The sequence below is a fragment of the Ochotona princeps genome, chromosome 1 (genome assembly GCF_030435755.1).
Source record: "Ochotona princeps isolate mOchPri1 chromosome 1, mOchPri1.hap1, whole genome shotgun sequence".
NCBI classification, from domain to species: Eukaryota; Metazoa; Chordata; class Mammalia; order Lagomorpha; family Ochotonidae; genus Ochotona; species Ochotona princeps.
Window position 1 is genome coordinate 170,539,843 of NC_080832.1, and position 141,048 is coordinate 170,680,890.

At 41.4% G+C, this 141,048-nt stretch overlaps 3 protein-coding genes, 2 long non-coding RNA genes, 2 other non-coding genes and 1 pseudogene across 7 annotated transcripts; 1 reads left to right on the forward strand and 7 right to left on the reverse strand.

The window, feature by feature from the left end:
* Positions 1-7,330: 7,330 nt before the first annotated feature.
* LOC101526629 (putative vomeronasal receptor-like protein 4) lies at positions 7,331-8,301 on the reverse strand. The gene has a single exon (XM_004599590.3). It carries the CDS (start codon positions 8,234-8,236, stop codon positions 7,331-7,333), a length of 906 nt encoding a protein of 301 aa, XP_004599647.2. The 5' UTR covers positions 8,237-8,301.
* A 21,674-nt stretch (positions 8,302-29,975) lies between these two features.
* On the reverse strand, positions 29,976-30,048 carry TRNAA-AGC (transfer RNA alanine (anticodon AGC)). Its single transcript has one exon. It is a non-coding gene; the product is annotated as a tRNA-Ala (tRNA).
* A 365-nt stretch (positions 30,049-30,413) lies between these two features.
* Positions 30,414-30,486, reverse strand: TRNAV-AAC (transfer RNA valine (anticodon AAC)). Its single transcript has one exon. It is a non-coding gene; the product is annotated as a tRNA-Val (tRNA).
* Positions 30,487-44,419: 13,933 nt separating this feature from the next.
* LOC131481513 (putative vomeronasal receptor-like protein 4) lies at positions 44,420-45,349 on the forward strand. The gene has a single exon (XM_058670549.1). It carries the CDS (start codon positions 44,420-44,422, stop codon positions 45,347-45,349), a length of 930 nt encoding a protein of 309 aa, XP_058526532.1.
* Positions 45,350-51,375: 6,026 nt separating this feature from the next.
* On the reverse strand, positions 51,376-61,474 carry LOC131481163 (uncharacterized). Its single transcript, XR_009246107.1, has 2 exons — positions 61,418-61,474; positions 51,376-51,656 (listed from the first exon to the last, which is right to left on the reverse strand). It is a non-coding gene; the product is annotated as an uncharacterized LOC131481163 (long non-coding RNA).
* A 30,431-nt stretch (positions 61,475-91,905) lies between these two features.
* On the reverse strand, positions 91,906-92,723 carry LOC101528371 (vomeronasal type-1 receptor 100-like). The gene has a single exon (XM_004599593.2). The coding sequence runs from the start codon at positions 92,721-92,723 to the stop codon at positions 92,022-92,024; it is 702 nt and encodes a 233-aa protein (XP_004599650.2). The 3' UTR covers positions 91,906-92,021.
* Positions 92,724-93,085: 362 nt separating this feature from the next.
* LOC131481160 (uncharacterized) lies at positions 93,086-95,169 on the reverse strand. Its single transcript, XR_009246105.1, has 2 exons — positions 95,035-95,169; positions 93,086-93,370 (listed from the first exon to the last, which is right to left on the reverse strand). It is a non-coding gene; the product is annotated as an uncharacterized LOC131481160 (long non-coding RNA).
* An 18,585-nt stretch (positions 95,170-113,754) lies between these two features.
* On the reverse strand, positions 113,755-113,843 carry LOC118758310 (U2 spliceosomal RNA; annotated as a pseudogene).
* Between the last annotated feature and the right edge of the window lie 27,205 nt (positions 113,844-141,048).

Below are 141,048 nucleotides of genomic sequence, written 5' to 3' on the forward strand. Positions count from 1 at the left end.
GATTATGTGATATTTCCCAAAATATTGTCTCATTTTATTACTCAAACACTCTTGGTTTAACAATTGTGCATGAATTCCAAATATTCAGCAGAAGTTATAATTTAAAATATGACTTTTTATTCAGCTTTTCATACATAGCAACAATTCATACATGGCCAACATTACAAGGGTGAAACATTTCTCAATTACACGTGTATCTAAACATTCATTTTTGTTATTTATTTATTTATTTATTTATTTATTTATTTATTTTAGGGGCTGGGACATGGACTCAACTTGCTAATCCAAAAACAACATAAGAGGTCCCACATTGGTCTTGGTTCATGTCCTGGCTACTCCACTTTATATCCAGCTCCCAGGATGTAGTCTGGGAAAACAGAGGAGAATGTCCCAAAGCCTTGGGACCCTATTCCCTTGTGGGAGACCTGTAAAAGACTGTTGTCTCCAGGCTCCTGTATTGGATCCACTCAGCTTTAACCATCACAGCCATTTAAGGAGACAAACAGCAGATGGAAGATCTCTGTCTCTCTATCTCTCTGGGAATCTGCCTTTCCAACAACAATAAATGTATGATTTAAAAAATTACTTTGTTGATGTTTTTGGTTATTTGTTTGGTCTTTTGAAAGTTTTACCTTAATATTTATTACATGGGTGAGGGGGTTGCACACCGTACTGTGAGCCTCTGATTTATGTGGAGAGGCTCAAGACTGGGAATAGGTAAAGAGGCATGAGACAAATGTTTAGCATTTTCTCCTGTGTCTAATGGTGAAGGGCAGAAAGAGTGCCATTCCTTGCTGACACTCTACATCAATCCTAAGGAACAGAGTTAGTCATTTGGTGTTACCTATGTTTCCTCTAAAGGCACCAGTGTAAACAATGTTGAATGGTTTTGATTGTGCTGAAAAGTTGTTGGTTTCCTTATACTGGAGTTGAAAAGTTCTTTCTAAGGTCTATTGGCTGTCCTTGTCTACCTCAGTGTGTCCACAGACCTAGGTGCTTGCTGCAAAGCCTGTCCAGGAGTGTTTTTCACCCTGTCCATCTCTCCATCTTTTGGTGAAATATTCAAAATCTTCTGTTGGCTTAGATGACCTGGCTGTCTTGTTTTTCATGTGTAACTGGGTATGCTTTCTTTTCTTACGTGGAAGTCAGCAAGCAAAATTGTGCAGTCCTGTAGGATGTCATCCTGATTTGAGGCACATGTCCATAGCATTTTCCCTACAGATGAGGTTCTACATCAGCCGTCCAATTGGGCAGTCCCCTAAGAAACCTTTGTGTCCTCAGACCTGGCTTTGATGTGCACCAGCTGCTGTACAGTCAGGTTCAGGCCATAAAGGTTCAGCCCATACAGTGCTCATGTCAATGCATGTATGGGTGGGGGATGCTGCCTGACCAGTGCAAAAGTGGAGCAGCTGAGACACAAACTGTTGGCCCGTATTGGATGCTGGCACTGGGAGGCAGAGGGTTAGCCTGCTCTACACATGGTAAATTCTGCAATGGTAGGAACTCTCTTGGATTGCTCACTTCCTTAGCTGTGTCTGACATGCCAAAGTGTTTTCATATGCAATAATGTGTAAGTCCATTAAGTGAAGACACTAAGTACACAAATCCCATTTTGGTACAATTTATGCTTTTGAATATTACTGGCAACTTTACAAATATATTTGGGGCTGACCTGATGGTTCAGCAGACCTGCATGCAACCTGTAGCACTGGCATCTATCCCATCTGCTTGACAGTTCCTGTGTTGGATGCTCCGCTGCCAATCTGGTTCTCTGCTTGTGGCCTGAGAAAGCAGCAGGGGATGACCCATGTCCTTGGGACCCTGCATCCATGTGGGAGACCCAGGAGAGGCTCCTACAACTCATCTGGGGAATGCACCAGGAAATAGAATGTCTTCTATCTCTTCTCTTCTGCAAAGTCTGCCTTTAACATAAAAATAAATCCCTGCATATGTATTTATTGCACATATATAATATGTAGTTGGATAGTTAGATTACCTTTAAAATCATGTATTCTAAACATAATTTTCTCACTAAAATTTTTCAAATATTATCTTACTTGTTTGATTCAATAGAGGCAAGATGATTTCTCAATGATTATTTCATTCCCTAAATATCTGATATATCCAGGGCATTGCCAGACCTAAAATGAAATCCAATATTGTAATATGAGTTCAACAGGAGATAACAGTGACCCTCTTCTTTGAGCCACCTCAATTTCCAACCAGGTTAATGGGGAGCTTTAATCGGTAGTGGAGCTAGAGCTCCATCCCAGGCTCTCTGAGACAGGGTACATGCATATCAAGTGGCTTCTTAGCTGATACAACAAATGCTCATCCTAATATTCACTTCACAAATGACATGAAAAACATGGGTAGAAAGTATTCTCAGCCATACACTTTTTTGAAAAAACACATCAGACAATTGGGATAATGTGATATATCATGCACAAAATCTGTGAAGAAGAAATCGATGAAAGACATCTCTACGATTCATAGACATAGAATCAAAAAGATGCATGGGATGATTCTGATATTTGAAAAAATTTGCTGAGAGTTCTCTTGTGATCAGTGCTGGAGAAGGTTTCATGTGTAGATGAATAAAAAAGGCATATTGAATGTCTGTGGAATAAAAGACTCCGTTGATTTGTACACATTACATTGTTATGAGGGTACTACAACTGGTTTATGACAGCACAATGGTGATTTTTAATATAAAATTTATTATTATACAGTGGTTGCTCTGACATCAAAATTCATTATAGTCATGATAATTTTATGACTTACAACTGATTATATCAGTACTAGGTGAGCTTTATTGGATCAGAATGGTAATTGATCATATACAAATTAAGATGTTGCAATGCCTTTACTATTAATGGATGGTTTATGGTCTCAATGATAATGATAATTCTGCAATTATCATTTTATGACTTCCTAATTGATCATATGACACTGTTAGGCTGATGTCAGAATATGGCTTCCACTGGCCAATTGGTTATGATTTCAGATGTTTTCATATCAATAGATTGGTGTTTTATGACATTCAAATTCATTATAATTGCAAAATTCTTGCTTTTGACATAGCAATTGGTTATGACATCAGAGTGGAATGTTGATACTGGATTATGACTTCACAATTGCAGGTTGATGAGATCCTGTTGTCTTGCATGACTCTGAAATCACACTATTAGGTTCATTATATCAGAATGATGAGTTATTACATACCAGTTGATTATGATATCAGGTTTTCTTTTTTTTTTTTTTTAAAGATTTTATTATTATTGGAAAGCCGGATATACAGAGAGGAGGAGAGACAGAGAGGAAGATCTTCCATCCGATGGTTCACTCCCCAAGTGAGCCGCAACGGGCCGGTGCGCGCCAATCTGACGCCAGGACGAGGAACCTCTTCCGGGTCTCCCACGCAGGTGCAGAGTCCCAAAGCCTTGGGCCGTCCTCAATTGCTTTCCCAGGCCACAAGCTGGGAGCTGGATGGGAAGTGGAGCTGCCGGGATTAGAACCGGCGCCCATATGGGATCCCAGGGCGTTCAAGGCGAGGACTTTAGCCGCTAGGCCACGCTGCCGGGCCCGATATCAGGTTTCCTTATGACAATTTCAAATTTTGACCTCAAAATTTGTTTTGATGACAATGAAAATTTTATGATTTGTGGCTGTGTATTGTATTTTTGTGTTGCAGTATAGCTTTATACTGTAGAACCTTTCACTTTTTAAAGATTGATACACAGATGAGGGATAGATAGATGATAGCTAGCTAGCTAGCTAGATGATAGATAGATAGATAGATAGATAGATATCTCAGATACTAGACTCCTGGAGACAGGCTTTTGTGTTTCAGGATCACAGGGAGAACATGCTTAAATTCTTTTTGTCTGTCCTTCTCACTTCTTCCACAACGACAAATCTCATGGAGGCCTGTGTCATGAATCAAGTACTTTTTCATTCAGACATACAGCTGCCTAACCAGGGTATTCTTTGGAAAGAAATATGTGCCAGTAGAAAACAACATTCCTCAATCAAACTTACCCTTTATTAGTGGCCAAGGAATAAAATGTTTACCAATATGTTCAAATAGTTATTGCAGAACGCTGAAAAAGTTTTTTCTTTACCTAAAAAAAAAACTGTACACAAACAGATGCAGTGTTTTTTCCTAGATTACAGTTCTTTTCCTCTTTCTGACCTGAGTACTGACTAAATACATGAGCTGTCCAAGCCAGAAGATGAAAGCCAGACAGTCCTTCCAGGGGACAAATGCCATTAGGGGGTAGAAGTCATCTTTGTCTATTCAGCCTCCTCAGAGAAACTGCGTTTGCACAGGATGTACAAAATGAGTGTAATTGGAACTATAAAATGAGTTTAATTTCCAAAGTTAGCAAAATTTTTTGGCCACTATATATACCCACTATAATTCACAGGCTTCCCCACTCAAGGGTTCTAGAATCATGCCCACAACTCTATCTGGATTGCTGGTCAGGAAGGGAGAGGACGCTGATGTCTTGGTGCCACGTCACAATCAGCCAATGAGGAACAAGGAGGCCAACGCAGATGGCAAGCATCATGAAGAGGAAGCCAGTGTGCTGTGGGCCTCGATGGAAAGGGGGAGCCTCCTGGAGGAAGAGGTTGATCTGAGGAGGGTCTGGGGAGCGTGACGCAGGCCAACACTGAGGAAAACACCATGATAGAGGAGCTTGTGAAACAGAGCTGTGGGACTCACGTGTTTCTAAGGAAGGGTCCTCTCAGAGGAGTTGAGGAAGAGGAGTCTGTGCCTCAGACCCAGACTGCCCTTCAGAAAGATCTACTGAAATGACACTCCATTAAAGCTCCTTGAATCTCCTCCAGGAGTGCTTAGAAGACCACAGAAAAGGCACTTGTGTTTGTAACTGGAGAGCAGACTGTGGTGTAAATGTCTTCCTTCAGTGTCAGAGAGGATCCAGACCAGCAGCCTCATGGGCATGTGTCCTTAAAAGAGGTGTAACAGAGTCCCTGTAGGAGGATGGACATGAGCAGGATGTTCATGACAGAAAGGTCATCTTCCCGGCTCATGTTCCATGTCCTTCCCTTTAGTTACTCATCCAGGTGGGCTGGCACAGAGCCAAAGCAGTCCAGGCAAAACAGCAAGGACAAGAGGAGCAGGCCTGGAGATGGAGCCAGGGACCAACTGAGGACAGATGAGGAGCAGGATCCAAATCTGGAAATGTACCCCTACAAGGAGGAGCAGGAACCAGAGATGATGAGGCCAGAGGGAACTGAAGTGCCCTCTACAGATTCATTGTGCAGCGTCCCATGCCAGGAGATGCATAGTCTGATCTATTTGAGTGTGTCTTTGAGGAAACTAAAGCCAATGTAGGATTCAGATGCAGTACAGTCTTGCTGGAGTGTCCAACAATGTGTTGAGTTTGACATGACAAGGAAAGGGAGGCAGGGTTGGCAACAGAGAGCCTGTGTCTAAAGCTCGGTGCCAAGGCTACACTGGGAAGACCAACACTGGGAGAGGAACGATGAAGCTGATGTGTGGTAGGTGTGATGCAATGGGGGCTGTAGGGGTTTCAGCTTGGACTCCAGTAGGTGTTGCTGCTGTTGCAATGGACATGGTCATCTGCAGTGCTGCAGTGCTGCTAATCCAGCATCTAATAAAAAAATTCTAAATATTGAGGTTTTCCATACGTTAGAATGAGCCCCTGCTCCAGCAATTCTACCCTAGGTATCCACTCAAACCAGAGAAAGCAGGTACTTGAGCACGCACTTCTAGACTAGCCTTTATTGAAGCAGTGACCACTAGAGCCAGAGAGGGAAACAAATGCCTACTGGTAAATCATCACACAAATAAGTGTCTGCAGTGAAATACTGTCTTGAAAGGAGATACTATTTTTCTCTTAAACAAATGAGCAGGCACAGTGGGTTCAGCTGCCACCTGTGATGTCCACATTCCATATCAGTAGTTTCAACTCATGGATATGCATTTTACTCGTCGATCCTATGACTCTGGACATGAATAGGAGATGGGCAAAGTATCTTGGCCCGAGCCATACATGTGAGAGACCATGGCGGAGACCCAACTCCTGAATTCTGCCTGGCCCAAACCTGACTATTATTCTCACTTGATGCAGAGAGCACCAGAGAATGGTAGCTCTCTGCATCAAACTCTCAATAATAATACTAACAACAACAATGAAGCTCAAGTGTTCAGGCATGGGCGTCTCAGCCCAGGGACTTAAGCTCCACTCCATCAGATGACATGGGCTCATATTTCAATAACCATTCCTTAATGTTTGTGAGGCAAAAATACTCCAGTACAGAGAAATGGGAGGAACAGAAATTAACAGGTGACAGGGGAAGGAAAACATGGGAAATTGTTGTCTTATAGGTACAGAATGTCATTTGGAATGAAGACAAACTCTAGAATTGATAGTGATCGTGTCTGCACAGCATTGAGGCAAGTGTACAAGGGGTGAGTGAAATTTACATTTTAATGATGAAAAGGATGAATTGTTAAAGGGTGCTGAAGTAATAAAAAATATGCCATTTTTTTGCTTGTGGACTGTGCAAGTTAAAGCCACTTGTACATATTTTAGTACAAACAGAACTTTTGGAATTTCATAGTACTGCATTCCTATCAGATGCATTTTTATTTTGATGATCTGTGGTAATTGTACTTATTTTTTGGAGAAAAAGGCAAATGAGCTAACCTTATCCTATCTGTCACTCTGGTTTTGAATGAGGCAAATCAAGCAAAATCAAGTAAACAGAACATAAAACCAAGTGTTAGGGATGGCAAACTGAAGGCAAAGGAAGAATCTTTTTCTAGGTTCCTACAACATCTGAATCAGCTTAGATTGCCTAGTATCAGGCTTCTTCTAGAAACCAAGTCTAGTTGTACAAACCTCAATGATTTAGTGCTACATGCATTTAGGTAAAGACAATTTCTAGAGCTATATATTTTTAAAGATTTATTTATTTTTATTGCTAAGTCAGATCTATAGAGAGGTGCAGAGACAGAGAGGAAGATCTTCCATCCGATGATTCACTTCCCAGGTGACTGCAACGGCCAAAGCTGAGCTGATCTGAAGCCAGGAGCTCTTTCGGGTCTCCCACATGGGTGCAAGGTCCCAAGGCTTTGGGCCATCCTCGACTGCTTTCCCAGACCACAAGCAGGGAGCTGGATGGGAAGTGGGGGCGCTGGGAATAGAACCGGTGCCCATATGGGATCTCAGCAAGTTCAAGGTGAGGACTTTAGCCACTAGGTCTCAGCACTGGGACCTGGAGCTATATCTTCACTAACTGGAGTAGGCAGTAGGGAAGCTCTATCCTGCACCCCTCACTGAGCCCTCAAGCATTTAGCAAGGTGAAATTGTCGGCCCATCAGGACACAGGGACTTAGACTGGCAAAACCAAATTCTGGAAATAGTTTAACATTGGATATTGTGAAAATCTGTGTCAGAGTGAACCCTATGTAGAAGGACAAAATGAAATCTGCCCAATAAAAGAACAGGAAACAGGTCATGAGAATGAGAGTACTCTGAGTAGCTCTGATCTCTGGGCTGGGATATTTGGCACACCAGGAGCTCTGAAGGTAGAGGACACGCTTGTGATGTTTGTACAGATGGAGAGCCATGTACAGACTGCTCCAGCCCATGAGACTCTGGAAGGTGAGGTCACGAAGAGCCATGAGGCACAGGAAGAGCCATCTGACCACTTGTGGAGCTGGCAGCATGTAGCAATGTTCAATGTAGATTCTAACACTAGACTCATTCATGCTGTTAACTGCTGTGATATAAAAAAGAAAGTTAGAGCTGATGAGAAAGCTAAAGACCCAGAAGCAGAGGAGGTAGGGAAGAACCTGCCATGCAGTGTGTGGTTTCAGCTTTCTCCACAAGGTGTTCCTGGGACTGATGGTGATGGCCTGGACTACACTGAGGAGGCAGGTGGTGCAGATGGAGAGACTTCGGGCCACCCTATTCAGGTAAATCATAGTTTTACAAACAATCTCACCTAGTAGGAAGTTGCTGATATAAATGACTGTGATTATGTCTTTCATTCCTGTGGTACAGATGATGATAATATTTGAAAAAGCCAAATGGATGAGAATAAGGTCTGTGGATTTTTTCACAGGACCCATGACCAAAGTCTGTGCGTGTCTCACAACTATGAGGAAGTTCCCCACCATTCCAGGTCCAGTGAGAGAAAGGACCACTATTCTCTGGATGAGGTCACTCCAGGTCATCTTCTGACTTCAGGAACTGGACTGAAGAAACCATTTGAGGAACACAAAGAAGGTAACATGGCAAATTCCAGGTATGTGGATCTTCTCTGCTTATTCCAGAGCAGTGACGATGCACATACATGTTGGGATGCACATACATGTTCATACCTCACTGGTCATTCTTGGAGGCTCTCTCATCTCCTTCTTGACCTCCTCTTTTGTGTGCTGGTTCTGTTGAAGCAGGGATGATAACAGTGGCAACTGTGTTGGTGCATCTTCCTGCCTTTCCACAAGATCTTATATGTATTGATGAGGTGCAAAAGTACTTGAAGAACTTTTCCCAGAAAACTTTAAGCGATAACACTCAGGCAGCAATTCTAAGCCATGACGTTGAGGCCCTTCCTTTTCACTGCTGACACTCAACACCTTAGCCATCTGGTCTGTGCTGTTGGCCCATGTACATCCTCCATACCAGCCCTCCAGTGAGCATTGCAAAATTAGCCAGGCACAGGAAGACAAATACTATGTGTACTCACTTATCTGTGGGAGTGAAAATTCCATCACAAACAAGTTAACAACACACAGACAGTTATCACAGCACGTAACAAATTCCACAGGAATGGAAGAGGAAATTAATGGATTTCAGAGCTAAAATGTCAAGGAGGAGTAACATTCTATAGCCCAGCAAGATCTGCAGAATGTACAGTAAATAATGCCTATTTCAGAATAGCCAGTTTAGAGCCTATTGAATATTTCCAATACAAGCAAATGATAAACCATGAGGTATATCATGCTGCATTCCTTACACATTATATTCAGGTACCAAAATGACATTTTGAAATCTGTCAATTTGCCCAGTTACTACATTTCAATTATAAAGAGAAACTACACTTAGGAACCATACATGCTTTTAATATGATTGGTTCCTTCTCAGAGAATTGCACTAGGCCGAGGATGAAACTCACCCCTTCCAAGATCATTGTCCTAGAGCAGGGCAAGGGAGGGAAAGCGCCTTACCTATGAGAGGGGCAGCTGAGGCTCACGCTCCTCTACCTCTGCAGCAAACAAGGAAGGCTTTCTGTTTGATTTGCTTTGTTTTCCTGTGTGCCTTGTACTTAGCCTGCGTCTCCCCAGACAACATTGGCATGTATGACGCTGGAAACATACCTGCTCTTCCTCAGACCATAGTTTGTCATTTGTAAATAGGATGGCAATGTATACCATCCAGGTTCACTGTGAGAATTGAGCAGATGTACACAGTGCTCATGTCAGTCCCCAGCAAGGAGAAAATGCTGATTGTCAAGCACTTCTGTCTGTGATGGTGGTTCTAAAAAAAGGGAGAATTCAGAAAACCTAAAATCATAATTTTCAGAAAATCCCATAATAATCCAGCATAAAAAAGCACTGAACGACATCAGACAGAAGAGAAACTGGAGAGAATGTAAAAACTCCCAGTGGAGGCAGGGGAGGTGCACAAAGCCAGGAGGCTGTAGGAAGAGGCCTCCCCACCCATGCCCTCAGCCTCCCTCCCACCTGGGAAATGCAGCAACCTCGGGCTCAGGGCATCAGTGGCTCTGCTGCACTCAGTCTCCCTCCAGGGCCACACAAGCAGGTGTTGCTGGATGCACTGGGAAGTGATAGCCACCCTCTCCCTGGGCACTCACACCTTCCTCTTCCACAGGGAACAGGGGACCTGAGACCCTACCCACTCCCTACCTGACCCTAAGCATCCCTACCTGGAACAGCTTCCCTTCCAGAGCCTAGGCAGCTCCCCCTGCACTCACACACTCAGCCTCACTCACCTGAGCAGTCTGCAGGGCTGTGGCAGGAGCTGTGGCAGGGCAGCACAGCCAGGACTATTTATCCTTGCCTGAGTCCCAGCACTCAGGGCTGCTGTCACTGCTGTCAGCATGTCAGTGTGATGAGTTTGGCTCCTTCTGTGTGCTCTGGGTCCCTGGGGCCAGCCCTGCCCTCTCCCTGCTGTGCTCTTAACTGTCAAGTCCAGAAACTTCTTGATCCTGATTACACTGAATGTGCACTAATGAGCAGAAGGCAGCTTGGTGATGAGCAGGTCTCAGAGGGTCCAGGTTCCTTGGACTTGATTATGATCTCATTTCACATCTGCCACTCACCACCAAGACTAAGAAAACAACTTGGAGGAAATATCTGGGAATCAGAAGTGGTCTCTTTCTCAATTTTTTTAATCTTCCATTTTTTTTAATTTTGAAAAAAAAAAGTATCAGAAACATCACTCAGGTTGACTTGATTGCACAGCTGACACCCAATGTCCTACTTTGTTAACTTCTCTGCTACTGCATCTTAATGGTGTTGATCATGAGTATAAAATCCTAAAGACGCAAAGAGTGACGGGAAAGGCATGTCCACTGGTTTTACAGTTGAGTTACACAAGGTTTCCATTTCTTCTATTATTTTTTATGATACAATTACATAGGTACTGAAATTTATCTAGCCCCCCCAACTCCTGCCCCCACACTGATTTTCCCTATATTGTTACAATAGTACAGTCCTTTCTAAGCAGTCATAAGTTCATCATTCTACTATTTAAGTGTATCCTGACATTGCGGGCATGGGCGATGCCAGACAGTGCAACATCCTATTGACTAAATACGTCCAACAGTTTCATTGGGAGTCCATCTTTGATTTGAAAGTAGAGATGCATTCTGCATTATATCCGCACATCTACAAATTACAGTCTCTATTACACAGTACTGTACATTCCCTTAAATGAACATGGCCACCCCTTTAAATTGCTTCATCTTATATCCCAAAAGTAGCTTAAAATACATACTTTCTGAACATTTAAAATTGCTCATCCTAAGGTATTTCTGCACTAGCTCATTCTACCTAAACCCCTCCTGGTTTGTGGATATTGCCTTTATAAACCCAAGTGTTCTGTAGTTCAGGGTTGAGATGCCTTAAGGGCAGGAGCCCTTCCTCACTGCTGGCAACAAAGGACTTGCAGAGGTTATTCAGTGTGTGGTACCCTGTGTTCCCTTACCTGAGTGCAGCAAGCAGGCACAGGGAAAGTTTCAGTGGCAGATCTCATTAAAAAGACCATGGGGGGCCCGGCGACGTGGCCTAGAGGCTAAAGTCCACAGCTTGAAAGCCCCGGGATCCCATATGGGCACCGGTTCTAATCCCGGCAGCTCCACTTCCCATCCAGCTCCCTGCTTGTGGCCTGGGAAAGCAGTTGAGGACGGCCCAAGGCTTTGGGACCCTGCACCCATGTGGGAGACCCAGAAGAGGTTCTAGGTTCCCGGCTTCGGATCTGCGTGCACCGGCCCGTTGCGGCTCACTTGGGGAGTGAAACATCAGACGGAAGATCTTCCTCTCTGTCTCTCCTCCTCTGTGTATATCTGGCTGTAATAAAATGAATAAATCTTTAAAAAAAAAAAGACCATGGGCTTCTCAAGGATCTGCTTTATGCATGTGAGAAGATGAACACACACATTTAGTAATGAATTAAAATCCAAGAGGTGATTTTATGAGGTACAATCAACTCTTTCTAATACAGATGTGAGATTTGTCTGTTTGCCTTTTCTATTGTCTTTTAAATAAATAAATACTCTTTTGTGTATCTGTGTGATGATTGCCTGAGCACTAATGAGTCTCCCATGATTACAGAATCAAGAAGACACAGATAAGAACAACTTCCACACTCAAGACAGCATGTTTATTTTTCTGAAGATTGATATATGAGTATTTGAAAAGTTGAGTTACATACAGGTAGCAAAGAAAACTTAGCCAGGAAATGAGAAGGTGGGAGCTGCTTTTTGTCATTCTTCCTCCACACAAAGCATGTGAAGTAATGAGTGTTGACCTAGGTTTTAATGATTCCACAACATGTGTATATAGAGGGAACCACCACACACACTTTACAGATTTTTGGTCAATTCAGAATAACACCCCTAAAAGTACTAAACACACAGCTACAAATGAAGACAGGTCTGTTGTAAGATTGATATATGAGTATTTTAAAAGTTGAGTTACATACAGGTAGCAAAGAAAACTTAGCCAGGAAATGAGAAGATCTCTGCCTGCGTGGCCTATGTGGGAGGTCATAAGGACATGGTGTGGGCCCTTGGCAATGGTTTTGGCACACCAAGACCTCAACCTGACCTGATCACTGGCTATACAGGTGAGAACAGTGGGCTGTGTCCCAGCTTTCCTTCTCACTCCTTGGATGAACTGTACAGGTACTTTCTTGATACATAATTCTGAGAAGGTGGTGTGGTCTTATGTTACCTGCCAGCCATACATGATGTATGCGTCCTGCAACATACCTGCCACCTGTACATGGCGTACTGTCCTGTAGGAGGATTGGAGGGTCCACAGAGACAGAGCTGCCTTCTAGCCAATTACACTGCCATTGTTGGGCGGGAGGATTGTTGGGAGACGCCCTTCTGCCTTCCCCTTCCGTGGGACTATAAAAGATTGTGCTTGCTTTGCAATAAATGGACATGCTCGAGACATGCAATAAACTGCCTCCAGTAGTTCTTGCTGAGGAACACCATTGCATCATCCCCTCGGTGGCTACAGGCTTCTGCTGGTGTGAATCCCAAGAGTTTGTGCCGGTTAATAATTCTGAGAAGCAGTGGTCATCCTGTTCGCTTTCCACCAGAAAGATCCTGTGTTTGATCACAGGAAGGAACACTGGAACAGCTTTTTGTTGTTTTTGATTTTGTGCCCATTCTCCCACAATCCCAAAACAGGGCCCGCGCCCCAGTCAACACCAACTCTTTCTCCAGATCCTCCTCCACAACAAAGACTGAACCAAGAAAATTTGGCCTCCCCACCTTTTTCAGAGTCCACACTCCCCACATGCCTTTTCCCCTCCAAGATGGAGTCCAGGTCTTCTTCCTTCTTGGCTTGGCCTTATGGGAGTAGGTGCACTCCCAGCAGAGTCCTGGTTGTTGGTGAATGGCTTTGACCTTGTCTGTGTTCCAGCCTGTCCCTGAGAGCAGGCGATGAGCTGCTGATGCAGATCACCAGTGCCCAGGGAAATAAGCAAGCAGTGACCAGTTTTGAGTTTGACTGTAATGTGTCGGGGTATGACTTCTGGGCTTATCTTGCTTGAGCTTGTTGAATTTCACTAATCTGGTTTATGTTTCTGCAAAATAATTGGTTCTCAGTCATGCATCCTTCAAAGAGCATCCATCCCAGGGACATTTCCTCTCCTTTCCTCTGAATCTGCAAGGAAGAAAACAATAGATTTTTCTTATTTTCAAAACATTCTCTGATATTTTGTTCTCCTTCTTGATAAAAGAGAAGAGAGGGGAGAGAAGAAGGAAAAGTGAAAAGAAAGAAAGGGAAGTAAAGGAAAAAGACGGGAAAGGGAGGAGAAAGGAAAGGTGAGGGGAGGAAGGAAGGAAACAATGACATTGTTCAATCAGCTAGATATTTGTGTTCTAACTCAAAGTTTACTATTTTTCCTCATTCATTTGAAGTCTGATAGTGAAACCATCCATCTAACATAGTTCCTTCCAAAATTTTGGCTAATACATTTTTCATTTCCTTTTTTAAAAAAATTTATTTATTTGTTGTTGGAAAAGGCAGATTTACAGAGAGAAGGAGAGCAGACAAAGATCTTCCCTTCACTGGTTCACTCCCTAAGTAACCCCAATGACTGATGCTGAGCTGATCTGAAGCTAGGAGTCTGGAGCTTCTTCTAGGTCTCCCATGTTGATGCAGGGCCCCAAGGCTGGGTCTTCTTCTACCACTTTCCCAGGCCACAAGCAGGGAGCTGTAGGGGAAGTTGAGGATCCAAGAAGTGAGTTGGCACCCGTATGGGATGCCAGAACATGCAAGGCAAGGATTTAGCTGATAGGCCCCATTCATTTTTCAAGTCTTCTTTATAAGCCTTAGGCTATTTGCTAAAATTTCTGACTCTCCTTTCATTTCAAGGGTGTTAACCCCGTGCCCTGCATGGTAACCTAACAGCTTAAGTCCTCGCATTGAACGTGCCAGGATGCCATATGGACACCGGTTCTTTTCTTTTCTTTTCTTTTCTTTTCTTTTCTTTTCTTTTCTTTTCTTTTCTTTTCTTTTCTTTTCTTTTTTTTTTTTTTGTTGTTCCAGTTTAGAAATTTTTAATTTTTTTAGTTTTTTATATTCTTTTTTTTAAACTATTTTTTAATAATCTTACTTAGTTGATTATGGAACAAAGTGTCAAGGGCTACAGGGTGAAAGTGGGTAATACCACTGTTTCCACATCAATATCATTTTACCCTGTATCTGGGGTCAGGGAAAAAAAAAACAAAGGGAAAAGCCCCACCCAACCTCCCACCCATCCCAGATCCCCAACGGGAGGCGCACTCTGAGGGTCCTGCTCATACAGTTTTGATAGTTCATCAGTTCTGGATTGTTGCCAATCTCTCAGTTCCAATCGCAATGAATCCTATTCAGAATCCACTGGCTGACAGTCTCTTCATGGTTGGGGTTCTAAGATCGCAGTTCAGTTGGAGGGATCTCCAAAGAAACTTCATCTGAGATGATCCCAGGCCTGATTCTTGTGTGAGTTTGCTAGTACAGAGTCCGACACCGTCCGTCACACCAATCAGCTTATGCTCATGCTGGTCGTTGGGATTGCTGGGTTCGTTCTGTTTCCAGGCCTGTCTTCCTCATGAACCAACGGGTGTTGTAGTCCAGCTCGATCCTGCCCACTTCATATTTGGTCCTCAGGCAAATCAGTTGGAGCTGCAGCCTAGTTGGGGCGACTCCCCATAACCCCTACCAGTTCTGTCCCCTACCCTGGTTCCCATGCTTGCCAGTACGCACTGCAGGCTTGTCAAGTCTGTCCCACATCCTGTTTAGCTCTCGCACGTGTCGATAGGCATTGAAGCCCAGCTCAACCCAACCAACCTACTATCCAGCCCACACACCTACTGGCAGGTGCCCTTCTGTACAGCCACCCCTGCCCCTGTCCTGGTGTTCGTGCTTGGACGCCGGTTCTAATCCTGGCAACCCTGCTTCCCTTCCAGCTCCCTCTTGTGGCCTGGGAAAGCAGTCAAGGATGGCAAAATCTTTGGGACCCTGCACCTGCGTGGGAGACCTGGAGGAAGTTCCTGGCTCCTGGCTTTGGATAGGCACAGCACCAGCCATTGTGGTCACTTGGGGAGTGAACCATCAGACGGAAGATCTACCTCTCTGTCTCTCCTCCTCTCTGTATAACTGACTTTGCAATAAAAACAAAATAAATCTTTAAAAAAAGAGTGTTAGTTCCAAATTACTGAAGCTGCAATTGTAACAACAACTCTGTCATCTGTGTCATTTAGTTCCCCCAGTATTGGTGTCTGTGGATGCTCTCAGGCAAATTAGTATCAAATTGTTTCTTCATACACTTTATAATTTTGGATTGTACATTGAATATTTTACTACTGTATGAAGCTACTGCTTCTACCGTAAAACTCAACTGATCTGAACTGATCGCCACCTTAGCATTGGTGTCTCCCAAATCCACATATTGCCTCAACTCTGGATATTAAATATTTTACAATTAGACCCTATGCTTTTCTCAAGGCCGTGGACAAGATGGCAGGGGCATTATAACCTTTGTGAAATGAAGAAGAATAGCTAAAGATAGAATGTCACAATGGGGAAGCTGAGCCAACACTAACATTTCAAATTCTGGATGTTGTAGGACAGAAGAAGGCAGGGCTCTGCTAAGGAATCCCCAGATGGAAGTGTGGACTGACTTAGCACAGCTGCCCAGGACAGAACTGATGAGTCTCTTCACGCACTTGAAGATAAACACCTGCTTCACTCTCATGTAAGGAACCTGCCACAAGTGAGGCAAGCATGCTGACTACTACACCACGGAAATCATAGCAGAGGCCTTCTCCCATGTTCCCCTCATGTAGGGTGCCTCATGCAACAGCACAAAAAGAAGACATGAAATACAATGAAACAAGATGAAATGAAATAAAATAAAATGAAATAAACCCATGAAGAATAAGAGACCAAATCTGAGATGAATAAATAATACCCACATCCACTGAAGAGTGATTGGAAGGAATGAAGGAACCTGCCTGCTTGTAGGAGGACCTTAGGAAAGAAACTCCTGTTTGCTTTTAGTTAATGATGCACTTACTAGGTTTATGTGCCTCTGTGTGCCTCAGGATGCATATGCATATGTCTGTGTGTATGCACTATGTGTGTCTGGCTGTGTGTGTACATGTGTGACTACAAGTGTATGCTTCAACAGGCATGCAGGAGTATGTTTATGTGCAAGTATAATGTAGGCACTGAGCACCTGAACAGGTAAAGTACACTTGGAGGGAAATAATGTAAAAACCTGAACGCTTGCCGTCATATTGGTGGGAACACTACAACAACTGAAGACCACAGACAAAATTTGATAAATATAGCTTAAATAATCAGGGTAACATTTTAGGGAAAGGTTTTTAATTTTTAGTGTTAAAGAGCTTGGAAATTGGAAACTGGCATTGTAGGAAAAAGAAGAAATTCAGAAATATATGGAAGGATTCCTATTTGTCCACACTCATTTCTGTAAGCCCCTGAAGTGACCTGTGGAATCTTCCAACATCTGCAGCCCTCACCAGGTCCCTGGTGCAGGAGGCATCCTCCATACACTTCCTAGACCTGCCAAGAGGTGGACCTGCAACAAGAAGGTTCTAGAGAGCTGTGCTGGATAGACTTATGTTTCTTTTTGAGAATGTGGGTGCAGGGCCCAGCATGGCCTAGCAGCTAATGTCCTCACCTTGCAAGTGCCATAATCCCGTATCGACACCAGTTCTAATACTGGCAGCCCCACTTCCCATCCAGCTCCCTGCTTATGGCCTGGGAAAGCAGTCGAGGACAGCCCAAAGCCTTAGGACCCTGCACCCATGTGAGACACCTAGAAGAGGCTCCTGACTCCTGACTTCGGATCAGCTCAGCTTTGAAGGTTTGGGCCATTTGGGGAGTGAATCATTGGATGGAAGATGTTCCTCTCTGTCCCTTCTCCTCTCTGTATACCTCATTTTCTAATAAAAATAAATAACTATTCTTTTAAAAGGGAAAGAAAATATGGGTGCAGAGATTTTAAGAAGTCTGGACCTGGATGGTATGCATATGATTGTGAATTAACGTGTGATTAATGGAACAATAAGTGCAAGTATTTGTTAGAAGAATAACAGAATGAATGCACGAACTAGAATGGGGCAAACCATGCTGAAGCCTTGTATGATACTAAAGAAGAGCAGATGTTTATATAGATTTATATACAGAAGACATCTTAACCACTTAAAATTCTTGAGTATCCAATTTGGTGTCATCATGTACACTTACAGTGCTGTACAACTGTCTCTGCATTCCATCCCCAGGACTTTCTCATTATTCCAAATAGAAGCTCCGTATGCATCCCAAACTGACTGCGCATTCCCCTCTCCCTTCTGTGCCCCAGAACCTCTATGTGTCCCTCCATGGATTTTCCTGTTCTAGATGCTTAGTGAGATCATTAACAAGGTTTTAAGATAGGGAAAAAATAGATTTTTTGCATTTTGTTTTACTCCTTATAAAAAAATCTTAATTTCTCTAAGCTTCATTCATCTGTGAAATGGAGGTAAATGTCACCATAATAGCTGATCAACTAAATCAAATACTTTACATAACAATTATTGCAATTTTTCTAAATTTTTTGAGATGTATTTACTTTCACTGGAATGGCAGAGGAAACACGGACATCTTCCATGCAGAGAAACAGAGAGAGAAGCTCCTCCATCCACTCGTTCATTCGCCTGTGGTTGCAAAGTTGAAAGCTGACTTGTCTGGGGCCAGGAGCCAGGAGCTTCTTTCAGGTCTCTCACATGGGTGCAGGATCCTAAGGCTTTGAGCTTTCCTCTGCTGATTTCCCCGGTCCCCTTTTTTAAGATTTATTTTATTTTTATTGCAAGTCAAATATACAGAGAGGAGATTAACTCCGCAAGTGACTGCAAGGGCCAGTGTTGTGCCGATCCAAAGGCAGGAGCCAAGAACTTCCTCCGTGTCCCCCAATGTGGTACAGGATCCCACGGCTTTGTGTTGTCCTCAACTGATTTCCCAGGCCACAAGCAGGGAACCGGATGTGAAGTGGGGCTGCCGGGATTAGATCCAGTGCCCATATGGGATTCTGGAATATTCAATGGACTTTAGCTGCTAGGCCACCGTGCTGGGCCACTGTGCTGGGCCCATATGTGGTCACCTTTAAGGAGATAGCTGCTGCCAACTGAAGAGACATTTGCAGACCGTTCTGCTGCTTCCACTTATAGGAATTGAGTACACCAATGGAAGATCTAAACAAAAATATAAACAACAGGAAATTCCAGGAACAATGAGCTCTTGCAAGCATTCAAATACAGGGTTCATACCTGGATTTTCTTTTTCTTTTTTAAGATTTGCTTATTTTTATTTACAAGGCTGGTTTACAGAGAAAAAGAGAAACAGGGCCTTCCATCCACGGGTTTGCTCCGCAAATAGTCACAGCTTAGCTGAGCTGTGCATGAGTTTTCTCTGGGTCATCCACATGAGTACAGGGGCCCAAAGACATAGGCAGTTCTCGCTTCAGCAACACATATACTAAAATTGAAACAATGGAGAGATTAGCATGGCCCCCATGCAAGAATGACACCCAAGGAATTGGGGCATCCCGGGAGCTACATTGGAAGTGGAGCATCTGGAACATTATCAGGTGCATATATGGGATGCTTGTGCTTGAAGGCTGGAGAATTATCCCACTGAACACCAGCCACCAATACCTGGATCTTCATTTCATTCATTTTAAATTATTCTCAACTGTTACTCCAATTCCACAACCGTAAAAGCCCTTCAGACTTAACAAACCTTTTCAAGTTTTGATCATGGTGCTTTTTTTGGCCTATAAAAGACTCCTTTCACTCAGCCACAACCTGATTTGCCAACAACCTAGCTGTCACTGAGACATCTCCAACTTCATTGTGGTTAGGTACACATCACAACCTCTGCTATCTCAAAGAAAATTAAGGAGACAGGTAGGAATCCTATCACTCACAATCAAATAAGCCAGCATGCACTCGCTATTGTCACAAACAAGGCACTGGAAAGATCCATGACTAACTTGACAGGCTACCACAAGGTCTATAGTGTCAGTGTATCAGTGACTTGGAACCAAGGGCCATAATGTAGGTGCCTTATTAAACCTGGGCAAAGAAAAGAAAAATCTGAGTAAGAGGTCAACAGCAGTAGGCAGGTATCTGGTAATGTGGAAAATCACCACAATTTGGCCATGGCAGAGCAAAATATGATCAATGTCTCATTAAATTCAACTGTAGGTCCTCCAGCATAATCAAGGTGTGGGTTTGCAGAGGAAACACTCCATTTTCATGTCCTCATGAGAATTCTGGGTGTCTGGGAGGCCATACCTCAAGTTGAAGGGCAGGAAAGTCACTCAGTGGAGGTATGATTCCAGGATGTTGCATTGTTTCACAGAGTGAAATTCTTGATCCTCCTGCTCTTCCCTCACTGCTTTAGGTAGGAACAGGCCATTGAGGAACATGGAATATGTAAATTTCTAGTATTAAAAATTGGGTTCTTTCTCCAGCTTATGAACTACTTTAAGTGTTCATAATTGTTGCATGCCTTTGGCTAGTATGCACAGAATAACTGTTTAGTTCTACAACGGATACATTTTCCCACTCTATCTTTATTTTGTTTGCAGACTGCCCAAAAGTCTTATTTGCTCTGTTGAACGTTGTTCTCTTTGACATATTACCTATTATGTCGCCACACAGGACAATGTTGGAAAACAGGAGTATCTCAATCATTTTTAATCTGTAATATTCTTTCTTCTGTGTTCAAGTGGTTTTGAACAGTTTCTAAAGTTATGGTCACAGCTGCTTGGATCTTGTCTTCCCCACTCACAGCATCATCCAGATCACACCCAAGTAGGGTGCTCCAGAACCTGCAGACGACCTTTCACACAGACAGGAAACCTAACCAACAGGATCTAAGCAGAAATAAACAGCCACAACCAGAAACCCTGAGTGGTCCGCAGAAACAGAAGAACAATAAACGTACCCCGGGACCAGGGAGGAGAGCTTTCTCTGGTCCTAGCCTGGCTCCGGCTCTGGACCCCCACCCTCCCTCGCAATGACCATCGGGATCGCTCCAGAAACCCCCCATAGCAAACAAACAAACATACAACTAAAAAAAAACCCTAAAATAAATAGACAAACAACAAAAAGTAAAGCTCAGAATCTGACAGGAAAGAGCTAACGTGGATATACTCATACCTCACTAGGTGGGACACAGATTAGTCACTCCTCACCCTGGTGTTGAGGACTTCTCTGCACACCCCTCCAAAAACATAATGTTCTGCACCTTAATTGTCGACAAATGTCTTGTTAGAGTTATAAGCCAGTCTAGATTATCCTAAAATCTGCCAGGTTCAACAAAATTATACTCCAACACAACAAACGGCTAAATACTAAAATGAAAATAGACATGAGACAGCAGAATAGTACCCTATAGCCATTTTAAGGTGTATAGCAGCCGGTTTTGTATATAATCTAAAATTGAAATGTCAATGAGCTAATCATAGGATGTGGTTAAGAACTTGCATTTTTTTTTTAACATACTGGTTACTCAAAACCATGTCAATCCCATAATGTTATAAATTGTTGTTGATGTTATGTTGGGGCTCTTAATTGATTGGGGATGATATTCTGCCAGCTCTACCTTCAGACCAGAAATGGTCTCCCCAAGAAACTGTTCAATTCATCTTGACAATAAGTTGCTGGACTCTAAGCTGTTTGCGAAGAAAGAATCTTGATTGAATTTGAATGGTAATACTGCAACAAGGTGGAGGAATCCACCAGGGGGGAGGGGCGTGGGGAGGGGTGGGGAGATTCCCAGAGCCTATCTAACTGTCACATAATGCATAATAATTAATAAAAAAAAAAGAAAGAAAGAAGCAGCCACTTGGAGACATGCAATTTACGAACATTGAGGCATTTAGGATGCCTAAATAAATCAATAACCACAATACTGTTGCAACAGCAATAAAGAACCTCCCAAGAAAAGTCCAGGATCAGATAGCTTCACTGTTAAGATCTACCAAGCTTTTAAGAAAGCATGAATTTTTCTCCAACTCTTCAAAACAATTGAAAGGGAGGATCCCTTCCAGACACATCCTTAGGTGAGCCAGAGAAGATACAACAAAAAGAGAATTACAGACTGTTGCAGAGAACGAGAGAGATCATGCCGGACATCAGCGTAGAGTTGAAGAAAGCCTTTATTGTCCAAACTTGGCAACAGCAGCTCCCACAACACTCCAGGAGCCACTGTGCCAAGCGGCAAACTTCATGGATTTTTAAGCTCTCATCTCCCAATCAGATTTAGAGCCAAAGCAGTACAAGCAAAGTTTTGGACAGGAAGGGAGTTATCAGAGCCCAGACTCTAATTAACAATAGGAGCACAATAGGAGCCTGGAGGGACCCTGCCCGTTCAAACCACTGGAGCAATCCCTGCACTGTCAGCTATTCTGAATGGAGCAAAAGGCCGGAGGGGTGGGGCGAATATCAATTAACTTGAAAGGTGCGAAAGGAGGTAGGAGGGCGGGGTGCGGAAACTCTCCACTGTCAGTTAGCTTGGCAAGCGGGTGCGAGCCATCAATAACCGCACCCCTTTACAAGACCAATACCCCTGACCTCAATAAAATTGCAATACTCCTCAATAAAATTCGAATCCAATAACACATGCAAAAGATCACCCACCCTGACCAAGTGGGATTTTTCTCAGGGATCCAAGAATGGGTTAAAAAAAAAAAGTAATGAACATAATATTTTACATGAAGAAAAGAGTAGAGAAGGCAGGAAGGAAACCAGTGCCCCTTCGGCATCTAAAGCCTGCAAGGTGAGGAGACAATCTGTGGTATCTAATTTACAATCACACTGTATGCTTTAAGTGTTCCACTGAATTAAATGGACGCTTTTTTTCCACAAGTGTGGAAAATGTAGGTGTCGATCTCACCACCGCTCACATGCTAAGGGAGCGATCTACCACCTGAGCTAATTCCCCAAATACAAACGTGACTCTCATCCCACTTCACTAGGGGGCAACCCAGCCACCTCCTCACCTCGCCCTCTGCTGCTACAAGCGCCCGAGAGTTCAAATAAGCCCTGTTTCTTCACCTCCTCTGGGACTCCCCTGGCCCAGTAACAATCTCTGAACAGCAAGACAACAACCAAGACTGCTCACCTCCGCCAGGAGAAGGGGGAGAAAGAGTGTGGGGAAACTGTGGGGCCTCCAGAATGAGACCAGTTCTGCTTTCGTGCCTGGGAAGATGGCGGGGAACCTCCCGGCTGCGGTTTCTCCGGCTGGGGGATCGGGTGGGGGTTGTGGAAAAGAAAAGAGAGAGGGGGAGGAAGCCCACTGTTTTTACGTGGTTTGGAACCATGGACCTCTCGCCCTCTCGCATTAGGCACGGTGACGACTACAACAGCTGCTCAGAACATCATCCCGACATTCCCAAGTGCGCCACAAGGTGCAGAAGAGTTTTCACACACAGGAAACCTATCCGGGGGATCTGCCTCTCGCAATTGCTTCATTTCAACTTCTAAAGTTAAATTGATTTATTTTATTGTTTTATGATATAGTTTCATAGGCTCTGGAAATTCCCCTTTCTCCTCCCCAAATGCCCATGCCTCCACTCATTTCCCCTGTACCATTAAAACATGATAGCCTTTCATTAACAGTCACACGTCTGTCATTCTGCTGTTGAAGTGTATCGTGATGTTGTAGGTGTGGACAACGGCAGGGAATCCAGCTTCCTGTTCTCAAGATACATAACAGTGTCATTGGGAATCTGTCTTTGATTCAGAAGCAGAGATGCACACTGCATTGGAACGTCGCATTTGAACACGATAGTCTTGACTACACAGTTACTATACATCTCGTTACATGAAAAGCCATAAAAGAAAAACAACAGGAAGAAAAAATAGAAATTTAACAACATGAATTTAAATAACATGCTACTAAATTACCAATGTGTGACTGAAGAAATGAAAATCAAAAAAGTCAAAATCAAAAAAAATGATGCTACTTATGAGTCAGTGAGGAAATTAATAAGAAAAAAAACTTTTGAATCAAAACTCCTGAGACGTAGTACAAACAGTATTGAAAGGGCTATTGATTTTGTATTTTGCTTGAAGGTTGCTTTATATCAGAGACAATATATGATATCTATCCTTTTGGGATTGACTTAATTCACTGAGCATTTGGTTGCAAATAGTCGAATTTCATCCTTTTTTACTGCCTAAGTAGGATTCCAAAGAGGAGTGGATAAAGAAACTAACAGTGCATCTACTCCATGAATGCAATTGCGTTTTAAATGAGGCTAATCTTCCATAGGACTTCTGAAGTGAGATCTGTACTTGATGTCCGTAGACTACCTGGAGACATATTTCTGGAACTGCCTTGCGCACTGAACTGAGTAGTGCTGTGGGTATCTTGCTCTTCATCTCCCATGACACTTCCCCTGAGACTTAGTGCCAGAGCCTTCTTCAAATCCTCCCACCATCATCTCACCTTTCTTTGCCAGCATTTGCTTGTAAGACCAAGTTCCGATCTGCATTATGGACTTGCTGGTTTTCAGTTGCACTAATTCTTCCCCAATGCCTTTAGGTGAATATAATTGTAGTCCCCTGATCATCGGAAAGGGTTGACCACTTTCACCATTGGGCAGCTCACCACTAACAACAAACATGGAATAACCTTCCTGGTATAATTAAACCAAAAATATGCAATGTGTGCATCTGATATAAATACTGGACTGACACAGAAAGAATTCATGTTAAACTTTTTTTTTAAATTTTCGAACAGTAAACTGGTGTTCCATATAATCACTTATAAATGATATTTATGGGACTTATGAGCTCCTGATACTCTGAACTATTGCCCAAGTTGAGTTCTGATGCTCTGAACTGTTTCTTTCATCATTCTCATCCTCTACTTCATCAAGCTATTGTTCAGTTGAGCAGAATTCTATGGGACTAACATATTCTCCTTCAATGTATTAATCAGGCAATGCTGAGAACAAAGGGCACCTTCTTTTTAAAAATTTTATTTTTGATGATGTTTACATAGTTGACCAGCATGGGAAGGGTTAAGGATCAGTGGAGAGTGGGTGAGACCATTGTTTCCAAATTATCCCTTTCTTCCTCCTATATCTAGAAGAGGAAAAATTAGGGAGAAGCAGCATCCAGCCTGCCAGCTGCTCCAGTGTCTAGGCATGGAGAATGGCTGCCTGATGTTATCCCAGGGTCCCCGATGTGGAGCTTGCTCCAAGGGTTCCACTCAAGTGGTTTTGATACCTCTGAAGTACGTTGATCTCACTGATCCAAGGATGAGGAAATCCTCCCAAGGTCCATTTGCTGACATTGTGCACCCCAGAGCCTGCATTTGCCCAGATATTTGCTGTCAGCTCATGGCTGGGATAATTGATCAATTTGTTTCCATCCTCCACTGTAGTATCAGATGTCCTCTGCAGGACCCAACGGACTTTGTCCCTCATCTACACCAGTAGGAACTGAAGCCTAGACGTAGCAACCCCTACTATACCCACAAGGTCCACCTCTAGCCCTGGGTCCTATGCTTACCAGTATGTGCAACAGATTGCACAGGTCTGTCCCACATCCCATTCTGCTCTCATACGCATCAATGGACATTGGAACCTAGCTCAATCCAGCTGACCTCATTATCCAGCACCCGTGCAAATGGCTGGTTAGCCCAGCATAGATCTCCTCCTAACCCAGTTCACGTGCCAGCAAATCGATTTTGTCTCCCTGCCTTGATCTGCCCCTGGTTCAAGTACTCACACTCACCAGTGGGAGCAGTGGCCCAGCAGGGGAGCCCTCTGTGCACCGCTTACAGGACCTGCATTGACCTCTCCCATCCCAAACTCAGTTCTCACATGCAGTGTGGACCAGTTCGGCCTGGCTCACCTCATCTTAGCATTTGCTTTTGCTGACAGGTGCTGTATCCACGCCCTCACTGGCCTGCCCTTACATCCAGCTCATGCTGCAAAAGAGTAACTTTTGTTTCATAGCATTGCAGATGTTTCTGAGTTTTCGTTCAGCACTGTCATGGTAGGTGTTGTCATTTTGGTCAGTGTTACACCCTCTAATGGTGTGCAGATGGCTAAGAACTCTCCCCATGGTCAAGTCCTTTCCAAAGTTTCCTACTTAGATTTCTGTCATCTATCTAACCTCCCATATTCTTGTTCTCTTTTTGAGAAGAGGGCAGTCTAGACACCATTGACCTTAAACAATTATAAGCTCCTGTCCCAGGACTACCAGGAAATTCATCAAAACTAACATGAGCCTAGAACTCTGTCAAAAGACACAGGAGTTCAGTCAGAAGTGCCATGTAGCTGCTGCTCCTGTCAGAGCACGTGTAAAGAGATAAGACTCAAACAGGCTCATCATTGGGAAGGTCTGGCTCCACAGTTTCAGATATTTGATTGGCTGGAGAGAAGACAAAGTGTTCCAGCTGGATGGAGCACCCAGCCAGATATCATAACCCATTAATTGTGAATTTTTAAATACCTATCCTTATGTATTTTTCCCCACTTCCCTAACCAAAGGATGTAGCTGTACAGGGGTACACATTTGTGGCATTTTCTTACTTTAGAATGGCTGTGGTCAGAAATGCCTCTGAGCAGGAAATGAACCAAGCAGTATTTGCTGGATTAAACTTCACTCTTGTTTCACCATGCAGCTGTGATTTGGGAACCACAAAAGCACAGCATCACAAGAGAAATGTCTCCTATTTTCCAGGAGTTTGTGAAGAATGCCAAGACCATTTCACAACCTGGAGTTCAAATCACCATCCATGCTTTTCAGACCCCTGGAAAATACAATCAAACTAATGGTTTTACTGTTCTCAGTGAGTACAAAGCCTCTGGATAAACCACCTACAAGAGCTTCTTATTGTTTCTATAGCACTCCTTGTCTGGTACAGGGGACATTTTTCCTTATGCTACTGATAATTAATGCTATGTAGACAGTTGAAGAAAGAAAAATCCTAAAATCAAACAAAAATTTGAGGAATTTTAAGGAAATGAACAGGTATAAATACCAACATTGAGACATGCAGATTTAGGAAACCTGGATAAGCTAATACCAAGATGTTGGTTGTGTTAGTAATAAAGAGCCTCCCAAGAAAGAAAAGCTGAGGAGGATCAGATAGCTTCACTGCTGAAATCGATCAAACTTGTAAGGAGAATGAGCCTTTCCAAACACATCCTTATGAGAATCAGAGAGATACAACAGGAAGAATTACAGACCAACATCTTTGACCTCAACTTAAAAATCCTCGAGCAAACTGAATCCAACAACACATTTAAAACTCATCTCCCTGAAAAAGAGGCATTTTTCCGGGCCTGGCGGCGTGGCCTAGCCTTGAAAGCCCCGGGATCCCATATGGGCGCCGGTTCTAATCCCGGCAGCTCCACTTCCCATCCAGCTCCCTGCTTGTGGCCTGGGAAAGCAGTCGAGGACGGCCCAATGCATTGGGACCCTGCACCCACGTGGGAGACCCGGAAGAGGTTCCAGGTTCCCGGCATCGGATCGGCGCGCATTGGCCCGTTGCGGCTCACTTGGGGAGTGAATCATCGGACGGAAGATCTTCCTCTCTGTCTCTCCTCTGTGTATGTCTGACTGTAATAAAATGAATAAATCTTTAAAAAAAAAAAAAAAAAAAAGAGGCATTTTTCCCAGGGATCCAGGAATGGGTTAACACCAAAAAGCAATAAACATAACACATCACATCAAGAAAATAAAGTTCAAAAATGTATTACATCAAAGATGCATAAAAATCATTTGATAAAACAACATTCTTTCCTGATTGAAAATAAACCACAAAATTATGAAAATTTATTGGAAAGGCAGATTTCCAGAGAGAAGACGATACAGAGAAAAAGATCTTCTATCTGCCGAGTCACTCCCCAAGTAGCCACAATGGCTGGAGCTGAGCTATTTCAAAGCCAGGAGGCAGGAATTTCTTCCAGGTCTCCCACTTGAGTGCAGGGACCCAAGGCTTTGGACCATTTTCTACTGCTTTCCCAGGCCACAAGAAGGCAGCTGGATGGGAAGTGGGGCAGCCGTCGCATGACAGGTGCACATATGAGATCCTGTCTAATGTTCCTGGTCCATTGCAACAGGGCCAGGAACATAATTTTCTGCTGTTTATTGGCCACACTTCAGTGAAGATGGAGCAAAAGTAACACAGAGTAGATCTACTCTTTTGTGATTATAGTTCTTCTGAACCAATAGGGAAGAAAAAGTATAAAAAATATTCAAAAAGCTTACTGTTACCAGCCCTGTCCTGCCCTGCTTGCAGAGACAAAGACTCATTAGAGAACATGGGTAATGATCCAGTTCCCTCTCCCTCAGCCCGGCCACTGTCATACCACCTGAGCTAGTTCCCCACCCGCTCCTGATGGCAGTGCACCACAAGCAGAAATGTGGAGGCTGTTCAGGAGCAACAAAACCACTGTGGGACCGTCTACTCTAAAACAGCCAGGGTAGCAGTGAGGACTACAACCTCCAGGCTGGGGAAAGGGACTCGCAAAAGGAGAGGAGGGATGCTGGACAAGTGTGGGGCCTCCGCAACTGGACAGTGAATAGTGTATGAGAGGACACTGGACAGTGGTCACCTGAAGAGCAGGGCTGCACTCCAGTGTACCGTAACTGCCTGTTTTTGTTTGTTTGTTTGTTTGTTTGTTTTATTAATTATTTTGCATTATGTTACAGTTTCATAGGCTCTGGGAATCCCCCCCCACGCCCTTCCCCCCTGGTGGCTTCCTCCACCTTGATGCAGTATTACAGTTCAGATTCAATCAAGATTCTTTCCTTACAAACATATACCAAGTATAAAGTCCAGGTATTTATTGTCCAGATGGGTTGAACAGTCTCTTGGGGAGACCATTTCTGGTCCGTTGTTAGAGCTGGCAGAATATCATCCCATTCAACCAAGAGTCCCGACATACCATCAACGGCAATTTGCAACATTATGGAATTGATATGGTTGTGAGTAACCAGTGCGTTACAAAAAAAAAAAAAAAGCAAATTCTTAACCACAACCTATGATTAGCCCATTGATATTTCAGTTTTAGTTTTATATACAGAACCGACTGCTATATACCTTAAAATGGCTATAAGGTACCATTCAGCTGTCTCGTGTCTATTTCATTTTAGTATTTAGCCATTTGTTGTGTTGAAGTATAATTTTGTTGATCTTGGCAGATTTTAGGGTAATCTAGACTGACTTGTAACTCTAACAAGACATTTGTCGACAATTAAGGTGCTGAACTTTTTTTTGTTTGTTTTTTTGGGGGGGTGTGCAGGGAAATCCCCAACACCATGGTGAGGAGTGATTAATCTTCGTGTCCCACCCAGCGAGGCATGAGCCAATCCACGTTAGCTCTTTCCTGTCAGATTCCAGGCTCTACTTTTTGTTGTTTGTCTATTTATTTTAGGTTTTTTTAGTTTGTATGATTGTTTGTTTGCTATGAGGTGTTTTCGGAGCGATCCCGATGGTCATCGCGAGAGAGGGTGGGGGTCAGAAGCCCTGAGCGGTTCGCAGAAACAGAAGAACGATAAACGTCCTTCGGGACCAGAGAGGAGAGCTTTCTCTGGTCTGAACCTGGCTCCACCTCTGGACTGCCTGGTTTTGAACTGGGAGTCTCTCAGGTGCCAAGTGCGCATGATAACCACTACATTACAGAAACAGCACACATCGGTTTTCTCTTGATTTGTGCACAAGTGCTCAAGATATTTTCCATATTAAATTAACAGATGTTCTATCTCTTTGCTGTACATAGAATTCTGGCTTGACAATTTTTTTGCCTTCCTTTTACTTTCTTTCTTTTTTCCCCTCTCTACATACTTTGGGAGGGGGAAATATTTCTTAAATAGTTATTCCCCTCTTTTCTCTGGATGCTTTCAATATTTTTTTCTGTACCAGCTTGCTTGTAACTCATTGCGTACGCATTTCTTTGAGTTCTTCCTGCATGACGTCCACTTAACTTTTTTTCCAGATTTAAAATGATGTCTTTGACCAACCCTGGACGTTTACAGCCACAAACCTTTCAAATACACACATTGTTTCTTCCTCCCTTGTCTCGTATTAAGGATGTGAAAGTTGGTGGCATGCATTTGAGTCATTTTGAGTGTCTGGCACTGTTAAGTCTTTTTTCCTGCCATGTTGCTAATTTTTTTTTTTTGACAATATACCAGGTGCGGGACCCCTCTCAGCCTGATTTCCAAAGTCTTCAAGATGCTGTTCAGTTTTGTGGACTGTGTGCTGCTCACTTGGCTTAGCTCTCAAGTTTGTGGTGCATTGTGGAGGATCAGAAGCACATGTCAACGGAAAGAGGTCTGCCCAGGTTGTTCACAGGGGAGTCCCCCTGGTGGGTTTGCTGTTCTGCTGGTCACTCCACTCTACTTCCCGCTGCTTGGCCAGAAAGCTCTATTACCCACTTGCTGGGCTTGGCTTAGTGCTACACTTGGGGCCATAATTCAGGAAGAGACGGACCACGGAAGAATTGAACTTTCTCTGTCTTTCTGAGGTCACAATGCCTCTGAATTAAAAGGCAGAAGTAAAGAAAAGCTGAACACTATAATAGACTAGACGCAAATATTGGAACCATTCCTGAGCCTTTTTGTTTTGCTTGCGTGTTAAATACAACGAAATTTTCAAACGCATTTCATAAACAAGCAAAGTGTGGAGAATGTGGGTATCGATCCCACCACCTCTCGCATGCTAAGCGAGCGCTCTACCACCTGAGCTAATTCCCCAAACACAACGGCAGCAAAACTCTCTTCCGATTTCACTCCGGGCAGCCATAGAATTGGCACCTCACAGTCTGCAGCTAGAGGTGCCCTAGAGTTCACAGGGAAAATCCACTTCAAGGGCTCCCAGGACTCCCCTAGCTCAGCAACAATCGCTAAACAGCAAGACAACAAGCAGGACTGCTCACCTCCGCCAGGAGAAGGGGAGGGAAGGGGGGTGGGGAAAACTGGGGGGCCGCCAGACTCAGACCAGTTCTGCTGTCCTTCCTGTGAAGATGCCGGCCAGCCGCTGGGCTGCAGTGTCTCTCCGTCGGGGTGGGACGTGGGTGTGTTGATGGCAGAGAGGGTGGTGAAAAAAGGAAGGGAATATATGTTTCCGCCCGGTTTCGAACCGGGGACCTCTCGCGTGTTAGGCGAGTGTGATGAACACTACACTACAGAAACAACACCACATGCACTACCTCTCATTTACACACATGTAGTCAACATGTTCTTATCTACTACATGCATACTTGCCCCTGTTTTGCTCTGGCCCTTTGCAAAATCTTGTCTTCCCCTTTACCACTTTGGTTCTCAGGCGTCACCAAGAAACCTCTTTGGCTTGATCGTGCTCCATGTTGCCTCCCCTTTCCGGAACATGTACGGCGATGTCTTCTGCCAACTCGGGGAGCTTTCTGCACTACCCCTTCTATTCATTCACACGCCACTTCTCGCTAGCAATCCCTTTACCTGCATGTCAGGTACTAAAGATGTGAATGGTTCATCTTTATCATTTCCCTGTTGATCCCTGAAGGTCTGTTCATTTTTATACATTTTATTTTGTGACTCTTTTTGCTCACTGCTCTCTATCTAACTCACTGACTCTTCACTCTCCCCCCTCTTCACAAGGTTGTTTTGAGAATTTCTGTTGAGTTTGGTTTATATCAGAAATAATATTGCAATTTAGTTTCCTTTATCAGAAGCCTGTTTGCTCAAACTTCCTGGCTCTTATCCATTTGAAGAGAGCGTGTCCTTTCTTCTTGGAAAATCATCACAACTGCAGGACCATATTTTCCAGTATCTCATCTTTGTCCTCAACGTGTATAGATTGTCATTTCTCACTGGAGCTGGAGTTTCCTGGTTTTACTATGTTGAGTAATGTGGGATGCGCTCTTGACACCTTTAGCACCTGCTCACATCTTGTGTCTGCTATTGCTACTGTTGTTTCTGCAAGCAGCTCAGAGTGTAGCCAACGTACTCAAAGTCTGCAAGCAGCCAGGAGCTTTCTTACCTGTTTTCAATATCAGCTCCATTTCCAAAGCCGTGCAATGTTGTTCATAGTTTTCTGGTATGTGTGTAAGTTCACTGGTTTTGCTCTCACAGTTACAGTAGGATTGTTGGTCACTTACATCTCCACAGTCCTGAGCAGAATGTCAGGATTCTTCTCTGGGTGCTGTGCCCTGCCTTTTCAGGACGGTGCTACATTTGGGGCCGTATTACACAACATGAGACACAAAAGAACAAATTTGCCAATGCTTGTTGGCAAGCATGGGGAGCAAGATATATGGAGTTCTTGTCTTTGCAGGGTGTTCTGGGTACCATCCCAATTCTCTCACCTGAAATTCGAGCTTAAGAGAGCACAGTATTGAATCCACAACCATGATTATGCTGGACAAGCACCTCACCAGTGGAGCCACACCCCAACAACTAAGTGGAAGACTCCTCCCCCTGCCCCATAGTGAAAGCACAGTACAGTCAGCTGTGGGACATGGTGCAGAGAACAGCAAAAGTTAAGGTCTTGCAAGAACAACTTAGATTCCACTGAAGACACTAGCAGGGCAAAACGGCCAGGTAGGAGTGAGTTCTGCTCATCCATGTGAGCAGAGGAAATGGCTAGGCGACACAGTGGAGCTGGAAAAGGGTGGCATTTCAAGGTTCAGAGTTTCTGTAGGACAAGAGGCTACGAAGCCAACTACATAAGAGCTGGACTTAATTTGTGTCCGGGGAGGTAGGGGGAGCAGCAAAAGAACCTGCTATTCCAGGCTGTTTAAAAGTGGGTAACTCTCACGTATTAAACAGCTATGAGGTTCCCTATGCCAGGAAGTACAACTTCCACATCATTTCCAGATAGGGAGTGGAGTGGTGCCCCAGTGGTTAGCATGGTGCTGAGACTCCCACGCTGGAGTGCCTGGTTTCAGCACCACCTGTGCTTCTCATAGCTCCTGGTAATGTGCATTCTGGCAGGCCTCAGATGGTGGTTCAACTAGTTGGGTCGCTCAAGTACTTGGATCCCTGGCACCCATGTGGGAGAATGTGATGGAGTTGTGGTTTTTTATCTGTCCCAGCCCTGGGTTTTGCTGGTATTTGGGGAGTAAAGCAGTGAGTGAAAGGTTTTCCCTTACCTTTCTCTCCCCGTTTCTCTTTCTCTGATATTCTGCCTTTCAAATGAAGAAAAAGATTTGACTTTACCTGCCTTTATTTCTCCTTATTTTCTTCCTGCTCTTCCATGTGGGTCCACGTTTCTTTCCTTCACTATAATAAACCTCTTTGGCCATGGAATGCAAGTCAGGTGCAAAGGCTACAATTCCCTCAACTATAATTTGCTGAGACTATTTCTTAATCATTTTTTGAAATAAATTTTGGACATATCTTTAGAACAGCTGAATGACAATTGAACGTATTAGCTCATACATCCCAGTAACTCAATTCCACCAAACATTGTTCTCTCATTCCTCAGCAGCTACTTTGGATGGCTCTACTGACAAGTATGACCTCAACATTTCCAATGCATCATTTAAAATAGGTCCAATACATCACTTAAAAACTGTCCTGTTACTGAGGCTGACATTGTGGTGCCTTGGTAGTGGAAGGTAAAGGAAACGTGGCCTAGGATCAAGTCAAAGAGGTTTCCTGGTGACGCCTGAGAACCAAAGTGGTAAAGGGGAAGACAAGATTTTGCAAAGGGCCAGAGCAAAACAGGGGCAAGTATGCATGTAGTAGATAAGAACATGTTGACTACATGTGTGTAAATGAAGAGGTAGTGTGTGTGTGTGTGTGTGTGTGTGTGTATGTGTGTGCATGCAGTGTTGTTTCCATAGTAGTGGTCATCACGCTCGCCTAACACGCGAGAGGTCCCCAGTTCGAAACCGGGCGGAAACATGTGTTCTTGTTTCTCTTCCTTTTTTCACCACCCTCTCTGCCATCAACACACCCACGTCCCACCCCGACCGAGAGACACTGCAGCCCAGCGGCTGGCCGGCATCTTCACAGGAAGGACAGTAGAACTGGTCCGAGTCTGGCGGCCCCACAGTTTTCCCCACCCTCTTTCCCTCCCCTTCCCACACCCTTTCTCCCCCCTCCTCCTTGTGGATGTGAGCAGTCCTGCTTGTTGTCTTGCTGTTGAGCAATTGTTGGTGAGCTAGGGGAGTCCTGGGAGCCCTTGAAGTGGTTAGATTTTCCCTGTGAACTCTAGGGCACCTCTAGCTGCAGACTGTGAGGTGCCAATTCTATGGCTGCCCGGAGTGAAATCAGAAGAGAGTTTTGCTGCAGTTGTGTTTGGGGAATTAGCTCAGGTGGCAGGGCACTCGCTTAGCATGCGAGAGGTAGTAGTAGAATCGATATCCATAGTCTCTGCACTTCCTGGCTACTATCTCAAATTTTATGAAATCAAAATGAAACAGATTTGAGCACGTCAGCAATTACATTGATCTCCCAAAGCACATTCTCTCCTTTTGGTTCAGAGTAACAGCAAAGACTGGAAGAACATACTCAATTGGTCTGTCTTCTGCTGCTCTACTTATCACTGACAGCCACAGGAAATAGCCATGACTTTCTGATCTTGGAGCAAATACGTAGAGCAGTGTGGTCATCATGAGATAGATGGTTGTCATTTCTCATAGGATTTACAATTTCTTACTTCCCTCTGGGACAGACTATGCTTACAATTGGCCACCATTCCTCTCTTGGAGAGAAAGGTCTCCCTCTGAAGGTCCACATGGTCACTAGGTAAGGAGAGGACCTTGAAGAACTGAGTGCTCTGAGAAGAAAACACAGAATGTCTCAGGCAGAGAGGACAGATTTTCAATTTGTGTGTTGCACATTCAACATAATTTGAAAACACATCTAACTAGACCATTTGTCTACTTGCCAAATGGAAGAAGAGTAATTCGAACTTCCTCCCTCCTAAGACAGAGATGAGCCCTTTTCAGTCACTTTAGATTTAAAATACTCAGTTGTGTTGGGGAGAGATTCTCATTTGGGAGGATGTGTGTGCTCATCAAGCTCTGCTTCACAAATTCTCTAAGAAAAAGCCCACCTTTCTACAGGCCACAGCGCCTGCTAAAATTTCCCTTCTCCTCCACAGTTTATCTTTCTGCCAGGATTCTAGAGTCTTCCCACCTGGGAAGACAGGAAGGGTCAACTCAGTGCACCAAGGCCAGCCAAAAGCAGAGTCATCCCTCCTTCTGGGTACCAAGTCAGTTGACAGTCCCAATCCATTCTAAAGCAAGTTCACCAGCATCTCAGGGTTGTCTTGTAGCTCTAGTGGGAAATGTATCCAGTTGGAACCCTTCCCACCCCTTCTAGACAACCAAGTAGAAGAATGTTGGAGATCGTCCCAGCAGTGGCCTAGTTTAGATCTTCTTTCATCATGCACACTGTGAGAAGATGCAGTGCCTGTGCATAGTGATTGGGCTCCTCCGTCCAAGGAAGGTCTTGACTCCTTTTCATGCCAGAGGTCCTTATGGAACAGTCCTGAGGCAGACAAGTGGTTGGTTAGGTCCATCATACCTACCATGATGTTAGTTGTTTTCTGGAAGGAAACAAGAGTAAATCATTAGACAATTGTAGCAGGAAGTATGACTTGAAGAATGATACAGAAATCAGTGCATCAAATGTGGATACATATTCTCTTAAAATTATGTAACACCTTAAACAATGTGCAACATCTAATACAAAGAATGTTATCTAATACAAAGATCCAGATGCCAGCCCAGTTCAGCACAGGAATCTCGAGGTTGCCAACCTCCCTACACTGAATTGAAAGTGTAGTAATGTGAGAATGGCCATAGCCAGATCCTCTCCAACCTATAACTTAAGCTTGTTCAGAATCACTCAGGTAAAAGAGAAAATCTAGAAATGGCCAAAATGTAATAGTAGATTAACAAAACTGAGATTTAGTGGAAATGTATATTAAAAAATTATTACATAGTTTGTCCCTTGGTTTGTGCATGGTATTTCATTTACTTATAATGTTCATAAGATATGTGGGCTGTTCTGGTACTGGCACAAAGATAGAGAGGAGGATCAATGGAGCAGAATAGAAACAACAGAAGGGAACCCACGCAGATACAGCCAAATGATCTGACAAAAAAAACCAGATGACAATCCAAGCAAATGTGAAGGTCTCTACAATAAATGCTGTTGGGACAATTGGTTAATAGCCTGAAGAAACAAGAAGATAGACCCACATCTTTCACCATACACTAAGATCAAATCTAAACAGATAAAAGATCTAAACCTACATCCAGAAACCTTTCAACTTTTGGAAAAAACTGTTGGAAACATCCTGCAAGATTTAGGTGTAGGCCCTGACTTCCTAAAAAGGACACCAAAAGCAGTAGCAATCAAGTCCAAAATAAACAAATGGGACTACATCAAACTAAGAAGCTTCTGTACAGCTAGAGAAACAATCAACAAAGTAAAAAAGCAATCCACAGACTGGGAGAAGATCTTTGCACACTACACAGGTGATGGGGGGCTAATCTCCAGAATATACAAAGAACTCCAGAACAGCCAAAACACCAAAACAAGCAAACCACTCAAGAAATGGGAAATGGGCAGATATTTCACAAAGGAACAAACCCTAAATGGCTAACAAGCATATGAAAAAATGCTCAAGTTCCCTGGCAATAATGGAAATCCAAATTAAGACTACAATGACGTACCACCTAATGCCAGTAAGAATGGCTCACATCCAAAAAACCACCAACAACACTTGCTGGCTAGGATGTAGGGGAAAGGGTACATTTCTCCACTGCTGGTGGGACTGCAGGTTGGTACAGCCTCTATGGAAATCAGTATGGAGAACACCCTAACACCTGAAAATCTGCATACCATATGATCCAGCAACAGCACTCCTAGGAATACATCCAAAACACCTGTTACACGATAAACCAACATGCACTCCTATGTTCATAGCAGCACAATAAACAATTGCAAAATCTTGGAAGCAACTGAAATGCCCAGCAACAGAAGACTGGATAAGAAAGCTGTGATTCATTTACTCCATGGACTACCTCTCAGCTATTGAAAAAAAAAATGATATGCAGTTTTTTGTGGCCAAATGGGCCCAACTGGAAATGATTATGCTAAGGGAAATAAGCCAATCCCAAAAGGTTAGATACCACATGTTTGCCTTAATTTAAGATGAAATGATGTCAATCTGAAAAACCTGTAAAATGCATTATTCCGGGTCCGGTGGTGTGGCCTAGAGGCTAAAGTCCTCGCCTTCAATGCCCCAGGATTCCATATGGGCACCGGTTCTAATCCCGGCAGCTCCACTTCCCATCCAGCTCCATGCTTGTGGCTTTGGAAAGTAGTCGAGGACGGCCCAAGGCTTTGGGACCCTGCACCTGCGTGGGAGACCCAGAAGAGGTTCCTGTTCCCTGCTAAGGATCGGCGCGCACCAGCCGTTGCGGCTCACTTGGGGAGTGAATCATCGGACCGAAGATCTTGCTCTCTGTCTCTCCTCCTCTCTGTATATCTTAATTTGTAATAAAATAAATAAATCTTTACAAAAAATGTATTATTCCAACCCCAAACAGCCTGTGTGTCTCATGCAACAAGATATTGAGATGTAACCAATGAACCAACAATCAATGTGAGTCAGACTACTTATGATCTACATGAAAGAATTGTAAAACCTAATATACTTTTAAGACCTTAAGCTACTCAGAAATGTGGCAGGAGAGCAGAGAAATCTTCCATCTCCCTAGAATGTGTGAAGAAGACGTGAAGTGAAACCTATCAGGAACATAACAGGTACTCATAGACAGCAGACTCAAATCAGTATTAGACAATAGTTAAACTACAAAGTCATATAGAGGGAATCAAGAGCGATCCTGACAACCTCTTCACAGGAGGTCATATGCACAGAGCAGGGGGGAATCCCAGAGTGGAGCTGGTGGACAGGAAGAGGCTTGTATCCCAACCCTGGAGACTCTCGGATCCTCACCAAGGACTATCAATACGGGCACCAAGGACTGTCAGTTCATGCACCGAGGACTACATCCCAACTGCCAAGGAGACCACGGGGAATTGGAGTGCCTTCGGAGGCCGGGAACTCTGAGGTCACCCACCCCTGTTGGGATCTCCCACATGGGATGGAAGAAGCCCAAATCCTCCCTCACAGGATCCAAGGTCATTGGAGCAACAGCCAGGAGCCAGGAGCAGTCCACAGAAACAGAAGAACAGAGAACTTCCTTTGGGACTAGGGAGAGGAGCTTTCTCCGGTCCTTGCCTGGTTCCAACTTTGGATTCCCACCCTCTCTTGCAATGACCTTCAGGGTCGTTCCAAAGCCCCCCAAAAACAAACAAACAAAAAATTAGAATAGATAGACAGAGAACAACAAGGAAAGCTTAGAACCAGACAATAAACAGTCAGCATAAATTCACATATACCTTGCTAGGTAGGACACAAAGATTAGTTACTTCTCACTGGGGTATTGCAGATTTCTCTGCACTCCCCTCCTAAAATTGTTCTGCCTATCAACTGTTGACATATGTCTTGTTAGAGTTATAAGCCAGTTTAGACTACCCTAAAGTTCAGCAAAATTATGCTTCAACACTATAAACTGCTAAATACTAAAATGAAAACAGACACAAGACAGCTAAATAGTGCCCTGTAGCCATTTTAAGGTGAATAGAAGCTGGTTGTATATAAACTAAAATTGGAATGTCATTGAAGTAGTCACACAGGATGTGGTTAAGAACTTGCACTGTTGTAACGTATTGATTACTCAATACCATGTCAATCAATTTCATAATGCTGTAAATTGTTGTTGATGTTATGTTGTGGCTTTTAATGGATCGGGATGATATTCTGCCAGCTCTACCTTCGGGCCAGAGATGGTCTCCCCAAGAAACTGTTGGATATATCTGGACAATAAGATGCTGGACTCCATGCTTGGTTTAAAAAAAAAAAAGATATGTGGGCTGTTTATCCTCCATATTCTCAAAAACTAATCCTAGTTTGATCACTCCGGAGCTCCCACCCCCCCCCCAAAAAATATAATAGATAGTCAGAGAAATACAAGGAAAGTTTAGAACCAAACGGGAAATGATCAGCATGGATCCACATATACCTTACCAAATAGGACACAAAGATTAGTTACTCCTCACTAGGGCATGGAAGATTTCTCTGCACACCCCTCCTAAAACTGTTCTGCACCTCAACTGTTGACAAAGGCCTTGTTAGATTTATAAGCCAGTTTAGATTATCCTAAAATCTACCAAGTTCAGCAAAATTATGCGTTGGGCCCGGCGGCATGGCCTAGAGGCTAAAGTCCTTGCCTCGAATGCCCCAGGATCCCATATGGGCACCGGTTCTAATCCCGGCAGCTCCACTTCCCATCCAGCTCCCTGCTTGTGGCCTGGGAAAGCAATCGAGCACGGCCCAAAGCCTTGGGACCCTGCACTTGCGTGGGAGACCCAGAAGAGGTTCCTTGTTCCCGGCTTTGGATCGACGCAGCACCAGTCGTTGCGGTCACTTGGGGAGTGAATCATCTGATGGAAGATCTTCCTCTCTGTCTCTCGTCCTCTCTGTATATCTGACTTTGTAATAAAAAAAAAAATTTCTAAACAAAATTATGCGTCAACACAATAAACTGCTAAATACTAAAATGAAAACAGACACGAGACAACTGAATAGTACCCTGTAGCCACTTTAAGATGTATAGCTGCCTGTTCTGTGTACAAACAAAAATTGAAGGGTCAATGAAGAGTCACAGGATGTGGTTAAGAACTTGCACTGTTATAGCATATTGATTACTCAATACTATGTCAATTAATTCCATAATGTTGTAAATTGTTGATGATGTTGTGCTGGGGCTTCTAATTGATCGGGATGATATTCTGCCAGCTCTGCCTTCAGACCAGAGATGGTCTCCCCAAGAAAGTGTTAAATTTATCTGGACAATAAGATGCTGGACTCTATGCTTGGTATACGCTTGCAACAAAAGAATCTTGACTTAATTTGAACTGTAATACTGCAACAAGGTGGAGGAATCCACCATGGGAGGAGGGGCGTGGGGAGGGGATGGGGGAATCCCAGAACCTATGAAACCGCGTCCCATAATGCAATGTAATAAATAATTAAAAAAAAAACTAATCCCAGTTTGTTTATTTGTTTGTTTTTCATGTCTTCTAGTTCTAAGTACTTGAAATCCAGGCCAGTCCCAAGTTTATCTGCATCTTTAAACAATGTCCAAGCCTAATATATAGGACACCTACAAGAAGATTTCAGACGCTGAGCTGGGCTAGGAATCAGGAAGTCCAGGACAGTGTCTTGTTTACATATCCTTAGATTATCCTTTAGCCCATTTGTCCCCAGCAATCAACTGACAAGCCAATAAGCCATGTCTGATTTCTGTGAATTCTAAATATGTATATGGGATTCTCACATAGATGGTATGAAAATTACTCATGTCTGTGTGATCAGCTTCCCTCCCATTCTGTGTACAAGTTTTACAAATCTGTTCTTCTGTGTATGGAATAAATACTCACCTGTATCATTGCTATCCCTGGATAAAGCTATAATTATGGGAAGCTTTAAAGTTATGGTTAGGAGCATAATCACACACATTTTATATATTCACTTACTCATTTATACTTTTATCTGACAGAAGAAAACCAAATGAAAAGTACTCATCTATTGGCCTACGCTCCAAGTGCTGGCATTAGAAGGTGATAATAGAGGAATGGTGAACTTAGCAGACACCCGGATGCCTGCATCCCTTGTGAGCACCAATGCGAGTCTCTGCTGCTCTGCTTCTGATCAGTTCCCTCCCAAGGACTGGAGAAAGCAACAGAAGATGGCCCAAATACTTGCACTACTGCAACCCATGTGAAAGACCGAGATGGAGTTTCTGGCTCCTGGATTAATTGCAGCAACTTGGAGAGTGAATCAGCAGGTGGAAGATCTCTCTCTCTCTCTCTATGTCACTTTGTCTTTCAAATAATGAACAAATAAATAATTCTGTCTTTTTTAGAGAACTGATAGAAATTAAAGAAACTGTCTCCTTTGTCCTGTTTATTGTTGAATGTTTGTGTTCAACTTATCACATACTAAACAAACTTGAGAATTCCTAATGCTTAGCCTTGATCTGTGCCTATTCTTGAGACCTGCAGAGCCAATGCGGTTGTGACACAGCCACGCACTGGTGTTTGGAGGAACTCAGAAATCACATACAGGGACTGTAAGCATTAGCAGCAATCAGTCGCAACCCCAGGCAGCACTGAGTGAGATGCGTGGTCAGTGAGACGCAGGCAGTAGAGACCACTGGGCTGGGCAGCTCAGGAGTGGCATCAGGCCAGTTCCTCTGGACCCTCCTCTTTCTACCTCTGCTTACCTGGCTTAGTTGCCAGCAGTGCAGCTGCTCCTGTGGTTGGAACAATGTCACCTGAAAGTGAGGTCACGGCTATGTCCACCCAGTTCAGTACTTTCTGTTGCAGCTGGGATATCCATTGAGGATGGAGGGAGAGGGTGGGGAGCGGAGCAGTGCCCTCCATCTAGTCAGCACTGCAGGGGCGCCCAGGATGAACCTGACTGCTACCTTCTCCTTGCTGGGTACTGCACAGATAGAGGTCATTTCTGAAAAGCCTTTTGGGACCGTGGGAGTACTGTATAATGAAAAACTGCAGCCACACCCTCACTCATTGAGGACTAGACCACAACAGCAGAATTTCAATGTTCAGAGCCAGTGGCATCATAAATCGTGGGCAGTGAACACTGAAAAAATAAATAAACAAATAAGTACACGAGAAGGGCACATGACTAGAGATTTTAAGTCTGGATTCTCTGCACGCTGCCAGTACACAGGTCAGGAACCAGCTCTGTCACACGGGGTGCCCTCCCTTCCCTAGCGTGACTCCCCGACACAGCCACTGATTCTACACTCAGTGACCTTGCATATCAATGTTAAGCACCTTTTAAGTATTTAGAAAGTATATTTTAAGGTACCTTTAACATAGCACATTAGAAAAAAATCATTTTTGAGGAGTAGGCAGGTGAAAACTGTAGTATCTGTGGACCTCTATCCACATTATCTTCCAAGCTGATACAGAAAAGAGACATAATGCTAAGTGCTTGTCAACAAAATGCTACCTGTAATTTTCTAAGCATGGGTTGGTGGATACAAGCACTTGTGATACACTGTTTAAAAATTACAAATTAGGAAGAACCTCTTTTTGCTAATTCACATACTAATGGATGTGTGCTAACTTTTAAGAATTGAGGGGGCGGGAAATCAGTACAGCTCAAAACACATAAATATTCACCTCAAATGAGAAAACCAGAAAAGCAAATAGCTTTTCATGTGCATCTCCAAGACCTTATGACTCATGATTTACATTGGATGACATTCAAGTGTTAGAAAATTGTGACCTTGGTCACAGTCGAGCAGTTAATCTGAAACCTGTTTTTGATACTTTTTTTTTCTGAAATAAAGAAATATAGCAAGAGAAGAAATATGTTGAATAAGCAACAATTGCTAACACTCAGCTACTTTTCCAACTGGCTCCTGAGCTTTGGTTGTGCTGGGAAGGATGAGATCACAACAAGTCCAATGAAGCTGGACCCTCTGAGACCTGCTCTTTAGTGCACATTCAGTGTAATCAGGATCAGGCAGTTTCTGGACTTCACAGTTAAGAGCACAGCAGGGAGAGGGCAGATCTGACCCCAGGGACCCAGAGCACACAGAAGGAGCCAAACTCGTCACACTGACATGCTGACAGCAGTGACAGCAGCCCTGAGTGCTGGGACTCAGGCAAGGATAAACAGGCCTGGCTGTGCTGCTCTGCCACAGCTCCTGCCACAGCCCTGCAGACTGCTCAGGTGAGTGAGGGTGAGTGTGTGTGTGCAGGGGGAGCTCCCTCTCCTTCGGAAGGGAAGCTGTCCCAGACAAAGAGACAAAGCTGGACAGGGCCAGGCTGGGTGAGGGAATGTCTTACCTTCCCTGTCCTCTGTGGAAGAGGAGGGCGTGAGTGCCCAGGGAGAAGGTGGCTATCACTTCCCAGTGCATCCAGCAGCACCTGCTTGTGTGGCCCTGGATGGAGACTGTGCAGCAGAGCCACTGATGCCCTGAGCCTGAGGTTGCTGCATTTCCCAGGTGGGAGGGAGGCTGAGGGCATCAGGCAGCAGAGGGCTCTCAGCCTGGGTGGAGACCTCTTCCTCTCACAGGCTCCTGGCTTTGTGCACCTTCCCTCCTGCACTGGGAGTTTGTTTTGTTGTATTTTCACTTCCGTATCCCTTCCTTCTGATGTCCCACAGTGCTTTTAGGATGGAACATTCTTGGCTTCTTTTTCATGTTTTTATTTTTCTCTCAATTTTTTTTCTTTCATAGACCCATAATATAGTACAATAAGTGATTATAGAGACTTGAAAACGTCATTATCAGTGTGAGAACATATAATGATAGTGACAACTGACAACTGTTTTGAAAATCAGTCTTTGCTCCTGCACTGTCACAAGCTCACATGATCTTTACAGTGGACTGGGTTGGAACAAAACACCACCCCATTAAAAATTTAGGGCACTTGATATTCTACCAGCTCTAACTTCGGACCAGAAATGGTCTCCCCAAGAAACTGTTCAACCCGTCTGGACAATAAGTAGCTGAACTCTATGCTTGGTATACGTTTACAAGGAAAGAATCTTGATTGAATTTGAACTGTAATACTGCATCAAGGTGGAGGACTCCACCAGGGGGGAGGGGCGTGGGGAGGGGTGGGGGGATTCCCAGAGCCTATGAAACTGTCACATAATGCAAAACAATTAATAAAAAAATAGTGACTTATATCACATTCCTCATCAGCTAGAAAGACTCAAAATTGATTTGAATGATTACCAATAAAGAAATATTTCCTTAAAAAAAACAAAGAATTTAGGGCACTGGCTCTGAGTGCAGCCAGGTAGTATTTCCAAGATCCTATAAAGGAATGTTCTCTGGAAGAAAGAGAGTAGGAGGGGAAAGCAAGGGAAAAAAATACCAAAAGAAAAAGATAGACTTCTATCTGATCCCACCAACAGCAAGCATGATACAAAAGCCTTTGCACTCAATGTATCACCTTGGGCAGAGGTCTGGGCCTTTCTATCTCTTCCCAGTACGTTGGTTGCTGGGCAGTGAGGTTGATAAGGGGTAAGTCACTGCTGTAGGTTAAGTGCAATTCTTTGGAGAAGCCACCATTCTCATATATATGACTCATATGCATGTTTTGTGTTTTTATTGACACATAGTAGTTGCACAGATCTGTGAGCATTGGCATGATGTTTCATGCTTGAATACAATGTGTAATGAGTGGAGCATAATAAATGCCAATCCCAAATACCTCACATATTTATCTTTTCTTTGTGTTTAGAACATTCAAAGTGCTCTCTGCTAGCTGTTCCAAAAATGACAATTGCTTTTTGTCAGTGTTAGAGTCTTGCTGTGCTAGGGATGTTAGTAGTCTGGGCAACGCAAGTTCCTAGTTAGTTATACCCTTCTACCCATTATCCTTGCTCTCTGCACCCGTGCAGCCCCCACAGCCTTCCTAGCCTGCAGTAAGCTCTTTCCTAGTGTCTATTTGTAGGGAATGAACTTTTTAGCTTTCACATATAAGTGAGAACATGGGGTGTCTTTCTCTATGCTCATTTGAGAGCTGGTAATGAGGCTGTGGCAGAGGCCCTGGCATTGCCCAGTTGGGTTGATTATTGAGGATCCTCCCATGGAAGGTCCTTTTTCCTATAAAAGTGAAGGTCCTCAACATCATGGCTTAGAATCGATGGCAGTACAATAACTCTGCGGTTTTCTGGAAAGACTCCTCATGTATGTTGGACATGAACGATATGTAGTAAGTGCTTGTGTAAAGTCAGGTAGAAGAAATAACACAGACTTTGTTTTTAATTATAGTATCATCCTCTCTCTTACAACAGAAAAAAAGACACAAAGAAGAAAGCACAACGGGAGACGAGAAGCCTGGTAATAACAAGGAAAGAACTAAGACCATATGCTTACAACAGATACTGTCTTTTTTAATCAGAGAGACTGTGGATTTAAAAATTCACAGACAGGAACTTGATCACCTTCACGTCTTTGTGTTCCTCGAAAGGTTTCTCAAATTCTGTTCACAAATGTGGAAGATGACTTGGAATAACCTCACCCAGAGAATAATCTGCCTTTCTCTCACTGGACCTGGAATTGTGGGGAACTTCCTTATGCTTTTGAGATGTGTACATACTTTGGCCATGGGTCCTGTGAAAAAATCCATAGACCTTATCCTCATTCATTTGGCTATTTCAAACATTGTCATTATTTGTACCACAGGGATCAGAGACCTAATTACAATCATTTATATCAGTAACCTCCTAGGAGGCATTATTTGTAAAACTGTGGTTTATCTGAATAGGGTGGCTCGAAGTCTCTCCATCTGCACCACCTGCCTCCTCAGTGTAGTCCAGGCCATCACCATCAGTCCCAGGAACACCTTGTGGAGAAAGTTCAAACCACGCACTGCATGGCAGGTTCTTCCCTACCTCCTCTGCTTCTGGGTCTTTAGCTTCCTCATCAGCTCTAACTTACTCCACTACATCACAGCAGTCAACAGCACAAATGAGTCTCGTGTTAGAACATACATTGGGTATTGCTACATGCTGCCAGCTCCACAAATGTTCAGATGGCTCTTCCTCTGCCTCATGGCTCTTCGCGACCTCACCTTTCAGAGTCTCATGAGCTGGAGCAGTGTGTACATGGCTCTCCATCTGTGCAAACATCACAAGCGCATTTTCTACCTCCAAAGCTCCAAGTTTGCAAAATATCCCAGCCCAGAGATCAGAGCTACTCAGAGTACTCTCATTCTCACGGCCTGTTTCCTATTCTCCTACTGGATAGATTTCATTTTGTCTTTCTACATAGGGACCACCTTGAAAGAGTATTCCACAATATTAAATATCAAAATGTTCCTAGAATTGGGTTATGCCAGTCTCAGCCCCTTTGTTCTGATCAGCAGGGTTCTTTGCTTTAGTGAATGCTGGAACAGTCACCAGGAATGCAGGAAAGTCCTTCTGTGCTGACTCCCGCAGGTACAAAGATGTGTCTGTAGGGACTGCCTTGCCAGAGTGCATGAAAGGAATTAAATTCATTATGGCATATAAAAACAAACTTTGTTTTAAACACGAATACGGGACCAGGTCATGTAAGCTGGTTCAGTCAGTCTAGGAACATAGAAAGAAATATTCTTACCAGCCTCCCATTCTGTCGCCATTGCTGCTTTTAGTCAGTTATCTGATAATGAAGAGAAAAGAGAAGTAGCTGAAAAGGAGACCACATGTATTTATTTTGTATTTTGCTTTTAATGTGGTTTACATATTTTAGAGTGATGCATGCCTCTGTCAGCCTCTGCTTAGAGTGGGGAGGGTGGAGGCATGAAAGAAGGTGAGTGGGACATGGGTTTCAATGTTTTTCTTTCTTTTTCTGCTGTATCTGCAGGGTGGGAGGGGTCTAAAAGCATGCTCCTTGCTGTCACACTACATCAGCCCCCAATTACTGATGATGCCTTAGAGATCCTGATTTAGGCAAGTGTGTTCCAAGGGTTTTATTTGAGTGGTATCGATTGCTCTGAGAGGCTGTTGGTTTTGTTACCCCAGGGTTGAGAAAATCTTTCAAGGGCTATTGGTTGGCAAAGTCCACCTTAGAGCATTCACAAACCCAGATATTTGATTAGTTTGGCCAGGACAGTTGTTCAACCTGAGCTGCATTCCGTCTTCTGACAAGGCACTGGATGTCCTCTGCTGGCCTAGATGAATCGTGCATCTGGTTATGCAGTGCACTGTGCAGGAATCAGCACCTGATGAGGCCAGTGTCAATATGTGCACTCCGAAGTCAGACCACAAATACTGTGATTTTTCCCTGTGGCCAGGATTTGAGTCCAGTGATATAGTTGGGGAGTCCCTCAAGAAACATCACCTGAGGTGATCTCAGAGCTGACTCGTGTGGGGCAGTAGTGCAGGGTCCTATTCAGTCTACCACCTGCTCTAGCCAATGCACATACTGGAGGATGTAGCTGCCTGGTCAGCTCTCAAATTGATGGGCACTATGGCTTAGCTCTATTCAGCCCTCACTCCTGACACTTGCTGATGAGTGTTGTATCCTAGCCCAGTCCTGCCTGCCCCCATCCCTGGTTCTCATGTGAAGCAGTGGATATGGCAGCCTGTCCTAGCACAGCCCACACCCCAACCTCAATTCTGCAGATGCCAAAAGGTGCTGTGGCTTAGTCCAGCGTGGTTCACCTCCAGACCACAGCCCACATATTTTCCAACTAGCTCTACAACCTTGTTTGATCTCTGCCACCCCCAGTCTTAGCTCTAATACTCACCAATAGGAGCTGGGTCCTAGTAGGGGAGTTTCCCATGTTTACATACCAGGCCTGCTCCCAGTCCCAAGTTTCACACCTACTGGTGGGAACAGGAACCCTTCCCCACATAGTCTGCCCCCAATCCCGGCCTCTGCATGTGCCAGCCAGTAGCTGGTGATGCTATTAAGGGAAGCCCAGGCCTCCCATTTGGGCAGGTACCTTGGTTTGGCCTAGACAACCCTCCAGTCTCCCCCTCTCTAAACCTCTCTATCTCAGCTCCTGCACCTACTTGTGAATACGGTGGTCTTGTCTGTGGAAGCCCACCAAAGTAATTCCTCACTTGTCATTGCAGTGGCCTGGTCTTTGGAATCACCCAGAATTCATCCCACATTTTCCAAATACTTGTAAACTTGGTTGCCCCCACTGCCACACATTCCCAAACCCCCTTCCCCAGGCAATCTGCAGCCACTTGCTACAGTGGGCCCCAGGGCAGGTTTCTGGTGTGGTTTTTGGAGCCAGGTGAGACTATGTGTATTTACACACACATATACACGCACATGCACTATGGAAACACAAAAAAACTTCTCTAGAAAACCCTAAGAAATATTTGGATACATTGGTAAAATTGTACTGCTTTGCCACCTCTAAATACAGGTTTGATCAAGGAATGGTGGTTTCTACTGTCAGATACCCTTTTCCACAAGATAACCCAGTCAGGTCTCTGGCTATCTGTATGGAGAAGCACGGACTCATGACCCTGCTTCCAATGAGATTGGTCACTTGGGAAGGAGGGATAATGAGAGAAAAGAAACATGTTCTTTTGGAATCCATGAAACTGCCCTCAGAGGCTTATCTTTACCTGAGATATCTCTCACACCAATCCAAACTGTTATCAGAGTGATTGATCTATAATGATAATGAATTATAGGCATGAAAAATCCCCAAACCAAAACTTACATAAAGGCCAACATGGAAATGGGTATTGATTGAAAGATATGAATGCTCTGTCAAGTGGAAAATGACAGTGAGGGGCTTAGTACACCTGAAATTTCAGGGGCAAATAACACATCGTGGTGCCACAGTGATCCTTCCTGTGTGCAAGCTGGAGCACAGAGGATGGAGCTGGAAGATCTGGTTGCATGCTCTCTGGATGCCGAAAGAATCTTGGTGTTAAAAGGAGAGCATGGTTTAGGCCAACAACTCAGGATTTAGATTTCTTTTGTCAATGTATTGTGAGAGTAACATACTACATTACATATTAGGTTTTTTTAAACTTCATTTTATTAACAATAATTAATAATAATACATATTTTTGGGTTATAGTAAAGTATTTTATTGCATATGTACAATATGTACCTATCAAACCAAGGTAACAACATTTTATTTCCTTTGACATGCTCCATGATTGTAGACATGGCATTTTTTCTTCCGTTTTCTCAGAAAGCATATCTTTTTTTTTGCATTATTCATTGTTTTTAATTTTCTTTAAACTCTTCAAAGAATTGAAGAGTTTTATTGTGTGCCAGTTACATTATAAAGAATTGACATAAACAGGATTTTTTTTTACAATTATTATGTCAATCAAATAACAATTGCAAAGGATAAAATACAGTACTCTAGACATTAATGTTCATGGTCAAATTGATTGAATGCAACTATTTTTATTATATATATATTTTTAATAATTATTTTACATTATGTGACAGTTTCATAGGCTCTGAGAATCCCCCCCACCCCTGCACCGCCCCTCCCCCCTGGTGGATTCCTCCACCTTGATGCAGTATTACAGTTCAAATTCAATCAAGATTCTTTCCTTGCAAACATATACCAAGCATAGAGTCCAGCTACTTATTGTCCAGATGGGTTGAACAGCTTCTTGGGGAGACCATTTCTGGTCCAAAGTTAGAGCTGGTAGAATATCATCCCAGTCAATTAAGAGTCCCAATATAACATCAACAGCAATTTGCAACATTATGGAATTGACATGGTTGTGAGTAACCAGTATGTTAAAAAAAAAAAAACACAAGTTCATAACCACAACCTATGATTTGCTCATTGACAATTCAATTTTAGTTTGTACACAGGACCGGCTGCTATATACCTTGAAAAGGCTATGAGGTACCATTTATATTGGAACTCTTAATTGACTGTGATGATATTCTACCAGCTCTAACTTTGGACCAGAAATGGTCTCCCCAACAAACTGTTCAACCCATCTGCACAATAAGTAGCTAGACTCTATGCTTGGTATATGTTTGCAAGGAAAGAATCTTGATTGAATTTGAACTGTAATACTGCATCAAGGTGGAGGAATCCACCGGGGGGAAGGGGCGTGGGGAGGGGTGGGGGGATTCCCAGAGCCTATGAAACTGTCACATAATGCATAATAATTAATAAAAAAAATAAAGTTAAGGACAACTTAAAAAAAAAAAGAGTCCCAATATAACATCAACAGCAATTTGCAACATTATGGAATTGACATGGTTTTGAGTAACCAGTGTATTAAAAAGAAAAAAAAAAGCAAGTCCTAACCACATCATATGTTTAGCTCATTGACATTTCAATTTTAGTTTATATTCAGGACCGGCTGCTATATACCTTAAAATGGCTATAGGGTACCATTCAGCTGTCTCGTGTCTATTTCATTTTAGTATTTAGCCATTTGTTGTGTTGAAGTATAATTTTGCTGATCTTGGCAGATTTTAGGATAATCTAGACTGGCTTGTAACTCTAACAAGACATTTGTTGACATTTAAGGTGCAGAACATTTTGTTTTTGGGGGGGTGGGGTGTGCAGGAAAATCCTCAACACCATGGTGAGGAGTAACTAATCTTTGTGTCCCACCCAGCGAGGCATGAGCCAATCCACGCCAGCTCTTTCCTGTCAGATTTCAAGCTCTACTTTCTGTTGTTTGTCTATTTATTTTAGTTTTTTTTAGTTTGTATTATTGTTTGCTATGAGGGGTTTTCGAAGAGATCCCGATGGTCATTGCGAGGGAGGGAGGGGGTCCAGAGGTGGGGCCCGGCTTGGATCACAGAAAGCTTTCCTCTCTCGTCCCGAAGGACATTTATTGTTCTTCTGTGTCTGCGGAGTGCTCAGCTCTCCAGGTTGTCTTTCCGATCACGTTGGTTTCTGCGCGGTAGTGTTTGGACTTCTTCCATCCCATGCGGAAGCCCCGGTTGGGGGTGGGTGACCTCAGAGTACTTGGCCTCCGAGGGCATCCAATTCCCTGTGGCCTCCTTGGCAGTTGGGATATAGTCCTTGTTGCTCGTATTAATAGTTTGTGGTGAAGGTCTGGGAGTCTTCATGGTTGGGATCCAAGCTTCCTCCTTACCACCTGCTCCACTCTGGAGTGCCCCCCTGCTCCACGCACATGACCTCCTGTTAAGAGGTTGTCAGGATCGCACCCGATTCACCCTTCATGCATTGGTATAGTAGTTTTATTGTTGTTTAGTGCCGCTTTGAATCTGTTGTCTATGAATTACCAGATTTGATCTTGATTGGTTATATTGTACTTTTTTCTCACTGTTTTTATGGTCCTGAAAGATTTCCCTGCACTCCCTCCCCATTACAGGTTAACATAGCGTATTGAGGGTATAGTAGGTTTTATAGTTTTTCGATGTAGATCTTAGTATTCTGACATTAATTGTTGGTTTATAGATTATATCACATTATCTTATTGCATTGGATACAGGTTGTTAGAGATTGCACTAATATTACAATATACAGGTACTATCTCCAAGTTGTCATCTTTTCATCTCAGATTAAGGCAAATATATGGTATTTAACCTTTTGGGATTGGTTCATTTCTCTTAGCATGATGGATTCCAGTCTGGCCCATTTGACCACAAAGAACTGCATTTCGTTTTTTTTAATAGCTGAGTAGTATTCCATAGAGTAGATGAACCATAGCTTTCTTATCCAGTCTTCTATTGATGGGCATTTTGGCTGCTTCCAGGTTTTTGCATAGGCAGACAGACAGTGCTGGACCCTGTACTGGCAAATTACACAAGAATCAGGTTTGGGATCATCTCGGATGAAGTTTCTTTGGAGATCCCTCCAACTGAAATGCTCATCTCAGAACCCCAACCATGAAGAGACTTTGTCAGCCAGTGGATTCTGAATAGGTTTCATCGTGATTGGAATGGTGAGATTGGCAGCAATGCAGAACTGTTGAACTATCAAAAGTGCTTCAGCAGGAGCCTTGGAGCATGCCTCACACCCAGGGCATGGGATGTGTGGGAATGTGGGTGGGGCTTTTCCCTTTGTTTCTCCCCTGGACCACAGATACAGGGGAAAAAATGATATTAGTGTAGAAACAATGGTGTTACCCACTTTCCTGTAGCCCTTGACCCTTTGTACCCTAATCAACTAAGATTATTTAAAAAAAAAGGAGATAGATAAAAAGTGGTTAAAAGGAAACTACTTGGTTGTAGGAGGTTCTTAGGAAAGAGATGCTGTCTGCTTATTGTAAATGATGCTCTAATCAGGTGTGTGCGACTGTGTGTGTACCAGTATGTATGTGCATGTATCTGTGTGTATGTGCTGTATGTGTCCGCCTGTGTACACGCGTGAATGCAAGTGCATGTCTCCAAAGGCATGACAAGGGTGTGTGTGTGCAAGTAAAATGTGGTTTCTGTGTACCTGTGCAGGTAGAGCACACTCGGAGCGAAATAATGCAGAAACCTGCCCACGTGCCGATATGTTGGTGGGAACACTACAACAACAACAACCAAAACCAAAGCAAAGGCCACTGAGAAAAATTTAATAATGATAGCTTAAATAATCAGGGTAACAGTTTAGGAAAAAGTGTTCAATTTTAATATTAAAGAGGTTGGAAATGGAAAGCTGGCATTATAGGAAAAAGAAGGAAGTTAGAAATTTGTGGAAGGATTCCTGTTTCTTCACACTCAGTTCTGTGACTCCGTGAAATGACATTTGGAGTCTTTCAGCATCTCCAGCCCTCACCATGTCCCTGGTGCAGGGGGCATCCTCCATACACTTCCTAGACCTGCCAAGAGGTGTACCTGCAAAAACAAGAAGATTCTAGAGAGCTGAGCTGGATGGACCCATGGTTCCTGGGAGTAGAGATTCTAAGAAGTCTAGGTTGGGTCATGTGAGTGGGAAAAAACACAATGAATGTAACATGATGAAAAACATGATGAAACCTTGTATGCTATTAAAAGAAGCGCATACAGATTATATAGTTTTATATGTAGAATAAATTTTGACATCTAATATTTTAAGCATTCAATTATTGGCATTAAGTAAATTTACAATGCTGTACAACTGTCACTGATATCCACTTCCAAGACTTTCTCATTATTCTAAACAGAAACTCCGTATGCATCCATTTCTGACTGCACATCCCCCTCTCCCTTCCATGCTCTATAGCTTCTATGCTGCTTTTTCCTCCATTTATTTTCCTATTCTAGCTACCTCATGTAAGTGTGATAATGAGCAAGATTTTAATTTACAGAAAAAGACAGCATTCTGCAATTAGTTTTGCCTCTTAGGGCAATGTGATCTGGAAAAAAATGGCTTACCTCCTTTAAGCTTCATTCTTCTGGTAAATGCAGATAAATGTTACTATATTAGCTAATAAACTAAATCAAATACTTTAACAAAATAATTATTGATCACAACTTTCCCTTTTTTAAAAAAGATTTATTTATTTTCACTGGAATGGCAGATTCACACAAAGTAGGAGTAACTGGTGCCTGGTGGTGTGGCCTAGCAGCTAAAATCCTTGCCTTGAATGCGCCAAGATCCCATATGGGTGCCGGTTCTAATCCCAGCAGCTCCACTTCCCATCCAGCTCCCTGCTTGTGGGCTGGGAAAGCAGTTGAGGACTGCCCAATGCCTTGGTACCCTGCACCCGCATGGGAGACCTGGAAGAAGTTCCTGGATCCTGGCTTTGGATCGGCACAGCACCGGCCATTGCGCTCACTTGGGGAGTGAATCATCAGATGGAAGATCTTCCTCTCTGTCTCTCCTCCTCTCTGTATATCTGACTTACCAATAAAAATAAAAGAAGTCTTAAAAAAAAAAAGAAAATAGAAGTAACAGGGTCATCTTCCCTCCAGAATAATAAAGAAGGTCCTCCATTCGTTCGTTCACTCCCCAAGTGGCTCCAAAGACCAGAGATTAGCTATTTGAAGCCAGGAGACAGGAGCCTCTTCTAGGTCTCTCAAATACGTGCACAGTCTCAAGGCTTTGGCCCATTCTCTGTTGCTTTCCCAGGCAATAATCCATGTGATGGATTAGAAACAGAGGAGCCGGGACTTAAACAACTGTCCATTGGTATCCTGGCACTAGAGGGGGAAGGGTGAGCCTGTTAGGTATTGCACTGGACCCAATTATCGGGATTCTTACTGAACAATGTTAAATGCTTCCTTGCATGTGGTTGCCTTTAAGGAAATGTCTGCTGTAAAGCAGATAGTTGACAACCCTTCTGTTGCTGCCACGTACATGAATAAATACACTAAAGGAAGAACTGAATACAAATTTAAATAACAGCACATTCCAGGAATAATGAGTTTTTCCCAGGATTAAAGTAGAGAATTCATACCTGAACTTTCTTTTTAAAACTTTTTATTTATTTTTATTGGAAAGGCTGATTTACAGAGAGGACAAACTAAAGCCTTTCATTAACAGGTTCACTGCCCAGATGTCTGAAATTAGCTGAGCTGAGCAAGAGTTTCCTCCAGGTCATCCACATGAGTGCACGTGCCCAAGAAATTGGACTATCCTGGGAGCTAGATTGGAAATGGGGCATCTGGGACAGGAACAGCTAACCATATTAGATGCCTGTGCTTGAAGGTTGGAGGATTAGCCCATTGAGCACCAGCCACCAATACCTGGATCTTCATTTCATTCCTTTAAAGTCATTCTAAAGTTATACTCCAACTCCACAATTGTAACTGTCCTACTGCAGACTTAGCAAGACTTTCCCAGGCTTGATCATAATGCTTCTCAGGCCTATAATACTCCTTTCACTCAGTCACAGCCTGATTTATCAACAACCTAGCCGCTGCTGATACATCTGCAAGCTCATTGTGGTTATGTGCACATCAGATCCTTTCTTATCTCTCAAAGAATATTGTGAAGACAGGTAGGAATCCCATAACTCACAATCAAATAAGCCAGCATGCACCCATTCTCACAAACAAGGCATTGGGCCTGGCAGGCTCTTGGATTGCACAAGACACGCCAAACAGGAGCTCCATCTCCTCCTCCAGCAGCATGTAAAGATGGCTGAGTGAGGGAAGGAAGCCTAGGTCTGCAATCAGGGATTTTCAACTGGACAGATGCAGAGAATGACCAACGGTTCCTTGGATCATGCTAGGTGCATCAATTAGGAGTTCCATGTCCCATGTCCCCAGCAGCATGTAATGGTGGCAGGATGAGGGAAGGATGCCTAGGCCTACGAACAGGGACTTTCACTTCACCAGATGCCAAAAGGAGCTAGCAGGTCCTTGGCTAGTGCTAGGTGGGTTTTGGGTTCTTGGAGGTATGGGCCTATATGGTGTCTGGGCAGACAGACTGCCAGGAATCAAGGAAAATCAATGGACTGCATTTCTACTAGTGAATGAAGACTCCCACAGAAGCGTCCAAACATCCCTAGGCATGATAGCCTAATGTCTAAATTGCCTTGTGTGAACCAGAATCCCATATGGATGCCAGTTCCTACTCTGGCTGCTCTGCTTCCCATTTAGCTCCTAGCTTGTGGCCTAGAAAACAGTATAGGGTGGCCCAAGGTCTTAAGAACCTTCACCACATGAAATATTTGGAACAAATGCCTGTCTCCTTGCTCTGAATTGGCTAAGATTTGGCTGTTGCAGCCACTTTGGGAGTGAACCAGTGGACAGAAGATCTTTCTTTCTCTCGCTCCTTCTCTCTGTATATTTGCCTTTCCAATAATCAAAAATGTAATACCTATTAAAATAATTGAGAAAGCCCTATTTTCTAACATCATCCTGTGTGGTGGTGTATTATGTAATCATCAAACAGAATAATGTTCTCCCCTGCACTCAGGTGAAGACCTGGAGGAATCTCCTTCTTGGATCACTAAGTTGTGGCCATTTGGGAAGTGAACCACTATATGAAGACTTTAGCTTTTTCCTTTTTTCTGTAAATCTGCCTTTCAAATAAAAATAAATAAAAATTTTACAAAAGAAAATTCAACTGTGAATCCTCTGCTTGAATCCTGGCAAAAACTCATTGTTCCTGGAATATCCTGTTCTGTATATTTGTGTTCAGTTCCACCATTGTTGTACTTAATTCCTTTAAGTGGTGGCAACAGAACTGCCTCCAAATGTCTCCTCAGATAGCAGCAGTGATTTCCTTAAAAATGAATGGATAAAAGATCTAAACCTGCATCCAGAAACCTTCAAACTTTTGGAAGAAAATGTTGGAAATACTCTGCAAGATCTAGGGGTAGGTTCCTACTTCCTAAGAAGGACACCAAAAGCAGTAGAAATCGAGACCAGAATAAACAAATGGGACCTCATCAAACTAAGAAGCTTCTGCACAGCAAAGCAAACAATCAACAAAGTAAAAAAGCAGCCCACAGAATGGGAGAAGATCTTCCCACACGACATAGGTGATAGAGGGCTAATCTCCAGAGTATACAAAGAATTACAAAACAGCCAAAACACCAAAATAAACAAGCCACTCAAGAAATGAGCACGGGAAATGGGCAGACATTTCACAAAGGAACAATCCCAAATGGCAAATAAACATGAAAAAATGCTCAAGCTCCCTGGCAATAAGGGAAATCCAAATTAAAACATCAATGAGATACCACCTAACGCCAGTAAGGGTGGCCCACATGAAAAACACCAACAACACTTGCTGGCGAAGTTGCGGGGGAAAAAGGAACCCTATTCCACTGCTGGTGGGGCTGCAGATAGGTACAACCTCTATGGCAATCAGTATGGAGAATATTCAAACAACTCAAAATCGACATACCGTATGACCCAGCTATAGCACTCCTAGGAATATATCCAGAACACTTGTTTTATGAGAAACCAACATGCACTCCTATGCTCATAGCAGCACAATCAGTAATTGCAAAAACATGGAAACAACCAAAATGCCCATCAGCAGAGGATTGGATAAGAAAGCTATGGTTCATTTACTCCATGGAATACTACTCAGCTATTAAAAAAAAAAAACAAAATGCAGTTCTTTGTGGCCAAATGGGCCAAACTGGAAACCATAATGCTAAGGGAAATGAACCAATCCCAAAAGGTTAGATACCACATGTTTGCCTTAATTTAAGATGATATGATGTTAAGCATATCATGTTATGTTATGGATATTATGTCATACGTAGTAATATAAGCTAAAATTGAACTGTGAATGGGGGGGTCACAGAAAGTGCTTAAGAAATTGCATTTATTTTTAACATGTTGACTGCTCAATACCATGTCAATTAATTCCATAACGATGTTAAGTGCTGCAGATGGTGTATTAGTGCTTTTATTTGGCTGGGATGATACTCTGCTGACTCTGGCCTCAGACCAGAGAGGGTCTACCCAATAAGTAGTTGGACTTGACTGGACTATAAGATGTTGGACTCTATGCTTGGCATATACTTGCAGGGAGGGAATTTCAACTGAACTTGAACTATGGTTATGCAACAAGGTGGAAGAACCCCCCATGGGGGGAGGGTGGGAAGAGAATCCCAGATTCTATGTAATTACAACACAATGTAATTAATGAATAAATTTAATTTAAAAAAATGACCACATACAAGGAAGCTTTTAACATTGTTCAATAAGAATCCAATATTTGGGTCTGTAGCAATATCTTTTTTTTAAGATTTATTTATTTTTATTGTAAAGGCAAATATACAGCTAGGTGGAGAGACAGAGAGGAAGATTTGCCATCTGGTGGTTAACTCTCCCGGTGGCCACAATGTCTCGGGCTAAGCCAAACCGAATCAGGGGCCAGGATCCTCCTCTGGGTCTCCCACGCAGGTGCAGGGCTGTTTTCCACTGCACTCCCAGGCCGCAAATAGGTAGCTAGGTGGGAAGCGGGGGCACTAGGATTGGAGTCGGCATCCACATGGGATCCCCGCATGTTCAAGGCCAGAACTTTAACCGCTACACTATCGCGCCAGGCCCTCTGCTGCAATATCTTAATTGGCTAACCCTGGATACAAGCACCAGTATCCCATATGATCATTTAGTCACTAAAGATTGTGAAGTTATGTCAAATGCCATTAGGCACTGAAATAATCACATGATCCTTCTCTTCAGTTTTTTATATATACTGTAAATAATATTAACTGATACTTAAATAGTAAGCCAACCCTGTATTCATGGCTAAAACTTCATTTGAATATGTTGTATTTTATTTTTTTGTATTTTGTTAAATTTTATTTACTAAAGGTTTGTTTAGAATTTTAAATAATTTTTTTCATTTTTTAAAATTGTTTCTCATGATATAGTTACATAGGCACAGAAATTTCCTCCTCCTCTTCATTTCTTCTCTCACTTCCCCCTTAATATTATTACAGTAGAATAGTCCTTCAGGAACAGTCACGTGTCCAACATTCTGCTATCTAAATGTACAATGGCAGTGTTGATATAGATAATAATACAGCTTCTAGGATCATATTTTCAAGGATATGTTACTGTCTCACTGGGAGTCGTTTTATTCAGGAGTATCTTGAATTCCCGGTATGCCAGTCTCCACTGTACAGTTCATATATGAGAACAGATGCGTATACATATTTACTTATTTATCTGTTTGGGTTGTATTTTCCTTGGAAGTTGCCTTATTTTGGAGAGAATTAATGATATTGTCCTTTGTGATTGGGTTATTGCAAGGAGTATAATGATCTTTGCTTGTGGCCATTGTATTGCAAATGGTATAATTTCATGTTTTTTTTAATGCCAGAGTATAATTTTATGGAATAGATGTATCATAATTTCTTTACAATATCAGTTTTGAATTCATAAACAAACCATTGTGACTTCAGTTTTGATGTCCTAAAGTCATCACATTTTCATGTATGTCGGTTTGTGATAAATCATTATGTTGACATGAAAAATATACTCTTGGGCCCAGCATGGTAGCCTAGTGGCTAAAATCTTCACCTTGCCTGTGCCGGAATCCCATTTGGATGCCAGTTCATATCCCGTCTGCTCTGCTTCCCTTCCAGCTTCCTGTTTGTGATTTGGGAAAGCAGTCAAGGATGGCCCAAAAGTCTTAGGACCCTGCACCTGTGTGGAAACCCAGAAGAAGCTTCAGGCTCCCAGATTCGGATCAGCTCAGCTCCGGCTGTTGCAGACGTATGGGGAGTCAATCAACGGATGTAAAATCTCCATCTCTCTCTCTTGTCCTCTCTGTATATCTGACTTCCCAATAAAGATAAATGTATCTTTTTTAAAAAGAAAGAAAAAATACACACTGTGTCCCATCACAACCAATTGTCATGTCATGATTCTGATACTATGACAGTAAATTTTGATGTCACAAACCACCAATGCATTCTCATAAAAATGTGCTGTGTCATAATAATTGCTTGTACATCATCATTCTGATAAACATATACTATGTCATAATTAAGTGTGTTACCATAACCTTATCACTTTATTGTGATAGTAACCACTGTATTTATTATCTACCATTTTTTCTCATAAAAGCTTGTAATGTCATAATCAACTGATATGTGAAAGTACCACCCTGATTATAAAACTGAATTGTGATGTCATAATTAACTTTATTGCTCAAAAATAATTGAGTAATAAGCAATTATTGGTGCCTCCTTATATTTGAGTATGTAAATAACCACAATGTTTATATAATAGATACATCATGCCATCATGATAAATTTTTATGCTGTAAAGCATTTTCAAAATGAAGCGTAATATAATTAATTGGATTGTGATAAACCACATAGACATATCACAGTGTTAGCATAATAATGAGGCCATAATCCAGCTATGATCATAATCAATTATTGTGTCATAAACCAGTTTTGTGATGTCATAAACAATTTTGGTGTCATAAACTATTACTGGATTCCCAGAAAATCATCACATCACAACCTTAAGTTTGCATAAACCATGATTTTGATATCTTAATCTGACCATTGTTTTGTCATAATAAATCATGGTGTCATAAAACAACCATACTGATATCATACTCAATTTTTCTAAAAAAATAGTATTTATTCTATAAAAAAATGTGGTGTCCTGGGACAGATGTGCTCACCTACAGCACTGGCATCATTTCAAACAATTTAAAAATAGTGGGGCCCAGCAGTGTGGCCTAGCAGCTAAAGTCCTCCCCTTGAACACACCGGGATCCCATATGGGCGCCGGTTCTAATCCCGGCAGCTCCACTTACCATCCAGCTCCCTGTTTGTGGCCTGGAAAAGCAGTCGAGGACTGCCCAATGCCTTGGTACCCTGCACCCACGTGGGAGACCTGGAAGAGGTTCCTTGTTCCTGGCTTCGGATTGGTGCAGCACTGGCCGTTGCACTCACTTGGGGAGTTAAACATTGGATGGAAGATCTTCCTCTCTGTCTCTCCTCCTCTCTGTATATCTGACTTTGTAAAAAAATAAATAAATCTTAAAAAAATAGTGTAGTACGTCAATACTAAGGAACAGAGTCAGTAATTTGATGTTACCTATGTTACCTCTAAAAGACACCAATGGATACAATGTTCCAAGGGTATTACTTGAATGGTATTGATTGCCCTGGAAAGTTGTTGGTTTCCTTATACCAGAGTTGAAAAGTTCTTTCTAAGGTCTATTGGCTGTCCTGGTCTGCCTAAGTGTATCCACAGACCTAGGTGCTTGCTGCAAAGCCTGTCCAGGAGTGTTTTTCACCCTGTCCATCTCTCCATCTTTTGGTGAAATATTCATAATCTTCTGTTGTCTTAGATGACCTGGCTGTCTTGTTTTTCATATCTAACTGAGCATGCTTTCTTTTCTTATGTGGAAGTCAGCAAGCAAAAATGTGCAGTCCTATAACATATGATCCTGATTCGATGCACATGGCCTTAGTATTTTCCCTACATTTGGGGTTCTACTTCAGCAGTCCAATTGAGCAGTCCCCTAAGAAACCTTTGTGTCTTCAGACCTGGCTCTGGTGTGCACCAGTTGGTGCAGGGTCAGGTTCAGCACATACAGGTTCAGCCCATACAGTGCTCATGTCAATATGGGTGGGGCAGGCTGGACAGACTGGAACCCCCACCAGAGGCTCATGGCATCCACCACACTTGGCAGTAGTGGATCCCAAGCCAAAAACCTGACCAGGACCCAGGTTCATCCAGCTGCAACCATGCAGCTGGGGGATTCAGACACCCATGCCTCTGCCCAGACTCACCTGAACTCCCTATTTGTTTTCATTGGAAAGGCAGTTTCACAGAGAGATGGAGAGACAGAGATATTCCACCTACTGTTGGTCTCCCTAAATGGCCACAATGGCGAGAGCTGAGATGATCCAAAGCCAGGATCCAAGAGCCAGGAGTCTCTTACAGGTCTTCCATGTGGTTACAGGGTCCCAAGTCTTTGGGAAATCCTCCTCTGGTTTCCCAGGCTATCAGCAGGGAGCTGGATGTGAAGAGGCACAGCCGGGACATGAACTGAGGCCAATATGGGATGCCTGTGCTGGTGGTGGAGGATTAGCCAGTTGAGCCCATGCCTGGCTTCCAAAAAAGTAAATAAAGTATATGTTTGCAAGGAAAGAATCTTGATTGAATTTGAACTGTAATACTGCATCAAGGTGGAGGAATCCACCAGGGGGGAGGGGAGGAGGAGGGGTGGGGGGGGATTCCCAGAGCCTATAAAACTGTCACATAATGCAAAATAATTAATAAAAAAATATATAATAAAAAAGCAAAAACAAAAAAAGTAAATAACAAAAAGGAACATTTAAGATACACTCACAATTACAAAATACTCAACCTTGCAATACTGATTGGGTAAAAGTATTTATAAAAAGTTGAGAGAATGTTAGGTTTTAAATGCACAAGTTTTCATACAGGTGTTCTGCTCAATATTTGGAGTTTATGGAGCAGGTTTAACCAAGCAGATTTTAATAATAAAATGAGACAACATTTTTGGAAATAACTGATAATCTGTGAGCCTTAGGACATGAGCCTTCAGAGAGGAGTCTGTGAAGATCCTGCCAGAATGTGAGAAATAGTGTGTACTGGCTGGTGTTGAAGTGTAGTGAGTACAGTCTGATGGCCATGATGCCAACTGGAATCCAGGCTATTCCACTTCTGATCCAGCTTGCTAGTAATGCACAGGGGAAAGCAGCAGAGGGTGGCCCAAATGCTTGGGTCCCTGGCCCACCCCCTGGCCCACTATGTAGGAAATCTGGAATAGACTCCTGACTCCTGGTCTCAGGCCCTTGCTGACATTTGGAGCAGGAAGCAGTAGATGGAAGATCTTCTTCTGCCTCTTTCTCTCTCTGTGTTTCTGATTTCAAAAAAGTTTTTTGAAAAATAAAGAAACTCTCTTTAAAAAGACAGAAAAAGGTAATTTTTTTAATCAACCTTGGAAATCAAAAGCTGATTTCTCCTTCATATTTGGAGCTGATGACCCTCAGGGACACAGTTTCTAAAATCACCAAGACTCAACTTCGCTGCAGCTGTTAACTTCCTAAGGAAACCCGGAAGGACCCACAGAAATGTGTAAATGACGACTAAGGGGAGTCACCCTTCAGAAGAGATTTCTCTGGAGAAGGTCTTTAGCCTCTGGTTCAGATATGAATTTCTCCCAGATTGTGTCGTACAGTCAGCCAATCTCCACTCACCTTTGACAGCAAGATAATCTCTCAGAACGGGTGATATAGACCTATGCCCTGCCTGGCGCCCTCTTGCGCATGCCTCATGACAGGCTGAGGAGAGGCTTGAGGTGCGCATGAGTCTCATGGCGTTGCTTGGCAACGCTCATTGTGACTTGAAGTGAAGAATCTGTTAAGACGCCAGGCTGGGGTGCTCACCTACAGGGCTGACCTTGGGTTCCCCAGCCTGGGAAAATCGGGCCAGTCTTGTCCGTGAATGTCTTGACTCCCATTGAATAAGAGCCAGTGTCAATTGACCTTCAGCAGGCATGATATTTAATGTGATAAAATCACACTCTGGGAACCACCTGCTACAGGAGGATCTCAGGAATCTGCAAACAGAAGTCATAGAAGGGAGGAAGGCAGAAAACCGCAGCTCTTGCTACTTGAGACAAAGGCAGGACCTGCTGGATCAGACCAGGTAAAGGGCAGTGCAGTTCAGACTGAGTACTGAGACAGTGGCAGAAAGGGGCTTCCTGGACTTGGGGCACACAGTTAAACTTCATATTACTAGGATAAATATAAATTTCAACGGGAAATTATGTTGACTGGGGGACCTAGGAAGGCATTTTTGTCATAAAACTAAGTTGCTGCAGGAGTAACAGTGAAACTTTGGGTCAGCAGTTGTGCTGTAGTGACAAAAGCTGCTCCCTGTGATGACAGCACCCCATGTGGGCACCAGATCTTGTCTACTTCACTTCCAGTCCAGTTCCATGCTAATGATGTGCTTAGGACAACCAACTTAAAATGGTCCATGTGTCTGGATCTGTGTAACCCAAGTGAGAGACTTGGTGAAGCTCTGACTCCTGTGTTTCTTCTGGATCAGTTTGTCTGTCTTTCTATTTCTCTCTTGCTATCTGTCTTCCGTTTTTTCTGGTTTCCCCTCCTTCCCTGTTTCTGTAAACATTTCAATTAAACAACTAATTTTTAACAAAATATAAAGCTTTAAAATACACACAGTGGCAAATCCAAGAGGAAAATACAAATTTCTATAAATTTTACATTGAAAAAGTAATTACTGAGAATGAACTTAAATTCTGGGGGTCGATTTATTAAAATAAAAATGAAAACCTCCCTGAGGTTGGATGTCTGGTAGAGCACTGTTTGAAATGGCCATAACGCACACAGGAGTGCTGGCCATAACGCACACAGGAGTCTGAATCATTCCTCCTCTTACTATTGCAGCTCTCCACTCACGTGAGGGCAGAGACACAGCACTGCTGACTCGAGGAGTGGGTCCCTGCCACACACGTGGGAGACCCAGATGGAGTTCTAGGCTCCTGCCTGTGACCTGGAGCAGCACCTGCTCTTGTAGTGGAATGAAATAGTGGATGGGATTGCTTCCTTTCTCTCTTTACTCACTCTCAAATAAAACCAAAATAAGTAAAACACATATCCTGTGGAAAGCTGCATGGTAAAATGTCATTTGAGGGTCTGGTTTGTTTGTAAGAAGGAATTAATTTGCTTTCTTCTCTGATACCATATGTTTAACAGAGGGCCCCCTTGTGTCTCAGCTAGCATGTTTTCCTGAATTGTGGAATGTTCCATGTCACTTTTCCCTAGAGAAGGCACCATAATGTGGTTGACCCCTCAGGTGAGCTGTTTTTGGCAAAGCTGTGTGCAATCTCTGCAAGATTTCAGGGTATTTTTAAATTCTATCTTAGAAGAGAAAGCAGAGATATAAACAACCCAGGATTTGTTAGTCTGGTAGTCTGAGCAGGACACCACATTATGTCCTTAGCATTTGTAATTTCTTGTGGTCTTCACGCCAGTTTTGAGAATATGTTATTGCAATTACTTTTTACAAAGTAGGCAGTTGTGATTCAGGTAGGTGGACTAATTTGCTCCTAATTCCACACATAACCAGTACCTGACTCATGATTTGATGCTCCCCCACCTGATGTCCAAATCCTTTCTCTACTCGTTAGATTCGATTTACCATGGGAAAAGTGCTAGTATCAAGTGTCTGAACATCAGTTAGGTCTTGGTTAGGTCTGAACTTGTACCATCATGTGCCACCTTCCCAGCCCATGAGCAGGGAGCTAGAATAGCTGGAACTCAAGCCAGTGGTCATTTGGGATGCCAACATTGCAGATGGAAGCTTCACTGGCTATGGCACAATGTCAGCCCACCTTTTAATTCAATCCTGATGAGTTACATGTATTGAAGGAATTGTCCATTTCTTTCAGCTTTTCTAATTTGGTGACATTAATTGTTCATAGTAGTTTCTTATGATGCTTTCTTTTTCATCTCTAATTTTACTTGAATTTTCTCTATTGTTTTTCTTTGTTAGTCTGGATAAAAGTTTTTTATTTCATTATCAAAGACAAAAGAAAGCTTTGCTGGATACTTTATTCTGGGCTGACTTTTTTTTTCTTTTAGAATTTGGAATATGTCATTCCATTCTCTTCTGGCCTGCAAAGCTTCCTGGAAAGGTTGGGTGTGAATCTCATTTGCATTCCTCTATAGGATCTTTCCCTTATGTGCGACTGAAGAGTGATTGATTAGCATGTGTCTTGGTAAAGATTGCCTTTGGTCTACTTTGTTGAGACTTCTATGCCCCTCCTGGCTGCTGTTTCCCAATTCTTTCTCTAGATTAGCGAAATTTTCCTTATTATTACATTGAATATGCCTTTAATCCCAGCTTCTGTTTTTGTACCATCTGGAACTCCCATAACTCTTATATGTGGTCTTATAATAGTATCACTCAACTCTTGGATACATTTTTTAAATTAACCCAGCTCTGTTTCCAGTTCTTTGATTGTTTTCCCATTGTAGCAAGAATTATCTTCCAGTTCTGAGATTCTTTCTTCTGCCTCATTCACTCAATTTTGAGGCTTTCCACTGAATTTTAAATTTGCTCTGTTGCGTCTTTCATTTCTAATGATTCTGCTTGATTTTGTTTCAGTGTCACTATTCTCTGTGTGACTTACACCTTAATTCCTTCAATTCCTTTATGTGTTTCTCATTGTTGATAAGAAGCTTTATAATGAGTTTGCTGATTTCTGTATCTCCCATTTTCTTGATGTATTCTTCAGTTTGCTCTGAGGTTGGAAAGGGCTTTTGCTCTTTTGCAAGGAAGTCTTCAGTAATATTCATTGTGCCTCTGTATCTTCTTTTGTCCTTGTTTATTGTATTTCTGGTTAGCAGATTCTTCTCCATAGGGCATGTTTCCAAGCTGTGCTTACAATTCGATTTTACTGATTGTGGTTGGTGCATAGTTGCTTGTTTGCAGTCACTTGTGCCACTTTCTTCAGCAAGTTTCAGATGTGGGCCTTTTAGTTTGCCTTCCACCATGGTCTCTGTAGCCTCAGCTCCTTGTTCACCAGTCTCCATCTCCTGTGATCCTGTGCTAAGGCTGTTTTGTTGTCTGTACAACCTTTCTCCCACTTCTGGTTTCTAGCAGTTCTCAAGTTTCAGGAGATACCAGGTGTCCTAAATATCTAGGTTGTTTGTGGTGCTGATCTTGCCAGAATCTGTTGGCCATTAGGTCTGAGGGCCACAGACCTGTTTTTGACCCTTACAATCTGAAAGTCAGTATTATTTTTCCCTGTGGTACCAGTGCAATGTACTGAACTCAGAGCTTGCTCCCAACTTAGCTCACATGCAGCTCACTATCGTCCCTTCAGTCTTAAGTAAAGCCTTTTCCATCCTGCACAAAATGGCACCTGACATGCCACTGGTATAGTTCTTGATCTGCTGGCCATTATGTCTGGGTGATACCTGGACCTATTTTTTGTGGAACTTGTAGGATGAATTTTGTTGCAATTCACTGAGCCCAAAATGAGTTTGCTCCCAGGTTAGTGCATGTGCAGTCCTGTCCCATAGCCTTTGCCTCACTACAAAAATGGTGCCTGGTTTGGCTCTGGTATAGGGAATGTGCTGTGAAATCCACTGTATTGCTGCACCACTTGTTTGTGATCTACTGCACTGTTTCTCATCCTGGTCAAATCAAACAAAACCTGCATGACAGGCAGTTCTTTGTCTGGGTTCACCTCCTGAGTTCCTGGTGAACTCCCAGTCCCACCAGGTTGCTGGTAAAATTCCAGTCAATGATGGAGTTCACATCACAGGTTGCTCAATGCCCCTGACATGAACTTTTTTTAAAAAGAGATATGTTTTGTGATTATGGAATGTGATGTGTGTTATTGATGTGACTGATTATATCTGAGCCTGAAATTGTGACTTTTCAGTGATTTCTTCAGTGCTAAAGAATGTCATCAGCTTGTCTAGTCTGCATCAGTTTTTGATGGTGCTCATATAACTGATGTGCACAGGAGCTTCCAATGTATACTGGATGTCAACCACACCTGACACTTTTGTGTTTATTACCATGTTTCTGATGGTTTAGGACACAGAGGGACTTTTACCTTTTCCTGAGAGGTAAGCGAGAGTGACACTGGGTCTGTGCACAAGCAGCTGCTCCTTTCAGACTATTAGATGTGGATATTACCTCCTTCTTAATAATTTTACCACCTTTAGCACCAGCAGCCCAATTCCTTGCTATGGGGAGTGTTAAGGGGACATTGTCCAAGTCCTGTGTGGTGAATTCAAGGTGTACTAATGTTTTCAGTTGTTAGCATGGGTAACTGAAATACAAGCAGTTTTTTCCCATCAATCCCACATGTTTGCGCCAATGACTCTGAGGAACATAGTACCAATTACCACAGATTTAGAGCTATGTGATGCAGTGTGTTCCTTCTCCAGATCTGCAATGTGACTACCGACTTTTTCAGTTACTGTCAATTTGCAGTAACCAATTTGAAACAGAGAAATAGTGACAAGATCTTCTAGCTTCTAGAGGCAAGTACAAGCTACACCAGAAGGTATAGCAACAGCAGCAACAGACACAGGACTGAGAGCACTATGTTCAGTGAAACGGCCTGTCCGCAAAGCAAAAAGACCATATATTCTCTCTGAATTAAGACGCCCTTGTAACAAGAGTGTGCATTCTCATAGATGAATTGTATAGTGAAGACTAGTGTACTGAGAAGTGCATACACATTGTCGTACACATCTCTAACCCTGATTAAAAGGACTGTCAGTGAATCAACTAAATATATCTTGATAGTATGCTATTGGGTTTTCTTTTTTAAAGATATATATATTTTTTACTTTTAATTGAAAGGAAGATTTACAGAGAGTAGCAGAGACAGAGGAAGGTCTTCCATCTACTGGTTTACTGCTGAAATGGCTATTGTTGTGATAGCTGAGCTGATCCAAAACATAGATCCTAGAGTATCTACTGGATCTTCCACATGAATGCAGTTTCCTACCCTCCTCTGCTTTCCCAGCTACTACATGGGGCTGGACCTGAAGTGGAGCAACCAGGGCATGAACCAGTGGCCATGTGGGATGCTGGCACTCAAAGGTGGAGGATTAACTCATTGGGTCACAATACCTACCGCTATCATGAATTTTTCTATCCTTGCATATGGTGCACTTAAATGGCAGAATGTTCAATATGTGCCTGTTGAGAAAGGACTAGACTATATGAGGTAAAATAGTGGGAGAAGATGGGGGAGGAGAATAGAGGTGGGTGGAATCTGTATACCTACAGAATTCTAACATCCACCATAATAACAATCCAAAGGAAGAAAAAATAAATACAATATAGAAAAGTCTCTCAAAACGTAAATCTGTCAGATGCAAAACTAGTGTAAATGATTTACAAGATAGTGTTGATAAGACTATAGTATGACATACATCCCTGGAGATTATTATGCTCAGCTCTGTGAGATTTTAAAAGAGGTACATTGAAAATTCCAAAACCTGTCATGTGATATTTTATTTTTTAAAATATTTTTTTAATTTTTTTTTTAACATTTTTAAAATTAATTACATTGCATTATGTGACACAGTTTCATAGGCTCTGGGATTCCCCGAACCCCTCCCCATATCCTCCCCCCATGGTGGATTCCTCCACCTTGTTGCAGTATTACAGTTCAAATTCATTCAAGATTCTTTCTTTGCAAACATATACCAAGCATAGAGTCCAGCATCTTATCGTCCAGATAAATTCAACAGTTTCTTGGGGAGACCATTTCTGGTCTGAAGGTAGAGCTGGCAGTATATCATCCTGATCCATTAAAAGCCCCAACAATATCAACAATAATTGACAACATTATGGCATTAATTTACATGGTGTTTAGTAACCAATATCCTAAAAAATGCAATTTCGTAACCACATCCTGTGACTACTTCATTGACATTTCAATTTTAGTTTATATACAGAACCGGCTACTATACACCTCAAAATGGCTATAGGGTACTATTCAGCTATCTCGTGTCTATTTCCATTTTAGTATTTAGCATTTTATAGTGTTGAAGCATAATTTTGCTGAACTTGTCTGATTTTAGGATAGACTAAACTGAATTATAACGCTAACAAGGCATTTGTTAACAGTTGAGGTGCAGAACAGTTTCAGGATGGGTGTACAGAGAAATCCTCAATACCCCAGAGAGGAGTAACTAACCTTTGTGTCCCACCTAGTAAGGTATATGTGGATCCAAATTGACCATATCCTGTCTGGTTCTAAGCTTTCCTTGTTGTTCTCTATCGATGTATTCTAATTTTTTGTTTGTTTGTTCATTTTTTGGGGGGTCTCCAGAACAACCCTGATGGTCATTGCAAGAGAGGATGGGGATCCTAAGTTGGAACTAAGTAAGGACCAGAAAAAGGTCCTCTCCCTAGTCCCAAAAGTAGTTTACTGTTCTTCTGTTTCTGCGGACCTCTCGGGGCTCCTGGCTGTTGCTCCAATGAGCTTGGATCCTGAGAGAAAGAATTTGGGCATCTCCTGTCCCATGTGGTAGATCCAAATGGGGGTGGATGACCTCAGAGTTTTCGGCCTCCCAAGGCATTCCAATACCCAGTGGTCTCCTTAGCAGTTGTGGTGTAGTCCTTGGTGCCATACTGATAGTCCTTGGCAAGGATCTGGGAGTCTCCAGGTTGGGATACAAGCCTCTGCCTGTCCACCTGCTCCACTCTGTGTCCCCGCTGCTCTGTGGATATGACCTCCTGTGAAAAGGTTTTCAGGGTTGGTCTTGATTCCCCTTATATGTCTTTGTAGTTTTACTATTGTCTAATGCTGATTTGAGTCTGTTGTCTATGAGTTACCTGTTATGTTCCTGATAGGCTATACTTTATGTCTTCCTCACACATTCTAAGGAGATGGAAGATATCTCTGCTCTATTGCCCCATTTGTGAGTAGCATAGTGTCTTAAAAGTATGTTAGGTTTTACAATTCTTTGATGTGGATCATAGGCAGTCTGACTCACATTGATTGTTGGTTCATTGGTTACATCACAGTAGCTTATTGCATGAGACACAGGCTTTCTGGTACTGTTTTTCAGATTGACATCATTTCATCTTAAATTAAGGCAAACATGTGGTATCTAATCTTTTGGGATTGGCTCATTTCCCATAACATAATGGTTTCCAGTTGGGCCCATGTGGCCACAAAGAACTGCATTTCACTTTTTTAAATAGCTAAGTAGTATTCCATGGAGTAAATGAACCATTTTTTTTTATCCAGTCTCCTCTTGATGGGCATTTCTGTTGCTTCCAAGTATTTGCAATTAATGATTGTGCTACTGTGAACATGGGAGTGATTGTTGGTTTCTTGTGTAACAGGTGCTTTGGATTCCTAGGAGTGCTACTGCTGGATCATCTGGTATGCAGACTTTCAGTTGTTTGAATGTTCTCCATACTGATTTCCATAGATGCCATACCAACCTGCAGTTCCACCAGCAGTGGAGTAGGGTTCCCTTTTCCCCACATCCTCGCCAGCAAGAGTTGGTGTTATTTTTTTGTATGTGAGCCATTCTTACTGGCATTATGTGGTACGTCATTGTTGTCTTCATTTGGATTTCCTTTATTGCCAGGAAACTTGAGCAATTTTTCATATGCTTGTTTGCCATTTAGGTTTGTTCCTTTGTGAAATACCTGCCCATTTCCCATGCCCATTTCTTGAGTGGTTTGTTTGTTTGTTTTGGTTGTTCTGGAGATCTTTGTATATTCTGGAAATTAGCCCCCTATAACCTGTGTAGTGCGCAAAGATCTTCTCCCAGTCTGTGGGTAGCTTTTTTACTTTGTTGATTGTTTCCCTTGCTGTTCAGAAGTTTCTTAGTTTGATGCAGTCCAATTTGTTTATTTTGGACTTGATTGCTATTGCTGTTGATGTCCTTTTTAGGAAGTCAGGGCCTACACCTAAATCTTGTAGGATGTTTCCAACATTTTCTTCCAAAAGTTTGAAGGTTTCTGGATGTAGGTTTAGATCTTTTATCCATTTAGATTTGATCTTAGTGTATGGTGAAAGATGTGGGTCTAATGTCTTGTTTCTGCAGGCTATTAACCAGTTGTCCCAACAGCATTTATTGAAGAGACTTTCCATTTGCTTGGATTGTCATCTGTCTTTTTGTCAAAGATTATTTGACTGTATCTGTGTGGGTTTCCTTCTGTTGTTTCTATTCTGCTCCGTTAATCCTCCTCTCTATCTTTGTGCCAGTACCAGAACAGCCCACATAAATTATGAACATTATAAGTCTATGAAATATTTGAAATAGCACCCACAAACCAAAGGACAAGGTATGTACTATTTTTTTATATACATTTCCAGTGAATCTCATTTTTGTTAGTCTACTATTACATTTGGCCATTTCTAGATTTTCTCTATTTTCCTGAGTGATTCTGAAAAAGCATAGGTTTCATCTGGAAACACAAAAAACCACGAACAGCTAGAACCATCCTGAAGAACAGGAAGTTAGCAGGGGGAATCACAGTCCCGGACCTCTGGACATACTACAGGGCAGTGGTTATCAAAACAGCCTGGTACTGGCACAAAGATAGAGAGGAAGATCAATGGAGCAGAATAGAAACACCAGAAGGAACCCACACAGATACAGTCAAATTATCTTTGATAAAAGGACAAACGATAATCTAGGCAAATGGAAAGGCCTGTTCAATAAATGCTGTTGGGACAACTTGTTGATAGCCTGTAGAAACAAAAAGATAGACCCACATCTCTCACAATATACTAAGATCAAATCTAAATGGAGAACAGATCTAAACCTGCATCCAGAAACCTTCAAACTTTTGGAAGAAAATGTTGGAAACACACTGCAAGATCTAGGGGTAGGTCCCTACTTCCTAAGAAGGACACCAAAAGCAGTAGAAATCGAGACCAAAATAAACAAATGGGACCTCATCAAACTAAGAAGCTTCTGCACAGCAAAGGAAACAATCAACAAAGTAAAAAAGCAGCCCACAGAATGGGAGAAGATCTTCGCGCACGACATAGGTGATAGAGGACTAATCTCCAGAATATACAAAGAGCTACAAAACAGCCAAAACACCAAAACAAACAAGTCACTCAAAAAATGGGCACGGGAAATGGGCAGACATTTCACAAAGGAACAATCCCAAATGGCAAATAAACATATGAAAAAATGCTCAAGCTCCCTGGCAATAAGGGAAATCCAAATTAAAACATCAATGAGATACCACCTAACGCCAGTAAGGGTGGCCCACATGAAAAACACCAACAACACTTGCTGGCGAGGTTGCGGGGAAAAAGGAACCCTATTCCACTGCTGGTGGGACTGCAGGCTGGTATAGCCTCTATGGCAATCAGTATGGAGAATATTCAAACAACTCAAAATCGACATACCGTATGACCCAGCTATAGCACTCTTAGGAATATATCCAGAACACTTGTTTTATGAGAAACCAACATGCACTCCTATGTTCATAGCAGCACAATCAGTTATTGCAAAAACATGGAAACAACCAAAATGCCCATCAGCAGAGGATTGGATAAGAAAGCTATGGTTCATCTACTCTATGGAATACTACTCAGCTATTAAAAAAAACAAAATGCAGTTCTTTGTGGCCAAATGGGCCAAACTGGAAACCATAATGCTAAGGGAAATGAAACAATCCCAAAAGGTTAGATACCACATGTTTGCCTTAATTTAATGTGATATGATGTTAAGCATATCATGTTATGTTATGGATATTATGTCATTTGTAGTATATAAACTAAAATTGAACTGTGAATGGGGGGTCACAGAAAGTGCTTAAGAAATCGCATTTATTTTTAACATGTTGACTGCTCAATACCATGTCAATTAATTCTATAATGATGTTAATTGTTGCAGATGGTATATTAGTGCTTTTATTTGACCAGGAAGATACTCTGCTGACTCTGCCCTCAGACCAGAGAGGGTCTTCCCAATAAGTAGTTGGACTTGTCTGGACTATGGGATGTTGGACTCTATGCTTGGCAAATACTTGCAGGGAGGGAATTTCAACTGAACTTGAACTATGGTTATGCAGCGGTATGGAGCAACCCACCATGGGGGGAGGGTGGGGGGAGAATCCCAGATTCTATGTAATTACAACACAATGTAATTAATGAATAAATTTAATAAAAATAAATAAATAAATAAATAAATAAATAAATAAAGGAAATGTGGATAATCTTAAAAAAAAAAAAAGCTTAGGTTATAGGTTGGAGAGGATGTGGCTGTGGCCATTCTCACATTGCTACACTTTCGATTCAGTCTAGGGAGGTTGGCAACCTCGAGGCTCCTGTGTTGAACTGTGCTGGCATCTGTGCCTTTGTATTAGATAACCACCTCCCTAGTATTAGATGTTGTATGTTGTTTAAAGTGTTACATGATTTCAAGTAAATACATATTCACATTTGATGCACTGATTTCTGTATCATTCTTCAAGTCATACTTCCTGCCACAATTGTCTGATGATTTACCCTTGTTTCCTTCCAGAAAACAACTAACATCATGGTAGGTATGATGGACCTAACCAACCATTTGTCTGCCTCAGGACCGTTCCATAAGGACCTCTGGCAGAAAAAGGAGTCAAGACCTTCCTTGGACGGAGGAGCCCAATCACTATGCACAGACACTGCATCTCTCACAGTCTGCATGGTGAAAGAAGATCTAAACTAGGCCACTGCTGGGATGGTCTCCAGCATTCTTCTACTTGGTTGTCTAGAAGGGGTGGAAAGGGTTTCAACTGGATACATTTCCCACTAGAGCTACAAGACAACCCTGGGATGCTGCTTAACTTGCTTTAGAATGGATTGGGACTGTCAACTGACTTGGTACCCAGAAGGAGGGATGACTTTGCTATTGGCTGGCCTTGGTGCACTGAGTTGACCCTTCCTGTCTTCCCAGGTGGGGAGACTCTAGAATCCTGGCAGAAAGATAAATTGTGGAGGAGAAGGGAAATTTTAGCAGGCGCTGTGGCCTGTAGAAAGGTGGGCTTTTTCTTAGAGAATTTGTGATGCAGAGCTTGATAAGCACACACATCCTCCCAAAGGAGAATCTCTCCCCAACACAACTGTCTGAGTATTTTGAGTCTGAAGTGACTGGAAAGTGCTCTTCTCTGTCTTAGGAGGGAGGAAGTTTAAATGATTCTTCTTCCATCAGGTAAGTGGACAAATGGTCTAGTTAGATGTGTTTTCAAATTATGTTGAATGTGCAACACACAAATTGAATATCTGTCCTCTCTGCCTGAGATGTTCTGTATTTTCTTCTCAGAAGCACTCAGTTCTTCAAGGTCCTTTCCTTACCCAATGACCATGTGGAATTTCAGAGAGAAATTCTCTTTCCCAGAGAGGAATGGTGGTTGGTTTTAAGCTGAGTCTGTCCCAGCTTCCATAGAGCAACCTGACAGGTAGGCAGGATGAGGCCGGCACTCCAGCTAGGCTCACCTGGCAGTTCCTTGGAAAGGATGGATCCTGCACAATAGTACAGAGTGAACTAGGAATTTATAAATCCTATGAGAAATGACAATTGACTGTCTCCGGATGGTCACACAAAACTGTATGTCCTTGTTCCATGATCAGAAAGCCATGGCTATTTCCCAATGCTGTTAAGAGACACACTGCAGGAGCAGATCACAGACCAACTGAGTGTGCTCTTCCATTCTAACCTCAGTTTCTCTTAAGCAAGAGCAAACAATGCACTCTGAGGGATCAGTGTAATTGCTGAAGTGCTCAAATACCTTTCTTCCTTGATTTCATCAAACCCGAGGCAGGAGTAAGAATGTGTGGAGCATGTGGGCATCTATTCTACCACCTGTCACATGCTAAGTGAGTGCTCTGCCACCTGAGCTCAGTCCCCACTCACAACATTCTTCAGGTTTGTTATTTGCACTGAGAGAAAGAAATACATGTGAACACTTCATTATGTTTGACATGAGAGCAAAACAAGGGAGGCCTGGCCAGAGCCCTCTCTGTAAATGCCCATTGCAATGTCCACAGCTATAATTGCTTTTTGCTCTTAATTCAGGGGAATTTTGATCTCAGAACAGTAGACAACATTCAGTTATTCTGTGGTCTCTCTATTCCTGATTTATACCCTAATTGTAGCACCAAGCCAAGCATAGCAAGATGGTAATAGCACTGGTTTTCAGGCCAAGCAATGGAAAGTGGAATGTAATGACCAGCAGAACAGCAAACCCAGCAGACACACTCTCTTGCGAACAATCTGGAAGACCTCCTTCCATTAACATGTGCTTCTGATTCTCCACAACACACCACAGACGTGAGACCTGAGCCAAGTGATCAGCACACATTCCAGAAAAGTGAATAGCATCTCAAAGACTTTGGAAATCAAGGTGAAAAGGAGTCCCAACTCTGGTGTGTTTCCTGAAAAAAAAAAAAAAAAGTAACCGCGTATGGATAGAAAAGGAGGAAACAGTGTTTAGACACTCAAACTTACCAACTTTCACATCCTTAATACCAGACAAAAAGGGAAAATGAGTGAATTTATTTGAAGAACTATATGGTATAAAAATCCCCATTTGGCAAAAGGCACCATTTCAGTATATTAAAAATCATTAAATGAAAGTCATGCAGGAGAAACTCAAACAGATGTACATACAATGAATCATAAGCAAGCTGCTACAGAAAAAGGAAAGATCTTGGATACAGCAAGAGAAAAAGTGGAACAACAGTTTAAATCAATTTGAACAATTTAAATCTGGAGGGTATATTCTCCTCCAGAAGGTTCAGAGGGGAAAGGGGGGCAGAAAAAAACCTTGTCAAGCAAGTATTTCTACATACAGCAAAGATATAAAATATCTGTTTGCTAATCAAACATTACTAGTATGTTGAGTACATAAGTACAAACGAAAGAAAGCCAATTGTGCTGTTTCTGTAAGATGGTGTTTATGATGTTAGCCTGGAACCTGACAGATCCCCAGTTTGAAACCAGGAGGTTACAGGACACTGGGGTTGCAACCCTGTTTTTCCAGGTGACCACTCTCCCCATGTGTTTTCATGTACTAATCTCATGTCAGTGTATAGAGTTCACACATTTTTCCAGCATCCCTACTCTCCTTTGTGGGTGCCCCTAACCACCTTGGAGGCTGAGCAGTCCTGGCTGCTACCCTGGCTGGTTTAGAATAGATGCTCCCACAATGCAGTCCTTTGGTTTCTCCTGAACAGGCTCAACCTTTCATGCATTTGGTGCATTGTCATTCAGGAGCAGGTGGGGAAATAGCTCAGGTATTTGGCACTTGTCTGGCTGTGGGAGAGGGGCCTGGATCATTACTCAAGATCCTTATGGATTGTTGCTTGTCTTTGTAGGCAGTGCAGGACAGGGCTGGTAATAGCGTATCTTTTTTCTGTTTACATTTGTCCTCCCTATTTGTTCAGAAGAACTATGATAACGGAAGACTAAACCTACTCAAATCTCCTTTTGCTCCATCTTCATTGTAGTATGGCAAAAAACAAACAAACAAAAAACCCAAGCAACAACAACAACAACAACAAAACAGCAACAAAGCTTTGTTCCTGGCCCCATTACAATGTCTCAGAGGCTAAATCCTCAGATAATACAACATTTTTAAGCTTTATTTTCTTAATGTGATGTGTCACATTAATTTTTTTCTTTATGTTAAGCCTTCCCTGGATCCCTGGATCCCTGGGGAAACTCTCACTTGGGAGATAACTTCTTTGATGTGTTATTGAATTTGGTTTTCTAGTATCTAGTTGAGGACTTTACATCGAGGTCAGGGATGTTGGTCTATAATTCCATCTTTGTTGCAGTTATTGTTTTTGTTGTTATTATTTTGTCTTTCTCTGGTTTCCACAAGAATGTGTTTGGCAATCATACAAATTAAAAAAAACCTAAAATAAATAGACAAACAACAAAAAGTAGAGCTTGGAATCTGACAGGAAAGAGCTGGTGTAGATTGGCTCATGCCTCGCTGGGTGGGACACAAAGATCAGTCACTCCTCACCATGGTGTTGAGGATTCTCCTGCACACCACGCCCCCCCCCCAAAATGTTCTGCACCTTAATTGTTAACAAATGTCTTTTTAGAGTTATAAGCCAGTCTAGATTACCCTAAAATCTGCCAAGATCAGCAAAATCATACTTCAACACAACAAATGGCTAAATACTAAAATGAAATAGACACGAGACAGCTGAATGGTACCTTATAGCCAGCCATTTTAAGGTATATAGCAGCCGGTCCTGTATATAAACTAAAATTGAAATGTGCATGAGCTAATCATAGGTTGTGGTTAAGAACTTGCTTTTTTTTTTTTTTTTTAACATACTGGTTAATCAAAACCATGTCAATTCCATAATGTTGCAAATTGCTGTTGATGTTATATTGGGACTCTTAATTGACTGTGATGATATTCTACCAGCTCTAACTTCGGACCAGAAATGGTCTCCCCGAGAAATTGTTCAACCCATCTGGACAATAAGTAGCTAGACTCTATGCTTGGTATATGTTTGCAAGGAAAGAATCTTGATTGAATTTGAACTGTAATACTGCATCAAGGTGGAGGAATCCACCAGGGGGGAGGAGAGGGGTAGGGGTGGGGGATTCCCAGAGCCTATGAAACTGTCACATAATGCAAAATAATTAATTAAAAAAAAGTATGTGTTTGGAAGGAATCCTCCTCCCTTTGAAGTATTTTGAATAGTTTGAGACGAATTGATATTCATTCTTCTTTAAATTTTGGTGAGTTTCAACAGTAAAGCTATCTGATTCTAGGCTTGATTTTATTAGGAGGATCTTCCTACGTTAAGGATTTGGGGTGAAATATATAAGGATATAATGGGTTGTTATGTCTATTATGGGCAATCATCAAACAGTACAAAGATTACATCTGTGGAAGTGGTGTCTTCAACTTTCAAGGGGATGGTCAGTGAATTTTTAGCCTTGCAGACACCATCGAGTCTCCTCTTCCTCCCTTCAATGTTTTGTTACAAAGACTCATCATGTTTTTGTTGTTTTTTTTTTCCTCCGGACTATCTCATGTACTCAATCTTGGATTCATCTAAAAAATGCATGTATGCGGCTGACCGGCTCGGCCGGGAGCAATCAGTCCGACGGGAACAGGACCCTGGGAACAGTGGGCAAGGATTCGGCGAGTGACAAACAGACACGACAACTCAAGGCAGTTGTATCTGAGTGCATTTTGCAAAAGCAAGGCATCAGCTTATATACAATAGATTATTGCAAAGGGACATTTTCTTGCTTATTCATGTGGTTACATTTCTACAAACAATTATTCCAGGGAGGTAAGCGGGTCTGATGAAAAAAGATTGTTCTCTAATAGCCTGGTGACAGAATTCAGTTGCTGTTTCTTGTGGACACAGTTTGGCACTAGCTACAGTTTTAATCATTAAGCAGTTAGCTCTCATTGTGTTTTGTGCCTTACATTGGTTTCAATATTAACTTGTCTATTTTTCTTAGCTTTTCTTCCTGTATGGCTTTTTAAGCTATAGATTTCTACTATAATCTTCTTTTTAGGAATTCTCAAAAATAGTCCCAGGTAGGTTTATTAAAGCTAGTGACTTAATGGTTTTTATCCTATACTGCTTGCTATCCTTGTCCAGTCTCCTGTCAGAAGGCTTCATAGAACTATAAAAGAACATTGAGCCTTTGCCGCACATAAACAATATTATTCCAGCCATAAAGATAAGAGCAAAGAGAGTACAGCCAGGAATGCCAAGACCACTAGAGATGCAGCCGAATCCAGGAGGCATCCTTCCTTGAAGCTTCCGCCTCGGCCCGGCGATTTCTCACGCAGGCTCCACTGGAGGTGGCGTGACACATGTACATGTCTAGACATAGTCTCCAGCCCATCAGAATCTCATCCACACCACTCAGGTTCACACTTCCTGGAATCTTGATAAGGTGCCCTTATCAAGAAGAGGACCGAGAGGAGAAACACAAATATGTGTTGCTACTTTGGTGTAGTTGTTAGTCTTGCTTGCCTAGCAGGCTTGAGATCAGGTGGGGACAATTGATGTCATTTTCTTTAATAGCGCAAAATGCCAGTCCTCAAGTCCCTACCACCGGGAACAAGGGGTCCCCTAGATGCACATCCCTAACACCAAGATGACGTCAGCCCCAGCCAGGATTTTCCTTCGCTGGCGCTGGATTTTTCCTATTCCACAATATGCCATCTTCAGGTTTTTTTTAAATTAAATTTATTCATTAATTACATTGTGTTGTAATTACATAGAATCTGGGATCCTACCCCCCACGCTCCCCCCATGGGGGTTCCTCCACCCCGCTGCATAACCATAGTTCAAGTTCAGTTGAAATTCCCTCTTTGCAAGTATATGCCAAGCATAGAGTCCAACATCTTATAGTCCAGTCAAGTCCAACTACTTATTGGGTAGACCCTCTCTGGTCTGAGGGCAGAGACAGCAGAGTATCTTCCCGGTCGAATAAAAGCACTAATATACCATCTGCAGCACTTAGCATCGTTATGGAATTAATTGACATGGTATTGAGCAGTCAACATGTTAAAAATAAATGCGATTTCTTCACTGGGGAAAAAGGAACCCTACCCCACTGCTGGTGGGGTTGCAGATTGGTACAGCCTCTATGGCAATCAGTATGGAGAATATTCAAACAACTCAAAATCGACATACCGTATGACCCAGCTATAGCACTCCTAGGAATATATCCAGAACACTTGTTTTATGAGAAACCAACATGCACTCCTATGTTCATAGCAGCACAATCAGTAATTGCAAAAACATGGAAACAAGCAAAATGCCCATCTTGAGGTTTGCTGCTACCTTTCTGACCTTTACCTTGAATTTTCCTCACAGAGAGTATGAAGCCACATCCAGAGCCTTTCCTCAACCTAAGGGCATAAACTCACCAGGGTCTGATACGGGCTCCAAGCAGCCTGGAGGCACTGGCCAAGGTTGCTTCCAGGGGTGAGAGAGGCGTATGCTACTGCATGGATGACTTGGGGTAAAGTGCCGACCCCCAGGGTGCATCGGGGTTTCCAGGATACAGACACAGTGTCTACTGTTTTCCCACCTTAATCTGGGTTCTGCGGCAACAAGTTCGCAATCTCTTGAGGACACAGAGGTCTGAGTTTGAACCTCCGTGGATGCTGCCCTGCTTTGTGACTTGGAGCCTGATGGCACAGATGGGCACAACTGTCCTCACTGGTTGGATGCTCCCAATTGACCATCACCCAAAGAACTGCTTGCAGCTTGGTCTTTTATGCGGCAAAGCACTTGGATGCTTAGGGAAACCTAGGAAAGATAAACTCGGAGTCCTAAGAATCAGAACAACCAAGGGAATCAGGAGAAAGGCACCAGCCCACAGGCCTGTGGTGGGGCTGCTGTGGTCAGAGGCTCTGGTCTGGAGGGTGACATCATCAATGTGATTAAATGCTGTAGGAACTGTACTCAAAATGCTGTCTATGTGAAAAGTGTGCTTCAGCTGTAAAGGTGTATCTGCTTGTTTGAAAGAAAATAGAAATTCACTGCTGGCAGAATTGCTAGGAGAGAATTGGCCAAGATGTAAGCCGAGGGAAACAATAGCAGCACAACGTTTTCAACAACAGAGATGAAGGAATCAAAATAGAAAATATGTGTGCAGACACAATAGACTAGTGTTCTTGTCTTGAATTTGAAACAAGTGTGCTGATCGTATTCATTGTACTGTATAGGCGAAGTTTCTCCATGCACGTGCCTCTGAGTTTCTTTAGGGTTGTCTGTTTGACCTTTCACAATATCCTCATTTTCAGTTATTTCTCTGTGTTTTCCTAGTCCCCTTTAAGGGGGAAATAGATAATACTCCTGACCATTTTCAAGGATCCTCGTGTATTTTAATTTAAAATAATTACTGCTGGGCCTGGTATGGTAGCCTAGTGGCTAAAGTCCTTGCCTTTCACGCTATGGGATCCCTTTTGCATGCTGGTTCGTATCCTAGCTGTTCCACTTCTCTTCCAGCTCCTAGCTTGAGGCCTAGGAATGCAGTAGTGGATGGCCCCAAAATCTTTGGACCCTGTGCCATGTGGAAGACATAGAGGAAGTACCTGGCTCCTGGCTTCAGATCAGCTCATCCCCAGCTCTTGTAGCCTGCAGCCATTGGGAGAGTGAATTGCAAATAGAAGATCTTTCTCTCTGTAAATCTGACTTTACAATAAAAAATGTTAAAAATAATTGTGCTGAACACTTATTGTACTGTTTGTACTATATTTTGAATGAGCAAGTTTAGGAGTTACCAATTCAAAGATATCTCTGAATCATGTTAGCAATTAAGGCAGTATTTCATTTAATAAGGAAGAGCATAGCAATTGGATTTTTAAAAATGAGTTATTGACACAGCTGTAGTTTTATTTATTTGTGGAGGAAGTGTTGAACATGTGCAGTCAGTGTTTGTCAGCAGAGCCCATGCACACGTAGCTGCAGGGGAAGGGGAGAACATCTGTAGTAGGGTCAAGTTCTTAGGATGCATGAGATATGATCCAATTATCGTCAAATTTTTCTAAAGTCATCACAGAAGATAACTACAACTGAGAAATCTATGGCAAGATAAAATGTCCCTCAAAATCGACCAAGAAGCCCTCTCAGACAAACAAAAGCTGAGTTTGTAGCACTTGCAATAAATGGAAAATGAATTTCTTCAGAGAAGTTAGGAAATTTAGATCTAAATTAGGGAAGATATAAATGAAGGTAAAATAAAATCTATTTTCTTTATTTTAATCGAGAAGTAGAGAAAGAGAGATAGCTTCGTTCAACGAGGAACCCACCCTGAAGTGGGTTAATTCAGCCTTGGATGTCTCAGCTGCGTGGCAGGAACTCAAGCATGTGAGACATCACCTGCTCTGTGTATGTTAGTAGGAAGTGGAGCCGAAGCAACAGCTAGGACTCAAACCAGCACTCTGCATGGGATGTGATCACACTGAATAGCAGCTCAAGCACCGTGTATCCACATCTCTCCCTCTAGTCTTAACTGATGTCACAGACAACATCATACTCCAGGTGATGATTGCAGCACTGTATTCACTGATTCCGTGCAGTTACATGGGACATGAGTGACAGAAATGGAATGGGGGGAGAGAGGGAGATTTGTTACACAGAGCCCGCACCGTTTGTGCATTGTTCGTATCATTCAAAGTGGCTTTGGATTATCTCTAAAAGTGCATTGTAAATACCATGGCAAACACTAAAAATCAGAATAAAAGTGTTATAAGACATTTATGAAGAGAGTAAAAATAATGTAAAATAAACAGTAACACAGAGAAAGAGTGGATTCTTTTTAAAGATTCATTTTTATTGTTTTTATCGGAATGTCAGATATAGAGAGAGGAGGACAGACAGACAGAATGATCCTCCATCCTTTGATTCACTCCCCATGTGGCTGCAATGGCTGGAGCTGTGCCAATCCGAAGTTAGGAACCTGGAACCTCTTCTGTGTCTCTCACTTGGGTGTGCACAGTCCTAACACTTTGGGCTATCCTCAACTGCTTTCCTAGACCACAAGCAGTGAGCTTGATTGGAAGCATGGCCACCTGGATTAGAACCAGCTCCCATGTGGGATCACAGCATGTGCAAGACGAGGACTTTAGCTGCTAGAGTACCATGCCAGGCCCAAGAGTGGAAGATTTGTTAAAAATAGAAACAAGTACAACAGTTAGGAAAGAGTAATGAATATGGTATGTATTAACTCAGCCATTCCGTGATCACATTAAGTGTTAATTAAAAGATGGACACTGAGAGTGGATTAAGAGATCTAAAATGGCATGGTCATTTGACATATCTGTGAAGATATTACTTGAAAAACTTGCTTTCATCTTGGAGCACTTGGCCTGTGTCCTGCTGGGTTTTCCATTCCAGCTTCCCACTAACACATACTTTGGGATGAATCAGCTGATGCCTCAAGCTAAGGGATCCTACAACAGAGGAGCAAGACCAAGTTGAGTTCCTGGCTCTCAATGTCAGCTTGGCCCAGTCCCAGCTGCTGTCAGCATGCAGGAAGTGAAATCAATGGAAGGAAGATCTCTGTTTCTCACTTTTAGTCTTTTTGTCTCTCAAGTAAAAAGTAAAAAAAAAAAAATTTTAGGCCCAACTATCCCTTGTCAACAGGGAATACTTTGACTTGAAGACACATGAGGATTGAAAGAGGTGAATAAGATGTGTTACACACGTGTGGGAGCTTGCTCTTTTTCTGCTTCTCTGCCTCCCAAATAAGTCCATCCTCCAAAAAGACCCCTCTAGATTTTTCATGTTTTTTTTTTGTTTCTGTTTTTGTTTTTGTTGCTGCTGTTGCTGCTGTTGTTGTTAAGAATAAAGGAAGTGTTTTTTTTCAGTACCTGCTGTAGTAAATTAAGATTCCCGAATGGATGGACTGCATTGATTTGTGCTCTGCTGTTTGCAGAGAGTTATTTATGGAGGAAACAGAGTTTATATCAGTGTCATGTTAAGTCATGTGTGCTCTGCCCTATTGACCCAATCCGGTCATCTCCAAAGGCCCTGTTATAAACGCAAACACTGGATGAAGTTTCTACCATCGTGGTGTCCATAACATAGGAATTTGGGTAGCAAACCTTTAACAGATGACCTTTTGGGGGTCATGAACACCCAGAATAATATCAAACCATATCATAAGGCTGCATATGGAAGAGGTACCTGCAATCCCATGTTTACAGTAGCACAATTCACAACAGCTAAGACATGGAAATAACCAGATACTCATCAACAGATGAATGGATAAGAAAATGCGGTACCTCTACACCATAAAAAAGGATGAAATGTTGTAACAACACAGACCAAGCTGGAAATCATTATGTTTAGTAAAATAAGCCATTCCCTTTCTCTGATAAGTGACAACTAATGCACAGAACACACACACACACACACACATACACACTTGGTAAACTCAATAAGGGAGATTGAATACTGGGCAAGAATGGTGTATACAGCATGTGTCTATTTTAAATAATAGTAGAATTTCTATTGCTAATTTTGGTTACACTTTTATGTTAAATTGTTGTCCTGTTTTCTAAATTTAACATGTCATGAAGGATTTATATATCAGAACGGTTAGCCTCTAACAGTGAAATGAATAGCTATGCCATTGTAATAACTTGTGGAGAAATAATAAGAGGAGTACAGGGAGGGAGATCATTATGATCCCAAGCACATGTAAGTCTATATTGGGAAAATAAATGAATAATTATAATAATAAAGTAATTATATATATACATATATATATATATGAAATATGAATTGGGGAGCACCTCTGTGGCTTCATAAGTTACATCACCACATTGCAGCACTGGCATCCAATGTGGACACTGGCTTGAGTCCTACTTGCTCTCATTTTAATCTATCTCCCTGTCTGTGCCTGGAAAAGCCGAGGAAGATGATCCAAGTACTTGTACTCAAGAGAAGTTCCAGGCTCCTGGCCTCTGCCTGGCCCACCTGCACTGTGGGTTCATGTGGAGAGAGAACCAGTGGAAGAAAGATTTTGTTTCTCTTCTGTTTCTTCTCTCTCTGTAACTCTGTCTTTCAAATAAATAAGTAAATGTTAATAAAAATGATATGACTTGAGTATAATTTACATATGTGAATGTCATATGTTATTTTTATTTCAACTTGTGTTTGTCTCTTCCTCTGCACACTCATGCCAGTCTATTTCACCTCATCAGTGTTTGCCCAGAAGATATCTTTGAAAAGAATGTTCAGCTATTGTTCCTGTCAATCCACCTCTACTGAAGAACTGTTGCTTTACCGTATGTGATCCCTTGTGAATTTATCTTCATCATCTTATCTACCACTGCCTGGAGCAGGGTTCCAGAGGAGGTGATGTACAACTGAAAAAATAAGAAAAGAGACAGACAGAAGATAAAGACTATGAATAGAACAGCAGGGCCTGGGGTGGTAGCCTAGTGGTTAAAGTCCTCGACTTGCATGTACCAGGATCACATGTGGTGCCGGTTCTAATACAGGCAACCCCACTTCCCATCCAGCTCCCTGCTTGTGTGACCTGGTAAAGCATTCAAGGATGGTCCAAAGCCTTGGGGTCCTGCACCTGCATTGGAGACCCAGAGAAGTAGCCCCAGACTTCTGGCTTTGGATTGGCTCAGCTCAGCTCAGTTCCAGTCATTGTGGCCACTTGGGGAGTGAATTAACTGACAGAATATCTTTTTCTCTGTCTCTCCTCCTCTCTGTGTATCTGACTTTCTAATAAAAAATAAATAATTCTTGTTTAAAAAGACTATGAAAGCAGGCAACCACTGGGAAGCCAACTTCTTTGAGGAAGGTGGCAGACCTAAAAGGGTTGCTGCCGCAATCTTACGTTGAAATGGTTGGCGAGACAAATTATAGAATTTGATGTGACATGAAAATTGATAGATATGCCCCGTATTGATGTTAACCTGCCAGTGTTTAATGATCAGGAAGCAACAGTATGGTCCAAGCACAGATAAGTACAGGAGTGTCTCAGCATATCTTAAAGCACACAGTCCTGTGCTCTGCTACAGACACTTGCCCACAGCCTCAGCCTTGGTCCTGGATTTTTCTACACCCACAGACAATTGCCTGCAGCATCTGACTTCTGTTTCCAGTACCAGCAATCTGTGAACTCAAGATTCCAGACAGTCTGTCCTACTGTTTCTTCTCAAGTCATCCTGTTATTTATGTTGAACTTTACTGGTAGCTAGCTTGTAGGAAGGAAATGGACTCTTGATTTGTTTGACAATTGCATTGCTCTTTAAAAATGAACCAAATACCCTACCCAATACAATTCAACTTCTGGCACAGCTTCCTTATTGTAAATAAAATACATAGACTGGTTTGTTGAAAATCCCTTGTTCATTGTTTATTCATTAACAGATTTGTGATTTATTTTGTGCCACACAATGTGTTGGCAAAATGATGTATGGGAGTTTGAGAAATGATGAACGACCTACTATACTCCTTCCTCAAGTGGCATCACTTGTGTCTTGCTCCTCATGTACAGTCTGCCTTGTAGGATTAATATAAAGCTTGCATGAGATGATTTAGAAAGGGCAGCTATAGGGCTCTCAAACTCAGGCAAAGGCTTAAACACACTAGTCAATAGTTAATGACACTGAAATAGAGAAAATAATCAAATCATAGTGTTAAGGAGGTGGGACTGGTGGAAGGCCACCAGATCATTGTGGCTGTGCCCTTAAGGGTAGTTCTAATAAGAGGATTGGTATCCAAACTGGAACCTGGGCCCATCTCATCTTTGTTCTATACACACTTCACCATTGCTGTCCTTTGCTTTGATGGGATGCCAAGCCAATGGGACCTCCCAAAGTTGAATTTGAATATTCAAAACTGTGAGCCACTTAAACTTTTTCTCTTTATAAATTAACAGTGTCAGACATTTCATTGTAGTGAGCGAAAACTAACTAATCAATCTACCTGGGCATCATACCGAGGGAATATTTCATTTTATTGTTAGAGTCATTGCTTCCTTCCTTGTGAGCTACCTGAGCTCAGTTATTGGAGATTGTATACTGAGTCCCACATGCAAGTGTTTAGGAGAGATTCTTTCTTACTATGTATTACATCAGAAAATTCTTTGCTTATGAAATAAAGTATATATATTATTGAGTGTTTTCCATGGTCCTTATATATAGCAGTTGCATAACTTCAGAACACTTGAATTTGTATCATTGGTCAATTGTAGTGCTATAGATTTTGCACAGCTTCTATCTATGTCATAAATAAGAGTGTGATTATCACTGATATCCTAGCCTGTATGCCACTAGTTTTAAAATTGGAGTAAGAAACCATTCTGTCCAGGATCTAGATTTTTATCCATACCATCTCAAAAGATTTTTTTAAGATTTATTTAATTTTAATGGAAAGGCAGAATTCAGAGAGAAGGAGAAACAGAGAAAGAAAGATCTTACATCCATTGGTTCACCACCTCACCCCTCCCCCAATGTCAAGTACATGGCCCAAGTACTTGGGACGTCCTGCAGCACTTTCCCAACAGTAAGTATGGTGATGGTTTAAAGTATCATTGATACAGAAAGTAATTTTATAAAGTATTTTTGCATATAGTTATTCTATGTAGTTTTTCAGCAAGCTTATATAGTCTTTTTTTTGAAATTTTATGTTGCTCTTTATTACATAATTCAGAAATAAAGAGAATCAATATTTGGGTATACATCTTTCTAGACTTTTTTAGGAAAGCAGATCTTTGTTCCATCCTAATAAAACCAAATTCATATTGTAACTTGTTTTCAATTAATTGTATAGCATAAACTTGTTTCCATAGCAGTACATATATTTATTACCCTTATTTTTAGTAACTGCCAAGTATATTCTTGGAACATACAGGCTTATATAGTCTTTAAATTGAAATTACACACAGACAATGTTCTTTGATCATGCATGTGATTAATACAATAGGAGTGTTAATAAATCAAAGTGTGGACCATTTACAGACTTTACAGAAGACTCATCCCATCCAAAAGCTTACCAGTGAGCACATCGGCCTGTGATAGAAAGCAGAGACCAATTTCAATCATGTGAGCAGAATATTCTCAAATGAAACTTTTGGGAGTTACTTTGTGTGAAATGCTGAGTGAAGGACCACTCAGTGTGCCTGCAGTCTCCATCAGCAGACTGATTCGGTCTTGGCACCTCTGCTTGCAGCATGGTTACCACTGCATTCTGGGAGACAGGAGATGATGGCCCAAGTAATGGGGCCGCTGAACCCAAGTGGGAGTTTCAGAAGGAGTTCCTGGCTGCTGGCTTCTACCTGACCCAGCCAAAGCTCTGACTACAACTTAGAAGAAATAAATAAATAAGCTTTATTTTTAAAGACAAAATTGCTTTTATAACGTTGAGTGAATGAGATGTCACATTTATAAACTTCTAAGGAAAGTTTTCAAATGCATGAAAATCGACATAGTTAGGTAATGAACTCCCATGTGCTTTGAGTTATAATCAACACTTTTCTGACCTCTCCCGCTCCTCTTTGATACGGAGGTGTGGGAATAATTTAAAGCAAAATTCTTTAAATTTTAGCATGTCTCCATAAATTTTTTAGACAAAATGTCTTACATATAAGGTTTTTTTGTTTGTTTTGTTTGTTTGGTTGTTTTTTTATTTTTTTAAAATAATCTCACTCAGTAGATTAGGGTACAAAGGGTCAAGTGCTACAGGAAAGTGGGTAATACCATTGTTTACACAATAATATCATTTTTTCCCCTGTATCTGGGGTCAGGGGATAAACAAACAAAGGGAAAAGCCTGACCCACACTCCCACACATCCCAGGTCCCCAATGTGAGGCACGCTCCGAGGGTCCTGCTCAAGCAGTTTTGATAGTTCAACAGGTCTGAATTGCTGCCAATCTCACCATTCCAATCACGATGAAAACTATTCAGAATCCACTGGCTGACATAGTCTCTTCATGGTTGGGGTTCTGAGACCAGCGGTTCAGTTGGAGGGATCTCCAAAGAAACCTCATCTGAGATGATCCCAAACCTAATTTTTCTGTGAATTTGCCAGTACAGGGTCCGGCACAGTCTGTCGCCCCAATCAGGTTGTGCACATGCTGTTCGTTGCAATTGTTGGATCATTTCTGTTTCCAGCCCTGTCATCCACTTGAACCAATTGGTGTTGTAGTCCAGCTCCATCCTACCCACTTCATACTTGGTCCTCACGCAAACCAGTGGGAGGTGCAGCCTAGTTGGGGCGACTCCCCATAACCCCCACCACACCTGTTCCCTACCCTGGTTCCATGCATACCACTATGTACTACAGGCTTGTTCAGTCTGTCCCACATCCCCTTTAGCTCTCATGCACATCAATGGGCATTGAAGCCTAGTTCAACCCAACCAACCTACTATCCAGCCCACACACATACTGGCATTGTCTTTCTGTTTAGCCATCCCTGCCCCTCTCCTAGTTTTCGTGTTCTCCAGTGGGAGTGGTAACCCAAGAGGGAGGTGCTCACTATCTCCCTACTAGGTCACTCCAACTTCTGGATTATGCCCTCTCCACGTTGTTCTGGCATTTAACTTCACAGAATTGGCCCCCAGTGCCAGCCTCTGCCATCTGATGATGTGGCAAAGCCCAATCAACCCTCACCCACTCTAATTTTTGCTTGCACCAGTCAGAACAGTCAGCCCAATCTGGTCCTTCCCCAATCTAGCTCACATGAGGCCCACAGGTGTTTTAGCCCTGCCTGGTCTGGTCTGCCCCCATCCCAACTCATGCCCTCCAGTGGGAGTGGTTGTCCAGCAGGGGAGCCCACATTCCCCTGCTGGCTTTGCCTCCTCCCACCGTGATTCTTCTGTGTGCTGTTTGGGTGGTGCAACCACATCTGGTATGGCTCACCTCACCTTGGCATTCTGTAATGTGTACTGATATGTGTTGCAACAGAAACTGGCCTGACCCACACTCTATGCTGGTGCTCATATTCACCAGCAGCTGATGTGAACAGGTTCAGCCTTGTCTGCCCCCCACCTATGCCATATGTATGGCAGTGGGTATCTTCCTCTGGCCTGGTCTGGGTTGCTCCCTATTGTGGTTCTTGCAATCATCAGTAAGGGCTGTGTTCCCACAGAGGAGTTTCCCATAAGTGATGGCAGGTGCCATGGTCACTCCTAGCTTAGCCCGTCACTAACCCCAACTCGAGAGCTAACCTGCGGGACTTGTATTTCCACAGGGTTGGACCCACAATTCCTCCACAGAGTTCACCCCTGGACCTAGTTCTCTTGCATGCTGGTTACTGTCTTGACCCTGCCAAATGTGACCAGTCCACTATTCCACCACCCACTCCAGTAACGGTACCTAGCCCTGCCAGACAGGCCCCCATCAATAGCTTTGGTGTGGACTAGTGTGTGGCAGTCAGAGATGCTCTATGCTTACAGCCCATCTCAGGATTCCTAATTTGGCTGGTGAATCAGTCTGGCCCAAATAGGTCTGATGGACACTCCCCTTCAAACCATCAGGTCGCAGTCCCCGTGCTTGCCTGAAATTTTCATGACCCTGTTACTAGGAATCACCCAGAATTCATTTCTCACCTTCACTAAAGTTGGCCTTATTCATGGGTGTCCCTAAGCAGCAATTACCTATCCTAAAAACCCCAGAGCTTGCCCCTGGGCAGCCAGCAGGCACAGCCTGGTACCATTTGCTGCACTGGTTGCTCAAAGCCAAGGACTCAGCCTTGAGTCCCCAGCCTTAGATCCTACCCGGCAGGGACACCCCCCACAACTGCCACACTGCAGGGAGCTGCAAGCCACTCCAACCCCAAGGCCCTGACCACTCCCAGACTTGTCCTGCTGCAATGTGTTCCAGATAAGGTCTTACAAAAATTTACCCATATTATTTTTAAAGTATTTATTTGTGAATTTATATTTTATTTTAATTATATATGTGTATGTATATACATTTATTATGCATTTATTTGTGTATTAGGTATAGCAAAAGCTAAAGGACAGGGAGAAAGAGAGAAATCTTTCATATATCCTTTTACTCTCCAAATGCCCATGCAAGGTGAAGTGGGAAAGACCTAAGCTAGAATCCCAGAACTCCATCTGTCACTCATATGCCTAGCAGATAAACAAGTACTTGAGGTGTTATATGCTATTTCTGACACACATTAACAAGAATCTAAATCAAAGTGTCCAGCGGCCAAGAACAAGAACTACCATAAAGAGATACGCTCATCCCTAATGGCATCTTAAAATATTGCCATAATATCCATGCTTATTCTTTTTTTTATGCTAGTATGTCATGTGAGAATGACTATTATCAAAAGAGAGAAGATAGCAAGTTCTGTTACTTTGTGAATGAAAGGGAACTCTTGGGTATGTTTGGTGAGAATATAAATTAAAACAGCCATTATGGCACACAGGATGATGCTGCCTCATGAAGATAAAAGAGAACTCCTGGGACCAGCATGATGGCTCAACTGGCTAATTCTCTGCCTGCAAGTGCCAGCATGTAGATCTGTCTGCACTCCCACATTCATTGCAAGGGTTATTCCCAACAGCCAAGGCATGCAATTGACCTCAGTTTCCATGAGCAAACAAATGAATAAAGAAAATGTGTTGCAGATACACAGTTACAAACCATTTTGCACTAAAGATCATGGCATTCTGTCATTTTGAAGAAGTAGGTATGAAGCTGGAGGGTAGGATGTTATATGAGATCAAGCAGGAATATAAAGACGGATGCTGTCTGATTTCTCTCAGATATGGAAAAAGTCCCACTCACAGAAGCAGAGAAGAGAATGCTTGTCACCACTGTCTTAGAATAGATCAGGATCTGAGGGGATGGTGGACAAAGAACACATTTCAATTAAGGATGGATAAGTTAAGATCATCTGTACAGTATAATGACTGCAATTAATAATACATTTATGAAAATTGCTGAGAAATTAGATTGTGTCAATCCCACCTAAATAAGCATAATGTGTGACCTAGCATTTTTCAGCCATACCACAATATATGCATATATATATGAACATTATGCAAAGGAAAACACACACACTTTGTAGTCCAATATATCAATTTATTGAAATATTAAACACCTTACACATGATGAGATATTTGTGCTCCATGGTGTACCTGTCATTCATCTAATACACAAGAGTTACGTGGCTCAAAACAGAAAGAACCAAATGATTACACCACTCTCCCAGAGAAAGGCAACTCCAACCCCAGCAAATAGTAAAATTAAACTGAATGGTTCTCAGAAGGTGCTCCCCAGTTGCCTAGAGTCTGTTGAAATCTGGAAGCAATGTGATTTTTCAACATCAACTTGTTCCTTTTCCTCTCATGGGGGTGGAGGGTGCAGTCCTTGAATTTGCCCTGCCCTTGGTCAACTCAGATTGTTGATAAATGGCCTCGACCTTTCATCTGTCCTTGGATCCCCAACAGCTTGCCTACATTCAGCTTGCCTACTGCCCTCACAAGAGCAGCAAGTCATGCCACATAATACAGTTACTTAAAGTGGTAGAACACTTGCTCAGCAACCAGGAGATAGGGAATGAGAATCCACATTCTCCACGCTTGCTCCTACAGGCAGAAGAAGGCAGAACTGGGACATCTCCATGCACATCCAACTTATCGTGTGTATTTTGTCATTCCTTCCAGGTTCAGAGGAACCATGGACGCAGAAGTGTACAGCAAATTCCATGGTTGTTTTATACCAGTTTCCACCTGTGGATTGGCTGAAAATGCAGCACAGTCTTGGAGAACACAAGGCAAAGCCATCATAGTATGGAAATGAGAGCCCCAACCTTCTGGCCAAGGGGTGTGAAAGCTAAGCACTAAGCGCACTAAGTGACCATCAGGCAGGTTAAATTGTGGGAGCAAACCCAGAAGGAGGATGCCCTTGTGAACTCCCTGTGCAGACCTCTGCCCTATACACATGTGATTATGAACACAGATGTCAGATTTCAAAAACTGACTCAGTGAAAAGCCACACAGGTATGCACAGTAATTAATGCCTATCACGTTACCATTATGGGTCCATCACTCAGAAAGCAGGTTAAATTTCTAAAAGATGTATCTCAAATCAAGAGAAGTCATTCGAAGTCAGGTCCATGAATTCTGAGAAATCAAAGAAAATATTCGTAATCTCCTTGACTTCTGTCCTTCTCCCGCCTAGAAATTGATTTGTCTCTTGACACCAGGAACAGGAATTAGACTTTTCCATGCTGAGAACGAGTAGCCTGACCTAGGATATCTTGTGAAAAAGATATGTGTCAGTAGATCATGTGCTCCAGTATATGACAGCATTTCTGCCAACCTTAAATTTGTAGCATGCATAGACTATAATTTTACCAACATATAAAATGTGCCCCAGGAATTTCTTAAAAGTGTTTTTTGTTTGTTTCTTCTGCTACAAATTTTCAGCTTGCTCTCTCCCTCTCTCTCTCTCTCTCTCTCTCTCTCTCTCTCTCTCTTTCTGTATGTGCATGTGCGTGTGTCGGCAAACACATAGAATCTCTTTTTCTGTTATTTTCCTTTATCTTCAAACTCAGAATGCCAAATAAACAACAGCCCCAGCTGTATAAGCAAGAAGGTAAAAGCAATATGGCAGAGATATCAGAATGGGAAACTGGGACAAATCTATATTTTCCACTTACTGGAAGCCTTGAACAGGCATAGATTGCCTGGTACAAATTTATTTTTAAAATAAGTCCGTTTGCATGACTTTAATGAATTTAATATTATAATGAATGCAAGGAAAGGCAATCCCTAGAAATAAAAATTTCATACCTGAAGGATTGTGCAGAAGCAGTTCCTTGAGGTTCTCAGTGAGCACTCCAGCATCCAGTAATATGAATACCCCTGCTGAGCAGGACAAAGGGACTCAGACTGCAATAACCAACTTCTAGAAATATTTTAGCATGTAATGTTGTTGATTCCTCTGACAATGTGATCCCTATGTAGAAGGACAAAATGAAATCTGTCCAATAAAAGAACAGGAAACAGGCCATGAGAATGAGTGTACTCTGAGTAGCTCTGATCTCTGGGCTGGGATATTTGGCAAACCTTGAGCTCTGGAGGTAGAGGACACGTTTGTGATGTTTGTACAGATAAAGAGCCATGTACCCACTGCTCCAGCCCATGAGACTCTGAAAGGTGAAGTCCCGGAGAGCCATGAGGCAGAGGAAGAACAACCTGATGATTTGTGGAGCTGGCAGCATGTAGCAATAACCAACATACATTTTAACATTACATTCACTCTTGTTGTTGACTGCTGTGATGTAGTGCAACAGGTTAGAGCTTATGAGAAAGCTAAAGACCCAGAAGAGAAGGAGGTGGGGAAGAACCTGCCATGCAGTGCGTGGTTTGAACTTTCTCCACAAGGTGTTCCTGGGACTGATGGTGATGGCCTGGACTACACTGAGGAGGCAGGTGGTGCAGATGGAGATGCCCCGTGCCACCCTACTCAGGTAAACCACAGTTTTACAAATAATCTCACCTAGCAGGAAGTTACTAAAATACACCATTGTGGTTATGTCTCTGATCCCTGTGGTACAAATAATGACAATGTTTGAAATAGCCAATTGAATGAGGATAAGGTCTATGGAATTTTTCTCCTGACTCATGACTAAAGTACGTACATGTTTCAAAAGCATAAGGAAGTTTCCCAAAATTCCAGGCCCCGTGAGAGAAAGGAAGCTCATTTTTTTTGGATGAGGTGACTCTGTGTATCTTCTGACTTCAAGGAATGACCTACAGAAAACTTGCATAACACAAAGAAGTGAGCATGACAGTTTCAGATCAGTGGATGTGCTTTGGACTTAGTGAAAAGAATAGCACTGATGCAACAACATGTTCACAGTTCATTCCTTGTCTTTAGCATAAAACGTATCGTTCCTTTGGATTTATTTATTTTTTAAAACGAAGGTATACAGAGAGCAGGAGAAAGAGAGAGGCAGTCTAGCATTCCCAGTGGCTGCAGGTACCCAAGGTCTTGAGTCATCCTCTGATGATTGCCCAGTCCATAAACAAGGAGAATCAGAATTGAAGCAACCAATGCTAGAACTAACTACCAAGTGGAATAATGGTGCTGCAGGTATCGGATCAGCCTGTTGAATCACCATGCCGGCTCTAGTCTCTCATCTCTACTTGGTATCTTCTTTTTGTCTTCTTTCTGCTGAAACAAACATGGTGAAAGTTACAGTTTAAACAATAACTGTGTGTTAGTGCATTATCCTGATTTTTCGCAAAAGCACACTGTGTATCAATTACATCCAAATTTACTAGAGGTTTGTCACAAGAAAGATGTGGATTCAGTTACAATAGCATTTCATCAGTTCTAAATCAAAATGCTGAGGTCCTTCCTTTTCACTGTTCACATTCAACTTACCCGTCTAGTCTCATGGAACTCCTCCTAACCACTCCCCCAATGAATTTGGGGAAATCAGCGAGACTGAGAAAGAGAAATACTGCATGTTCTCACTTACCTATGGGAGTGAAAATTTCATAGCAAAAATATCAATCACACACAAGTAGTTGCATAGGAGGGAAAGGAAAGTCAGTGGACAGAAGGCTGAGGCTAAACTGGAGGAGTAACTTTGACCTCCTACAGCTCAGCAAAATATGCATGATGAAGCAGGACTAATGCATGATTCAGAGCAGCCCATAGAGAGGATTTTCAAAGCTCCCAACACAGGGTATTGATAACCTGAGAGGTATTTAAATGCAGCAGTAGTCAGGCTCTGTTTTTTTCACATTGTATTTAGGACTGAACTATCATGTTGTATTCTGTCAATTGATGCAAGTAATATATGTACATAGACAATAAAATCTAAATGTAAGAATCATATGTACATTTAACATGAGTTGCAGCATCTCAGAAAAATTGTACTTGACCTTTTCAAACTCATTGCTCAGTAGCTAACACAGAGGGAAGGAAAGGCCCCTTGCCCAAGGTGGGCGTGGCAGAGCTGAGGCTTCTGCTCTGCTCTACCTCTGGGAGAGATCAGAGAAAAGGTTTTTTCATTGCTTTGCTTCCTCTGTTTTGTTTTCCTGTGTACCTTGTCCTTACTCTCCATCTTCTTAGGGAACATTACCATATATGACCCTAGAACTGCAACCTGGCTCCCTCAGACCCAGACTTATCATCTATTACAGGATGGTGCTTTGTATCACCAAGGTTTACTGTGAGAATTAAAGGGGTAAATGCATGCAATGCTCATGTCAGTACCAACCAAGAAATAGACTGATTTCTGAACACACCTGTCTGTGTTGTTATGCATCCTTATACTAGTTTTCACATTTGATCAATTCTCTAAACTTAGGTACTATGTGATATTGTGGGCCAAAATTTTTTTATTTAATTATAAAATGTCACGAAGCACTGAAGGACACCAGAAGGAAGAAACACTGAAATAAAAGCAAAAAAACCAAAAACCAAAAAACAAAAACTCCAGTGTTGGAAGCTAAGATATACAAAAGCCAGGAGCCTATAGGAAGGGGCCTCCCCACCCAGGCTGTAAGCCCATTGCTGCCTCATGCTCCCAGCTTCACTCACACCAGAGAAATGCTACAATCTCAGGTTCGGAGCATCATTGCCTCTGCTGCACAAAGTCTCCATCCAGGACCAAACAAGCAGGGTCTACTGGATGAACAGGGAAGTGATAACCAGTCACCCTCTCCCTGAGTGTTCACACCTTCTTCTTCTAAAGGGGTCAGGGAAGCTGAGAAAATGCCCACTCTCTACCAGACCCTGAACATCTTTGTCTCTTTGTCTGGGACAGCTTCCCTTCCAAAGGAGATGGAGCTACCCCTGTACACACACTCAGCCTCACTCACCTGAGCAGTCTGCAGGGCTGTGGCAGGAGCTGTGGCAGAGCAGCACAGCCAGGCCTGTTTATGCTTGCCTGAGTTCCAGCACTCAGGGATACTGTCACTGCTGTCAGCATGTCAATATGATGAGTTTGGCTCCTTTTGCATGTTCTGGGTCCCTGGGGACAGCTCTGTTCTCTCCCTTGCTGAGACCTTGGCTGTTGAGTCCATAAACACCCAGGTCTTAGTTACACTGAACCTGCACTAATGAGCAGAAGGCAACATGATGATGAGCAGGTCTCAGAGGGTCCAGGTTCCTTGGACTTGACTATGATCTCATCCTACCTCTGCCACTCACCCCCAAGACTCATAAGTCAACTTGGAAGAAGTATCTGAAAGTCAGAAGTGATCATTTCCTCAAGTTAACTTTTTGGCTTTATACTGTTTTTAATGTCTGAAAATGTTCATCAGGTCCAGCTTTTAGGTTGATCAAGTTGCACAACTTACTTCAAATCTCATAAGCTCTTTATTTCTCTGCTGATATATATAGATATATTTACAAAATATTTACTTTTATTCTGAAAAGAATATTTTTACCTAAATATATTACATATAAAAATACGTTTAAATATTATGTATAATGTGTATATACAATATAATCATATTTTATATAATATTTTAATTTTTCTGAAAAGAAGATCAGATTTACAGAGAAACGGAGTCAGAGAGAAAAATCTTCTATCCAATGATTCACTGCTTCAATGACCACAATGGCTGGAATTGAACTTTTATCAAGCCACGATCCAAGAGTTTTCTGGGTCACCTATGTGGGTGCTGGGTCCCACTTCTTTATGCCATCCCCTACTGATCCAACCAATCATACATAGAAAAATCATGCATAGAAAATGTGAAGTGTAGTAACTAAAGTCCTCACTTTGCACACTCTGAGATCCTATGTGGGCACCTATTCAGGCCCCTGGTGCGCTACTTCTCATCCAGCTCAGTGTCTGTGGCCTGGGAAACAAACAGAGGACAGCCTAAATCCTTGGACTTGTACTTGAAAGACTCTGCTGCAGGCTTGCTTCAGATTGGCTCAGTTCTGGACCAATGCAGCCATCTGGGGAGTGAACCAGCAGACTGAAGACCTATTTCTCTGTCTCTTCTTTTCTCTTGCTAAATCTGACTGTGCATCTACATCTGGTTACTTCAGATATTTACCAAATAAACTGCTCAGGGAAGCATGACTGTCTCAAGTCACTGTCTCAGTTTAATCTCTCAGTCAATCTTTTAAAGGTGTGTATTTCTCTGTAATTGAGCTGTTTTGATTTTGGTTCTATGTGTTCTAAATTTATCTGATATTCAATTTTTTAATATCCAAAAATGTTGTATTATGTAACAAATGAGTTTTTCTAAGTTTATTCTTTTTATGCTGTCCTGTGCTATCTTTGAAAAAACTGTTTTTACGTTTCTTTTCATTTGTTTTTATTATTTTATGACACAGTTTCATAGGCTCCGAGATTCTCCTTATTCCCTCATGAAATGCCTCCCCTTCCACAATTTCCATATATTTTTATGACACTATACTTCTTCATAAACAATCATAAGTCCATCATCACAGGAATGAAAAATATCAGAGTCTAGTATCTTGATAATATATTGTCAAGATATATTGAATAATTTCATTGGGAGTCATCTTTGATCTGGAAGCAGAGATGCACATTGCATGGGATCCTCTCATCTGAATAAGATAGCTCCACTACACAGTTACTGTGCATCCCCTTAAGTCATAAGCCACAAAACAAAATCCACAACAGGAAGACAAATAGAAGTTTACATTGCCATGAAGGGAAATAACATGCTACTGAATGGCTAGTATATCACTGAAGAAATGAAACTCAATAGCATTCTTGAACAAAATATTGCTACTGTATAATATATGAATCAGTAAAGGATTAAATATGAAGGCCCAGTGCCACAGCCTAATGGCTGAAGTCCCCACCTTGCATGTGCTGGTTCATATTCCAGAGACCTCGTTTCCCATCCAACTCCCTGTTTGTGGCCTGGGAAAGCAGTCAAGAACAGCCCAAAACTTTGGAACCCTGCATCACCATGAGAGACAAGGAACAAGCTCCTGGCTCCTGGCTCCTGTCTTCAGATCGGCTCAGTTCCAGCCTTTGCGGTCACTTGGGGAGTGAACCAGTGGACAGAAGATGTTTCTTTCTCTCCTCTCTGTATCTCTGACTTTCTGATAAAAAATAAATAAATCTTTTAGAAAAGTATTCAACAAAAGAGAAAAGAGTTTTGTATAAATGAAAATAAAAAGTAGCAAAATCCGTGTGATATAGTTTCCACTGGTTGTTGGTGTGTGTCTCCTGCAGGCAACAAATTGATGTGTTTACTTTTTGACACAGTCTACTAATCTATGACTTTTGTTTGATGATTTTAAGCAATTTGCACTCCAGGTTAATGTAGATAGGTTGTAATCTGCTCCTGAAATTTGTTCATTATTTGATTTAGTCTTCTGTTAGTATTTTATTGGGACATTCTTCACACACGGCTTTGGTTTTGGAGGGTACTATTCCTTTTCTCTGTCAAAAGAACATCTTTAATTATCATCTGTTGGGCAGGTTTGAAATAGGCAAATTCTTTGAGCTTTTATTTACTGAGGAAGATTTTATTTCATTTTCAAAGACAAAGCTAAGTGTCTTTTATTCTGGGCTGACAAGTTATTCCTTTTAGAATCTGGAAAATGTTGCTCCATTCCCTTCTGTTCTGTAGAGTTTCTTGTCAGAGGTGATTGATGTTCCTTTACATATCATTTTTTTATCATGAACATTTAAGAATCTGTTGCTTATGTTTGATTGAAGATAGCTTGATTCTCATGTGTCATGGTGAAGATCACTTTTGATCAACTCTGTTAGGAGATCTGTGTTTCCTGTATTCTGTTTGCCAATTATTTCTCCTTATTATGAAAGTTTTTATTTATTATGTCATTGATGACATATTTAAACCCAGCTTCTTTTTCTGTGCCTTTTGAAACTCCCATAACTTGTATTTGGCCTTTTAGTAGTGCCCCTTAATTCATGAATATTTTTCTTAGTTTGATTCAGTTCTTCCAGCTTTTTGAGTGTTTCTGTATTTTGGCAAGAAACATCTTCCAATTATGAGATTCTTTCTTCTGTCTCATTCTATTATTGAGATTTTTTACTGACTTTTTAATTTTCTCTATTGTGTCCTTCATTTCTAGCACTTCTGGATTTTGTTTGTTTTGTCAAATCCTGTATGAAATATTCCTGAAATCCTTATCTGTGCTTCTCATTGCTGATAAGAAGCTTTATAATGAGTTTTTAAATTCTTAATTGCCAATTTCTTTGGGGTATTCCTCAGTTAACTCTGAGGTTGGAAGAGACTTTTGCTCCTTTGCAGGGGAGTTTTCAGTACTATTCTTTGTGCCTTTGTATCTTCCTTCAGTCTTGGTCATTGTATTTCTGGCTGTCAGAGTCGTCCCCTCAGGGCAGGTTTCTAGACTGTGTCACCCATAGGTTTACTGTTTGATTTTATTGATTGCATTTGGTACCCAGTTCTTCCTTTCTAGTCACTTTTGCTACTTCCCCCAGTGATTTTCACATCTGGACACTTGTGTTAGTTTTCCACCATAGTCTCCATAGCTCCAGCTCCTGGATTACCATACTTCATCTCCTGTGGTCTTGTCCTATAACTGCACCACTATAAATACAATCTTCCTCCCACTTCCAGTTTGAGCAGTTGCCAGAATTAGGGAGTCTGCATGTGTCCTATATAACTGGGTTGTCAGTACTGCTGATCTTGCCAGAACCTGCTGTTTCTTAAGTCTGAGAATCACCTGGCTTGTTTTGACCTATATTATGCCAAAGTCCTACTATCTTACTCTTAATTCAATAGATTTACCAGCTAATGGCGTGAGCAAGGTAAGAGAGTGTCATTCATAGTGGTTTTTGTAGTTCATAGAAGCATAGAATTGAGGAGGATAGGAAAGGGTATCAGTCTCAGAAACAGTTCATAGGCTAAGTAGCAATGGTTTCACTACAGGGCATTTAGGGAATCTTAATGCTACTGCATTGCCCTACATTCCAGTTTTGAGATGTTTCCTTCTAAAATATTTGCTAATTTTTATTAGCAAAACTATTCTAAGTAGTATTTTTATTCTGTGAAGCATCTAATGTATCTAATGTCAAACAAATGGCATGTGTCACAGGTGTTTTTGAACAGTAATGTTAAAGCTAGGTTTACCAACATGTTTACAAATTTTGTAAATTCGGATTTTTTTCTGTGTGAATTAATTGTAAAATAATATTTAAGAAATAAGAAACTTTTCTTCAACAATCATTTTATACAATTGTGTAGCCATATAAAATAATGGATAAAAAAGTATCTATATGCAATCTCTAAATATCTGAATATATAGCTATAGTGTTAATTATAGCCATCTTTAAAGATTAATGGAAAATTGTGTTGGATTTTGTCGAAAGCTTTTTCTGTATCTATTAATACTATCATGTGATTCTTGTTTTGCAATTTTTGGATGTAGTGTATCACATTTATGGATTTCCGGATGTTGAACCATCCCTGCATTCCAGGGATGAATCCTACTTGATCTGGATGAATGATCTGTCTGATGTGTTTTTGAATTCTGTTGGCTAGAATTTTGTTGAGGATCTTAGCATCAATGTTCATCAGAGAGATAGGTCTGTAGTTTTCTTTCTCTGCTGGTTCTGTATCCGGTTTTGGGATTAAGGTAATGCTGGCTTCATAGAATGAGTTTGTAAGGGTTGCTTTCTTTTCTATTGTTTTGAAGAGTTTGTAGAGGATTGGGGTTAGTTCTGTTCGGAATGTTTTGTAGAATTCTGCAGTGAAACCGACTGGGCCTGGGCTTTTCTTTGTTGGGAGATCTTTAATCACTGATTCATTCTCTGCTTCAGTTATGGGTTTGTTCAGGTCATTTGTTGCCTCTGGGCTAAGTTTTGGCAGATGGTAGAAGTCTAAGAACTTTTCCATTTCTTGGTGGTCTTCTGATTTGTTGGAGTACAGTGCTTTGTAGTAATTTCTAATTATGTTCTTAATGGTTGCAGTGTCTGATGTTATGTTGCCTTTTTCATCTTTGATGCTGTTAATTCTTGCTTTCTCTTATTTTTTTCTTTGTCATCCAGGACAGCAGGGTGTCTATTTTGTTTATCTTTTCAAAAAACCAGCTTTTTGATTCATTGTTTTTGTGTATAGTTTTTTTTATTTCTATCTGATTAATTTCCTCCCTTGTTTTCATGATTTCTTGTTTCCTGTTGTGTGTGGGGCTCATCTGCTGCTGCTTTTCCAATTCCTGGAGGTGTGTGGTTAGTTCCTGTATTTGGCGCCTCTCTTGGGCCTTGGCATGAGCTCCAATTGCGATGAATTTACCCCGTAGCACTGCTTTGGCTGTGTCCCACAAGTTTTGGAATGTTGTGTTAGAGTTTTCATTGGTTTCCATAATTTTTTTGATCTCATCTTTAATTTCTTCTCCTACCCATTGTTTGTTTAGTAGTATATTGTTCAACCTCCAAGAGTTTCTGTATTTCCTGGGGCATTTTGAATTGCTGATTTCCAGTTTCATTCCATGGTGGTCTGAGAGGGTACATGGTATGATTCCTATCTTTTTGAAGTTATTTAGGTTTGCTTTGTGTCCTATCATGTTGTCGATCCTGGAGAAGGTGCCATGCACTGCTGAAAAAAATGTATAATCTGTGGCGTTAGTATAAAAAGTTCTATTAATGTCAACCAAGTCCAGTTTTTCTGTTGTTTGTATGAGCTCTGTTGTTTCTTTGTTGAGTTTTTGTTTTGTTGATCTGTCTATTGTTGTTAGTGGGGTGTTAAGATCACCCACTATTATTGTGTGCATATCTATATCTCCCCTTAAGTCAGTAAATAATTGCTTCACGTAGCTAAGCGTGTTGGAATTAGGTGCATGTATGTTCACGATGGTAATTACTTCCTCATGGATCAATCACTTCACCAATATACAATGTCCTTCTCTGTCCTTTTTGATGTCTGTCAGCTTGAAGTCTAGGTCATCTGAAATTAGGACAGCTACCCCAGCATTTTTTTCTCATCCATTGGCGTGAAATATCTTTTTCCATCCCTTCACTTTCAGATTCTTAGAAGCTTTTCTGGTTAGATGTGTCTCTTGTAGGCAACAGATAGTTGGGTGCTGTTTGATGATCCATTCCGTTAATCTGTGTCTTTTGATTGGTGAGTTTAGACCATTTGTGTTAAGAGATAATATTGGGAGACTGTGATTTTGCCCTGCCATATGTATGTGTGTTTATGGGTGTTAGTATCTGTGTAATTGCCCCAACTTGTGTGGACTTTAGTGGGGAGACCTTCCTGTTTGCCATCTTTGCTTGTCGTTTGCCCCTGTTTTTTCTGGATTTAGCACATTTCTAAGGAGACGTTGAAGAGCTGGTTTTGTGCTGGCATATTCTTCGAGTTTCTCTTTGCTATGGAAGTATCTGATTTCGTTCTCAAATGCAAATGAGATCTTTGCTGGGTACATTATTCTTGGTTGACAGTTGTTGTGTTTCAGGGTTTGGAAGATCTTTGTCCATTCTCTTCTTGCTTGTAGGGTCTCTTCAGAGAAGTCAGCAGTGATTCTGATTGGTTTTCCCCGGTATGTGATCTTTTCTCTGCTTCATATGTGTCTCAGGATTCTTTCCTTGTCCTCATTGGAGTGAAACTTGAGCACCATATGTCTGGGTGAGGATCTGTTTGGATCATATTTATTGGGAGTTCACTGTCCATCCTGGATTTGGACTGGGTTCATGTTCCAAGTGTTTTGGAAGTTTTCCTGTATAATTTCGTTGAGCACCGTTTGCATTTCTGATTCTCTTTCTGCTCCTTCAGGAAGTCTCATAATTCTGATATTCGATTTTCTTAGGTTGTCTTTCATCACCTCTATGGTCTTATTGGCTTTATTCAGGCTTGTCTCCAGCTGTTTAATGAGCTGCGTACTTTCATTTTGCGTGTCTTCAGTTTCAGAGATTCAAACAATAATTCAAAGGTTCATCTGGAAACACAAAAAACCACGGATAGCTAGAAGCATCCTCAAGAACAGGAAGTTAGCAGGGGGAATCACAGTCCCAGACCTCTGGACATACTATAGGGTAGTGGTTATCAAAACAGCCTGGTACTGGCACAAAGATGGAGAAGAAGATCAATGGAGCAGAATAGAAACACCAGATGGGAACCCACACAAATACAGCCAAATAATCTTTGACAAAAAGACAAACGACAATCCAGGCAAATGGGAAGGTCTGTTCAATAAATGTTGTTGGGACATCTGGTTAATAGCCTGCAGAACCAAAAAGATAGACCCACATCTCTCACCATATACTAAGATCAAATCTAAATGGATAAAAGATCTAAAACCTACATCCAGAAACCTTCAAACATTTGGAAGAAAATTTTGGAAATACTCTGCAAGATCTAGGTGTAGGTCCTGACTTCCTAAAAAGGACACCAAAGGCAATAGCAATGAAAAGCAGAATAAACAAATGGGACCTCATCAAACTAAGAACCTTCTGTACAACAAAGGAAACGATCAACAAAGTAAAAAAGAAATGCACAGAATGGGAGATCTTCGCGCACTACATAGGTGATAAAGGGCTAATCTCCAGAATATACGAAGAAACCAAAAATACAAATTATACAAAATATACAAAATAACCTAAATGCCCAAACAAACAAGCCACTCAAGAAATAGGCATTGGAATTGGGCAGACATTTCACAAAGGAACAATCCCAAATGGCAAATAAACATATGAAAAAATGCTCAAGCTCCCTGGCAATAAGGGAAATCCAAATTAAAACATCAATGAGGTACCACCTAATGCCAGTAAGGGTGGCCCACATGAAAAACACCAACAACACTTGCTGGCGAGGTTGCGGGGAAAAAGGAACCCTACTCCACTGCTGGTGGGGCTGCAGATTGGTACAGCCTCTATGGCAATCAGTATGGAGAATATTCAAACAACTCAAAATCGACATACCGTATGACCCAGCTATAACACTCCTAGGAATATATCCAAAAAACTTGTTTTATGAGAAACCAACATGCACTCCTATGTTCATAGCAGCACAATCAGTAATTGCAAAAACATGGAAGCAACTGAAATGCCCATCAGCAGAAGACTGGATAAGAAAGTTATGGTTCATCTACTCCATGGAATACTACTCAGCTATTAAAAAAAAACAAAATGCAGTTCTTTGTGGCCATAATGCTAAGGGAAATGAACCAATCCCAATAGGTTAGATATCACATGTTTGCCTTAATTTAAGATGATATGATGTTATGTAAAACATGCTATTTTATGTATGTTATGTTATATGTTGTGTATAAACTAAAGTTAAAATGTCAATGAGGTGGTCACAGAATGTGGTTAAGAAATCACATTTGTTTTTAACATATTGGTTACTCAATACTATATCAATTCATTCCACAACGAAGTAAATTCTTGCTTTGTGTTGGAGCTTTTAACTGATCGGGATGATGCTCTGCTGGCTCTGCCCTCAGATCAGACAGGGTCTCCCCAAGAAGCCAATGAACTTGACTGGACTATAAGATGCTGGACTCTATGTTTAGTATATGCTTGCAAAGAGGGAATCTCAACTGAACTTGAATTGTGATTATGCAATAAGGTGGAGTAATCCACCATGGTGGGAGGCTTTGGGGAGGGGTGGGGAGAATCCCATTAACTATGAATAAAAAAAGATTAATGGAAAAAGATTGACAGGATGTCACTGCAATGTTGGCTTTGCCATGTAGTTTCTTTGAAGTTGTGTACTCTGTTCTGAATACTTATGTTTACATCATGCTGACACTTCAGCTAGAACAAATTATTAATTCATGCAGAATTATATAGTCACTTGCAAAACCGTCTCAGGTTAAGGGAAGAGTTTAAGGATGCAAAGCAAAAATATAGAAACAATGACAGAAAATGGAATTCAAAATCTTTTATTAACAAAAATAAAAACAAAACCCTATTAAAGCCTAAACTAATGTTTAGTGGCTAAGAATATCCATTTGTATTCCACGTTTTCAAATTCTGTTGTTGAAATTTAAAGTTTTAAAAATGGAAAAACTTGAAAAATTATGTATATACACAAATACCATTATGGAAATATGGAAACATAATAATAGCATTGGGGCTTAGAATAAATTCAAATAACCGAGACATAGCACCTGGGAGTGGACTTGAGTGTGAGTAACTGTTCAGGATGGGAGCAGTGTCAATAGCAGATACATTGCTATGTTCTGATGGGTTAGTTTCACCTGTTTGAACTGAATCTGTCCCCCTAAATCTTAAATGTTTTTGTTTCATTGTTCCTCTGTGTATTTGTTTTGTTGAAATCCAGAACACTGAAATGATAGAAATGTATTCTCTATGCAGTAGCTCAACAGAAGAATCTTGCAAGCTCTGTGTGTTTCACCAACTCTCAAAGCAGATGCACAGAAAGTTAGTGGAGATGATTTGTAGACACTCCAATGGTGATAGGTAAATCAAAACTGGAAAACTCATGATTCCTCCAAGATTTTTAGTGTTCAGCAGATCCAAGTCCTTCTCATACAATAATAACAACAACAACAACAACAAAACTGTACAAGTGAAACAACACCAAATTTAAATCAAACAGTGCGATATTCGGGTGTTGCTGATAGGGTTTATACCCCTGGATTTGGAGATTCAGTGGATAACAGTAGTAGCTGACAGCATATTATTCACTACATTGATACTAAATTGGAGAATTATCAAAATTCAGAATCTTAAGCAAATAGACACCAGATGGCTGATAATAAAACGCAGGGCTGTTTATAATTCAGTCCTCTATCAGGATGTGGAGTGAAACCACTGAATATTGAGTTTTCAAAATTTTGCATGAGGGCTCGGCAGCATGGCCTATTGGCTTAAGTCCTTGCCTAGAATGCCCCGGGATCCCATGTGGGTGCCGGTTCTAATCCTGGCTGCTCCACTTCCCATCCAGCTCCCTGCTTGTGTCCTGGGAAAGCAGTGGAGGACAGCACAAAGCTTAGGTACCCTGTACCCACATGGGAGACCTAGAAGAGTTTCCTGGTTCCTGGCTTAGGATCAGTGCAGCACCGGCCATTGTGCTCACTTGGGGAGCGAGTGATTGGATGGAAGATCTTCCTCTCTGTCTCTCCTCCTCTCTGTATATCTGACTTGAAATAAAAAATAAAATAAATCCTTAAAAAAATTTCCATGAAAAATTGAGCATTTGCACACTTAAGCCAAAGCCAACATACACCAGAGGAATACTAACAGTTTTATTTAAAAAAAAAAAGATAATAAAAGAAATCCAAGAGATCCAGTGATGAGGAGAAGCTGGGCAGTACTAAGCTCTAGCTCCTTCTGGGGACATTTTGGACTGGGGACATGCTAGGCTAGGATGCAGCATCCAATGGCCAGTGCCAAGAATAAGAGTGGGCTAAGACAGGCTGGGTCAGAGCAATCATCAACACATGCAAGATTCAGGGATAGGATTGGGTCTGGTAGTAAAATGAAGGGAGCTCTCCTGCTAGGCTGCAATTTAAATTGGTGAGGTGGAGGGTCAGTGTGTATCAGGCTGAACATGGCTGCAAGTGTCCCTTAGCCTGTGTGTGGATTGGGCCTAGTGGAGTGTTATTTGGGCTAGGCCCCAGCACCAACTGGTATTCACAACAGCAGAGTGGGTGCAGGACAGGCTGGGCTAGGTTATGGCACTTCCCTGTTCCACAAGAGAGACAGCTCTGGAAGTAGACTAGGCAGGATTGGGATATAGTACCCACATAGTGAGAGCTCGGACTAGAGGAGGGCCCTGTCAGGCTTGGCTGAGCACCCACCAGTTCATGTGAGATCCATAACTAAGAGCTGTTAAGACTCCCACTGGTGAGTGTAGGAACAGAATCAAGGCTAGGGATAGCCCAGAGTATAGGCCAAGTCTAAGGCAGGCTGAGTTGGGCCAGTCTCCAGCACCCTGATGATATGTGCAACAGCCAGTGTGGGTTGTAGTCCAGGCCAGATTGTGCTAAAACACATGAGGATTATGACTAGCAGCTGCCTTAATTGAGCTAGTACTCAGTGCTTGCCAGCATGAGCTGGGACTGGAGCAGAGAAGATGAAACTAGGCTATAGTACCCACTCACTGTGGAGATTAATTGTGTACCTATGCCTCCCTAGACCGTATGGGAAGATATAGGCACATGGCACACTGTGACCTTGGCTAACTGAGGCCCAACATTGTCTGTTCACTGGACATGCAACAAGAGCCATGGACTGCACTCTAGTCTTTCTTCTCTACTCTGTTAGGACTTTCTTTGTAAACAACTCCAGGAAGCCACATGTAACACTCATCCCGCTTTTCAGCAGGTAATGAGTTTGCCCTGGACACAGCTTCCTGTGCTTCCTGACCTTTAACTTCAATGGAGAGTCCAGAGAGATAGACATATCTGTTAGCCAGTCACAATGTTGTTGTCAACAGGAACTACTGTTAGGACCACCCTTCTGCCTGCCCCCTTCTGCAACATAAGCTTGTGATGACTCTCAAATAAATGGACATTCTTCACCAGTTTGTCTTCAGAGTTTCTGCTGCAGAACACTGTCATCTCACCCATTAGTGGTCTCTAGATCTGCTGGACAGAAGACCCCTGAGAACTTACAAATTATAAGCAAGATGGGCCATGCCAGGCTGGGCCACAGAACCTACCAGTATGTGCAAAACCCCATGCTGGAGGCAAACTTGACAGGAAAGCACTGCTCACTGGATACTATATCCTAGCCTGGCCAAGCCTGACCCCATCCCTGGTATTCATGCGAATGGACAGGAGCAGCTTGCTAGGTCACTACTCCCAATGCTGAGCCTGAGAGCTGGGACTTGGGACAGACCAGGTTGGGCAGGGCTGTAACACCCATTAGCCTGAGTGTAATTTGGGTTTGACAGAGGGTTAGCCAAGGCTAAGCCAGTGCATCTGATGGCACATGAAAGAGCCAATTTACGTGTGCACCCTCTGGACTTTGCTGCAGCATCCATTAAGACTGGGTGCCAGTCATTTCAGGCTGCATATCAGTATCCCCTAGTAAGCACAATATCTAGGGCATGGGATGGGCCTAGTGAAACTATGGGGACTTCTCTGTTAGGCAGCAGCTGTCACTGGTGAGCATGAGAGCCAAGGCTAGGGTGGCTGGACGCCCATTGTGCAAGTGTGCCAGGTTGAGGGGTGGACATGACTGGGCTGAGCCATAGCACCCACGGGTGAATATGACAGCCTGATGGGATGTGGGAAGAGCTGGACTAACGTTCTGCACTAGCCAGCATGTGCAGGAACAAGGGCTAGGGACAGACTGTAGTTTTCAGAGGAGATGCCACTGGGGGGTGGAACTGACTAGGCAGCTGAATTCATCATTTTGGGCATAGTCTGATGCTGGTGGTGTCAGAACAAACCAGTGTCTGCTCTGGATGGCACACACAAGACCCAGATCTGGGGTCACTGTAGGCTAGGTTTTTTGGGAGACTCCCCAACTACACCACAGGTCACCAACTGACCATAGAGAATACCACAAGATATGTGAACCAACCTTAGAGTACATCTGTCAGGATTGGGCCTCTTCAGTTAATGTGTACAGTGGACAGTGTGCCCAGAAGCACACATGGGACATAATAGCCAAATCATCTAGGTCAGCAGAAGACACCAAGTACCTCATTAGAGGATAGAAAGCAGCATGTTGAACAACTTTTATAAACTAGCCTTTGCAGTAGGTGTCTGGGTGTGTAGTTGCACTAGGTGGACTTAGGAAAGATTTTCTCAACCCTGGAGTGATGAAATCAACAGCAATTCAGAATTTTCAAAACCAATCAAATAACACCCTCAGAACATTTTCTCCTAATTTAGGGAATCTAAGATGACATTGAGTGGTCATTTCCTATCCCAAGATGCTGATGTAATTTGGCAGCAAAGGGTAACCCATTCTCATTCCTCCCACTGCTGCTGCAGAAAAGAACTAACAAAAATTAAAAGATATTTGTCCCACCCAACTTCGTCCTTCATAATCGTCCCAACACTAAACAGTGGCTGAAAAGGGTATGGATTCTTCTCAGCTATGTAAACAATATAAGTAAATTAAATTAAATTAAATTAAATTTTAAAATGAAAATAGATATGGGAAAATATATACGCCAGCCCTGCCCAGCCTGCACCCAGCTCTGTCTTCCATGCAAACTGCTAGGTGTGATAGCTCAGCATAGCCCAGGCCCCATCCTGGTCCTGAACATACAGTTTAACCCAATTCTGTACAGCCCATCTCCACAGCACCCTAGAGACAGCTTTGCCCTGCCGACACGTGGAACAGCTTTGTCCAGCCTGACAAACACCCAGACATGACTCATGTGCTTACCACTGAGAGCTACAACTCAGAAGGGGAGTTCCACAAGTCCCCCCACCAGGCCCATTTTCAGATCCAGATCTCACAGATGCCACAGGTATTAGGCCCTTACCCAGCATAGTAAGCCCCCAGGTTCAGCCTTCGTGTGTGCTGATGGATGTTGTGGCCCATCTGACCTGACACACTATTCTTGGGTATGCTTGCAGGTGCTGCAGGCTGGATTAATTTGGTCTGTTCCCAATCCCAGTTTCTGTGAATGTTGGTGAATTCCATGGTCATACTTAACTCAGCCCATCACCACCCCCAGATCTTAAGAAAACAAGTGGATACTGCAGGTTATTCTTCAGTGGAGCTCACAGGTTATTCACAGAATCTGCCTGCATTCCCAGTTCAGTCACAACTGCTTAGTGTGAGAACACAACCTAAGGTGCCCCATCCCCTATTCTGACACATAACAGTGGGTACTGTGTTCAAGTATCACCTTAGCTCTAGCTTTTGTGAGTGGTAATCAGCAGTGGTTGATGCAAACTAGCCCAGCTCAGGTCTCGCACATGGGCAGTTGCATTGGTTTGACCTTGAGACCCTCCAGTTTCCCTCTTTGAACCTACTTGGTCTCAGCCCCCTTGCTTCCTTGCAGGTTCAGTGGCATTGTTGGTACAAGTCTCCCAAAAGTCATTCCTCACCTGTGAAGTATTCTCCCTGTGGTCTCTCCTCCCTCATATCTCACATCCACTTGCCTGAGCAATCCACTTCCTAAGGTCCAACAGGCATATGGGGTCCTACGCCCAGGCTTCCAACTGGGTAGCTGTGGCCTGGAGTTCTACTCACCAAGGACCCAAGCTCAGGCCCACTTCACTAGACCTTGTCCCCCAGTGCATGGGCTAAAAAGGTACCCTACCCCCCTGCCCCACAAAGCACATTCATAATTCCACAAATCTAGTTCCAACAGTACACCATGCCAACGTGCCAGCCTGGGAGCTCACTTCTTCAATCCCCCAACCCGTGCAACATTCAAATCCCTACACCCGCTATGTGGCATGGGTGGGAGCCCTATGCGCTTGTGGCATAAGTCCTCAGGCCCCTGCAACCCTGTATTAGCCCCCATTGTTTAGAATGCTTTAAATATTATTCTCAAGCCTTGCATAATGGCTCCACTGGTTAATCTTCAGCCTCCAGTGCCAGCATCCCATTTGGGCACCAATTTGGGTCCCAGTTATTTCACTACTCATCCAGCTCCTTGCTTATGGCTTGGAAAGCAGTGGAGGATGGCCCAGCGCCTTGCAACCTTGCAGCCAGGTAGGAGACATAAATGAATCTCATGGCTCCTCGTTTGAACTGAATTGAATTGAATTGGCTCATGTATCATCTTACCATTAGTGTTACTCCATATGATGTATAGGTCAAACAAGCCATCATTCTAGAAAGTAGGAGTAAATTACATGATGCTTTAAAATAAAGCATGGATTGACAAATGTCCACTGTGCATAGTGGAAAGAGTTCCTTTTTGTTTTGTTTTGTTTTGCTTTTATTGACCCTGGATTTCTGAAGACTTTGTAAAAGCTGGACATTATTCTACTATCCACTGTGTATTGTGAAAAGATATTCTCCCATTCCATTGGTTGCTTCTTCACTTTGTTAATTGTTTCCTTTGCTATATAGAAGCTTTTTTTAGTTTGATGCAGTCCCATTTGTTCATTTTGGCTTTGATTGCCTGTGCCTTTGGCATCTTTCCTAAGAAGTCTTTCCTCATTCCAATATCTTGGAGAGTGCTTCCTATGTTTTCCTTTAATAATTTGATGTTCTCTAACAGATGGGAAGGCTTGGAAGCAGACAGGAAGTGGCCAGCCGGGATGCACTTGTGACTCACTGGGTGGGACACAAAGATCAGATACTCCTCTCTGGGGTGTTGAGGATTTCTCTGCACACCCCTCCCAAAAATATTCACCTGAACTGTTGACATTTGTCCTGTTAAAGTTATAGAGTTGGACTACCCGAAAAACAGCCAGGTTCAGCAAAATCACGCTTCAATGCTATAAAATGCTAAATACTAACATTGAAAAAGACAAGAGACAGCTGAATAGCAATCTATAGCCATTTTAAGGTATATAGACCATGGTTGAATGTAAACCAAAGTTGAAATGTCTATGGGGAAGTCACAGGTTGTGGTCGAGAACATGCATTTTCCTAGCAACATATTGGTTAATCAATACCATGTCAATTAATGCCATAATGCTGTAAATGGTTGTAAATATTGGGTTGAGTTTTTTACTTGATTGGGATGATACTCTGCTGGTTCTGCCTTTGGACCAGAGATGGTCTCACCAGGAAGCCGTTGAATTTACCAGGACAATTAGATGCTGGACTTTACGATTGGTCAAAACCTCCAATGAAAGAATCTCAACTGAGTTTGAACTATGGAAATACAGCGGGGTGGAGCAATCCACTGTGGGAGGGGGAGGGTTTGGGGAGGGGCGGGGGGAATTCCAGTGCAAAAAAAAAAAAATGTGTGTCACATAATGCAATGAAATTAATAATAATAATAATAAAAAAATAACTCCAACATGAATAGAAAAGGTGCAAGTACTTCAGTCATTGTCTACTGCTTTTGTAGATACATACTAGGAAACCAGATTGAAAGTTGAGTAGCTTAAACACAGATTAGTGCCCATATGGGCTACCAGCTTTGCAGGCAGTGATTTAATGTGCCATGCCACAACACTGGCTCACTTTCTTTCTTGAGTTAATGCTTTATTCATAATTTTTATGGGTAAGACCCCTTTGTTATCCTGAACAGCAGTCCTGTGATGAGTTTGGGGGTATTCTGTTTATTTTATAGATGGACAAATAGTGTATTAGGGAGTTCATTGAAGGTTATGCAGATTCTTGTAGGCAGAATATGACTTACAGCCGAATACTTCTAATCCTTTGTCACCCAGAGCCTCTTTTATAAATAATGTTAGCTGCATGAAAGTTTATAGACCTCATACAAGGATACCTTAAAAAGTTTATGGAAAAGAGAATTAAAACAGTTTATTTTGGCAAAAAAAAAAAATAATAATTTGATGTTCTCTGGGTGCGGATTTAGGTCCTTGATCCATTTAGAGCTGATTTTTGTATTAACATGACAGGTGTGAGTCTTGCTTCTTACCTCTGCAAGCTGCTATGCAATTTTCCAAACAGCATTTGCTGAAGAGACCAGGCTGTTTCCCTCGACAGTTTTCACTTTTCTTCTTCTTTTTTTTTTTTTTTTGCAGAGACAAACACATATGTATTTACTGTTACATTAGAATATTTATTGACAAACTGCTTTAGGTGACACACATTAAACACACCATTATATTGAAAATGTTTCTGTTTTTATGTGTAGCTATAATCTACTGACTAGAATGCTGAATCAGAATAGCAACCCGTCTCTGCTTTGGATCTTTGAAGTATTGAGGAAATTTATATTACGAAGTTAAGTATGGGGCTTCTTTTTGTCAGAAATTAGTTTTACTTTCCACTTCTTGAATTTGTGTTTATAAGAGTGTGTAGAAGTATGTTACTGAAAGCAGTCCAGTCTCCTTATTGACAAAAAAAGATTGAGGGGAAACAAGTACGTAAGATTTCTATATTCTGTAGGTTCAGACTCCGAAAGTACTTTCAGTACTGGAGAAATAAAGTATTTTACATTTTTCGCACAACTTGTAAATTTTGCCACATTTTTTTCTCATCTAAACTTGAAATAACTTGTGCATTGACAACAGATATATATTTTATCAGGAATGTTTGGACTATAATAAGTGTTATATAAATAAGTAAAATGATGACCCAGTACCTAATTATGGCAACATTCATAAAAACCACATGCACCCATTCAGCAGTTTGTGTAGGCAGAAATTTTGGTCTGAAATATTGGAAGACCCTCAAGAGCTTATGAGCTGGGTACATGAACATTGTGGACTGCATGGTATATCTGACTGTAGGCTTTTCAGGCAACACCATTCTAGTGACTAACCTGGGAACCAAGTTCCAAGATGAAAATGGGTTTAGCTGTTTTAGTCTGTTAATATAGAAAAGAAACAGTGAAGTTTGTAGTGCTTAGACTGTTAATGTGGAAAAACAATTGTCAAGATGTATGATGACACAAAGGAGCAACAGTTCATTGGTCCTTGATGGTGTCCATTCAGTGAAAATATACACACACACATACACAAAAGTCTTATCACATTTCAGATTTCTCAAAATCAGCACATTGTTTCATTCTCCAATTTTATATTCAGCTAAGATTCCCTGTCTCCTGAAGCTGTACTCCTCTCTACTCCAATCCTAAAAAATCATTCTTCTTGTGTTTGACTAATGACTCCATTTGCCTGAAGCATGCTCCGTTACATCATCACTGGTTAACACTGTCACATTAATCAGTTGTCATCCCAAATCTCACCCCTAAGAAGACTGGCTTCAATCCTACTAAATGCAGTTCTGCATTCTGTGGGCTCACTTCTGGAGTGTATATGCTGCTTCATTGATCTCCTTCTCTCTTTCTGTATCAGTACCAGACTCTTTTGATGATCACTACTCTGTAGTATGTCTTGAGGTCTGGAATTTTGATTCCTCCAGTTTGACTCATATTCTTCAGGATCACTACTCTATAGTATGTCTTGAGGTCTGGAATTTTGATTCCTCCAGTTTGACTCATATTCTTCAGGATAGCTTTGGCTATTCATGGTCTCTTGTGTTTCCAGATGAACATTTGTATCTTCTTTTCTATTTCTGAGAAGAATGTTATTGCAATTTAGATTGGGATTACATTGAATCTGTACAGTACTTTTGATAATTTGGAAATTTTGATTAGTTGGTCCTGCTATTCCAGAAACATGATTCCTCCATTTTTCCTGATCTTCTTCTATTTCTTTTTTCTTTTAATGTTTTTTACTTTTCATTGTAGTGGTCTTTCACATGTTCAGTTAGTTTAATTCCTAGGTATTTAAGATTCTGCTCCAACATTTTAAATGGGACTGTACTTACTGTTTATTTCTCAGCCATGGAATTATTTATGCACACTTGCATCATAGATTTGTGTTCATTCACGATGTATTCTAACACCCTGCCAACACCTCTTATGAGTTCCAATAGTCTCCTGAAGGAGGCTTTTGGTTCTCCTATGTAGAGAATCCTGTTATCTACAGATTAAGAAAATTTCACTTCCCCATTTCAAATTTGAGTTCCTTTAACTTCTTTTTCTACCCTAATAGCTCTGGCAAAGACACCAACAGTATTTTGAAGGGTAGTGATTAGTGGACATTCCTGTAATTCCAGGTTTTACTGGAAAAGCTTCCAATCGTTCACCATTAATTATGATGCTACTGATAAGAACAGATACTACACTTGATCTTAGCCAAAAGGCCGAGAAGCAGGGGATGGAAGAAGTCCAAACACTACCGCGCAGAAACCAATGTCATCAGAACGACAACCAGGAGCCCCAAGCGGTCCGCAGAAACAGAAGAACAATAAACATCCTTCGGGACCAGGGAGGAGAGCTTCCTCTGGTCCGAGCCTGGCTCCACCTCTGGACCCCCACCCTCCCTCGCAATGACCATCATAGCAAACAAGCAATCATACAAACTAAAAAAACCTAAAATAAATAGACAAACAACAAAAAGTAGAGCTTGGAATCTGACAGGAAAGAGCTGGCGTGGATTGGTTCATGCATCGCTGGGTGGGATGCAAAGATTAGTCACTCCTCACCATGGTGTTGAAGATTTCTCTGCACACCCCTCCAAAAGAACCAAAATGTTCTGCACCTTAATTGTTGACAAATGTCTTTTTAGAGTTATAAGCCAGTCTAGATTATCCTAAAATCTGCCAAGTTCAGCAAAATTATACTTCAACACAACAAATGGCTAAATGCTAAAATGAAAATAGACACGAGACAACTGAACAGTACCCTATAACCATTTTAAGGTGTATAGCAGCCGGTTCTGTATATAAACTAAAATTGAAATGTCAATGAGCTAATCATAGGATGTGGTTAAGGACTTGCAGTTTTTCTTAACATATTGGTTACTCAAAACCATGTCAAATCCATAATGTTGTAAATTGTTGTTGATGTCATGTTGGGCCTCTTAATTGATTGGGATGATATTCTGCCAGCTCTACCTTCAGACCAGAAATGGTCTCCCAAACAAACTGTTGAATTTATCTGGACAATAAGTTGCTGGACTCTATGCTTGGTCAATGCTTGCAAAGAATGAATCTTGATTGAATTTGAACTGTAATACTGCAACAAGTTGGAGGAATCCACCATAGGGGAAGGGCTTGGGGAGCGGTGGGGGGATTCCCAGAGACTATGAAACTGTCACATAATGCAATGTAATTAATAAAAAAAAGTAAAACAAGAGGATAGGCATTAAAAAATTATGATGCTAGCAGGGGGATTTTTATATATTCCTTTGATCATGTTATAGAATGTTTCTACTATGCCTATCTTGCTTGATATTTTCAGCATTAAGCAGCATTGGATTTTAGCAAATGCCTTCTCTGCATCTATTGAGAAGATCATATGGTTTTTATTTTTCATTTTATTATGTGATGTATCACATTTATTGATATGTGAATGCTGAACCATCCCTGCCTGCCAGGGATGAAACCCACCTGGTCCAGGTAAATATTCTGCCTGATGTGCTGTTTCGTCCTGTTGTCTAGTATTTTATTGAGGATATTTGTGTCTGTATTCACCAAGGATATTTGTCTGAAGTTCTCTTTTTCTGTTGTGTTTCTATCTGGCTCTGGTATTTGGTATTAGCTATTTTCTGTTAAGCTCTTTAACAACAATTAGAAGCACATACAGGAGTTCAAGGGATTTAAGCATTATGTGACGCCAAAAAAGAGCAACACTGAAAAAAATTCAACCTGAGTTATTGCACATGACAGAAGCAATAGAGCAAATAAAAAAATCAGTGCAATATCTCAATAGTAGAATGAATGAAGCAGAAGAAAGTATCTCAAAATTAGAAGCGATTCCTAATTACAATAGGGAAACAATCAAAACCCTAAAAGCAGAGCTGGGTCAAGCTTAAAAAAAAAAAAAAAAAACCTTGCTCAAGAATTAAGAGACATCATTAAAAGGCCAATTGTAAGAGTTATGGGAGTCCCAGAGGGCACAGACAGAGAAGCTGGGGCTAAAGGTTGATTCAATGAAATAATAAAGAAAAACTTCTGCAATGTGGAGAAAGAATTGAGAAACAGAATGCAGGAGGGGCACAAAGCTCCCAACAGCATTGAACAAAAGCGGTCTTTACCATGACACATGATAATCAAGCTCTCTTCAATCAACCATAAGGAAAAGATACTTAAATGTTCACATGGAAAAATATCAGTTGACTTATAGAAAATGGCAATTAAATTCACAGCTGACCTCTCACAGGAAACTCTACAGGCCAGAAGAGAATGGAACAACATATTCTGGATTCTAATGGCAAAAGAACATCCAGCAAAACTTTCCTTTGTCTTTGAAAATGAAATAAAATTCTTCCATAGTAAAGGAAAGTTGAAAGAATATGCCTCTTCCAAACCTGCCCTACAAATGATACTTAAAGATATTCTCTTGATAGAGAAGAAGAATAGCACCAACCAAAACTAAAGGCAAATTTGAAGAGTATCCCAGTAAAATAGCAGAAGACTAAATCAATGAATCACCCATGGCTACAATGACAGGACAAAATTACCACCTGTTCATATTAAACTTGAATGTAAATGGCTTAAATCGATCATTCAAATGTCGCAGAATTATAGAGTAGATTATAAAAAAAAAACTAAACTCATCTATTTGTTGCCTACACGTGACACATCTCACCATCAAAGTTTGGTGGAAACTATATCTCATGGATTTTGATGTTTTTTGGTTTCAGTCTCATCTCTTCAACATTGTTTTTATCTCATTAAATTCTTTTTTAAAATAAGATTCATTTTTATTGCAAAGTAATGTATACAGATAGGAGGAGGGACAGTGAAGATGATTCACTCCCCAAATGACCATAATGGTGGGCTCTGTGCTGAACCAAAGCCAGGAGCAAGAGACTTCCTCTCCATCTCCCATGTGGGTGTAGGGTCCCAAGGCTTTGGGCAGTCCTTGATTACCTTCCCAGGTCACAAGCAAGAAGCTGGATGGGAAGTGGAGCTGCCAGGATTAGAATCAGAGCCAATATGGGATCTTGGCTCATTCAAGGTGAGGACTTTAGCCACTAGGCCACTGTGCCTGGCTCCTCATTAAATTCTTTACTGACTCATAAGTTATACAGTAGCCTCATTTTCTTTACGAAGCTTCACGATTTTCTTTTCTTTTCTTTTCTTCAGCAACACATTAGTCATTTCTTCAGCAACACATTCAGTCATTCAGCATGCAATTTAGCTTCATGGCATTGTTAACTTCTATTTTTCTTCCTGCTGTGGATATTGTTTCATGTCTTTTCAGTTAAGGGGATGTATAGTGACTGTCTAATGGAAACTATCATATCCAGATGTGAGGATACAAAGCAGTATGCTTCAATACTTCCAGCTCAAAGATGAACTCCAACGAAACTATAAAATATCTCTCGACAACAAATGCCATACAATCCACCATTGTCCACATACACAATGATGAAATTATCACTATTTATGAAGAATTACATTACTGTGCTAGTTTAGGGGAAATCAGTGGGTGGTGGCAGAGGCTTGAGAAGGAATTAAGGCACATCCCAGGGCCGTTGGAACTATATGATAAAATGATAATAATAATAATAAATTAAAAAGCTTCAGAGACATTGAGAAATTATGGCAAGACTTCAAGAAACATAAACAATATATCACCACAGAGTTAGAAACTATAAAGCAGTTCCCACAGAGATAGAAACTATGAAACAGGTCCAAACTAAAATACTTAATCTAAAGAAAACAATAGAAAGCCTGAACAATAGAATGAATGCTGCAGAAGAATATCAAAGCTGGAAAATAACCAATGTGAGAACACACAATTAATTAGAGATATGGAAGAAAATCAGAATAAAACTGAGAAATCTATCCAAGAAAAGAATGACACCATTCACAAAACTCAAATACCAGAGTTACAAGAAGTCCTGAAGTTGTGGAACGAGTGGCAGAATTGTAGGAAGTATCCGATAAAATTATTAAAAAAGAACTTTCCCTGGCCCAGTTCGTCCAACTAGGAACTGAAGTTCTCATCTTGCACAGGATCCCATGTACGTGTCAGTCCTAATCCTGACAGCCCCAATTCCCATCCAGCTCTCTGCTTGTGGACAGCTCAGGACGTTGGGACCCTGCATCCACATGGGAGACTAGCAAGAAGATCTTGGATCCTGGCTTTGGATCAATGCAGCTGTGGCCATTGCAGCTGCTTGGGGAGTGAATGATCAAATGGAAGATCTTTCTCTCTGACTCTCCTCCTCTCTGTATATTTGACTTTCCAATTAAAAAATAATAAAAACATAAAATAAATCCTTACCAAAACATAAAACTCAACTCCAAATAATATATCCACCAAAGCTCTCATTTTTGTCTGAAAATGAAATAAAACATTTCCACAGTAAAAAAGAATTAAAAGAATATGCCAACACTTAGCACTGGGAACGTTATTCAAAAACGTGCTGAAGTCAAAGAAGGGAAAATTAATTGTAATCTGAGAACCTACTCTGTGTTGAGGTGACGTGATTCTATGCATATGAGAATGAAAAGACTCAATAATTAGTCTGCTAGATTTCAGAAGAAAGTTGGTATGGTAAGGTGGCAGGGTACAAACTAAATGAACAAGAATTAATTACCCAAGTGCATGCAAACAATTCTAAGGCTGAAAAAGAACTAATCCATTTGGTATCGTTTAAAAGAACGGAGAAGAAGCTGAAGTACATTGGAAAAAACGCAATTAAACATATCAATGACCTCTATGAAAAAAATTGCAAAACATTAGAAAAAGGAACATAAGAAGACTTTAAAAAGTGGAGAAATATACCATGTTCCTGGATGTTCAGAGTCAATATAATCAAAATGTCCACATCACAAAAAGCAATATCAAAATTCAACATGATTCCAATCAAAACATTAAGAACATTCTTCACAAGCACTGGAGAAAATGATACAAAAGTTCATCAGGAAACACAGGAGCCCATGAATATCCAAAACTATCCTAAAGAATAATAACTTAGCAGGAAGGTACAATCTCAGATGTCATGACATATTATAGGGTGGTAGTTATCAAAACAGCCTGATACTGGTAGAGAAACAGTGAAGATCATTGGAACAAAGTAGAAACATCAGGAAAGAACACACATATGCACAGCCATCTGACCTTCAATGAGAGAGCAGAAAGCAACCCAGGGAAGAAAGAAGTTTTTTCAAAAATGCTGTTGTGACAATTGATAGCAGCCAATAGAAGCAAGAAACAAAACACCCATATTTCACTGTACAGAAAGATCAAATCTAAATGGATAAAGGAGATAAACTTACACTCAGACACAATGAAACTATTAGAAGAAAATGCAGGACATACTCTACGAGATGTAGGCATAGGCAGACTTGCTAGAAAAATCATCAAAATCACAGGCAGTCAGAACAAAATGAACAAACGGAACCGTGTGAAACTGAGAAGCTTCTGCAAAGCACGGGAAACAATCAGCAATGTAAACAAGCAAACAACAGAGTGGGATAGAACCCTTATACACCAAATAAAAGAAGGGGCTAATATCCAGAATATTCAAGGTTTCCAGAAAAAAATGATACCAAAAATAAACAAACCAGTTAAGAAATGGGTGAAGGAAATCAGCAGACACTTCTCAAAAGAATACATGCAAATGGAGAACAGACATAAAATATGCTCAAGCTCCCTAGTAATAAGGGAAGTACAAATAAAAGCAATACTGAAGTTCCATGTAACTGCAGTGAGAATGGCCCACATACAGAAAACTACCAAGAGCACTTGCTAGTGAGGATGTGGGGAAAAGGATTCTTCCTCCATTGCTGGTGGAATTGCAAGCTGGTGCAGCCTCTATGGAAGTCAGTATGAAGAATGCTCAGGCAAATGACATCTCACATACCATATGACCCAGCAATACCACTCCTGGGAATATATCCAAAAGACCTGATACATATACATGAGAAAGACACTTGTACCTCTGTGTTCACTACAGCACAATCAACAACCACAAAATCATGGGAACAATCTAGATACCCAATGCAAGAGGACTGCACAATACTAGTCAACTATTAAAAAAGAGTGACATTTTATTGTTTTCCTCAAAATCGGCCCAGTGGGAGATCATTATGCTATGTGAAATGAACTAATACCAAAAGGATAGATTTCATATGTTTACTCTAATATATCTTCTATTAAAAACACAAAGTAAACACATAATATATAAAGGTGAGTAAATACACATGTGAAACTCGAAAAAAAAAAAAAAAAAAAAAAAAAAGGATGTAATGGAGACCCAAGTGCCAGAAATCAAGGAAAACCAACAGAATGCGTCTCTACTAATAAATGAAGGTAGACTCCCAATGAAACTTCTACATATGGTGAAACAACAAAAACTTAGAATCTTCACTCTTGCCTGTTCCAACAGTGTCATGACTCACATAAGGAGCATAAAGTTGGAACCATTTCTCTTTCATCTCTAATTGTAAGTGGTTGTTCTCTTATGATGCTCTTTGTCAATGTAGCTGAGGTGTTGTTTTTCTCATCTTCTTAATGAATGTGTCTTTCATATTTCAATTTCCAGGGTTTGTTGTTTAAAGCCCAGTTGTTTTGCTGTGAATTTTACCTTTTCACATTTCCTATTAATTTGTGTCTTTTTCAAAAAATTCTTCTGGCTTATAACTCCAACAAGACGTATGTCAACAGTTGAGGTGCAGAGCAGTTTTAGGATGGATATACAGAGAAATCCTCAATACCCTAGTGAGGAGTAACTAATATTTCATGTTTCCCTCACACCTTCTAGGGTGATGGAAGATTTCTCGCTCCTCCACCCCCTGACAGAATAACATAGTGTATTACAAATATATTAGGTTTTACAATTCTTTGATATAGATCACAAGCATCTGACTAACATTGATTGTTGCTTTGTTGGTTGCTTCACAATATCTGATTGCATGTGAGATAGTCTGAGGTTAAGATAATATTACAATTTACAGGTACTATTTTTCAGATTGACATCATTTCATCTTAAATTAAGGCAAACATGTGGTATCTAACCTTTTGGGATTGGTTCATTTCCCTTAGCATTATGGTTTCCAGTTTGGCCCATTTGGCCACAAAGAACTGCATTTTGTTTTTTTTAATAGCTGAGTAGTATTCCATTGAGTAGATGAACCATAGCTTTCTTATCCAATCCTCTGCTGATGGGCATTTTGGTTGTTTCCATGTTTTTGCAATTACTGATTGTGCTGCTATGAACATAGGGGTGCATGTTGGTTTCCCATGAAACAGGTTTTTTGGGTATATTCCTAGGAGTGCTATAGCTGGATCATACGGTATGTTGAATTTGAGTTGTTTGAATGTTCTCCATATTGATTTCCATAGAGGCTGTACCAACCTGCAGCCCCAACAGAAGTGGAGTAGGGTTCCTTTTCCCCCTCAACCTCTCCAACAAGTGTTGTTGGTGCTTTTATTCATGTGGGCCAATATTACTGGCGTTAGGTGGTACCTCATTGATGTTTTAATTTGGATTTCCCTTATTGCCAGGGAACTTGAGCATTTTTTTATATGTTTGTTTGCCATTTGGGATTGTTCCTTTGTGAAATGTCTGCCCATTTCCCGTGCCCAGTTCTTGAGTGGCTCGTTTGTTCTGGTGTTTTGGTTGTTTTGTAGTTCTTTGTATATTCTGGACTTATAAGCCAGTCTAGACTACCTGGAAAAAAAAAAAGGCCGGGTTCAGCAAAAATTATGCTTCAATGCTATAAAAGGCTAAATGTTATAATGAAAATAGACACAAGACAGCTGAACAATAATCTGTAGATATTTTAAGATGTATAGGCACGTTGTGTATAAACTAAAATTGAAATGTCAATGAGGTGGTCACAGGATGTGGTTAAGAACTCGCATTTATTTTTAACGTATTGGTTACTCAATACTATGTCAATTAATTCCATAACGTTGTAAGTTGTTGCCAATGGTTTGTTAGAGCTTTTACTTGATCGGGATGAAACACTGCTGGCTCTACCTTAAGACCAGAGAGGGTCTCCCTAAAAAGCCGTTGGACTTTACTGAACAATAAGATGCTGGACTCTATGCTTGGTATATGCTTGCCATGAGAGAATCTCAACTGAACTTGAACTGTGGTTATGCAACAAGGTGGAAGAATCCACCATGGGGGAGGGTTTGGGGAGGGGTGGGGAGAATCCCAGTACCTATGAAACTGTGTCACATAATACAATGTAACTAATGAATAAGTTAAAAAAATAATAATAAAAAACCAAAAAATTCTTCTGTTACATTAATAGATCATTCATGTGAGACATTTTTATGGTTTGCAAGCACCTGATGTCTTTAATGTCCCTCTCAAGACTGTTCTTGCTACATCACATGGGCATTGATATTCTTGTTTTTATTATCATTTCTTCAGTACCAAATGGGTCATGCATTAGCATCAATTTCTGCAGGAAGGTTATTTTCTTTTTCATTACTTTAGCATTGCATTGGTCATTCTGAAGCATGTTGCTTAGCTTCAGGTTGATGTAAATTTTGTTTTTCTGCCTCTTGTGGAATGTGTTTTCTGGCTCTGTATTTAAGGGAATGAATAATACAAGTGTAGCAGATGTCTTCGTATCAGCATAGCACTGGTTGCTGTGGCCATTTGGGGAGTGAACCATCAGAGGGAAAATCTTCCTCCCTGTCTCTCCTCCTCTCTGTATATCTGACTTTTGAATAAAAATAAATTAAAGAAAAAACATAGAAGAGACTGACATGTCAAGATGTAGAGACATAGTGCAGCATGCATCCAGACCAAACATGGATTCCTGGTGAAACTGTTGAATATATGCTGACAGTAGAATGCTGAGCTCTCTGACATGTTCCTTGCCTACAGTGTTGGGAAACACTTCAATAGCAGAATGACAAACTTATGACTGTTTATGTAGGACTACCCATTACAATACTAGAGGGTAAATCAGTAGTGGGGAGGGTGTTGGGGAAGGGTACAGCAAAGCCGAAAGCCAATGGAACTGCATGATAAAATAATAATAATAATAAATAATAATAATCTAAATCCTGACCAAAACAGTTAATAATAGGCAGAGAATGATAAAGATTCTAATAAACATATGTCACATTACTTATAAAAGGAAATAAATTACATTAACAAAACTTTTCAAGTGAAACCTCTGGCTAGGAAATAATGAGATGATATATTCAATGTCTAAAGAGAAAAAGAATGACATTTTCAAATACGATTAAATCCTGTGAAACTATCCTTTAGAATGAAGAAGAAAGAAAGTATTCTCTAGATAGAGAATCCCCCATCAGAGCAACCTTACAAAAATTTTAAGGGAATCGTTTACCAGAAGTAACCATCATGAAAATATATAACAGTATCATATTTACTAATACAACAATCAGTAACACTAAAAAAGTTAGCAGTTAATTCTCATTGACCAATATTAAATGCAGTCGATTTTATTCCCTAGTCAAAAGTTGTATCTTTGTTCACTGGGTTTTAAAGAGGGAGCAACCATATTCTCCTTACAAGAACTCAGTGGGAAGATAAAGATACACAGAGACTGAAAATGAAAGTATGGAAAAAGATACTTCAAGCAAATGAAAACCAGAAATGAGAATCACTATATTCATTTCACATAAAACAAATCTTAAATCCAAACCTGTAAAAAGAGACAAAAAGGACATTATATGTACAAAATGATCAATTTAACAAAACAGATGTAATCATCATAAATAAATACTGGCCTAACCCAAGAACAAGGGGATTGCCATTCTGGGGTAAAGGATAAAGCCCCTGGTTACAACACTGACATTTCATATGGGAACTGATCATAGCCCCTGCTATTCCACTTGCAATCCAGCTTTCTGCTTCATGTCTGAGAAAAGCAGTGGAGGACTGGCCAAGTGCTTGTGCCCCTGCACACATGGAAATGACCTGGAAGAAGATGGCTTCAGTTTGGCTTAGCCTTGACAATTGTAAACATTTGGAGAGTAAACTAACAGATAAAATATTTCTCTCTTTTCTCCTTCTCTTCTCTCTCCCTGCCTCTTTCTCTGCATCTCTGCCTCTCAGAATATAAAAATAAATATTAAAAAAAAATCTTGAGGCAAATCAAGATGGCAGAATAGGGTAAGGAAACGTTTAAACCTCTTTCAAACCTGCCTTACAAATAAGCTACCTGTATAGTGGTAGGTGCTATTCCTCTTCTCTGTGAAGAGAACTTCTTGAAGTGTCATTTGCAGGGCAGGTTTGGAAGAGGCAAATTCTTTTAAATTTTCTTTACCTTGAAGAATTTATTTCATTTTCAAAGACAAAAGAAAGCTTTGCTGGATATGTTATCCTAGGCTGACAATTTTTTCTTTTAGGATCTGGAATATGTCACTCCATTCTCTTCTTGCCTATAAAGTTTCCTGTGAGAGATTTCCTGTGAGTTTAATTGGCATTCCTTTGTATGTCAATTGATTTTTTTCACGTACACATTTAAGGATCTTTTCCTTATGTTCAATTGAAGAGAGCTTGACGATCATGTGTCTTGGTGAAGATCACTTTTGATCAAGCCTGTTGGGAGTTCTGTGCCCCTCCTGGATCTTGTTTCCCAATTCTTTCTCTAATTAGGGAAATTTTCCTTTATTATTTCATTAAATACATTTGCAAATTCAGCTTCTCTTTCTGCACCTTCTGGGACTCCCATAACTCTTATATTTGGCCTCTTAATGGTGTCTTTCAATTCTTGAATACTTTTTTTTTGCCTGATCCAGCTCTGCTTCCAGCTTTCTGTTTGCTTCCCCTGGTGACAGGAAATATCTTCCAATTCTGAGGTTCTTTCTTCTGCTTTCTTCATTCTGTTCTGGAGACTCTCCACTGCACTTTTAATTTGCTCTACTGTGTTCTTAACTTCTGATATATCAGCCTTGATTTTCTTTATTGCTTCCTTAAATTCTTTGAACTCTTCTATGTGCTTCTCATTGTTGATCAGAAGCTTTAATATGAGTTTTTTTGAATTCTGTGTCCCCAATTTTCTCGATGTCTTCCTCAATTAACTCCGAGGTTGGATTAGGGTTTTGCTCCTTTGCATGGGAGTTTTCAGTAATATTCATTGTGCTTTTGTCTCTTCTTTTGCTCTTGGTCATTGCACTTCTGGTTAGCAGAGTCTTCTCCTTGGGGCAGGTTTCTAAGCTGTGTCACCCACAAGTTTGCAGCTTGATTTTACTTATTGCCATTGGTACACAATTTTTGCTTGCAGTCCCTTGTGCCACAACCTCCAGCAAGTTCCAGGTCTGGGTTCTTATGTCAGATTTCCACCGTGGTTTCCACAGCCCCAGCTCCTGGCTCACCACTCTTTACCTCCTGTGATACCATGCTGAGGCTGCACCAAAGTCTCTGCAATCTTTCTCCTACTTCCGGTTGGAGCAGGTCCCAGGATTAGAGAGACACCTGGCATCCTATATAGTTAGGATGTTGGTGGTGCTGATCTTGTTGGAACCTGTTGGATGTTAGCTGTGGGTGCCACACGGACCTATTTTGACCCATACGATGCCACAGTCGGTATTATTTTCCTGCAGGACCAGTGCTATCCATGGAACTCAGTGAGTTCTCGCGAGCTCATCACATGTGCAGTACATTGTTGTTCCCTGCAGTCCTAAAGCTTTTGCCACAGTGTACAAAATGGCGCCTGATGTACCACTACTAGAGTTCTTGGTCTGCCGGCCATCAGGTCTTAGGGAAACCCAGACCTGTCTTGTGTGGAACTTGTAGAATGTCACATTGATGCAGTTCACTGAGTCAGAAATGAGTTCACTCCCAGCTCAGTTTAAGCCTCCTTATGCAAAACGGTGCCCAATTCGCCTCTAGGGGGCTGACTAGGCTGTGAAATCCACCATGTTCTCACACTGTCCATCTGGGATCTGCTGCTCTGTCTCTGCTCCTGGTCAAATCAAAAGGATAAGCAGGATGGAGAATGTTTTGTCTGCGTTTACCTCCCATCTCACAGTGAAAGCCCCTTCCCACCTGGTTGCTAGTGGAGTTTCGTCTGCTGTTGGAGCTCAGATCGCTGTTAGCTGAATGCCACTGGATTATAAGTCACTGCAACACCACACCGTTGTGTTCGCTGCTTTCCTGTGTCTGTCAGTTTCCAGTTACCCCTCTGCTGTTGTTCTGCCCTTTCCTATTCCTGGAATATGTCCTCTGCTTCATCCTGATTAAATGTTTTTCTGTCCGTTTAAATATGTCCTTACTGTATTCTGCCATCTTGATTCTCCTCAGCGTATAAATTAATTTCAATTAAGAATATCAGTTAAGAAAATCCAAAACAAAATAAACAATAGGAACAAAACTAGAAAATACAAAACTAAATGAAGTTAAACGACATGCCACTGAATGAACAACATGCCACTGAAGAAATTAAAAGGAAAATAAAAAACCTGGTTGAAGAAAATTATGCAACTCTGTTTCATATATGTCTCTGAAAATATTAGCAATGTAAGCATTTTGGAAGACAGGAAATTAAAATACAAAATATCAACATCCATTGAAATATATCAAAAACATTGAGAGGGACATTTATAACAATAAGCACAAAAAATAGAAATATCTCAAGTAAATGATCTCAAGGACTTTTTTAAAATAAAAATTTAGCATGAAGCAGTAAATGATGAAAACAACAAAAATGAATAGAATTGAAACTAAAACAAATAAAATTGCAACAATAATAGTTATTTTTAAGGAATATGAGCAAAATAAGAATTTCTCCACACAAAGAAAAATCAAGTAAAATTAGAGATGAAAAGGAATACATCATAAGAAACTACTATGAACAAGTATACATCACCAAATTGGAAAATCTGAAATGGACAATCCTTGACTACATACAATTTATCAGGATTGAATTAAAAGGTGGGTTGGCATTGTGGCATCGCCAGTGAAGCTTCCATCTGCAATGCTGGCAGCCCAAATGACCACTAGCTTGAGTTTTACCTATTCTAGCTCCCTGCTGATGGCCTGGGAGGGCAGCAGATGATGGTACAAGCATAGAGTTAACCCAGTCCTGACTGTCTTTCAGAAGTTATATGACTTGGAGCGGGTGTCTGATACCCGTCCTTCTGTCATGGTAAATCTAGGCTAAGGAATAGAAATGGGATTTAGATTGCCAGGCAGGGGAGCACCAAATCATGGGTCAGCTACTGGTTAACTGTGGAATTAGGAAAAATTAATACACCTTTCTGAACCACAGCTGCCTAGTTTGTAAATAATAATTACAATAACATATTCTTCTCAAAAACTGTTGTGATAACTACAAGAAATTGCAAATGTTAGGGACACAATGTGGTGTCTAGCTCAGACAACACAGACTAACAAATCCTGGGTTGTTTATATCTCTGCTTTCCCTTCTTAGATAGAATTTGAAAATATGCTGAAATCTTGAAGAAGGGATTGCATGCAGCCTGGAAGAAGGCTTTGCAGAAAATAGCTCAACCACATTATGGTGCTTTCTCTAGGGAAGAGTGACAGTGAACATTTCACAATTCAGGAAAAAGAAAATTAATTTCTTCTTACAAACAAACCAGAGCCTCAAATGGCATTTCACCATGCAGTGTTAGAATCCAGGACAAAGCCCCCGGACGTCAGGGTTTGAGCTAGTCAACCCCCCAGAGAACGACAAAAATTCTCCCTGGTAATGCAAACAGCAAACAGGCATGCTGGGGTTGACCGCACTTGGAGTGCGCAGGCCAAGCAGGGCGGTTGGACCCCAAACAAGCCCAAGGGAGAAGCTTATATAGTCCCTTTTGGTTTGGGAAATACATCAAAAGTAGCAACCTTAGACATATGGCCTTTAGGCACAGGCAGCCTGCTCTGTTCCCATACCCATTATCTGTATGGCTCATTCCATTTTCACACCCTTATCTTAATCCTGGTTTCTGGGACTGGAGAAGAATTGCGCCTTTGTCTTCACAAAGTGGCAAGTCAGCAAAGAACAGATTTATCGCTAAAGCGGAATCCTCCCAAAGTCCAGGAACCTCCTGGCCTAGCAAAATAGCAGTTTTTCAGTACAAAGAAATCTCACACTGCCCAACAATAAGATTTTACCCACACTCTGACAGCAGCTTTCTGGAGGAGATATGTTTTATTTGAGAGTGGGGAAAGAGAGAAAGAGAACGAGCCCATCCACTATTTCATTCCACTACAACTGCAAGGACTGGTCTAGGTCATAGGCAGGAGCCTAGAACTCCATCTGGGTCTCCCACATGACCAGAAAGCTACAAGAGCAAGGGGGGCCAGGACTTAGACCCAGTATCCTGTGTGGGTTTCTGACTATTCCAAACAGTGCACAAAGCTCTCTACTAGACACCTACCATCATGGAGGATTTATTTTATTTTTGATAAATCAACGTTAGAATTATGTGATCTTCAGTTCTTTAGTAATTTTGTTTTCACTATAGAATTCATAGAAATTTGTGTTTTCTGCTAGGACTTTTGCCACATTGTATATTTTAAAGCTTTACATTTTTTGTTAAAGATCTCATTATTTATTTTAAAGCTTTACAGAGACAGGGAGAGAACAAGCAAGAAAGAAAGAGAGAAAAAATAAAGGAGCTTCAACAAAAATCTCTCACTTGGCTTACTGAGGTACAGACACTTGAACATTTTAAGCTGGATTTCCTAACTAAGCACATCATTCGCTGGCAGTTGGACTGGAAGTGGACAGGACATGATGTGGTGTCCACATGCGGTGCTGGCATCACGGCTAACAGTTTTAACCACTACAGCACAACTGCTGAACCAAAGCTTTACTGTTACTCATTCAGCCATTAGTTTTATGACCCAAAGTCTACCTAGTCAACACAACTTCCCACTACAGTTTATCTTTTTCCTATCAATACAAAGTGTAACTAGTGCGGTGAACCTGCCAGGGCTGAGACCTGGAGTCCCCAGTCACAGGAAGGTGTGCCCGATTCAGGATGCCCTCTTTCTGCCACCTTCCCAGCACCCAAGCTGGCTGCAATCCCCGTTACCTGGTCTGGTCCCTGCGGTTCCTGCCTTTCCTCCCGAGCAGCAGGAGCTGCTGTTCTTCACTTTCCTCCCTTCTGTGGCTTCTGTGAGGAGTTTCCCAAGCTCTTCGTCTAGCAGGCAGTCCCGGGTTTATCCCATTTGTCATCCTCATGCCTGGTGGAGTTCAATAGACACTTGTCCGTCTTCAATCAGAGGCAGAACCTTTACAGACAGTACTGCTGGCGGTTTTCCCAGCCTGGGGAACACAAGGTCAGCCCTGCAGGTGAGCCCCAGGTCTGGCCCCTGACAGATTCCCCACCTCAAGTCACAATGAGTGTTGCCAAGCAACGCCTTGAGGCGCATGCACACTTCACTCCTTGCCCAAGCCAAGCATGAGGCATGCGCACAAAGGCTCAGTGGGCAGGACTGATGGTTGGTCCTCCTTTCTGAGCAATTATCTTGTTTTCAAAAGTGAATGGAGATTGGTTGACTGTAAGACACAATCTGGGAGAGATTCATACCTGACTTGATGCTAAAGACCTTGTCAGAGAAAACTCCCCCAAAGGGTCAATCTCCTTACTCCTCAGTCCCTCTTTCCTGTGGGTCCTTCAGGGTTTCCAAGGGAAATGGACAGTTGCAGCGAAGTCGCATCATGGTGATTTTAGAAACTGTGTCCCTGAAGGTCTTCAGCTGCACTTCGAAGGATTAATCAGCATTTGTTTTTCTAGGTTCATGAGGAAAAAATTACCATTTTCTCTCTTTTTAAAGAACTAAAATTGAAATGTCAATGAGCTAATCATAGGATGTAGTTAAGAACTTGCTTTTTTTTTTTTTTAACATACTGGTTACTCAAAACCATGTCAATTCCATAATGTTACAAATTGCTGTTGTTGTTATATTGGGACTCCTAATTGACTGGGATGATATTCTACCAGCTCTAACTTCTGACCAGAAATGGTCTCCCCAAGAAACTGTTCAACCCATCTGGACAATAAGTTGCTGGACTTTTGCTTGGTATATGTTTGCAAGGAAAGAATCTTGATTGAATTTGAACTGTAATACTGCATCAAGGTGGAGGAATCGGGCCTGGCGGCATGGCCTAGCTGCTAAAGTCCTTGCCTTGAAAGCCCCGGGATCCCATATGGGTGCCGGTTCTAATCCCGGCAGCTCCACTTCCCATCCAGCTCCCTGCTTGTGGCCTGGGAAAGCAGTCGAGGATGGCCCAATGCATTGGGACACTGCACCCACGTGGAAGACCTGGAAGATGTTCCAGGTTCCCGGCTTTGGATCGGCGCACATCGGCCCGTTGCGGCTCACTTGGGGAGTGAACCATTGGATGTAAGATCTTCCTCTCTGTCTCTCCTCCTCTGTGTATATCTGGCTGTAATAAAATGAATAAATCTTTAAAAAAAAAAAAGGTGGAGGAATCCACCAGGGGGGAGGGATCTGGGGAGGGGTGGGGAGATTCCTAGAGCCTATGAAACTGTCACATAATGCAAAATAATTAATAAAAAAAATACTGGGGAAGGTTTTGTGCAGATGAAAAACAAATATTATATTCATTGTCTATGGAATAAAGATGCTGTAGCTGCCAATTAGTTCCATTTGATCTCTTGCTTGGGCGAGACCTGTGGCTTCCTTCCTGCATTTCTGCTTGTTGATTTGTCCATTGAGGTTAGTGGGGTGCTAAGGTCCCACACTATTATGGTATTAGGATCTGTAGCTCCCGTTAATCCTATCAACGGTTGTTTCACGTAGCTAGCTGTCCTGGAATTTGGTGTGTATACATTTATTGTCTTTATTTCTTCTTGTTGAGTGAATCCCTGTATGGTGTCAATCGTCATCTCTTTTAATAAAGCTTTTCACATTGAAGTTCATACCATCTGATATGAGAATGGCAACACCAGCTCAGTTTTCCTTTCCATTGGCTTGAGATATCCTTTTCCATCTTTTCATTTTCAGCTTCCATGCATCTCTGTTGGTGAGATGTGTCTCTTGTAAGCTACAGATATCTTGGTCCTGATTTTTGATCCAGTCCATTAATCTATGTCTTTCAACTAATGAGTTTAGGTTACTTGCATCCAGGGTTGTTATGGACAGGTAGTGATTTGGCTCTGTATTTTGGCCTTGGGTTTCTCACTGTTTCATTTTGGTTTCTTTGGTGGTTTTTTTGGGTAAATCCATCCATTTGCCATCTTTCAGTGTTGCCTGTTTTGTTGTTGTTGTTGTTGTTGTTTTGTTGTTGTTCTTTTTTTTTGAATACATTTTTAGGACTGATCTTGGAGTGCTGAAGTCTTAAAGCTTCTGTTTGTTTTGAAAGTGTTTAATTTTTGAACATAAGTGACAGTTTTGCTGGATGTTTTTTCTGGGTTGACAGTTTTGGGGTTTGCTTGTTTGTTTTTAGTATCTGGAAAATGTCATTCTGTTCTCTTATGGCCTGAATGGTCTCCTCTGAGAACTCAACAGTGAGTCTGAATGGTGTTCCCCTGTATGTTATCTGATCCTTCTTACATACTTGTTTCAGTGTCCTTAGTGTGTTCAACTGAGGGAGTTGGATAATGATGTGTCTAGGTGAGGGTCATTTCTGATCAAATCTGTTTGGAGTTCTTTGATTTTCTTATATTTGGCTTCCCCTTACATCCTCAATGTTTGAGCATATCTCTTATGAAAGATAAAAGGAAAGGTATAAACTGGAATTATAAACTTTTACTGAATACATCCTGCAAACCTGATTCTCTCTCCATGTCTTAAGGAACTCCTATCACCTTTATATTTGATCTTTTGATGGTAAGATCCAATCCTTGGATGATTTTTTTAGCTTAAATTGACACTACAATGACCATTGGGGAAAAAAAAAAAACAACTGCTGTTGATGTTTAAACTGATACTGATGGAAAAAGTACAGCTTTATATATTGTAGTTTTTATGATAGAGCAATATTAGATTTACTACATGAGAAAATTAACATATCTCAGTACTTGTAAAATCTCAGCATTTTCTATAAGATGTTCAGTTAGGACATCAATCTTGATTCTATGCAGTTTTTAAAGCTATGATCATATTTGTTTGAATCATGTCTTCCCCACTGACAACTAGATCCCCACTGATCATCTAGATCACACCCAAGTGTTTCAGAATGTTCAGATCACAGGAAACCTATCTTGGGAATTTGCCTGACATCATTGCTGTTCAAAGCAGGCTTTCCTTCTTTTCCATAGCTCCTGAAGAAAGATCTATACTTGATGTTACTAGGTCTGAGGTTTTTTTTTTTGTTCAGCACTGTCATCCTCAAGAGCTAAAGGAGTGCTAAAGGGGTTTCTGCTGGTGAGCATGAGAGTCTTACTGAGGAGTTTGTGATGTCAAGATACTCCAGTACAGAGAAATGGAAGGAACAGGAATTAACAGGTGGCAGGGGAAGGTAAACATGGGAAATTGTTGTCTTACAGGATCTCGGTGCATTCAAGGCGAGGATTTTAGCTGCTAGGAAAACACCGCCAGGCCCAGTTACTCCTACTTTGTGTGAATCTGCCATTCCAATGAAAATAAATAAATCTTTTTTTTGAAAAAGAGAAAGTTGTGATCAACAATTATTATGTTAAAGTATTGGATTTAGTTGATTAGCTAATATAGTAACATTTATCTGCATTTACCAGAAGAATGAAGCTTAAAGGAGGTAAGCCATTTTTTTTCCAGATCACATTGCCCTAAGAGGCAAAACTAATTGCAGAATGCTGTCTGTTTTTGTAAATTAAAACCTTGTTCATTATCACACTTACATGAGGTAGCTAGAATAGGAAAATAAATGGAGGAAAAAGCAGCATAGAAGCTATAGAGCATGGAAGGGAGAGGGGGATGTGCAGTCAGAAATGGATGCATACGGAGTTTCTGTTTAGAATAATGAGGAAGTCTTGGAAGTGGATATCAGTGACAGTTGTACATCATTGTAAATTTACTTAATGCCAATAATTGAATGCTTAAAATATTAGACGGTAAAATTTGTTCTACATATAAAACTATATAAGCTGTATGCTCTTCTTTTAATAGCATACAAGGTTTCATCATATTTTTCATCATGTTTCATCATGTTTTTTAAAGATTTATTTATTTTTATTACAAAGCCAGATATACAGAGAGGAGGAGAAACAGAGAGAATGATCTTCCATCCGATGATGTGTGGTGACATAATAAATAATATGTCAAATACAATAATGTTCCACAGAGCAAATGAGACATTGCAAACAAAATAAACAGTGGGAAAATACATCCATTCTAGGACTAACTAATGATCCTCAGCATACCAGCTAAGCATGCAGTGATTAATGATATTTACAGCAGTTTCTAAAAATTGGAGAAAGAACCCCATTTTGTAATACAAGAAATTTACACATTCCATCTTCCTCAATGACCTGCACCTGCCTAAAGCAGTGAGGGAAGAGGAGAATCATGATAGGCAATGCAGGGTTATGGAATCATGACTCCTTAAAATTATTTTCTTCCTCTTCAACCTGAGGTAATGCTTCTCAGACACCAAGAATTCTGTGGATGAAACTGTTGAAACCATGTGAATGGATTGTTTTCTCAACAAACCCACCCTTTACCATGTACCAGGGCATAATCTCTTAAAATCAGGGATCAAAGAGAAATGGTTCAGATTTTTTGCTCTGATATGGGTCATGACATTATTGGCATGGTCACAGTAGGAATTGTAATTTATTTTTTGCATAGGAATGTTTGGAAGTTTCACTGGGAGTCCATCTTGATTCATTAGTAGAAATGCAGTCCATTGATTTTCCTTGATTCCTGGTAGTCTGTCTGCCCAGACACCATATAGGTCCATACCTCCAAGAACCCAAAACTCACCTAGCACTAGCCAAGGACCTGCCAGCTTCTTTTGGCATCTGGTGGAGTGAAAGTCCCTGTTCGTAGGCCTAGGCAGCCTTCCCTCATCCTGCCACCATTACATGCTGCTGGGGACATAGGACATGGAACTCCTAATTATGCTTTGGGCCGGACGGCATGGCCTAGAGGCTAAAGTCCTTGTGCATGCCTGTTGAAACGTGCATTTGCATTCACATGTGTACACAGGCAGACACACATAGCGCGTATACACAGATACATGCACATGCATACTGGTACACACACAGTCGCACACACCTAATTAGAGCATCATTTACAATTAGCAGACAGCATCTCTTTCCTAAGGACCTGCTACAACCATGCAGGTTCCTTTGAATCACTTTATATCTAGTTCATTTTTTTTTAACAATCTCACTTAGTTATTAGGGTAGAAAGGGTCAAGGCCTGATGGAAAGTGGATTATACCATTGTTTCTACACTAATATCATTTTTTCCCCTGTATCTGGGTTCAGGGGAGAAACAAAGAGAAAAGCCCCATCCACATTCCCACACATCCCAGGCCCCAATGTGAGGCATGCTCCAAGGCTCCTGCTCAAGCAGTTTTCACAGTTCAACATTTCTTAATTGCTGCCAATCTTGCCATTCCAATTGCGATGTAACCTATTCAGAATCCACTGGCTGACATAGTCTGTTCATGGTTGGGGTTCTGAGATCAGCAGTTCAGTTGGATGGGTCTCCAAAGAAACTTCGTCTGAGATGATCCCAAACCTGATTCTTGTGTGAGTTTGCCAGTACAGGGTCCGGCACTGTCCGTCAGCTTATGCACATGCTGGTCGTTGCAATTTTTGGGTCAGTTCTGTTTCCAGCCCTGTCTTCCACTATCTATTTCTTCCCTTCATTCTACGTGGGTTTTGTGTCTTATTCTTCATGGTTTCATTTCATTTCATATCATCTTGCTTCATTTTATTTCATGTCCTCTCTCACAGATTGTGCTGCTGCATGAAGCATCTTAACATGGTAGGTGAGTGAGCAAAAGTCCAAGAATAGGGTTGAGGCCTGTAGATGACTATCCTTAGCTGGGCAATGCTCCAAGCACACAGGACTGTGTGCTTTAAGAAAACTTTGAGACAGTTACACACTGACTTCTGTATGAGTCACCTTTTTGCTTCCTGATCCTTAAGCATTGTATGGTTATCATCAATATGGGATGTAGCTATCCATGTTTGTAGTGCGTCAGCTGCTATAATTTTACTCTCCAGCCAGTTCAACACAAGATTCAGGTAGTAAGCTTTCTAGGTGGACCTCCTTCCTCAAATACATGGCTTCCCTCAAGCTACATGCTTCCATAATTTTCATCTTGTATCTGCCTCCTTTCTTATTTACTCAGTTATATGCTACATCCCCTCCAACCCTAGTCATGCCTCGGTGGTCATGGTACCTACCTCAAACTATTCTCATTTTTGCTGCACAAGTTAATACACTAGAAAACCTCCTGTTAACGTCAATTTTTATTTTCCTAAATGTCTTTTTTTTACTTTCTCCTTTTATTTTTTTTACAGATAATGAATAATACTCTATCAGAAGTGTTATCCCATACTTCACAAATATTTTCTCTCGTTCTCTTGGCTTAGTCCTCACATTGTTGATGGTTTTCTTTACAATCAATGCAGCAAATTTTTAGCTTCATTTACTCCCATTTGATTACTTGTTTTCATTGCTGGTACTTCTGTTTTGTGTGTGTGGTTTTGCTTTGTTTTTGTTTTCAATAAGCTTTTGGCTATACTCATGTATTGTAGAGTATCTCCAAAGTTTTTGCTAGTGTTTTGATGCAATCACATCATAGGTATACATCCTTGATCCATTCAGAGTTGATATTGTGTAAGGTTTAAGGTTGGTGTCTTCTTTTTATACTTTCCCAACAAATTGATTTTTTCCAGAATAAATTTGAAATACTTGGTCCTTTTTACCTGGATAGAGTCTGGTTTCTAGTAAAGGAAAAATCAGTTGGGTATAGATATGTAGGTTCATTTCTGGAATTTCTATTCTGCTCCACAGATCTTCAGGTTTGATTTTCTGCCAACACCCTGCTGTTTTGATTTCAACTGACATTTAGTACTTCTTGAAGTCTAGTGTAATTATATCTGCAGCTTCATGTTTGTTGTTTACAATCGTTTTAGATATTTAGGGTCTATTGCATTCCCACATGAATTTTAGTATCATTTTTTATTTCTGTGTCTGGGAAGAACATCATAGAGTTTAAAGTAACATCTTATTGAATTTGCAAATTGCTTTAGGTCATGTGTGCATTTGGCAATATTATTTGAACCAAACCATACACATGGCAATTTTTCCGTTATTTGAAATTGTCTTCTATTTGTTTCCCGAAGCTTTTATAATTTTCATCTTAGTGATCCCTTACATTCTTTACTAAATTTACCTCAAGGCATTTAATTTTTTTTTTTTTTTTTTTTTTTTTTTTTTTTTTTTTTTTTGCAGCTGGAGTGAATGAGACTGATCCCCCAAGTTCTTTCTCACCATGTAATTGTTGGTACACACAATTGCTATTTTTATATATTGACTTTTTTATTCTGAAACTTTGCCAAAGTTTCTTATGAGTTCTCTCCTATGAGACTTGTAGAGTTGTGGTTCCCTTATATACTGAATCATCTCATCTGCAAACAGGGATAGCTTGACTTCCTGCTTTCCTGTTTGTATCCTTTTGATTTGTTTTCTTGTCTGCGGCTCTGTTTCTAAATTCCAGGTCTACATTGAATTGCAGATGTGAGAGTGGTAAGCCTTGTCTGGTCCTGTATCTTAGTGGAAATGTATGCAACTTTTCCCCAATTTCTCTTGCTTGTGTGTTTTTTTCTTTTTTTGATTTGAAGAATATTCTATATGCACTCAATTTGTTTACGAATTTTTCATGAAAGAATGGTATGTTTTACCAAATGATTTCTTTCCACAATTGTGATAATTATTTTTTTTTCAATTCACTAATATCAGTATAAGAAGCATTGACTTATGTATGTTGAAGCATACATGCATTCCAGTGATAAATCCCACCAGGTTCAGATAAATGACATATTTTAAGTGTATTTCTGATTTATTTTCCTAGTATTTTGTTGATGATTTTTACATCTAAGTTCATCAATACTATTGCTCTATAATTTGTTTTTGTATCATATCTTGGTTGGGAGATGAAGCTGCCCTCACAGACTGAGATTGGGAGTCATCCATGTATTTGAATAGTTTTTGATAATGTGAAATTGGAGTTAGTTCCTCTTGAAAAGATTGATAGATTCAGTAGTGGAATCTGGCATTGTAATTTTCTCTATCAGGAATTTTTTTTCCTGACACTTTCACTTTCTTAAAAATCTATATTTACTTCTTTTTAAATTATTATCATCATTCTATGACACAGTTGTATAGGCCCTGGGATCTCCCTATCCCCTTCCCAAGTCCCTCCTCCCCACCAAATTCCCTTATATTATCGTAGTTTTTCATAAACAGTCACATGTTCATCATTGCAGGCAAGGACAACGGCAGAGTCCAGCATCCTATTGCCATGATAACAGTTTAATTAGTGGTCCATCTTTGATCTGGGAGTAGACATGCACACTGCACTGCATACTCACATCTGGACATGATAGTCTGCATTACACAGTCACCACACATCCCCTTAAATGAAAATATACAATACAAAACAAATAACATGAAGAAAAGTAGAAATTGACAATGCCTAAAGTGACCGATGAAGTGGAGGGTCCACTCTGCTGCCCGGCCTGTCAGTATCAGGAGATTCTTTATTGATGATTCTATCCCTATCCTAACTATTATTCCATTTATATTTTCTATGTTACCAAGCCTCAATTTTAGTAAATTCTGTGTGTCAATAAATGTATCCAATTCTTCTACATTTTCAATCTATTTTTGTAGTAATTCTGATGATTATTCATATACCTATTCTGTCTGCTATGTTACTTAAAAATGTAACATAACTCAAAACCAGAATAAAAAATGCAATTTGACAATGGACATCAGACTAAAAGACTCCAAAACATACCACAGGGCAGTTATAATTCAAAAACCCTGGACTGATACTAGTCATAAAATTCAGTGGAACAGAATGAACAAAAGACCATCAAGAGGCAATGGAAAATTATGTGTAAATTATGTAACATTTGCAGAATTAACACATAGGATTTCAACCAGGACGGAATTAATCCAAAGAGAGGAGCCAGAAGCCTCTTTTGAAACTTCCATGTGGGTGCAGGTTCCCAAAGTTTCGGGCTACCCTTTACTACCCATCACTGCTTTCCCAAGCAACAAGTAGGGAGCTGAATGGTAGCTTGAGCAGCCAGGACAGCAACGGATGCCTATATGAGAGAGTGGTGTGTTCAAGGTAAAGGTTTGGTGACTGACCCATTGCACCATGTCTTTTTTTCTATGTCTGCAAATCAAACATTGTATAAATCTATGAGTCTGAGATTACTTGCAGTTTACAACAACAGTTATTAGCCAACAAATTCATTGAATGTTTTTCATTGTTATTTCATTGGTAGGCAGTCTATACTTAGTGAACGACTCCATAATAACAAAGGGCTATTATGCTATTTCTCCATGCTTTATGGCTCCCAGACCTAGATGCCATTATTTCAAATATCTATCCTGGTCCATGGTGGGCCTCTTACCTGCTGGAGACATGCTTCCACTATGATATTTTTCCCATAAATAGCCACGAGAGGTTTAAGGACATTGTCTTTGTCAATAAGGTGAGGTCACTTACTAGACTGGCTGCAAATCAGGGTTAGTGAAGTCCGTGCAAAACTAGTGCTAAAGATAAGAAGTCCTCATATCAGTGGGTTACTGACTGAGAAAATGTAATATACATACACTGTGGAATATTATTCAGCCATTAAAAATGATATTCTGTACTCTATAACAAATGGATGCAACTAGAAACCACTGTACTTAGTGAAATACACAATTATTCAAAATCAAACAGCAAGCATGTTTTCTCTGATCTGTGGTGACTAACACACAGAATATAAAAGCATAATCTATAGGAGCAAAATTGGCACTTCAAGAATTATAGTTTATAGCCTTGTCTATATTCTTGAGAAAAAGTAGGGTTTTCTTTCTTACTTTCCTATATTCTCACTGAATTATTTACTTACTGCAGTGTTAATCCTGGGATTGAGAGTGAACTGAAACTATACCATGGTAAACATTTATGAGAAAGAAAAAGAAAAAAGAAAAATGGTGAATTAGAGTGCATGACTGGGCAGGAGGTAGAAAGGAAGCATCATTATGCCCTGAAACCTGCGTTGTGAAATTTGAAATTTGTGTTTATGATTTTATAGTTGAGATAAAATAATAATTATGGCTAATATCACAATTGATTTCTTAGTGGTAAATTTGTGAAGTCATTATACTTTTTTTTCTTATTGAATACTTTATTATAGAGTGGTGAAATGCATTTTTTTGAAAAACTGTATGACCTTTTCGGAAGAAAAAACATATAAAACACAGTAACACAGAGGAACATATGAGTAATGCTTCATTGAATGAAGTAATGAAATACAGAAATGTCTAAAGAAGGTGCTAGAGAAATTTGAGATGGTTTCACTACTTAAAAAAACAGCCTCCCCAAAGAGGTACAACTTATATTCTGGTTCTGTTCTGGTGGGTGGAAGAGGGAGTCTGGGGAAGGATATCTGTGGGAAATGCAGTAAGCACTGACACGTTGGAATGAGTTTGATGTGATTAAATTAGCTGTTTATTTCTGTATCACAAATTGATCCAAAACTTTGAGTTACAGCAAACGTTTGTGACGTCACACGATTGCTGTGGATGGGGAATGCAGAAATACTGTTACTTGATGTTTCCGGCTCAGGTTCAGTGATGGTGTCAGGAAAGGCTGTAGTTATCTCAAGGTTTGACTGGGACTGGGCGGTTCACTCATGCGCTCCACAAGCTAGTGCTGATCACTATACTTTTATAATTGCACATTTGATTATGATAAAGCAATTGTTTATGACTTAATAAAGTGTTTTATGTTATCAGAAATGATTGTCATCATTGTTGTAGGTTTATAATGTTACAAAGTTTTTTACAACATCTATTGATCATGACATCACAATTTGAGTAGAATGAATGACTAAACCATTGATGCTAATATCACAATGGTGTAATTATGGTGTAAGCACAGCAGCTTATCACCCACCAACTGATTAATGACAAACAACAATTATTTTTGAAAATGCAGTGATGGTTTAAAACATCAAAAACTTGAATGAAACTGTTGTCAGTTTATGATATCACAGTGACATTATATGATTTCAGAATTAACCATGGTGTCATGGTTGTTTTATGAAAACAAAATTGATTATTGTAGCACAGTGGCTGTTTTCTGATGTGAGGCTTGACATCAAAATTGATTAAAATGGTACAATAACAACTTCTTGATATCAGAATTGTTTTGTCACATTAGACTGGTTATAATGGCACACAGTTTGGGTTATGATTTCACATTTTTTATGATGGTTCAATTATAGCTTGGTGACAGCACAAATGAGTATGATATTTGGCAATAAAATGAGTGTTTCTGAAAGTGTTACCGATCACACAGTGTGTGCTTTATAGCCTCACAATTCATTTTTATGAGACTCTAGCAGAATTATAGCATCAAAATTTGCTGTGACATTACAGCAGTATTTTTTTGTGATCAAATTTATTTTGTTTAAATTTCATTTACTTTGTTTTACTGTAATTTACACCAGAGACTGCCAAGCAAACTAGGTATTTTACATTCACCACAAATACCCTCAAATCTCCACAGTTGTTAGAAAACCATTAGAGCTCAGGTGCCTGGCTGGTGCTTTCGTGTGTGCCCAGGTGCCCAACACGACAGATGCCAGTGAGAGTTAAGTTCAATACAAGGAGAGGGCTGGACTCCTTATTTAGCAAAATGAGCCATCATCTCCCTCGCCCCAGAGTGACGACTGGCTGATGGCTAACGGACCTCTTACAGCGGGAGCTCATCCCAAGGGTACGCAGCATGGGGAAAGTGGACTGCCCAGCGGAGGACAGCATGGTCTCAGGATGTGGCAGTGACCCCGAGGCCGGGGGACACAGTGGGAGGGATCTGACTACACGGCAGGGCATGTCTCAGGAGGCAGGGGAAGTTACAGGAGAAGGTCTCTGCCCTGAAGGCTTCAACACCATTATGCTACTCAAGCTTCCAGGACCGACAGGATTAGACAGAATGCAGACAGAGAAAGCTAATACAAATCTCACCTAGATGTTCTGCCTGCCTTACATTAAAAAAAAAAAAAAAAAAAAAAGGAAAGAAAAAAAAGAAAAAGAAAAAAGTGGCAGTGGCTTCCAGCAATTATTCGGGGCAGCTGGGGTTGGAGGTGTGTCCAGGCAGGATCCCTGTGTCCGAGCTGGCCACCTCCCAGCTGCCAAGGGCTGCCATGCACCACATCCTGTGAGGACCCGGGGCATTTTCACAGTTTCCAAGCCACAACTCCAAAACACATATGTTTCAGGGACAAGACTCACCCAAGTGCCTT

Excerpts from the sequence above, each read along its gene's own strand:
- LOC101526629 (XM_004599590.3), bottom strand. The coding sequence starts at position 8,236 with ATGACCTGGAGTGACCTCATCCAGAGAATAGTGGTCCTTTCTCTCACT.
- LOC131481513 (XM_058670549.1), top strand. The coding sequence starts at position 44,420 with ATGACTTGGAATAACCTCACCCAGAGAATAATCTGCCTTTCTCTCACT.
- LOC101528371 (XM_004599593.2), bottom strand. The coding sequence starts at position 92,723 with ATGGTGTATTTTAGTAACTTCCTGCTAGGTGAGATTATTTGTAAAACT.